This window comes from Bacidia gigantensis, assembly GCF_019456465.1.
Source record: "Bacidia gigantensis strain McMullin 20006 chromosome Unknown contig_34, whole genome shotgun sequence".
In the NCBI taxonomy this organism is placed as follows: Eukaryota; Fungi; Ascomycota; class Lecanoromycetes; order Lecanorales; family Ramalinaceae; genus Bacidia; species Bacidia gigantensis.
In genome coordinates, this window is record NW_025408610.1 from 232,358 (window position 1) to 340,293 (window position 107,936).

The 107,936-nt window shown below is 41.2% G+C and overlaps 18 protein-coding genes across 18 annotated transcripts; 10 read left to right on the plus strand and 8 right to left on the minus strand.

Annotated features, from left to right (window-relative positions):
- Positions 1-8,346: 8,346 nt before the first annotated feature.
- KY384_000015 (uncharacterized protein) lies at positions 8,347-10,689 on the plus strand (the record flags this gene model as incomplete). The annotated part of the gene is made up of 1 exon (XM_044808553.1): positions 8,347-10,689. The coding sequence occupies one exon, from the start codon at positions 8,347-8,349 to the stop codon at positions 10,687-10,689; it is 2,343 nt and encodes a 780-aa protein (XP_044665705.1).
- A 1,853-nt stretch (positions 10,690-12,542) lies between these two features.
- KY384_000016 (uncharacterized protein) lies at positions 12,543-12,932 on the plus strand (the record flags this gene model as incomplete). Its single annotated transcript, XM_044808554.1, has 2 exons — positions 12,543-12,562; positions 12,596-12,932. 2 exons carry the CDS (start codon positions 12,543-12,545, stop codon positions 12,930-12,932), a joined length of 357 nt encoding a protein of 118 aa, XP_044665706.1.
- A 1,469-nt stretch (positions 12,933-14,401) lies between these two features.
- Positions 14,402-14,815, plus strand: KY384_000017 (uncharacterized protein; the record flags this gene model as incomplete). Its single annotated transcript, XM_044808555.1, has 3 exons — positions 14,402-14,563; positions 14,619-14,628; positions 14,679-14,815. 3 exons carry the CDS (start codon positions 14,402-14,404, stop codon positions 14,813-14,815), a joined length of 309 nt encoding a protein of 102 aa, XP_044665707.1.
- Positions 14,816-18,697: 3,882 nt separating this feature from the next.
- Positions 18,698-19,037, plus strand: KY384_000018 (uncharacterized protein; the record flags this gene model as incomplete). Its single annotated transcript, XM_044808556.1, has 2 exons — positions 18,698-18,954; positions 18,983-19,037. The coding sequence occupies 2 exons, from the start codon at positions 18,698-18,700 to the stop codon at positions 19,035-19,037; spliced, it is 312 nt and encodes a 103-aa protein (XP_044665708.1).
- Positions 19,038-29,835: 10,798 nt separating this feature from the next.
- Positions 29,836-31,253, minus strand: KY384_000019 (uncharacterized protein; the record flags this gene model as incomplete). Its single annotated transcript, XM_044808557.1, has 2 exons — positions 29,836-30,840; positions 30,957-31,253. 2 exons carry the CDS (start codon positions 31,251-31,253, stop codon positions 29,836-29,838), a joined length of 1,302 nt encoding a protein of 433 aa, XP_044665709.1.
- A 4,429-nt stretch (positions 31,254-35,682) lies between these two features.
- On the plus strand, positions 35,683-37,323 carry KY384_000020 (uncharacterized protein; the record flags this gene model as incomplete). Its single annotated transcript, XM_044808558.1, has 2 exons — positions 35,683-37,054; positions 37,115-37,323. 2 exons carry the CDS (start codon positions 35,683-35,685, stop codon positions 37,321-37,323), a joined length of 1,581 nt encoding a protein of 526 aa, XP_044665710.1.
- A 6,015-nt stretch (positions 37,324-43,338) lies between these two features.
- Positions 43,339-45,691, plus strand: KY384_000021 (uncharacterized protein; the record flags this gene model as incomplete). The annotated part of the gene is made up of 4 exons (XM_044808559.1): positions 43,339-44,011; positions 44,061-44,573; positions 44,864-45,562; positions 45,606-45,691. 4 exons carry the CDS (start codon positions 43,339-43,341, stop codon positions 45,689-45,691), a joined length of 1,971 nt encoding a protein of 656 aa, XP_044665711.1.
- Positions 45,692-47,129: 1,438 nt separating this feature from the next.
- On the minus strand, positions 47,130-48,030 carry KY384_000022 (uncharacterized protein; the record flags this gene model as incomplete). The annotated part of the gene is made up of 3 exons (XM_044808560.1): positions 47,130-47,666; positions 47,748-47,805; positions 47,855-48,030. The coding sequence occupies 3 exons, from the start codon at positions 48,028-48,030 to the stop codon at positions 47,130-47,132; spliced, it is 771 nt and encodes a 256-aa protein (XP_044665712.1).
- A 2,311-nt stretch (positions 48,031-50,341) lies between these two features.
- Positions 50,342-52,070, minus strand: KY384_000023 (uncharacterized protein; the record flags this gene model as incomplete). Its single annotated transcript, XM_044808561.1, has 4 exons — positions 50,342-50,566; positions 50,620-51,094; positions 51,150-51,403; positions 51,453-52,070. The coding sequence occupies 4 exons, from the start codon at positions 52,068-52,070 to the stop codon at positions 50,342-50,344; spliced, it is 1,572 nt and encodes a 523-aa protein (XP_044665713.1).
- Positions 52,071-57,024: 4,954 nt separating this feature from the next.
- KY384_000024 (uncharacterized protein) lies at positions 57,025-57,501 on the minus strand (the record flags this gene model as incomplete). The annotated part of the gene is made up of 2 exons (XM_044808562.1): positions 57,025-57,248; positions 57,273-57,501. 2 exons carry the CDS (start codon positions 57,499-57,501, stop codon positions 57,025-57,027), a joined length of 453 nt encoding a protein of 150 aa, XP_044665714.1.
- A 700-nt stretch (positions 57,502-58,201) lies between these two features.
- Positions 58,202-60,106, minus strand: KY384_000025 (uncharacterized protein; the record flags this gene model as incomplete). Its single annotated transcript, XM_044808563.1, has 3 exons — positions 58,202-58,243; positions 58,327-58,562; positions 59,893-60,106. The coding sequence occupies 3 exons, from the start codon at positions 60,104-60,106 to the stop codon at positions 58,202-58,204; spliced, it is 492 nt and encodes a 163-aa protein (XP_044665715.1).
- A 1,045-nt stretch (positions 60,107-61,151) lies between these two features.
- KY384_000026 (uncharacterized protein) lies at positions 61,152-62,061 on the minus strand (the record flags this gene model as incomplete). Its single annotated transcript, XM_044808564.1, has 2 exons — positions 61,152-61,882; positions 62,040-62,061. 2 exons carry the CDS (start codon positions 62,059-62,061, stop codon positions 61,152-61,154), a joined length of 753 nt encoding a protein of 250 aa, XP_044665716.1.
- Positions 62,062-89,797: 27,736 nt separating this feature from the next.
- Positions 89,798-91,465, plus strand: KY384_000027 (uncharacterized protein; the record flags this gene model as incomplete). The annotated part of the gene is made up of 1 exon (XM_044808565.1): positions 89,798-91,465. One exon carries the CDS (start codon positions 89,798-89,800, stop codon positions 91,463-91,465), a length of 1,668 nt encoding a protein of 555 aa, XP_044665717.1.
- A 1,642-nt stretch (positions 91,466-93,107) lies between these two features.
- On the plus strand, positions 93,108-93,443 carry KY384_000028 (uncharacterized protein; the record flags this gene model as incomplete). The annotated part of the gene is made up of 2 exons (XM_044808566.1): positions 93,108-93,365; positions 93,432-93,443. 2 exons carry the CDS (start codon positions 93,108-93,110, stop codon positions 93,441-93,443), a joined length of 270 nt encoding a protein of 89 aa, XP_044665718.1.
- Positions 93,444-94,240: 797 nt separating this feature from the next.
- KY384_000029 (uncharacterized protein) lies at positions 94,241-94,970 on the plus strand (the record flags this gene model as incomplete). The annotated part of the gene is made up of 2 exons (XM_044808567.1): positions 94,241-94,661; positions 94,870-94,970. The coding sequence occupies 2 exons, from the start codon at positions 94,241-94,243 to the stop codon at positions 94,968-94,970; spliced, it is 522 nt and encodes a 173-aa protein (XP_044665719.1).
- Positions 94,971-95,395: 425 nt separating this feature from the next.
- On the plus strand, positions 95,396-97,289 carry KY384_000030 (uncharacterized protein; the record flags this gene model as incomplete). Its single annotated transcript, XM_044808568.1, has 2 exons — positions 95,396-95,963; positions 96,031-97,289. The coding sequence occupies 2 exons, from the start codon at positions 95,396-95,398 to the stop codon at positions 97,287-97,289; spliced, it is 1,827 nt and encodes a 608-aa protein (XP_044665720.1).
- A 5,465-nt stretch (positions 97,290-102,754) lies between these two features.
- KY384_000031 (uncharacterized protein) lies at positions 102,755-103,582 on the minus strand (the record flags this gene model as incomplete). The annotated part of the gene is made up of 1 exon (XM_044808569.1): positions 102,755-103,582. The coding sequence occupies one exon, from the start codon at positions 103,580-103,582 to the stop codon at positions 102,755-102,757; it is 828 nt and encodes a 275-aa protein (XP_044665721.1).
- A 1,038-nt stretch (positions 103,583-104,620) lies between these two features.
- On the minus strand, positions 104,621-105,068 carry KY384_000032 (uncharacterized protein; the record flags this gene model as incomplete). The annotated part of the gene is made up of 2 exons (XM_044808570.1): positions 104,621-104,642; positions 104,800-105,068. 2 exons carry the CDS (start codon positions 105,066-105,068, stop codon positions 104,621-104,623), a joined length of 291 nt encoding a protein of 96 aa, XP_044665722.1.
- Positions 105,069-107,936: the final 2,868 nt, after the last annotated feature.

The window sequence follows — 107,936 nt, forward strand, 5'->3', positions numbered from 1 at the left end:
AATGTGACAGAACCGGCACAGGTTTCAACGCCGAAAAGTGCGAAAGCTGTATAGGGTAAGGTGTAGCGCTGCTTCTCAACCTGCAGGTCGTGTCATGGCTTGGCTTCCTGCAATTGAAGACAGCGAGCAAAAAGCACCGATTGGTCGGTACTACTAGGCACCACCTCAAACATCTGCGCACTGACCTTTGAAAACAACCAATCTGGGAGACCCAACGACCAGACTGCATGCACATGTAGCTGCGTGTCCACACATACGATCTGGTTGGCTTCATTCTTTCGCACATCACGTTGCCAATACATTATCTTTTGCAGGACCCAAATATGATATCAATTTGAGATTCGACGCTGGACCTCTGGAAAGCTGAATGGGGAATGGTGCTGTCTTGTCCGTGTACTTTAGTGGATCTGGTCAGATTTAGACGTGCAGCACATACAGACCATCCTGCAAGCCTCCCGCTCAGAGGGTGGGCTTGGCGGACATCAACACAGAGACATGTAGCCAGCTGAGGGTGAGAAAATGATATATCAGTTTACGATTCAACGCTGGGACTTTTGAAAAAGCTAGAATGGGCATGGCGATGCGTTCTCCTCGCACCTCTACCAACCACGGAGACTCATCCCATTCTCGCAAGCCGTCCACCTCACCACACGTTAGGGCTGACCTGTCCAGCCTTCGTGAAGATCTGGTATTCGGCACCTGATCCAACGATAGACATGGGGAAAGCTGAATTGAGCATGGCGCGGGCTTCCCCTCCTACACCGGGAATGCTCGGTCTCAAGTTTGAAGGTCATACCGAAGAAAGCCGCATGCACGAGTGCTGCCAGGCTATGCAGTCAGCATGAACCGAAAGTTTGGCACATCCATAGCGATTCGACTTTGGACCTTGAAAATGATGAATAGGGAATGGTGAAGCTTCTCTGTGCAGCCTAGCTGTGGACAAGAAGCAAGGGGCAACGATGGCTTTCCCACTTTGGGTTTTTTGAAGTCCAACATCGAACCTTTGAAGATTCAACCATTTTTCTGTCCGAGTCGGCTGGTCCCAGTCGAATGCTCGAGAAAAAATGGCTTGGCCAGCAATATTGGATTACTACTAGACGCGTTCAATATAGATCGGCACGAAGGTTGCCTACTACTCTTGCTATTAGACATCTAAATTCGAATTTTGATCGCGCGCGAAAACCTCTCCTGTCTACTCTGAGATCCGATTCTATCAAGAGCCAAACCCTTATAGCATGCTTTGCTTTTCCGTGACCAGACACGAAGCAGAAGTTGGTCCACCACTTGACATCCCTGTGCACGTCCCTGTCTTGTACTTTGTGGCGGCACAGAAGGATCATGTCTACGTCGTCGCAAGCTTTATCAAAGGATCAGCCCCAACCAATGCAAGGTAAACAGCGACCTGACGTCCCTTTACGTGCATTAGTCCGGCATACACAGGGGATGCGCAAGCGACGAGAAAGTGCTTCTTGCTACCGTGGTGCACTGCAGGGACTCTCCCATATGCAGCCTGCATCGAAATTAGAGATCCTGAATCACTTCTCCGCCGACTCGATGTATTTAGGAATAATACCACGTCGGCGCGAGTCTAAGACCGACACCGAAAACGCTGCCGGCGCCACGATCGCAACCAAAGCAAGAACAATCGCTTTGAATTGGAGCGGGGCCTGTATCCTTTTCGTTATTGCGACGACGCTGGGGGGCGAGGTCGATCCCTGAGCCTGATCTATGGCGGCACTGGTGGCCACTGCGACATAGCTGCCAGCGGCCTCCGCATACACCTCTTGAGTAGCACGCGATTCCTGACGCTCCGCATTGGCAGACTGATGAGAGGTAAAGTGGACGAGCCGGTAATAAGTTGATCATTTTTATGAGCACATAGCAGGATGGGCAATGACTTCAAATGCTCTGGTGCGATGGACATCCAGGCGTACCTGTCCAAGCCACATAGCCTTGCGCAAGTCATCAAGTTGCCCTTCTACGCCTTCGAAAACATTATTTCTTCCAGGACTGTAAGCACAAGTACTGAACTGCCTATGACAGAGCTGCCCTATTCATTTCGAGCTCAGCGCAACGCTTGATATGGTGGATATTGTTTGCTGAGACTAGTCATGTTGCTTGTGAACAATGACCTAGCTATACTCGTGGACCGTAGTGAGAGACCTCATACTATATGATACGTGGAGGCTCCACGGCGTGATTTGATGCTGGGACACGCGACTGTCCCTAGATTGATCGCTCAATTCATTTCGGGTCTCGGCCTAATCCGCGACTTCTTCGACTTGTACACATTGCAGTTGTTAGACTTGTCCCACTACTTCTATTACCAGATATATGGACTGAAATCTTCTTCCGCCGGCAGTACTGCAACAGACTCTTCGAAGGTCGTTAAGAATGTTGATGTCCCTGCTTAAGTATAGAGTAATAGTGTCTAAGTTGATAAGGAATGCGTTTATATTCTGTGATCGTATTTCTGTCGACTTTGTACACAATGAGTCAAATCATGGTAATCAAATACCTGCTCTCACTACATTATCGTTCTTTTTATTGACCTTGAGCGCAGTCACGGCCGATATTACTAGCCTAGTCGCGGACGAGGTCTTTTTTAGGAGCTGCCGCAAATCTTATGATGTGCGTAAGAAACACCACCTGATATAACCGCCCTCGCTCCCACGAGATAGGTAGTATCGGGCTCTATCTCTCTTGGGTCGAAAATGATTGTCTCAAGTTTGCCTCTCCGCTATCCAATACTGCAAGTCTCTGTCCACACTGGAAGTACCTACCCACTTCTTTTCTCTTGTGAATACTTCGCCTGCTCTATATTTCCAAATCCTACCAACCCCACCTAATCTCATTCCACCGTAACCACGTCTTACCAACGACTGTTCGTGCGGTCCTCAAGAAATATTGTTTAAACTAAACGCGTTTAGTTTAAACCCTATCTCTCAGACTATTGTCCAGCAGAAACGAGGCATGCTTTAAAGCCTTCTGAAACGAAGACGAGATAATACTTTGTACCTTATTTAGACGTTGAAGCATTTCTTTAGGAGTAAAAACCAAGAGCAGCATGAACTCATACAACGAACAACGAAATATCGTTTTCTATCCGAGATGTCTAGAAGGGGCTATCGTAACTATTTTAAAATGCCTAGCGGCTTTTCCTTCCCCGCTACATCCTGAACAAAGACTTTCAGTATATTCTCATAAGAGCGACTTGAGAAGTATTCGTTGTACAAACGTCACAGCGGAATATATGATGGACAGGTCTAACTTTAACAAGGTATACTATTCCCGTTTGCGTCCACGCCTAAAACAATTAGCTTCGTTATTCTGTGTTTATAGTTCATGCCATTCGCCCCCCTGCCATCTTTCTGAACGTCGCCAGTACGACAGAACTCCTGAAAGACGAGAAAAGAGGATGATCTCATAGAGATGACGTAGATGTTAAGGTGATTGGACGATTCAGTGTCATGCGTATCAGTCATTGCGCCCACAGGCATGCCTCAAATTGGGATGGTGACATATGTAAAGAGCCTGCATATAAGCCGCATACTGAATTCCAAGCTTGCGTCTCTGCGGAATTGCTTGTCTCGCCGGTTGTTGGTCACTCTTTTTATCTACTGGGAGAGGCAACCAAGAAGCCACTTGTGAAAGTTTGACCAAAGCTGATACCAATCTTCGAGACGGTACCTGGCTCTCCTTGGCACCCTTTTGCCGTTGTTGGCGTGGAGGAGACAAAGACTATTTAAGAAGATGCTTGGGCTGTAAGGGACCGTAGCTGGCAGAACCGACTTCGATCTAAAGCAATTTTCGATTTGCCACGTACACAATAATCGCCGCATCTGCCATCCTTAAGGCGAAAACTCAAAGTATCTTCTCGCTATGACACCGAACTTTGCGTCTTGTACATTGCAGTAGTCGTCGAAGTACCCTTACTATCGACATCCTTTCTCTATCCAAGGCAGCCGGATGGATACATAGCAGTGTTCTCAAAGATTGCACGAATTCGTCCCCTCTATGTCCTCTAACATGCGATGCAAGATAAGATCAGCCATAGGTTGAGTATTCCAAGCAGCAATGGACTGATATGACAAGTCTCCAGATACAGGTTGAAATGTAAGTTGCCGCTTTCTTTTGACATGCTCAATCCCAGTCTCGCAGTACCTGCCACCATCGGCTGGGATGCTATCCTAGAGCACTGAAGTTGGGTATTGGCTCTGCGAATCCGGTGAGACCTATAGATGTCTATCGCCTATGGCTAAGCTTGCTCCACCACAGCCCGATCCATTATGACCAAGGAAGTGGTCCTGTAGTGCTTGCATTCTCGCGATAGGCCGTGAAGGAAAGACCTTAGAAGGTCTTCATGCAGAGCCACCGGCGCCTTCAAAATATCAAAAGCACGTCAATATGCGTTTTGCAGGGCTAGAAATCAGCAATAGCCCAAGAATTTCAACTGTACGGCGTGCGCATCAGGTAGCCGTAATCCTACTGACTACTGTCAATGAGACTAGGTGTGCAAGCCTCGCAGTTTGCCAAACATCTGGTTCGCAAGACATCGGATATTGTTGCAGGCTGATGACGTCGAAAGCCCTGCGATTGTCGCTGAATAACATCGCTGAATGAAGCCCCTCGCACAAAGAAAGGAGATTGATGGTGAGAACCATTGTTTAATCAAGCGAAGGCGATCAGACAGCAGCGGGGTTCGAGGCGAGTATGAGTAGGAGTGAAAATCTGGGCTTGGGGGTTGGAGATGTGTGCGAAGTCCCATCGAAACGACGAATGGTCAATCGAAGCTCTTACCTTGGCGCCTCAGCATGCTCCTACGACCTTGAAACGCCAGCATCCACGGTAGATGTTGGCTGATTGCATAATCACTGCGCGCACTACCTCTGCCAACACCTTTCATCTTTCTCGTGTCATTCTCCGCCTCGCCATCATGGATAGCGAAGAGGTGAACAATTTTCGGACATGGATCAGAAAGGTCAACTTATCAAGCTGGCGGCGCAATCTGTGCTCGTGTGCGCGAAGTAGAATGAGCCAATATGCTGATGCCGTCGTCTTCGTGGGTCTTGATATCCCTAAAGTTGCAGAACCCAGCGAGGGCGCAACACGGAGGCGGCCAATTTCCCTCCCCACGAACATATCCTGTTATAAGGGCAATGTTGTAGCTCTCCGCCTCCTTCTTCCTGGGCGTGTTCCTTTCCAATCGAGTACTGAAAGGCGAACGGCGTCGCCGTCCTCATTCTTAAGACCGTTGCCGAAGGAGGTTCGTGTTGCATGCTCACAGGTTGTGTTTCCCCATCGATCGAAGAAGTTGCAGCTTTTGCTATCACCTCTGAACGTGTTGCGATCAATCCTTGATCTTTCATATCCCCCAAGCCCCCTCTTGCCGCACTTGTTCGACATCTCAAAAAGCCTTGCAATGATCAAGCCTTCTACCACTCTTCTGGCTTACTCGGCGGTCGCGTCCTCTCTGGCCGCCCTCGCCATTCACTTTTGCGAACTGCTCTTGAAAGCATTGCCCAATCTTCTCCTGCGCTTCTTTCCCCCTCATGATACTCTGATTCATCCGGATCATTCCACATTGAATCCAGCAAACCCTACGCGTTTCGCTCGACCCTCATTGATCTTCTGTCGTCATGCGCCCGTGTGACACTCCCTTGCTTCTGCAGCCGTTTTGTACGGGTTAGCCTCGTGTGCGACCCAAAACACTTTCCGTGGGTCCCACACGAGCTTCAGACACCTTTGTGTAGTCAATGGGCTGGGATGTATGCGAGGCACCAGCAGAAGCGGAGAGGTATCGACAAGCTCTACTCCGTGAGCGGAGGCTTCGAAAGCAGTGCGCGGTCTATGACAATTCTTGAGGTAGGATGTAAGGCTGAGCCAATGGCTGCGGAGGTAGACTTGCCCAGACCCGATTGAAGGATGTGCAGGAGTCGGTGAGCGCTGGCTAAGAAGAGGCGAGTCTGTCTGGGACTTGGTGGCGGTGAAGTGAGTTAGGCTTCTCGAAAGCGAATGATTGTCATGAGCTTTCAGGGCAATGCTTACGTTGGATGAGGTACTTGGGGAGGATGATTCTGGTGGCTGGGAGGAGAGCCGCAATTGATCTCGCAATTCTTTCACTCGGAGATTCAGCCCTTAGACTAAGCCTAAAACAGCTGCGCATCATCCTTATCGTCTTCCATATCAATTTGACCATCTCCAGTCCATCAGCACCCACCACCAGCTCCAAAAGAGCCAGCTCACCCGGCAAGTGCCTCATTGAGCTTTGCGACTTATGTTACACGCATTGCACCACCGCTCCCAAGCCAATCTCCACGTCCCGCCACGGTCCTCTGCCTCCCCCTCCCGACACTGTCTCCCTACTCCTCCACAAGCATCTGCTTCAGCTTACCCTCAACAACAGCTGGATGACAATTGTCAAGCGAGTGACGATAGGCTCATAGTCCTAAACAAAGCTCCCTCCGCATCAACGCTGCAGGCAATACGTTTGGTTTCCAAGGACTTGAAGAATGAAGAGAATCGCAGAATATTGGGCTGAAGAATTCTTCGCATTGGGAGCGGAACGCTGCTTCTTATGAGACGGCAGTAAGAAGAAGCGTGAAAATGGAGGAGAGTCGGGATTTATCTGCGGCAATGGCAAAATCTCGGAAAGCAGGAGCAAGGGAGGTGGGAAATGCGGAGACTGGCTGAGCGAGTCTTCGCCGCTCCAAGCACGGGTCGCTCTCAAGCATTCGAAGACCAAGATCGAATCAAGGGCATGACGGAACGTTGGTCCGACGGATGTTCGATCTCAATGGCGCATCAGTTACAATGCAGATAAATCTCAAGCGACGATTTATCCATGAAGTCAAGATATGGCCAGCCAGCTTTCATACAGGGGGAACATCCCCATGCGCTCGTGCGCTCGACTGGTTGCGGAGCCTCATCTTCTGGGCCGCTTTGGCGCTTGCCCTCAGGAGATGTACCATCTTTGCATAGAGATTGAACACTCGAGGCTATGCACCGTGGCTGTTCAGAGACGATAAGGAAGACAAGAGAAGAGCCATTAGCAGAACGCTTGAAAATCTCGCAACTCTCTTTGCTTATGTTGTATACATGTTCTAAGGAGCCGTGTTCGGGGAGGAGGAACTGTGCGCGCCCTATCTCAGGAAGCATGGAGCAATGGCACCAACGGAGCTGAATTTCGCAAACTGCGGTATTTAATTGAACAAGACAGACTGTTCATGCCATAATGCAGGTCAATTGACCTGGTTGGGTCTTGATTGTGATATGAATTCAAGTTAATTACTTATAGATCCCTGAGTACTTTGAAGAGCGATCTCTGGATGATGTTCTACACCAGAAGCCGCATGCAGTCTAACATCTCAGCGTGCACAACCAGCCATACCGATGTTCATCTATGCTGGGGGGCCTTGGCGTGATATATGTGCAGAACCAGACGCGTTTAGTCTACGTACCGAACATGCAAGTAGCCCTCATTACCGCCTCTTTCTCCCCTGGTTATCGAATGGAATGTTCAATCAAGTACTCAGAGACCTCATTCACTCAATTGAACAACTAGTTCGTTGTTGAACTATGCGTGACTCGCAAAAAGAGTACGAAGCTCTCCAAGACGCGAACTCAGATACACGAAAGATCTCCTCACTCGCTGCCTTGAAAAGACTTCTTCCCAATTAAGACAATTAGGATGACTTGAAGACGGGTCGCCAGGCTGTTATTCCGCGAATCTGAACCGCGCAAACAGCCATGATCAACCGCCAGATCATTAGTACGCACATCCATGTGACATTATGTCGCCGAAACCTCTCGAACGTTGTGTTCGAACCCCGAAAGAAATCAAGTCAGGTTTCGAGTATGATGTGCCAAGTTTTGCTATCCTCCCCAGGCTGCGTGGCATCTAAGCCTCCTTTGCAAGTATTGATCAAATATGAAATGGAAGGATGAAGTTCTGTCTTTGAATGAGGCTCTGTGCGCAAAGAAGGCTAGAGGATGGGAGAGAATGATGCATTGCTCTTTGCGAGCAAATTTGGATGAGATAGAAGCGATCAACTCTAATGCAATGTGACTTGTGAGCGGCATATGTCTAGGCGCGATTCGCTGATTAGGGATTCCTTCGCCTTTCTTCGACGTTGCTCTTTGCCAAGGGATTGTCAGATTTCCGAATTCCAAGCCGAGTTGAGTTCTGGTCTGCCGTAGAATCGACTACGGACGGCGATAACGCGCGCTTACGCGTTATGACGCGCCCCGCTCTTGTACCACTTTCCTTTTTCCTACGTCTGCTCTCCACCATCAACAGCAGCTTTCCAAGCTTTTGCAGACGCGCGCTCTCTTTAGTCTGGCGCAATGAGTGATGCGGATGAGAATGCACAACTCCGAGAGGAGATCCGATTGCTTAAAGAAGGCCAACGTACCGACAAGATCAATGCGCAGCAGGCAGCAGCAGCACAAAATCAGGAATTGCAACAGCAGCTACAGGAAGCAACACAGCAGCTGCATCAGTCAAGGCAACAGACGCAGTTGACAACGCTGAATGAATGCTTGATATGTGGCCATGATTACCTACAACTCTCCCTCCGAATCAAAGAGAAAAATTTCTCGACGAAAGGCAAGTCCACTGATGTCGCAGGAAAGTACCGTCCGCTAGTGATTGAACCATGCAGTGAGCTGCAATCGCTGCTTAACAGCAAGATGTCTGAAGTCTTTCGCATCTTAAGACCAACGGCTGAATCGACTCACCGTCACTTCGATCCTGTAATCTCATTCCAGACTTCAAGCCAACATCTGAGTAAAGCACTTGGTAGTGAAGATGACACCGTTTCTTGGATCGAGAGAGCTGTGCAAACATATGTTACCAGTATCCTGGGAGCTCTTTGTAAACTGCCTGAAGATTCAAGGGGAAATTTGAGGCTTGCATCAGCGGTCCAATTCGAGAATCATGGCAACACACTCGAGAAATTCATCAATGACGAGCGAGGTCCCAGCCGCCTGGCCGTAGCTTCACAAGCCAGTCGAACGTCAACTGCTCGCAGACCCAATGCGAGGAAGCCGACAACCTCAGTCCTGGTACCAGAGGTCCACAAGCGTCCATCGTACCTTGACGCAGACCAAATGATCGTCATGGGTAGTATGGATGGTAAGATGCGTGTCATCCTGGTTGCCGAATTCAAGCCTCCGCATAAATTGGCGAGCGAGTACCTCAAGTGCGGAATTCATACGATCGCAACGGAAGAGGTCCTTCGCAGAGTGACCATTCCTACTGCCATACAAGAGAGGTTTGTTGACCGAGCTGAGGACTTCATAGCCAAGGCCATCACCCAAGCCTTCGATGCCATGGTTTCCGCTCGCCTCCATTTTGGATACATCACAACTGGTGAAGTATACATTTGGCTCTATATACCTCCGGATAAGCCCAACCGAATTCGGTATTTTCTGACTTTTCCGGGCCAGATGCCTCGCAGCCAGGAGCCGGGCTTCAACCCCAAGAATACAGCTGTTGCACAACTCCTAGCGATGTGTCTCTTGGCGTGTAGTACGGGAAAAGCGAGCCATGACTGGCAACAGAGGGCTAAGAAATACAGATGGGTAGCTGGTGACGGCGATAAACTCGATGAAATGCCCTCTACGGTTAAGACGCACGCCACAGTATCAGAATCGGAGTGGGTAGATGATGGAACACCAGTCCAAGCAAAGCGGCAACAAGCCAAGCAAAGTTGCAAGGGATCTACGAACGCCAATACCCAACAAGACGACGATGACTCGGACGAAGATGACTTAGACGAGGATGATAGTAACCTCCTAGGGGCCCGTCCAACAGCACGGCGTCTCTTTACTCTATCAAAACCCCCTATCTCGTCACCGCATCAGAAGCAATCCGATCGACAACATGATCCTCCCCAAGAACCTACTGAGACTCGCGAATACTGCACACGATCATGTCTTCTCAGCCTCGCTAAGAAAACTCCACTCGATCGTGACTGCCCTAATTATGCCTCCCACCACGCCACCTCCACTAACCACCACAGTATCACGCCCTCTAAACTCATCAAGCTTCTCCGCAAAGAACTCGACGAGGACCTCGATGCCGGCTGCCACGAACTCGACCTCCGAGGCGCACGTGGCTACCTCTTCAAACTCTGCCTTCTTTCCCACGGCTACGTCTTCGTCGCAAAAGGCACTATTCCCAGACTCGTTCCCGAACTCCAATTCGAAGCGCAAATCTACGACAAACTTCAAGAGATTCAGGGAGCCGTTATCCCCATCTGCCTTGGCGAGCTACGCCTTAGCTACCCGTACTCTGTTGGATGTGGTGTCGATCGCATTGGTCACATGCTGCTCATGTCGTATGCTGGCCACGCGACAGCCGGGTCCGATTGCAGTGGGCACCAGGATCAGGCGCTTCAGCTGGCGCAACAATGTTTGAGGAGGGGTGTGTTGCACGGAGACACTGAGGGAAGGAATGTCCTTTGGGATGAGCGGGAGAAGAGGGTGACACTTGTGGATTTCAGTCATGCGAAAATTGTCGAAGAAAAGGACAAGGAGGGGGTAAATAAGGAGATTCAAGAGGAGCCAAGGAGTAAGAAGAGAAAGCGGCCGTTAGGGGAGGCAGATGTCAACAAGAAGCTCAAGATGTCGCCTAAGAAAGAAAATCAGAATGCGGTGGCTGGCCCGATCGAAAGTGTTGCTTAATGGGGTCTAAGGGGGGACGGTGGTGAAAAGTACTTTCTTCGTTTGTTTGCATAGCCTGCGATTACGATCATGCATGAACGACGAGTCACGATAGATAGAGGGAACGCTGCAAAGCGAATATGTGATACCCAATACAGCAAAACGCATTACATGGGATAAGACGTTCGGGATGAGATAGATGGCACGCTCCGAAGCGAAAATGTGATACCCAAAGCAGATATTTAAAGGAATAGAGCGCGGATGCGCACATCAGTATCAATTAATACTACGGACTTGAAGTTGGCCTCGCATGCTGATATGTCTTTCTAATCGTTTACGTGCGTTTGATCTTGCGCACCCCTCTTTTTGCAACATGTCTTCCTGATCGTCCCTAAATCCCTTCCATTGCAGCATTCTATCTACCTATTCGTGGGATCGTTGTCATCGCTTGTGAGGAATTAGTAAATCGCATCACTCGCAAAGCCTGCCCAATCCTTACCACCTGTTGGCAGCGCTGTCATGAATCGTGTGTCATGTATGATTGTCCTTTGCAACAAAGAAATCGCGCAAAAAGTAGAGCAGATGTGCTGATCTTCCAAAGTACCCGTAGACTTCGATTTAGAGATACGACGTCAACGTCTGGAAGGAGTACATAGAGCAAGGGAGGTTACGGCCGGAGAAGGCGAGAAACAAGCATAAAAGAACAGTAGTCGCAATTCGTTCATCGATATCAAAGAGCACGTATAGCATAGAAGTCTGGGGAGTCTTGCGCAAATGGTGGGTATCGAAGTTTGGTGTTAGGTTAAACGCGTCCAATCTGGGACTTGGATACAAATAGAAATGCTTGAAAGATGGTCAGATTCGATATCCTATTTATGAAAATGTGGAGTGATAGGGTGTATATTCGTATCGAGAATTCTTTTCGGCTTCAAGGTGGTTGGGCGTTGGTTTGCCCTTGTGAAGGCGCCCGTTGATGGCTGCGACGTGAAATGTCCAAGAGGCTGTCGCTGAGAATTGAATGTCGGCTTTCTCTTTACTGGGAGCAGGTGCACCGTCATCAAAGATAAGAACGGGCACATAATCAATGCAGCATGAATCTGGTGTTGGTGTCTTTGGATGCTCCTTCTATTGGTGTATGTATCACCTTCCGAAAGCGGCACATTGATTGCTGATTGTCGGATCATGTTTCTTTTGATTTGTTTGATGCAGCTCAGCCTAGGCATCTGCCTTGTCCATCGTATTTGTTGCAAAGAAAAGCTAGATACCACCCTATGCAAGAGTCCGGAGAGTTTGAAGACCTGGAAACATCATCCGAGACATGGTGGCTTTGTACCGATAATTGCTGCGAGGTCTGGCGAGATGCCGTCGCACGAACTTGGTCAATATCAAGGATACGTGCAGTCTTCTGAGACATAAGCGCTTTGTGTGAATATTTGCTGCGTTCTCATTATAGCCTGAAGAGAGCGTATGATCTTCCGAGACATAAAACCTCTCTTCAAAATATTTGCTACAAGATTCAGGCATTACAATTGAGAGACTTTGGGGTCTGGATCGCAACATATGAATCGACACCAGTCCATCGCTCTTGCTAATTCAATTTCCAGCATCACAGTCCTTCATTGAATGATTAGAATCACAGAGCCTCTGCTTTAAGCTGCACATCCTTCTATAATTGATCCAATCTAGAAGCGATTATAGGCTGAACGGCGTTGAAACCCTTGCCACACCCTCTCGCTTGCAGATTCGATCCTCAGTAACATATCTCATCATCCCTTTGTCAAACCTTCTGGGCGTGCATAGGATTATTCGTGGACTCATCATTTTTCCGAATCGAGGTGCACTAAAAATCTCGCAGCGCAATCTTTCCGATGAGTATGTACTCGGCTCCTTCAATGTACGCATACTCAGACGATCAAAACCCTTACAGGAAGGGATATGATAGAGGGCTTCATGTGGGATACGCCGAGGGATATCGTGATGGCTACGATGAGACATACAATCAAGGGTTCGATGACCCTAACGATGGACCTGAAGAGGGTGGAGAGTACGAAGAAGAAGTAGCGGATGACGATGATGTTGAATACTGGGGGGCATCTAGTGGGGCATATGGCGGAGGATATGCTGTGGACAACAATTTGGAAGATGATGAATATGATGAAGAAGATCGAGAGGCATACGATAAGGGATATGATGAGGGGTTTGAAGACGGATACCAAGAGGGGTATTATGCGGCGTTGGCGCGGTGGAATAATTACCTCGGGTAAACAATGCAAGCGAGGGACGAACGAGACTAGGAATAGCGAGAAGACTCACCAGGAAGCGATGGCGAAGAAGTCGATTAAAGGAGAGGGGTTGGGATGAGATCGGGGTCGCTTTGAGTCGCTGAATCTTGGTAACAAATTATTTGTGACGACAAGCACTTGATGACTGAATGCTTCCCTTGATACGCTAGGGTTCTACTCTTATTGCGAAAAACCATATTGCAACATTTCCTCAGAAGCCTTTCATATGATCCTCAACTTGCCTCTTGTGCAATGTACTTCAAATCCCGCAGAATGTTTCGAAGAACGAGTCGTACTGACTGCATCAAGTTCAGAGGATATTGGATTTGTTGCTTTACTTAGTGCTCATGGATAGATAACATTAGTCTATTGCTCTGCGAGAGAGTAATTGTTCTATGCGCGTATGGTCATTCTTTTCAATAATAGTATTTGGGGGAAAATGAACAAGTAAGCGCGTTCATTCTATGTTTTGGCGGCGACTCATTAGCATTATAATAGATATTTGGAATAGCAATGGACAGAGGATGATTGAGGTTAGTAGCAGAGATTCAAGCGAAATCCTCGAAGACCAAGTCAAGGCTCTAGTTCAGGCTTGGGTCGAAAACTTGCATTGAAATGGCGTTAAAGGGCGAAGGTAGACACGACAAGACCTGCTACATCTCCGACTGTTGAGGCCATAGCTCTCATCCACAGTTGTTGGACTCACATTTGCAAAATCTAAGCCGCTGCAAGGAATTGCACATTCATTCGGGGAGTAGTGGTTTCCGTATGCGCCAATCAGTGGAAGGCTGGGAAAAGACTCTAACAGCTTCAGAGTATACGAATTGGAAGAGTTGCTCATAGTTTCGCCTCCATGTGCGCTATATTATTGAATGTTGGCTGTATTCGAAGCGATACTTTAGCGATTGTCAGATAAGTAGTGTCGTCTCACTAAGATTGCTTACTTCGTCGCTTCCGAATAAAAGACCTAAGGTATCTAGCCTTTTTCGGGACTAGCACGATCTTAGAAGGCAAGCTTAAGGAAACCACGCAAGATTATGCCCATCCAAAATAATTATACTCACAGCATTGCCCGAGGACGCACTGCCTCCCATCGCGTCCTCCTTCGATGGCTCCTCCTCCTCCTCCTCCTCCTCCTCATCCCCCCGCGCTGCATCCTCCGCCTCGCCAGACCCAAAAGACCCTCCGCCAGAACCTATAGCTTATATGCAAGCCATACCAAGCCGAACTGCCAAACCTCGCAGCGCTGAACCCTTGAACGGTGCGAAATCATCGGCTAAGGCGAACAGATGAGGAGGCCGCTGATCGAATACACGTATGGGCGAGTGCGCACAAGAATGCCATAACGGACTACGGAGCCGCGGACCAGGCGAAAAGGAGGTCGACGAGACACATAAACGCCGAAGCTTGGAGGAAAGAACGATGGGAGAGGGCACAGACCTGTATTAAAAATGCTGAAGCTTGTCAAGGTCGCCGAGAAGCGTTGTCTGGCTGATGAGCGCAGATGGGGCGAGAAGTGGTGGGGGAGCTTTCATCTTCTCGACAGCGGCTATGAATCAAATGATGGGCTACTAAGACATGCCGATGCTGCCGCTGAAATCAAGAATGAAGAGGTGAGTGCTTACCATCCACTCTGCCTTTCACCAAATAGGCGCTGACCGAAGACAGACAGCTAGCAGTAATTTCCCCCCAGAGCCTACCTCCTCCCGACTGAAGACCTCGATGCAGGAAACACAGCACGCGAGCAATTCTGGCGACACAATAGAGCAGCACTACTCCCGCATGGGGAGAGATTTGAGATACCCGCAGAAGTGGGGGACGCAGCAGACGATGAAGAGGCTTCTCGAGCAGTGGCAGGGGAATAGCGACAGATCAACATTGACAGGTGGACAGTAAAACACAATCACGACAGTTCTACACATACAATGTTTCCTCCTGCTCGTATAAAGAGTTGGGCACGATGAGCTGGCGCCCAGGTAGAAGGAAAACAAGAGAAGAGGCATCAGCGTAGCGCAGGGTCATACAACCGAGGAAAGAAGATAACAATGAACTCAGAATGAAGACTTGAGAGTCAATTCACAGGACAGAGCATACAGAGCCTTTCTACGGGCTACTTGACCTAACTAGGCTATGGATCTAGCTGCAACCGCAGGGGGATGCTGCGAAAGCAGACATGAGGACTTGCACGTCAGAAGCAGATGTGGAGGGATCCCTCAAGGTATCGTCTCTACACATCAGCTCACAAGATCAAGCGGCAAACTCGACGACTGCCAATTTCACTTCGCGGTAATGACACAAGGCTGGACATCAGTACGAGGTACGCGGCGTGTATCACTGTAGCTGTGGAGCTTGTACGGTCAACCACTATTTCCAGGTGCTTGAAGGCGCGCCTAAGTGACCTTTGCAAGTGTTAGCGAAGCAATTAAGTGGGAAGGCATGGAAGATGGTTGTGGTGGCGCAATGTGTCAACCAAAGAGTGGACCATCGAGGTCAAAGCGGAAGTCAGACAAACCCGAGAGGAGAATTACAATTTGGGGGCAACAACGAACCTGAGAGGAACTAAAGACCCAACACCAGACCACTGCCTCGATCAATTACGCTAACCTCCAAGTTGTAATGAGGAGCGTGCAAGGAATTCTCTAAAGAACGTCGTGGCATGAAGATGCAACCCAGGTGTAAGGCTATGAAGAGGCTGAGTGCATCGCGGAACATGACGATTTTCGGGTGGGACGAGATTCTTCGACGACTTGGGATGATACATCATTTGCAAGAGCCAATAGGCCAATTATACAACATGGTGTGTGTGCTGAGACTGCGATCTTCTCGCTCTCACCCAAGCCTTCCAGAGTCCCACCGGCCATTAACGCCGATGCTGGATATTGGCCCTAGATTAAACGCGCTTATTTTGAAGCCAAATCTGTGCTTTACACCCATTGACCAACGCAATCCGACTGTGAGCTGTATACTAGCTGAATATATTCACGCAACAATTGCAATTATCATCATGACAGTGTTGAAGCACGGTCGCGACAGTTCACGAGCCCCATAGCATTGCGGAGCTAGTATGGTCTCAAAGTTGAAGTTTCCAGCGCAGCCATTGTAGATCAATTGAGAAAGCGTAGGAGACAATACATTGTTCGCCGGTTCAATTTGAGGTCCGCCTTGGACGAAATCGCATACAATGGATCAGAGGCATTGGCCTCCTCATGCGCCACAGGCGTCGGCGTAATACTTCCTCAGCGAAGGATCTATCGCGATCCGTAGGCGGCGCACGACTAAAAGCCATTGGCCATTAGCCACGAGATGTGAAAAATGGTCTATATGCTCATCTGGGCGCGAACGATGGCGCGTGGCTTGCTGTGATGTGTTCGCAAGCGCGGGCGCAAAGTTGATGGCGTACAGCCTCGATCGAATTCAATCGAGTCTTGGCTCCACCGAAGGTCTCCACCCTTGGGTATATAGGACTTCTCCTTCCCCGTCTTGTTCTTCTTCCTCTTTTTTCTTCACTATCTACTTGCTATCTATCTCCAATCTACTGCTATTTATTGCGGTGTACTATAATCTACTAACAACTTCAAAATCCATCTCAAGCAATGATTTAAGCATCTATCAAATGCATTTTGATTATCTCAACAATCTGCTCGCATCTCTGCTATCTACTGTTAGGTCTATCATCTACTGTCATCTGCTGCCATCTGCTACCATCTACTACTATTTATTGACATCTTCAGTAATCATCCCAAACGATTACACTCGCCACCTTTTGTCTGTCATTTATCTACGACAATATCTCGGCATCTCTATCATCTACTGCCACCTACATATTCTCTGCTATCTATCTCTACCATCTATCACTACCATCTACTGATATCTCGCGTATCATTTAGTATCTCAAGAATCAATCGACATTTGAAGCATTTGCTTATATCTCAACTATCTGCATAGTCTATATCATTTCATTACAGCTCTTAAGATCCTTCTCTTCAACTGACCTAACTTCGAGAGATTTCTTTTATCTCCACTATTTATGCTGCACACTTTATACTTTCATTCTTTGACTTCTTTTCAATCTTTTGCCATTCTCTCTATATCTAACCATCTTCATTTCCCACTGCCTTCCGCAGACTATACCTGCTATTCCTATCTTTTGACTTAAAATATCTCTAAACATCTCTTTCATCTCCAGCTACCTACTACCAGTTTCTACTATTTACAACTATACTCTGCTATCTGGATGATGAACTTGGGGGAAGCCCTCTGCTGACCGGTCTAAGAAGCCTTCCACCTCCCAGCATTGTTTGCCCCCTAATTTACACTGCTTCAGCAACACCTCACCCACGCGGCCGTGAGTACACTATTCTATCGCCTACTACTCAAGCTAACAGAATTGATAATGCTCTCGATTTCTCTGCCGCCCCCTCTCCGCGATCCCCGTCATCCACACTCCGCGCTCTCCTCAGATCCAAAGGGTACCCTGGGCTGGCAAAATGATACCTTCAGGATCGTAAGTCACACACTTCTCCCTCGCCTTTCTTTACTGTTCACTTATTACAGTTGCGGTTGCTCAATGCCTCATACCTGCTGACCCCACTCCGCCACCCTCCGGCGCCCTCCTCGTGGTCGCAAAGGTATCTTGATATGGCAAAATATCTGATCTAAAGCAAATAGAGGTGCCACCCTCAGTCATTTTCTTGCTACCAACTAATAGCAATTTTAGCGTCTTCCTCAAGGGCTCCTCCTTTCGTCTCTGTCACCAACCCTTGCATTCGCGATCCTTCGCCATTTCCGTCCTCTTTCCCTGCTTCGAATACATGCTCTCTCGTACACGTCAACCTCTCGCGCAAGCGCTTTCCATAAGATCTCTGTTCTTCCACGCGATCATGTACCCGGAACCGCCTCCCATGCCTGGAACTCATCCGTTCATAAACCTACACCTCATACCTCATCCGGTTCCACGCCTTCTTCGCGAACGCACTCCACTACTCCTGAAATTATCCTCGTATAGTATACTTTCAGGGAAGCATTAGTGAGCCATCCGTTTACCTATGTCCTGTCATCGACTTTACGGCATTAATAGCACTTTACCCAACTTTCCTCTAGTCTTCGCGATCGACCGATACCATTCGTAGTCATTCACCCCCTCTCTTAGCCCCTAGTCGCAGTGATGTCTCGATATCGCTTCTTCGCAAACGCCATCCACTGAGACAAAGCACTTCCCACCAGAGTACCATCCTGCCTTCGCGCGCAACATCCTCCCATTCATCGCTCTTCGACGCAAATGTGCTCCTTTCCTTGCAACGTGTACGTCTTACTTCTCCTACTCCCAAAGGTATCCCGGTGTGGCGAGGCATCTTTAAACTGAATGTGAGTCTTCTCGAAAGACTTTTCTGCCGCCAAAAATTAGCGTTCATGGTGCTTCACCTTCTCTCCCAAAGTTTCCTTCCGTCGCTGCCGACTAACAGCACCTTCAGTACATCAACTGCTTCTCTCTTCCCAACCGGATATCCTACCTTTCACCGCTATCCTTCTCCTCTAGCAGAAACCAACTCGATATGCCTGCCCAACTACACGCGACATTCAAACCTGGAGCAGACAAGTCCCACCGTTGGACCATGAATGCCAGGATTGAGGATCATCGCATTAAATCACAAGCAAACTTAGTGGCCTTTTGTAGCGCGATATCATGATTCCTGCTCATCCTCTTGGGATCGCCACAGCTAGTGCTTCTCTTCGGATGGTGGTCCGCAATGTTTGAGGCGACGGAAGAAACAAAAGAGAAGGAGAGATCTGTGGGGGCCACAGAGACACAAGACACTACAGAGACGCAAGAGCATAAGGCCGTGCTGGGAATAGCTTCAAAACATAAGAGAAAGGTTAAAAATTTCAAAACCACGGAGGGAAGCGGCGAGTTCGAGAAACGCCGAATGTTTAAGGTACCCCCAGCAGAAGTGACTCTAGTGGAGCTAGAGGAATCTGAGGGGATAGAGGAAGAGGTAGAATTCACGTGCGTATAATCCAATCGACATAACTAGCTTAGAAGTCGCGGTCATAATCAAAGAAAAGGAGCTTTCAAGACAATTTTTGTAAGCGAGAGATAGAAGACGAAGGTGATTTAGGCGGGCAGCAAAAGAGATGAAGCAGAATGGTAGTGGTTCTAATATTGTAGCTTTGAGACAGTTTCTTAGATGTGTTTCATGACTAGCGAGTGGTCTTCTGTCCGAAGACTTATCTTTTGATTCATATCGCTTCAGAGGATATAAGACCATATATTTCAATCTAGTCTCGTCATTCTTTAGCCGAATAATCACAGACTATGCTATCGCTTACCGACCTAAGCTATTCTTTCTATATGTCGCCACCTCCCGCCGCTGCTCTATCGTGTATAGCACTTTTCTTTAGCTCTAAGACCGAGAACTACCTGATACTTTGGACTTTCTTCATTAAGCCATGTATCATTCTCCTTGTGACTCGTCGCCTGTCCACAATTAGAGCCATACCTTTTGATCTGTTCTACCTCTCTCAACCGCACAATCGTTGTCAACCGTCACATTTCGCGACATCTGACATTGCTTGATTTTCGACAGGTAATTGCCGGCTGGACCATACTTGATATTATGCCCACTTAGTGGAGGCTGAACCTATGCAGGGGCCGTAGAAGTGGAAGAAAGGGAAAGGGAAAGAAAGATCGCGGCGGCAGGCGCTGGCATCAATAGTCTAGCGATCGTATTTGACAATATTGTCCATGAGAGACAGATATCTGTACGCGAGAATGTGGGGATACTAAACTGGATGGAGATGATGGTGCGAAGTACTTTAAGTCTGAGGGAGAGCAAAGAGAGGGTGGGTGGGAAAGTTGGGCCTCACGGTGCCATAGTAGGCATTCAATAATTGGCAGCCGATTCTGATTTAGTCGTAAATGTTCACCTATTCAAGGGGCAGCTTGTGTCCTCAGATTCCAGGTTGCCGACAAGCATGTCTAGCAGGAATCGTTAATATGAGCGCGACGGAAGCCCACAATCTCTCTCCCCCTTCACATGATAGAGGTCTGCCTCAGTCGACTCGGAGAGACCTTCGGAAAAATCTTCAGCATTTACATTTGAGAGTTGAAAGAGGCATAATCAATGGAGGAGTTGACACTTAGAGCATTTATCTCTATAATGATTTGGTTTTACTTCACGCTATGCTACGAAAAGAGAGGTATAAGGAATTGAGGTTTATAGGGTAATTTTCAAAGTTAATATTAAATAAAGTAAATGTGCAAATAGTTAGTAATAAGGAATAAATACTTTAGCAACTACTAATTATAGATATTTTAGTCTACACTTAAGTATAATAGTATATTAAATTAAAAAAAAATTAGAGATCTTCTATCTAGTCCCTAACCTTATTAATTGCTTTTATATAGTAAATACTTAAAAGACTTCCTATAATAGCTAGAGACTATAGTAGTATACTATATCTTTATATAATATCTTTAGATTAGCCTACTCTTATCTAGACTACTATTAGTAGTATTAAGGTTTAATTATAAATAAAGAATTCCTTATAAATAATACTACTACTATTAAATTATTATTATTACCCCTAGCTTATATATTACTTTAGCCGCAATCGCTACAACCTATAATAATTAGCCTTTCCTATTTTATAAACTAAGAAGTTACTTCGTTCTAGAAAGAGACTATTACCTTATAGATTTATATAGAAAGCTTAACTATTAGCTAGACTATAGTAAGGAAAAGGAGATAGAGTACTACTTTAATAAGTTTATAGGGAGAAATATTTAACTAAGTTAGTATATACCCTCCTAGAATATTCTTACTCTTTAAATAGTCTAATATAAAATCTTATCCTATATAGAGCTAAACCTTAACTTTAATAAGATAAGGAGTTAAGTAAAGAATAACAAGTATTTTTAACTTTCTATAGAAACTAAATAGTTTATTATAAGGATAAAGTGTCTTAACTTAGAATAGACTTCTTAATAGTTCTAATAAGTATATATTATAAATATAACTAAGCAAGTTTTATTTATACTAATATAGAGATAATCTAGTTTGTTATTAAAGTAGAAGTAGAGTTTTCTATTAGATAAAGTAAAGAATTTTATATATTTAAGTTTAGGTAGCTAATAATAATAGCCTATAGTAAGGTTCTTAGTCTTTATATATTTATATTTAAATTTTAATAAGGAAAGTAGTCTTATATACTATTTTAGTTCCTAACTACTTTATAGGAAAATAAATTAATTATAAGAGCTAGATAATAAGACTATTTCGAATAGTATATATAATACTTAGAGGTTATGTACCTAGGATTATAATAGTTATTATAATAACTATCTTTAATTTCTATCTAAGATAGAGGAAGGCATAGAGAGTAGCTAAGAAGAAGTTCTTTATAAAGGTTTATAGCTAGTTATAGCTAGTAATATCTAGTACTATTTTAATTCTTATTTTCTAACTATAGGAAATTATTATTAGCGGAGTTTACTATTATAGCTATATTATCTCTATTTTATAACACTATATATATAAAGGAACTTATTATAGTCTCTATAACCCCTTCTTATAAGATTTTAAAATAAGAGGAACTTACTATAATTATATAGTTAATAGTTATATATTTTATAAACTAAAAGATATAAGAATTTAAAGTAATTAAATATATATAAAGTAAGATATATTAGATTATAGGCGCTTATATAATTTTAGGTATAAATACTTATATAGATTCTTATATTTTACTCTTTATTTATTAGGTAAATTAGACGCTAGGGTTATAAGACTTATAAAACTATATACTTTTACTTTAGATTAGCTATCCTAGTTTCTAATCTATATAAGTTTATTATTACTTAAGAAAGTATTAATTACCTACTAATAATACAACTTCTTAAACAATAGCTATACCTTGCCTCTTAAGCCCTTTACTTATTCTACTTTTACTCTTCACTATTATCCTTACTTCTACTAGCTAAAAATTCGTTACCCCTAAGCACCTATTCCTATAACCCCCTTTCCAACTATAATTTAAGCACTAACCCCCTTAATCTCTCTTATTAGCATTTAAAACCTTAATTAAATAATAACTACTTTCCTCCAACACTACTACCACTACTGCCCTAATACTAAAATCTATTCCCTTTCGCTTACTAACTTTAATATATTATTTAAATATATTACCTAATATTTCTTTAGTATCCTTAAATCCTAGAAGATAGTATAGCACCTTGTTTATTAATATACTAAGATTAGGTTAGACTATAATAGTAAATTCAGCTTATATTTAAAATTACCTAGAAGAGAGTATGCCTTTTTCTATATAAGGGATAGGACTACTTAAAATAAATTCTAAGAATTTAGCTAGACTAGAGGCTAGTATATTAAGAGCTTATTTTACCTAATTTCTTAAGCTTATAGTAACTTAATAGCCTCTATTCTATTATTTCTTTATTTATATTTATTAATTAAAGAAGTTTTTTTAAGTTCTTATTTACTATTCTTATATAAATATATTAATATAGATCTTAAGGCTATATTAATAAGAAGTTTAATTTTTAATTTATAGAAAGACTTAAAGATAGTAAAGCTTTTATATCTTTATTTCTTAGACTAATATAGTTAATATTAAATTTATAAGTTATTATATTTTCTAAGCTATTAAGACTATTAATTTATTACTTTATTAATATAATATTAAATTTATATATATTTCTTCTAGGTAATTTTATATATAAGGGTAATATATCCGAAGATAGTAGGCTTAGAGCTGTCACCACTATTAGTGTTGTGAACCTATAACCAATACCTAGGTATTGATTACGGAACCACTACTCGTATAGTTTAGCACAGATTGGTAGTGGCAACGGAATGGAAAATTTTGCCATTTTGTGGAAGGACAAAGGAAAGCGCTTCCATAGAACAGTAAAAATTCTTATTTTACTTATTTCCTTATAGGTAAAAGAGTTAACGGCTAGCAAAGAACGCAGCTAGAAAAGCACTATCGTGCTGTTCACAACCTACTCTAGCCTGTCGACGTGTACGTTTCCTATGAAGGTTGCAGGTTTGTAGTTCACTAAAAGTGGTGGTGAGGGAGCACATAACTGAAATACCTAAATGATTAAAAGAACGCAGAGCCAATGAGAGCGCGACTAAAGAGTAGTCTTCATTAAATTTCAATCCTCAACCACTGCTCCTCTTCCCTGCTGATTCTAGCATAGATAGCCACAACGGGCGCCTCTAGAGCTGCGTTCTACATTGTTACCATGATTGTAATCGCTGCGACGATTTCTGGTTCATAAAGCGATTGTGTTAGGCTTTAAATGCTCTTAATACATAGGTAGAGGATATGCATCAGAATGACGCAAAATCATCCCATTGGCTTCAAGGCTTGACGTTGTGGCATATGATAAGCTTTGAAGAACAGGGACGTGTGCATAGATAAACTAGACAAGAGCAGGGGTAATCCGTGGGAAGAAAGACTATAACATAAGCGAAGTCTATTGTATGAGCCAAGATCCTCGAGCAACATGCAGAAGGCGACTACACTAGAGCCGTCTGTGAACGTCGACTTTCCTTCGAGATGGATCGGCAACTCTCGAGGATCGGGCTTTTGCATTAGGTACTATATAGAGAAAGCGTGCGCTTGCAGAGAATCCTAGCGCCGTGCTTTCCGAAGAAGAGATTGCCCTGCAGGGGAAACGGCGTCACCTGATAAGCTTGAAAGGCTGCTCAAGACACCACCGGGCGAGGATCGCCCGTTGTAGTCACTGAAAGCCGTAATGCTCTCCGATCGAGAAGATGTCGATGACGCTTCCGTGGCCCAGCCTCTTTCCAATACTGTGCAGACCTTGCTGGGGGATTGCTTAAGATATGCTGAAATTCGGTTTGCGGCAGTTGTCAGCTACTATTCTGGAGAAGTCGGCGCTGCTTTCGCACCTGGCGTATGGTCTTTGTGGCGCCAAATGTAACGCGTTTGTTTTTGCTATTGGCGCCTTCGAGGCCGCGTTGATGTTCCTTTCGTGGTTCTGAAACCCTGCGCATGCTCGCTAAACACCGCGAGATACTGGGGAAGCCTTCACCCCCATCAATCGCAGGCCTTGTCCCTTATTTACACTCGCTCTCCCTGTCCCTAGAAAGCGTAATCTATCTGTCTAGGTCTATTCTGGGCGAAAAAGTCGGTATTCAAAGGGGGTGTGAAAAAAAAGGGTCGCTTGTCGTTGCCATCGCCTATGTCTTCAGTCCCTGTTGCAACTGCTAACTTGAACTTTCTGTTCTATTTTCAGCTCACATGCCCCCTGTTCCTATTAATGTAGCGAAGCTAAGGGCTTAGAGGTAATTTGCTGCTGAGCAGAACCTGGAAGGTTGATGTTCAATCGCAAGGTGCAATAGATTGATAAGGCAAGACTTTACAAGAGAATCTTCGATAGAGGAATGCTGCAGGTAGTGTTGGGGAGAGCTGAAAGGAAACGCAAACGCAGGGCTTTACTACCAAGCATATTTTCAGCAACTCCTGACCATATGCTTGAGACTTCAGGCTGATTGCGAAAAGCTCCTTAATTAATAATGACCAGTGATCCTCATTTTGCCATCGGGAGTTACTATGACGGAGGGCAAAATAGTCAGCAAATGTCGTGTAAAGAGGCGCGATCACCAACGAAATAGCGACAACCATTGATCCTCTCTTCCACTCCTGCCTCCCGTGACTAAAAGCCCCACTAAAGCCTCGTATTCCTGTGGGCCAACAGCAACGCCAATGCCTTTCATATCATTGCCTAATATTTAGATTCTATATATCTCTCTAAAACCTATTCAAGAGCCTGCCTGCCCTTTGGCAAACATAATTCTCTTCACAATCTTGCATAATTCGGTTAGTAAAAGCTGTCTGCAAGGCTGCTGCAGGGCAATCTATAGACCCACTTCTTTCACTCCAAAATCCTTCTAATATATCCGTTGAAAGTCTCTGTAGATGCGTTAGTAGCTGAAACTGAGTTTGATATAGTATTTAGGTGTTAATGTTGCTGTGCAGAGCATTTCCAGGCCCAATTCCAACCCAAATTAAGCCGAAACAGCTGAAAAAGCCGTTCGTAGGCGTCGTGCTGGGCGTCACAGCTGCAAGGCTAACTTTCAGTCCGAACAGGCTAGAAACAGCTCAAAACGCCGTACGTAGACGTCTGACTTTGCTTCACGTCTGCAAGGCAATTCTTCAGACCAGGACAGACCCACAAACAATTTGAGACCTATGCGGTTTGCAAGTTGTTTGCAACGCGTTTCTATATTTTCCAAGCACTTTCTGATTGATCCTGATCGATAAAGCGCTTCTAATGTATGTGCGCACGCCAATGGGGTTTCCTGATTGATCAGGGTACTTACCTATGAGTAGAAAGAGTAATGAGGGAGGAAGAGACAGTTCAAATCGAAATCAAAACGAGGAGCCCTTTTAATTTCCGCCTTGTGTTACCATCTTTCAAAGCTCCCCTCGGACTCACAACGTATTATCAGTAATCGATGTGATTTCGTATTTGGTCTTGCAGAGGTATGTTCATAGATATTCAAGAAATTTGGGCTAATCAAAGCTGATTTGAGTATCTTTACCCCGTCACCTTTATCTTCGCTTGCTCAATTGAGCTCACAGTTCACTCCGCCTTTATCATTACTATACCTTTTTACTTTTTGTTTCATTTGAAGCTTGCCATACCTGCACCGATCTGTTCATTGTCGCCGCTCCCTCAAGGTAGATTCCCTGAGCAGCAGCTGAACTACAAGCCTGTCGCATTGCAGTTTGTTGTAAATGGTCGCCGCCATGAAATCATCGATCTCACGCAGCTGGAAATCTACTTCAACGTTCTGGCTGAGCTGACCTACCTGTATTCGCTACCACTCAATCAAGGCGGTATTCACCTCGGTAATGACTTCGACTTTGCGATTGACTTGCAGCCCGTTCGACAGACTTAGTCGATAACGATGGAGAGGGTCTCTACCAGGTGGTCAAGGAAGTATCAATTGCCTATAGCATGCGATACGTCAACCTAGGCGCCATTCCCACCCCTGCACTGACGTATTGGGCCCTTAAAAACGAAAAGGTAGTATCATAGTTATGAGGAGCTATATCCCCTTCGATCACAGCGGCTATAGACTCAACACCTTGGCCTTGGTCGGCGAGTTTTTGAAGACAGACGAGTAACCGATCGATGAAGCAATCATACTCACCCGGAGTAATACCTTTGTATTGATCGATACCGAAGCAATCGATCAGACTCAGCTCGATATCGTCCAAACGCTATGCGAGAAGTCTGGTGGTGGCTTTGACGCTGTGCTTTCGACCGACGGAGACAGCGATCGTCTCTCTTGGTCAGTCTGGAAGGGCCAAAACCCTCTCTCCATGGTGGCGACCACTTAGGCATGATCGCGGCTAAATACTTAGGTGCGGACGCTGTGGTAACTCCCATCAGTACCAATGATGAGATCGGCTCTGGGTCTACAGTATAGGTGAGCGAGCTCAAGACTAAGATTGGTTGTCCTTGGGTCACCGCAGGCATGCAACATGCGGTTTTATCTGCGAATAGGAGGCAAAAGGCAGCTTCCTTGTTGGTATTGACATGGACTTAGAGGGTAAGACTCTAACACCACTACTAAAACGCACTACCAACCAGCGACGCAATGCTACCTCAGCTTTGCGCCTTGATCGCGGCGAAACCCTAGGGAAACCACATTGCAAGACTGTTCACTACGCTACCAAAACGGGTTTGTTGCTCTCCATTCTTCGAAAATCCACTCATACAGCAAGCGTGAGGATCACGGGCTACTTCATGCTACCTAAACCTACGATGCAAGGTATCTTATACAAGAGCGATACCGTCATAGTTCTTCATCGTTCTTACAAACATTTTCTAAGCTCTTGACATTCACGATGACGAAGGGATGTCATTCTCCATCTTTTCAAAGTACCCTCCTGTTGTAGAAGAAGAGCCCAATTGGTGATGATTACAAGCCAGGTGCTTTGGACCCTGAGATGGTCAAATTTCCCCTAGAAGTGATATTCCATATCACAGAATATGACGCAAACGACTTCAAAGATTTGCGTAATCTCCACTTAGTGAACAAGAAATTAGAGGATACGAAAGCGCCACTAATTTTTGCCTAGAATTATGGACGGCTTGATTACTCTTCTCTAGAGTCTCTTTTGAAGTTGTTAAGAAGTCCCTATATGTAAGAACATAGAATTTGTGTCTTATAATTATGATAGACAAATGATTGAGTTATACGATAGTACGTCCTGCGTTCACGAGATACAATTCTGCGTAATTTAGCCTCTTACCCCAGGATAGCCACACGAAGGCAAAAGACCAAGTCTATCATGCAGTTTCTGCAACTATTGGATGGTAAGGACGTTGCTGGAGGCGAAAACTCGCTTAGAAAACTCGCATGTCATGATTGTCATCCTTTAATCGGCAATTCGGTGCATGTTAGCGTTGGACGGGGTCGACGTAGTCCAGGAATGCCAAATAATCGGTGCACAAAGGTCCTCGAATCTCAATCTTAAGCTAAAATCATCAACTCTGGTGGAGGCCATCCCGAGCATCCCATCGCCAACCTAACGCTTCTAATTTCGAGAAAGCGCTAGCCCAAAACTTGTTGAGGAGCTAGGATAATTCTATGATCGCGATATCTTTCACATTTATAAACATTACATCCAATCACTGACCATCCTTCGAGACTTCGTTCCCTAATTCGCGAATAGCAAGCTTGACGAGCTGTGTTTCATGTATGTCAGTGATACCCGAGGCCTCTCGCGGTGGGAGGATTCATACCTTGTTAAGATCTTCTGCCAGATGTAGCAAGAATATTCGACGAGTCTACCTCTGTCGAATCAGTAATACTTCAAGTGCCAAGGTCTCTCAAGGATAAGCTATTCAATGAGACCCTCACAAACGCGACCAAGATCTGGAGACGATGTGCATGAGACTTTCGGTTGACAGACGAATTCACGATTTTAGGTCGCTCTCTCTGATAGAACTGCAAAGCATCTGGGCAAACGACTTGCTAAGAGCATTCGAGCACTAGTCTCGTAGATTGAAAAGATATCCCTCTACATGATGACTATAGTACACGTGGCGTGTGGACGTTATGGGACTTCCCCCTCCATGGAGAAACTTAAGATGGGATAAATTGCAGAACTTGACGTTGAAATTACATGAGTCGCGCCATCCATTGGATCTAACCAATTTCGTAGTGGGAAACAGATCATGATCCCTGGGTGCTTTCTAATATAGGCCTTTTACATTTAGTTACCTTAATTTCCATTTCAACGTCAAAATAAACGCGTTTACTCTAAGCATACATGCACGCATTAAACCAATGAACACTGGGCTTCGCAAGGCCAGAATCTTCTGCAAGACGTATAGTAACGAAAATTCCCAACATATGTAATGAAAAGCACACCTGTTCTCGACACAACTTGTTAGTTATCACCACATGAGATCCTTTTCACTTCAACAGATCCCAATCTTAGCTTATTCATACGTAGTACCTTGCTCCAGCAACTACAAGAAAGTACATTATACAACAACGCAAGTATATATCCGCTTTGAACGTATTCATCTGCAAAGGTATATTATGCTGTTAAGGGGTTTCGGAAATTTCATTGCAACCATCTCGCATCTCGCTAGAACCCTTTGCAGAAAGTCAAAACCTTGTTTATGCTAATAATCTTTTCGCATACTTCGGACGTGCACTTCTAAGAGCCCATGGCTTCAATAGCGCAAGATACTACAGCTCCAAAGGCTGGAGAGAGCGTTGAAGCCAAGAAGGTGGGCATCTCAAGGGTGATGTCAGACAAGATGGCGGCTGACGGCGGCAGAAACATCGTTATAGGCTAAGGACGAAGAGTAGGACACCTGTAAGGAACAAAATTCCGCAGAAGTGTGAGTCTAGGATTCTGTTGATCTTGTCTAGTCGCCCAAACTTGAAATGCCGACTATTCTTCTAAGAGTAGCTTTAGTAGAAATGCAGCCTTTACTTAAACACGTGTCAAAGAAAAAAGCATCGAGACTATAAGCCATAGCATAGACTTTGAGGCGAGGAACAACTTGGGAAGATAGCATGCAGCGCAAGAAATTATATATTTAAAAAAGCGTGTAAACGTGCACAATCTACACTAATCCTGAGATCCTGCACCCCGCATATTCATTCAGCCTTGCTTCAACAACCTTTGGCGATGATATGTTGAAAAGATGATTTACCACAAGCAATGCAGATACACCAGGCCCACCCCCATTGCCGCAAGCAGGGCCTATACTAGGTCTATCGCATAGTAGGAACACGGACTTGTTATAGGACGTAGGGCGGATTTAAATGAGGGAGCATGCTTTGAAGTGGGCGTCGTTCCTACTTCTAGGTTCAGTTTTGTCGTCAGCATTGATTTGACCATTTGAACTAGGGGAGTCATTAAGAGTGTTGATTAAGAAACGGGAGGGTTAGCAGAGGATAGGCTATTGCGGGGGCTTTTTCGAAGCTAGAGGCGTTGGACGTAGGCATATAGCGTCGTTCTAGAATGTTGTATTTTAATTTTGCTATCTAAATCGAGGAGGTAGGTCAGATTGTGCCGGTAAGTGGGGTTTCTTAGGCCGTTATGCCTCGTGTAGGCCACCGTCGCTGACCCTCGCCCGTGGTATGGAGTGCCGACCTGCTTTATCTATCATGTGTGTGTTAATGTCAGCCAGACGTGAGCATGGGCGCAGTATTTCGCAATAGCAAGATCGCAGGCACGTCGCAATCGTGGACATCCATGCTTCACGTTATTGTGCCTCTTGCATGCGAGGCCGAAATCTTCTCTGCCGCTTTTAGTTATGTACATTACGTGCTATCGGCACGACTCATATCTATCACCCTGTTCTCAGCCTCTTTCCCTCATATTCGGGATTTAATTCGTCAGTACTCGTGGTACCAGCGGTGCCACTTGTGCCTCCACTCTCATTCGATTCAAAAGATGTCGATACGGTTGCAGCCTTGAGGACAGTATGGCAGGGCTTGTTAGCTTGCGCATTCGCCTTCCGAACCAGTTCGTCTCGCCAAGCTTTCGCCATCTCGCGCGCATTCCGGTACACCGTTGCTCCTTTGATCCACTCTTCGGCACTCTCGGTCATCTCAACAGCCTTCAGTTGCTGCATATGAATGTGAGGTTTGGCATTTGATTTGGGGCGCTTCGTACGATGTAGGCAGTAAATTTTGAGAGTGCTGTCAATGAAGGTGCAGGCTAGTGTGCGGATAGTGTTGAGTCCCTCCTTCTCACAACCAACGTACGCCATAAGGGTGTGCATAGCTCGCTCGCCCAACGCGCCTGAGTAGAGAGCCTGGCGATTGAGGACATCGAAGGTTCCTTTGGGCCCCTTGATTTCAGTAATTAGGTTTGGCATACAGGGCGACTGTGGTTGCTTCGACGGAATAATAAGAGTTCCAAACATGTCGAGGAGCACTTGTGAGAGTTGCGAGGGTTGAGTACTATCGAAAAAGTCAGGTTTTGCTTGTTTTAGCTGTACTCCAGGAATGAGGGGTTCAAGATTATTCCAAAAAAGGTCCTCGCCCTCAAGTATACTCATATCACCAGTGGTCGCTGTGAAGGACTTGTTTCCCACAGAAATCTCGGTCCTGGCTTGCGCCAGAGTCTTGCACCATGCTCTGTGATCATCCACAGTGAAGGTGTCAAGGGTGAGGTCATGCCGCGGAGTCACAAGTTGGTTACGTAGCTCAGCCATTTTCTCTGGCCAAGCTGTGCAAGTCCCTTTCCCGTTGTCGCATTCGTGATCAGGTAGATAAACATGACCTTTGATGAGGTTATCCTCGGAATTGACATCGTATGGCCCTGAAGACTTTCCCTGCGACGGGTTTGACTTTCACTTCGTGTCTGCTTGGGACATGATAGTCGTGTCGGAGATGTGTACGGATGTGCAGTCAGGGTACTAAGCACAGGTCAGTAGGAGGCCTGCATTTGAGGTGCATAACTTACACCACGAATATCGCTCAGATCGGGTCCGCCGTGCCTTGCGAATTGATTCAGCGTTCCGAGTTCGACGACTTCATTAAGTGGCGGTCCAGACGCAGCTGTGGCGTCCGCGTGTACAAATCGACGTCTCTGCTCTTCAAGGGCGTACCCCGAAAGCGAGAGTTTGGGCAGTCGATCCCAACAACTTGGAGGCAGCCGTTTCGCGCGTGTCTTTTCGGAGACCACAGATTTGTCACTGATGCGGCTGTGGTTGCGCTTTCGCTTGACGCTGGGTAAATGGCTGATCGGCGTCAAGAGCATTGATGTGAGAGGTAGCAAGGCGGTCGACGTAGAGTGAATAAGAGGCCGGCACGAGTCTGTCGTTTTGCGCGCATTGTGTGAATTGAACCGACACAAGTGATGATGATAACTTGTGAATGGGGAAGTGAGAGAGAAGTGATGGAGATCCTATCACGTGAAGATGGTTGTAACCACTTTGAAGAGGCAGCCCTAGCCCTAACCCCGTACAAGCCAAGCGTGACCAGGCCCTAGAGTTGCCCTCAGGGCTGCAGCCCTAAGAAGACCAAGTGTCGGCAACTGCCGCGACTTCCCGAACTCTCGGGAATTGTTTCCGCGTCCTGCCAAACTTTGACTTCGATTTGTGCCTAAGGCCTTCCTGTCACTCAACAGCTTCAATGAAGCGTGCCAATTCAGTAGGCTCTACCCTCAATGTCGAAATCCTTACCCTAGGGCAGTCTAGGGCTTCTCTGTGGGCGCTCCCGCAAGCTCGTCGCTGGTCCTTACGCCTAATTCTCTCCAGCGTCCTCTCATTCCAACAGATTCATCCCTCCAGTACATAAACCTATCCCCTCGAACCTCTTGTATGAACGACATCTGGCGACACAGGTATTGAGATGCACATATACCCGCGTTTCGTAGGGGAGTGCTGCAGGACTCACGATCGGCATGTCTAAAGATCTCTTCTAAAGATCCTGCCCATGATCATTGGCTCTGTGCATCCTGCACTCCACCACAACAGCATACACAGGCGTGAAATCAGCGAGAACGCCGGCCTCAACACCCCCGTTGCTGAGACTACCTGCACGCTTTCTCTTACTCACCTTCCTTCTCCGCCTTCCCATCGGGCGCGAACCTCCACCCCTCCACAAAACAACCAAGCCTACCGTGGCAGCCCTCGCTAGGTCAAACTCCCCTTCTTGCCAGGGAGCCTAGCTACATTCTACCTGGTGGCATCCTCCCAGTGTGCTTGAGTAGCAAGGTAAAGATGCGGAAGTCGAGCAAGATGAGCCAAGACACGGGACACAGATGACAGTCACAACGCAGGCCGGGAAGGGACGTAGAGGGGAGCGCATGTAGGCGTTTGTCAAGATAACGGGACGAAGCATACGAGAGGGACATGATTGATGAAGGAAGAAGGGGGAGGTAGTGCCTCAGGGTAGCCGGAACACAATTTACGATGACGATCCATGCAGGACAGAGAAGAAGCAGAGGCGGTTTGGCACTCTGCCATAACCAGGAGGGAACATTTACAGGAGAGGGGCATAGATGGGCAGACGATGGTCATCGATCCAGGAAGGCTCGGGGGCATTTGCAGGAGTGCAGGCGGGCTTGATCAAGCTGAATACATCCTTTTGGTGAAGAGTCAGAATGTGTGCAAAGGATTGAGAAGTGTTGAGAGACAGTGCCCCATCTGGCAGGAAGTAGAACTTTGGGCTGTACATACGCCCGTGACTTACGAGACGATCCGGTCCGTCTCCTCTCGCATCCTTCCCTAGCCTTCGCAATCGAGTTCATACCATGCTCAGACCAATGCCACAGAGCTCTAGCCATTTCAAGACTATTTAACTGCCGTCCTAGGCACTCGCGTCTCGCGTGTTCCTTCCTCAAACTTTGAGCATGCTATGCATACTTTTGCAAATATCAGGCTTTGTGACCTGCAGGCTTTACCTACCTCTTGTGCACGCCTCGCGTCTGCGTGTTACCCAGCCCGAGCCGTCCCGATGCAGCTGCTGTATGTGTGGAGGGAGGGAAAGGGAAGGAGAGAATGGCGTGTAAGTATCTGGATCTGCGCCAGCCATTGCTAATACTTAAATGATCTAGAGACTGCTCGTCCTTCACCTAGTACAAACCTTCACGACCTCTGCACTGTAAGTCATATGCAAGAATAGGCTACCCTCTCACTGATCTTGTCTGCGGGACTCGACCTTCTTCTTTTATTCCTCGAATTTGGTGTGCGGGTCTGAGCGAGATTGCAAGACTCTTGATTCGTTTCCATTCTTATCGGCCCCTTTCTCACGATGTTGGTTCAACAATGTTTTGGAGCCTGATGCTAGCGGCTCCTTCTCGCACGTTGTTGCGCTAGTGCAGAGACTTGGACGATATCGTGCTGTCACGTTGTTGAAAATGCGGTCATCAGGGTTTGCATGTTTTGATATGCACTTAACGCTCCATGAAGATGGGAACTGACAAAAAGATGCTGTGTACATGAGGCACCAGAAGCGCAGGTTCAGGGAATGTTGTTGAAGACACAGATGCTGCGTCATATGGGTTGGTGCGCCTCTGGGTGCCTGATACGTGGTCCATCGGCCCACTTGCTGGTCTTCCCTCCACTGGGGAGCACCTGCATCTCCGGAAATGGTGGATCTCGGCTCGGCGTTGGGACTAATGATTCTGCAATTCTCGAAACCAGAAGGATTTTCAAAGATGTAGGTGTCCCTCTGATCTTGATTGAGGGTACCATAAACCGTGTTGCTGCATTACCGAATTTAGTCTGTCTTGAATGTTGCTAAAATTTGCTGCTTGAAAAAGAACTGGATGAAGGTGAATAGACCTCCAGCGCTTAGTGAGTCTTACTATGACATTTGTTGGAGCGAATTCGACATGAGCTGACTTAATTGAGTTGAGAATTCTGATCTGAATCTTTGGCTGAATAATCACGTCTACCGGAGTCGAGGCAAGACTTACGGTCTCGTTCACGTTAAAGCTTCGTATATTCAAGCTCGAGCTATTGAGTTAAGGGCAAAGTGAGGACTGGATGGGCAGGACTCAGCGCGAGAAAGGTGCACTACGTCAAGTCAGGCTTGCAATTGTGGGTTGGTGTCAAGCCGCTGATCTTGGGTAGGCGAGGAAAACATTGGGAAGGGATTTGACATCAGACTGGGGCCTGCGTGTGCGAACTCTGAGGTTGTATGACGAAGCGGCTATCTTGACCATGCGCGCTCTGGATGAAAGTGTCATCATTGAATTTTGAATTATCGCTTCCGCCCCAAAGCCAGGCCGCGAAAAGCGAGCTTGAAGCAGGTCGGTGAGTCACATCACGAAGAAAGCACCTTGCTCCTTTCATACTCGTGCATTGAAGAAATCAGCGTTCAGACTCCAACCTTCGGTCCGGTCAATTCAACGCCCCGGCATCTACTACTAGACACATAACATTCCCTTTCTAATAGTGCAATCCTATATGCGGGCTACTATCCTCGGGGACTAGGACAATCCTTCCGAGATTGACCTATTAACGAGACTCTTCAGACTGCACCATCCACCCTCAACAACAAGCCGCCAACTGCCTAGAAGCCCAAGGCCACACCACCTTCTATCTTCAATAAATCTCTCATTCTTCTCTCCATCACCCGTTTGCCTGAACTTTCCGACCGTAAGCCGAGGCTCCCACTTACCTGTCGCGCATGTCAATGTTGCGACTGCGATAGTCCGCAGCTGTGCTGAATGCCTCGTTAATCCGGCCACACGGGTTGAAACGACTCTCATATACAGCGCCGTTAAGCTTTCATTGACCTTCAAAGCTTCCTACATTATCGCATCTAGTCTTCGATCATGCTGCACAGACCAATTTCTCACCGCTCAATTTTCTTCCAGTACTCTATTTTTGCTCTCTCGTCCAAGGGTCCAGATTGCGACTTTACGTCCAAAATCGTTCACGATCTCGGACTGAGTCTTTCGCCACAAAGTGAGCAGTCCCATGCGTTGGCGAAGCAGCTTCTGATTGTCGAACATTGCGTAGTTGGGCTTGTTTTTTATCGAAGTTAGTGAAACATCCAGCCCTTACTCGTCATTCACATTTGGCCGCCCGCATATCCAAGCTACAGTTTATTCACTCCTCCTGAGACTAGTCAACAGACTTTGATTCTCTGATCTTTCGACCTTTCAGCCCACAAATCTTCGTACTTCACCTCTTCTACATGTTCTTACATGTTGGACAGGCTAACTTCTACTTGTCGCTCTCAGCAACCTCGAAACGCTGGTCTGGTACATCGCTGGTCTTTATAGGTGACGAACATTAAAGGTTGGTGAACGACGTCTCACCCTCCGATATGAAGCCTGTAGACTGACTTTGACTTCATATACTTGTTAGAGCAAGTCTTGTGAATAGCTTCCTACATCTCTTGTGAAGTCTAACGGCCTTCCGATATTGCCTTGAGCGCTTACCTAGCGAAGTTCTACCGCCACAGGGCCTTTGACATTGCCGATACAAGTTCGATCTGAGCTGGAAAATCTGCAGTCATCGTTCAGAACGACTTTTAACCGCTGACCAGTTTGACTATCACTCACCTATCAGGAGCTCCTCAACAAAGGTCTTCCCCTTTTCAATCGTTTTCTTGGCTCACATCCTAGGTCTGAAGGCTCATTGCCAGCAGTCTATGCAATTACACAAGCAACAGGCCTCTCTTTTCTTGGACACACCATTCTTGTTCCCTGCAAGTCAAGCCTTTCTATCATGGGTTTGCCCGAGGCTGAAATTCAGAAATGCAACTATGCAAAGGACGACCTAGATGCATGCACTGCAGCCTCCACAGGATGCATACGAGCGGTGGTACAATCCACTGAGTTCAAGAACTTCATACAAGCCGCTGCGGAGAAAGTGCCATTCGATATTGCGCCGATCCTGAAAAACGTGACGTTGACGTGCACATCTGCTAGATTGAAACACCAAGCGGAAAAGCAAGCACATTTGAATGCGGCGATTAAAGTAGCGACGCAAGCTGTTCAACGTAATTTTGTCAATAAAAGGAAGAACGAATTCCACCAGATGGCTGATCCTCAAAGTTACAAGCGAGCACGAGCAAATGCCGATGGTACAAGCGATACGCCACATCAGCCAACTTTGACAAATGGCAATGACCTAACACCGTCAGACTCTCCATGCCCAGGAGATAAAGATGCTCTTTCATCAAATTCAACCTCACACTCGGACAGTACGAGTGTCAGCTCTGACCAAGTCAACCCCCAAGAAGATGATTCCAATCATTCACAGGGTGGAGCCGACGATCAAATTGACGAAGTTGATGATCAAGAAGATGATACCAATCGCCAAGAGACTGAGGCTTACCATCAGGACGATAAATTCGATCACCAAGAAGACGAAGTTGATGATCGAGAAGATGGAGTCGGTGCGGGGGCGGACAGTCAGGATAAACCACCATCTTCTTCTGCTACATCTTTGCTTCAATCTACGCAAACGACTGTACAGCCACCTTTATTACCAAAAATAGATATCTCGGATCCTGGGCGGTGTGAGACCGGGATTTTGCGACAAGACACGAATTTCCAGAACGCTATAACCAAAGCATGGAGGAAAACGCCAGTCAATCAACCTCTTACGTACACCCGAGCTATCAAGGTTTTAGACCAGTTTGCAAAACTATGGTTACAGCGCAAGGGCGCAAAGCTATACGAATATCTAGCCGATAGGAAAGAATCCAAAGGACAAGCAGATTTTGATCTGCCCTCGACTTGGGATATGGATGACCCGATTGATCTACTAAAGGCCATCGACATCATCAGAGGCACAGGCTTCCACTACAAGATACACAAAGCGTTCGCTCAAATGACGCTGGCGCGGCTAGTAGAAAAAGAAAGCGAAGATTATTGCGATATCCGCCATCCCTCTAGCAGACACAACATGAAATTGGCACCACACCTTTGTGTGCTAGAAAATATTGCGGTACAGGAAAGCCCGCATATGTCAGAAACGGGGCTGAAGGCAAAGGAAGGAGAGCTGAAAAACGCTTACCGACAAGGCAAGCGCTGGTTAGAGGTTTGTGAGGAATTTGGAGGATCTGGAGCCGTCCTCGTATTTGTTACTGTTAGTAAGTATATACTTTGCAGCAACACGTACGCCACCTAGATACTGACCAAGGCTTGCCCAGAGATCTCTCCATCGACCATTGTCAAGGATTTTCGGGATTCACAATTTGATTTCTTCTTGCATCTCGCGGAAAAGCTTCCTACGATCACATCATTGATCAAAAGCTTAGGAGAAAATGCATTGGAGCAGTACTGCCGCTTCGGAAACCTTCCTCAAGAAATTAGAGCCGCTCTTCAAAGGACAGAGAATACGCTTGTCATTGTCAAGTGAGACAACAAGAGAGCATAGATAAGCTAAAGATCAAGGTTTTTTGCAAGACGAGGGTCATCATGGATAGAACTTCTCGAGATTGAAGATCGTGCTTGAACACGACTTTAGCATGCAACCTATCATCACCTTGAGACAGTAGGTTTAAGGCGATTAATACATACGTTGTAGTGCTGAGACATGACATCTTGTCAGCTCTAAAGGGTGGAAAGGGGACCGCAGGCATATTGAACCAAAATGGCTTTACGCTATTAGCACTCTAAGCATGTAATTAACATTCACTTACACAAACAACGTGCAGGTCTGTCCTTTCTCAAATACTCAACACAAACCTGATACACATCCTCACCATTTATCAACGTCTATTCAAACGACTAGAGTATCGACTCGATGCTGTCGCATATCAGAGAAGCTATTAAAGCGGACACCTGTAGCCTGAGATCTCATGGCGATAAAAGGCGGGTACCAAGGCTATTTGAAACCGTGGCTAGGGACTTTGACAATTTGTTTTGCAATGCTACTGTAATGTCAGTATCTCTAGTAGTTACAAATGCTAGAGTGTTTTTTCACCAGGTATGCTAGCCCTATGGCCGCTAGATTGCTATGGCTCTCCTCAAGATCGGCAATGTATTCAGGGGCTTCTTCGCTTATTTAACACATGACTTTATCAATCTTATACTGTCTCAATATGTTGGAGCGTTGGATATGATCTCCCTTTCGACAAGGTCATCTCCCCTTTTAGCCCCTCTACCTTTTCTACTAGAGAGCGAGCAAGTTCAATACTCTCTCTTTAGGGGCATATTTATTTGGAATCCTCCACCTTATCTTTGCGAAAGAAACACTTTCTGCCAAGGCTGAGTTCAAATTCTGCTTCTCTTTACTAGTCGAGTCCCAAAAAAGAAGATGTCATCTTTATCATAGGTTTTATTCGTGAGGTAGAGAAGGAGGACATAGAAGTGGCTGGATAAGGAGGGGTCTTTTCCGATATGCTTGTTATGCTGTAAGCACCTTTGAGCCAGTCATTTGTATTGCTACTCTTCTACCTGTTTAAGATCTCCAATGTCATATACCATCAAATGCCCTCAGAAATGGGCTCCTTATCCACAAATTTAAGCATACTATGATAATCGATTTATGAATTAAATACATACTTCTTATAGGTGCTGAAGGAGTCTCAATAAGGATTAATAACAGTAGATATAGTATAATAGCTTATCACGGCGAGTCTTTAGTGCGTACGAGAAAGAGATATAAGTGTGTGGTACAAGTCAGCGTAGGCGTCGAGCTTGTGTTGGCCCACGTGCTTTCGCAGTAGCTTGTAGATATCGATAAGCTTCAGAGGCAAATATCTCTTCGTAGCAAGCGACGGTTCCAATTCTTACGTCAAGCGAGAGAATTCTATCCACGAGTGGATGAAGTGAGTTCTTTTCTGCTGAATTATCAAAATGAACCACTACCGTCTTCTGCGCGAAGGCCGACCTTATTGAGAAATGAGAGAATTGCCTGCTAACAATATTTCCATGTTCACAGGGTCAAGGATAGTCGGACTTTGACACATAAGCCATTGATAAATCTGCTTGCAAAAGCAGTCTTACATTATCGAAAATTGCTAATTCTTATTAAGGATTTGTTCAGCGTACAAGCCCCCTAAATCCCAATTAGTATAAGCCGTCCAACCACTTCTACCTTGCTAGTAACTCGTGCTTCAAGAGGCTAATAGACATTTACCCTATGCAGTGCCTAGTCAGGATCGCGTCTGTTCTAGACATTCGTTGTACAACTATCGTTATTCGAGAGTCGCAAGCGTCAAGAGACGCAGCCGCTTTCAATATTGACGGCTATAAGCGTAGTGGCGGCCGAAGTGATGCAGACAGTAGTCGTTATCCTGAATCTTTGAGAGCGCTGTAATGATTAATCAAGGAACATGTTGCCACTAAAATAAGGCTTCTCTGGCGGTTTAAAAGATATCCCATATATGTTGCTTCGGATATTGTAATCGAGACACTTACTTGCGGGATCAGACGATAGATAGGAGGAGACAGGGTACCTCCTGTAATTAGAAGGACGCTTTTAATACGTACTCTTTAGAGTATTGCCGTAAGTGCATGGTAAAGTAAACGTGTTTATTTTGCACTTGATAACCGCATAAACGCGACCTTTCTAGAGTCCCGACAATAGTTTCAGAGAGATAAAATGTCTGGCGAATTCAAGAAAAGCATACACCCATCTGTGCGAATGCATGTCCAGCAATTTGACGTATTGGAGCAGACTTTGCCAACCAATCTTTGAGAGAGGCTTAATCACGAGCCTACTCTCACAGCCTTCGGCCACGATTACGAGATGCACAAGGCACGACAGAAAGGTATACATTTGCTATTGTCCTCTCCGCGCTCCTGAATACATGATCGTGCGTGCTGAGAAATCTACACCTTAGCTTATCCACGCCTAATCCAATATCAAGTCCGTCGGAGACCGCCTGATCATGTGCGATGTGGGACCTCTGGTCGTTTCAATTGCCCTGATGTGACTCTTAGCTAGGTTGGAGCGGGAGATTCAAGTATGGTGGAGCGCGTGGCTGACCTGCTTTTTCGCCAATGATTTCGAGTTGTTGTAAAGACGACCGTGAGGGATCACTAAGCCTTTGACTTGTGTCGGACCACTAGGGCGCGGTTGAAAAGGCATCCAAACTCTGAAGCAGGTCGGAAATCACGAATAATCCCGAATAGAGGATGAAAAGGCTGTGAGAAATGGCTGTGTTTCTAGATAATCCCAGCTGCCTCATTCATAGCCGCAAATCATAATTCGGGAAACCAGCGTGCAGGTTTTCGAGTCGTATTTTAGAGCTATTTGGAGAGTACGTGGCAATGTTCGCCTTTTCCTAATTTGATGTATCTGGCAAACGCTGGCCATTTTCTGCATGGTCTGCAGCCTGGCAGCCACCGCCCAAGGAGCTGCAATAAGGGTGCGCTCATCACAGCAAACTTCAGTCTCGCATCGAATTTCTCCAAAATCAATCGTGAAGTAGCTCTCACAGATTTTCATGCGCTAAACAAGCTGTGTGAGAGCAATGCTAATCAGCATCCTCTAGCTATCTGGTAGTGATACGCTTCACCGCGCGAAACACCTTATTTGAAGCGATGCCCCTTTCCCTCTAGCTACGTTGCATAGTGATAAGCTTGAGCTGGTTATGTGGCTTTGCTTATCACTGCTGCGCTTGTTGACGAACACTTAGGCACGGAGGATATAGCGAGGGCATGTCCAAATTTGTTATTTATCCGGACTCTGTGGTGAAGATTCATTATTATACGCTGCACAAGAGATGCTGTCTGCTCCTCTCATCGTAGGGTTACATTGTGCCGGCGATCGGACAATCGTCCCGCCAGGTGAACAAGTGTCGAAAGAAGCCCAGATTCGAAATTAATTCAATTGGGATATGCCGCGCCTGTTGTTGGTCCCGTCAGGCTCAAATTGCACGGCCGCTTGTGGGGCATAGGCATAGTACCTCCTTCGCTAGGATGGGCTAAATGGTTACCCTCTGGGTGTAGACTAGATGTGTCTAGCAAGCCCAGCCAGTTCAGGATTGAGTCTGCAGCTATCTACACTGTGCGAGCATTCGCGTCCACATTGTCAATGCACGACTGAAACTGCCTGTTGCAGCAGAGTGGGGATTGGGTGACTGCACGTCGGCAATAATAAACCTTGCACTTGGACTTTAGCTCATCACCTGTTCTCCGGTCTTCAAAGGCAATATGCTAGGCGGTCGAGCAATTCGGACAGTGTCTGGAGATGTTGTAAATTGTCGACCATCGCAAATCCTGCCAAAGTCTACGAATGAGGCTCGTACCTCAATGCTGCCAACGCAAAGACCGCAAATGATGCCCTGCAAGAGATGCATGGGATGAGATAGGTTGCAGTAGCATTTCAACGGGCGTATTCTATTACATCCTGCTCGTTTAAAGCTGACGAAGATGCGAAGAAGCGTGTCGCATTTGGTACAGCCAGAGCCCCCTTCGCAGAGAAGCCCGTCGTCGACCTCTTTGACAGCAGATTATAAAACGACCTTCGTTTTACGGGAAGTTCTCCGTGTATTGAGCGAATTTTCCGCCGTATCAAGTCTGGCGCATCAAGATTATGTCTAGAAAACGAATGTCTAGGGAAACGAGGCCCGCTTAGGCTTAGTGTGGCCCTTGCCCCTGAAAATGAAGATGCAGCGACATCACATGCGCACACGATAGGATAGTAGCAAGAGGTTATGATTCAAGTAGAACGTCTTCTTAGGATCTGATGACCTTGCATGTAGGCGCAGAAATAGGTGGAATCAAGGGTACAACAAAGCGCATATGTTGCAACAAAGGAGAATCATGTACAGTATCTTCGAACCCCCACTCGACTTGACCAGTTGTAGATACCAAGACCGAGAAATGTGTTGCTTAGAGGCGCATTTCGAAGCGAGGCGCTCCTAGAATCCTGTTGCGCAGTGCGCCAGCGTCGTCGCCGGGGGCCTAACTGAATACGCTTTCATCTCCAACCTGTTGATGGGAAGATAGGAACGCACTGCCAAATTCATGATGATGACAGGCGTAGGGAGACGACGCGGCACAGAGAGCATGTACCAAAGAGCCGAAAACGTACCCAATGAGGGAAATGACTGTTTGCGAAATCCTTGCCCACGCGCTCGAGAGCAGACAGGGTTACCTGAAAGCTCGCGAGCAGGAAGCCAGCAGGAATTCAGCAAGAAACCAGCAGGCAACCACGGGTGTCAGCCTTTTAAAGCAGGTATGCGGTGAAGTCCTTATGTAAGAAGTCGTAAGTTGGGGGCCAAGCGCAAGATAAATTCGAAGCTGAGTCAGCACCGGGTGAACTATCTGCCGGCCCGCTGCATTCTCTTTCAACTTTCAAGCAACGCAACTCTGCTCTACCTTCAGGTATGTAAGTAACCTCATAAACTCACATCAAAAACGTGACTGACGTTGAGCATGAGCTAGCTTCCAATACCCCGAGCCCTCCCCCTCGTCTCTGACTTCAAGCCTCCTGGTCCTCACCGCGAACGCAGCGCCCTCCCTTTCTACTTCACTGCTCACCTCGCGAATTCCCCTTCCAGCCGCAATGGGCGCGGGCATCAAATGCGAATAGCTCTAGCGACCACAAGAGCCGGGAGGTGGACAGGGGCAAGCCCTAGCCATTCACCCTCAGCGGGCGAACGCTCCTGGTGACAACGTTATGCGATGAAGTCTGAGAAGAGAGCGATTTTCCCGTCTATACACAACCTGGCCATATATGGCTGTGAACCTACACCTCGAGGCCTCCGGGACAGGGAGCCGCCGATCAAAGAAGGAGGGGGAGCTCTGTTCAAATGTACAGCAAGACGTGGCGTACCTGCCTCAAGACCCGGTCCTAGAATACGTCCCACGGCATAAGCTGCATCAAGAATAGCAATATATAGGACAAGCGCATAGTACGCGGTCGAAAATGCTAGCGCGCATGATCGAACGAGCGCTGGGGACTCTTGGTATCCACAGGCCAACAGCGCTTCGCAAACAAGACGCAGACTTCATGTGTTTGGCCAGGGTAACTCGACACATCCATGACCTTACGAAGGGCCAGGTGACTTTTGGTGGTTGGGCTACTGGACTCATGCCGTGTCATGTCAAGAAGTCCGCCTCGATTGGCGAGACTGATAGCGATCAAGGCAGGAAGGTGAAAGGTGTCGTTTCTCAAAGCGGCATGTATACCAGTGTTCCCCTTAATCAGCGCAAGAGGTTGGTTGGTTTACTGGAAGGTGGCAAAATTGATTAAACACTCCTAAGATATCATACAACACCTTAAGTGTTGGACACGTGTTTAAATTCGCCCAGTCCCCCAACTTTCCTTCTTCCTTCTACAACAATTCTGTCTCCCTCTACCCTCCTTCTTTGATACCAATCAATTCACCAGATCTCTTTGTAAACCTTCATTCTTAGTTCCGTCTCTTACTAACCCAACAGTAAAAGAGACAACCTCTCACTCGAATCCTTCAAAATGCCGTTCGCTTTCCGCGAGATTTTCTTTCGCCATGTTCTTCCTTGGGCAATAACGATGCTGCAGTATAGCATCGCTGGAGGGACAGGGGCTCTAGTCGTGGCTGGCGTGTACGAGGGATATTTTCCCTCTGTTGGGTATGAGTACAAAGGCCCAGAGGAGGCCATGTTCGAAAAAGCGTTTAACACGGCGGAGTCATACAGTACGGATCCTGTGTTCCAACAGGACCTCGTAAATTTAACCATCTCCATCGAAAATACTGCCCATGGACCGAGGGACTTGGTCAACAATTTCGAGCATATGAAAGGGCTGATATTCTACAGCGAGGCTAAAGGGACCTTGGGATTCAACGATTCGAATGCCGAGATCTCATGGCAATTTCCATCTTTTCATCTCGATCGCTCCGAATATCCTCGGGCTGGGCCAGACCTCTGGACAATCTTCTATGATCTCGTAGACAAAATTCAGAGATATCTCTGTCGACAAGTCCCCGGTCCGTTCTCCGACCGAATCCTTGCAACACATCAATGGAGCGCACTGAGTATCATGGTTTTAATTTTTCACGTCCTCGGAAGCTTTCAGTTTCACGAGCATGTCATCAATCAGTGGCTAGAGCGACTCCGGCGGCCGGGCGTGCTGGTCAACCACGCGCAAGTCACCATGAATATGCAAGGTATGTTCAAAATTGGAAGTCTAAAGCTGTGCTTATGTATTCCCTTCAGAGAACTTACTGGACAACGCTACCCTTCTCATGGGCTTGCAGACTACCAATGCAGCTCAGTGTAGCAGGTTGACCATGCAAAATGCATGGCTCAGAAAGATGCTGGCTACGGTAGACGCACGCCTTCATACTTTCCGGGAAGTGTATACTACATTGGTAATGGATGGTCTCACAGCAAAGGTCACCTTAGCAAATGCGGAGCAAAAAGTCACGGCTATCGAAGCCATATTCAACAACAAGGCCAGTAACATCCTTTCAAAGGCGTCTCGGGTGCATCAAGAGCAACCGACAAAATCTCTCTCCTCCCAGCGTAAAGCGCCAGTCTCGCTACCGACGACATTGACTTCATTGGAGCACAAGATTGTGACATTAGTCAACCGCGTACAAGAGCTGGAGACGGAGCTGAAAGAGAGCCAGAGTGCTCTCAATCAGGGAGAGCCTATAGCACAGAGTTCAGAGAGTCAGCGTGCTCTCGATGGGAAAGATAGACAGCTTAGGACAGAAGCATTTGAGAGTCAGTGTGCTTTCAACGACGAAGAGCCTACGGCGGAAGTCCAGGAGAGTCAGCATGCTCTCCACGACGAACAAGCGGAAGACCAGCCCCAGGAGAGTCAGAGTGCTCTCCACAACACACAGCCCGGTACACAACTTCAACAAAGCCAAAGTAGTCTCAGTGAGACTCAGCATAGAGTCGATGGTAGAGAGGTCACAGTTGCGCCTGCTTCCATGCAGGATGGTGGGTCTTCTGCGGCTGGTAAGCAATTGTATCCCGTTGAGTTGCCTGTATAATGACCATGCTTCAAGCACCAACCGTACAGTGGAACAATTTCGCTCAGAACCATGCTCAACGCAACCGCGGAGGGGCTGATGCAATAAGGACCGAAACGGAAAAGATGAAGGAAGAGCTAACACTGAAAGACGAGTCGATCCGAAGCCTTCCTGATAATGCGTTCATAGAAACATTCAAGGAGAGGAAGGACCTGGAAGGGTATGGTGGGAAGAGGGTAAAGGGTTTGTGGGAGAATGACCCAAATCGGAAGAACCCCTTCACCCGTCAACCTCTACGCACCAATCCTCGTGGGCCTGGTCCAGGTTCACAAGGGCGCCACAGTACAAACCCGGCGCAGCAACCATCTGGTCCGAGGGCAGAGCCTCACCACGGCCCGTCATCGCACGACTTACGGCAGCCCATGAGAGCGGCGCAGACGTCCAGACCCCGAGCAAGGGTTGAGGCATCTACAACGGAGTCTGACGCCAGCCAGGCAAAGAATACCGGCTCCCTTCCTACCACGCACAACCAGACGTCAATACCTCAACGCCTCCCAAACGAGATCAATAAAGGTTTCTCCAGAGTAGCTAATAACCAAGCTCCAAACACCCCCGCAGCGAACATCGCCAACAATCCCCCTAATCCTCCCTATTACAATACAACAAGACCACAGCAATGTCCCCAAGATCTAGCCTGCGAGAGCAAGAAATGTCTCCTCGCCCACCATGCGAGGCGTACGAGGGACCTCCACGGCTTCAGACGGCGCAATTGGTGCAGATTCGGCGGCGATTGCCACGCTGATGATTGTGGGCGGTACCACTCCTCGCCCGCCACTAGAACGTCCCGAAATTGAAAGGAGGTAAGGAGGCTTGAATGTGTCTTCAGGATTTGGCACCCAATCCTCGAAGCAGGGACTCAACAGAGTCAGGTTTACCGCAGGTGAAGTTCGACCATCGTGCCATCATAACATAGGGTTGTAGTATGCGAATTGTAATTACAGAGACTCTAGAGAGTCAGATTGATGGGGTGCGATTTGCAGTCGGAGAGGCTCTAGGGAGTCAGGTTTACAGTATGCGCATTACATTTGGAGAGGCTTTGGAAAGTCGAAATTACTACAAACGGAGCGAAGTCATACTCGTCTTGAAAAGTCAGACCGACTAGGTTCCGTGGTATAAACGGGTGTTTGGTGATACCGGATGGAGAGTAGGGCAGATAGAGAAGGATCTAGAGATATAGGTGAATAATGCAGGCTTTAAACGACAAACAGTCACAGATCTAGCAGGTAGATTGTTATCTCGAGATGATATCCCAACTGTGGGCGAACGCTGCAGCCCCGAGTCCAGCATATAAGGACAGTAAAGCATCTCCGATTTTGGGTAGTTAGATAATAGTTCCGAAGACGGTGGTATTTGTTGTTAAAGTAATCACGTTTATTCTAAATTCACCCTTTTAGCTGGAAGCAGTAGGAGCCCTAATCTCACTCCAAAAACAGAGTATGACCTGAAAATAATCTGCTCATTGTATGTGATTCAAGTGCTTAGTCGATCTATTTAGATAGTTGTGTAAGGCCGCTCGTGCAAGCCTCCTCTACCCATCCCAGAGTAGCGTGGATCGGGGCACCTTCTAATGACAAGCTATAGCTTCAGCTAATGCCTTCAATCTCGAGCTCAGGTCTGAGAATCTTTCTTCAGTATCCATGATACTACAAATGGAGGCATGAGAAGGCTTGCTGCCAAAGAGAGCTGCTTTGACCGCTAATTAAATGGAACTTTTATACTCTTGAGCTTGATCTCGAGACACAGCCTCATAATGCATGGACGTCGCTGGCAAAAAGGCTCAAAGTATCCCCCGGCTAGTCATCAGAGATTCTGATGCCATTGTTAATGGCTGCAGCACTTCATGATATGAGGGCATTGACTAGTGGACTTCGCAATTGCTTTTGCAAACCGTCGGAGGCGTCATATTTTGTCGACTAGCCTTTCATATCGTCTAAATGTCACTTAATTAAGCGGTACTAGACTCCGCGAAAAATAGTTTCCGGGGATGATGCTAATAGCCTGGTTTCCCAATATAGCAGTATGACCTTAGGCAATTTGCATGATTGAAGGAGCTTATCGTAAAGGCACGCAGAATGCAGCTCGTTTGATGCCAAAGCAAGTATATTGAGAGTGGCGTCTTCATTAGCAAAAGAGAGGAACCGAGAAACCTGAACAAATGCATGAGAATCAATCACAGCGAACTTCTAAGAGAAAGCCACTCTCAGTTAATAAACGTCTTACCGCACATGACTCTTAATCATGATCAATTGACTGCAACAAGCGATACTCTGTCGACCGCTTCGTCTACATTTATATCACTGTTCTCTGCTTTATCTTCTCCAGCATCCTTACTGGGTTCATGCCCTTCCCCGCTGGCATCGCTCATTACTGAATCTTCATCTTCGCCAATGCGGAGCGTACGGTCGCCGTTCTCGCCAGAAAGAGGTGGGTCGAGTCTGAATTCTATATATACTGTTGAGAAGTGAAATTGAGGATAGATGGTCTCCATAGTAATAAGCATGTCCGGCTTTTGTTCAACCAGAGAGTACTCATCATCGTCAGTCTCAAGGGTGCCTGCAGTGACACTGGCATTGACTTCATCGAGAGTGTGATGTACCGATGCGCGCTGTGGACCATTCTCACCAAATGCACGTGCCAATCCACTCAAGATGCCAGTCTGCAGCTGTGGGATCTGCGCGATAAAATTCATCTTGGCTTCCGCATCACCACTGCACATCACCGTGACCAATTCTTCTCTTAAAAGATCCCAGATGTCGAATTCATAGTCAATACTATACGGCTGATTTCGTCAAGGAAGAACATTGAATCGCGGGACAGCGGAGTTGGGCGACGGTCTGCACGAGCGATCAGTAAAATTTACGTACATCGTAAGCACCAGAGAGCCAAAATGAACCGAAAGGGGCGGCGATTGATTATATCTATAAAATTTCAGTGTTGCACAAGACTTAAGGTTTGTTTGACCCTCACTGAAACATAATATCATAATGCGAGAGAGAAAGAGCCGATACTTGCAAGGGAGGAGATTCGATTTGTAGAGCTTGAGGACGGTAATCCTCATCCTTCACGTCCTGCTGCGTAGCTGACACTCGCAAAGGCTCCTTATCTGCACATTGTGCGAGAAGATTGAGAAATCCGAACAGCATGGCGTTTGGTGATATATTCGGGCTATGACAAACTTTGCGTTCACTGCAGCTAAGTGCAGAGCAATGTTTTTAACGCTTGTGCAAGTCAAGGCTTAAGTTGGCGGAGGAGATGGTTGTAGAGGATTATTGGAACAAAGAGACTTCCAGTCTATTAAAGCAGCAAAGAAAGGCAATCTAATAAATCGTGATTGTGTATCAAACAGAGATATGCAAAGCCAGCTGCGTATATGTTGTTTGTGCAATCATGTTTGCAGAAGACCCTGAGAAAGCTTAGTCACTATTGAACATGTAGGGGAAATAATGCACTTAACTGGAAGTGGTAGCGTTTTAGCAACTGCATTCCAGTGAGCGCGTTATTATTCAAGGATGAGTAGAAGAGCATAGGCTGAAAAGGAAAAGGTCGATTGTAGCGTTGGCCTCTAGCCGGTCCTTTCTACGTCAGTTTATACTTAGAAAATGCGCGTTTGCTAAACGACTTCAGCGGCGGTCGAAAGGACATTGTTTGTTAAATGGAATTATATCATTTACTATATAAGACGAAATGGATAATGTCTACGCGTCTACGCCATCTGACTTCCCACACAACGCACATCCCCACGAGCATAGTTCCACTCAATGGCACCACGTCTCCGACGCACTGTTGTAAAGTTTTATAGACCATGAGGTGAGGCATATCAGCTAGAGCACAGCGATCTTGTATCTCACTCCTCCTAAAACCCTGCAGAGCAGGAGATGGACAGCAAGCGGCACTCCTCCATAGAGCAGCGTGCTGATCGTCGTCTCGTACTTTATCTAGAGGTAAAACGAACAGTGGAGCACAAAGACATCGACAGCAGATTCCAGTCTCAGCACAGCTTGATCAATCAAAAGCCACAAGAAATGGTCTCAGAAAATAGCAGATTATCCTTTATCGGCGACGAGGTGATTGTTCACATGCAGAGAAGCCATTGACGCTCCTGATCCCCTGAGATACAGAACATAGACTAAGAGATATCAAGTCAGCCCACAGCGCTTAAAGATCCGACCCAGCAAGATGGAGAACGTTGTCGTGGAACGCTTTCTTCGAGGACAGCTAGTCGGCCTCATGAGCAGGATGAGTCGTCCAACACTGATCTACGAAACCTTCAGCTTCGATCTATCGGGGCGGTTCGTCACGAATTCGCACGACAAGCCCCTTGTGGAAAGTCTCCTCCAAGGGGTTGACTATTCGGTACTAGCACTGACGACTCCACCTCTCCACTCTATTCTCTTCCTTCAATTCCAGGTGTATCGGAGCCACAAGACCGTGAACCATTTCCAGGACTTTATGAAAGTGTGGGAGACTGGAAACCACCTTGTCGCCAAGAGCGCCACAGGGTTGCGTTGCTCAATCAAATCGAATCATTGTGGGTGGACAATGCGGGAGAGCTGGAAGATGGTAGTAGAAATTAAAAGTCGTTCACAATAAGTCTGTTGCTGCCATCATAGCGGTGCGGTTGTACCTTTACTAGGCGCTTCTCTTGAATCAGAGGTTTGAGGTTGCTAAAGCGCATTTTCAACATGTAGTAAAGAATTTGTCCAATGATTCACGGTCCAGAACAGGCTGCATTCGACTGTTGCTGCATTGCATACGGAAGCTTGCGCCTGACTTGCCTTTTATTTTGGAATTTGTTATCGGTATGAGTCGGAGAAAGTGAGCGACAAGGCGCATCAAGTGGCTTCTTAGGATGACCCATATCTCACGTAAAAGCTGAGCATTCTTGAGCTGCAGCACCGCAATCATGCATGTGCAGGTATATGTTGCGAGAAGGAGGAGCGACGGCGGACGTTGCTTCGTGCAGCCAACTCGGCGGATGTTAAGCGGGCCGGGTTTCCCGAGCTGGGCTCGCTGGATAGGATGAGTCGCTACTGCGTCACAGAAGGAGGAAAGGGATGAGTCGCCCGCATGAGCTCGATAGAGGCTGTGACCATAGATTCAAAATTGGAGGTGTAGAAAGGGCCTTGCTATACGTTTGACGTGAAAGTATGCAATTCAGCACACACACCCTGCTACGCCCGCTCATCAGAACCAGGGCGCTGCTCCTTAACGAGAGAAGTAACGACGCTCACTGAGGTGGCAGATTCGCTGTACTTTATGATAAGACTTCGGTCAGATACTGGCTCTTCGTGAGTGCTAAACTCATTGCGTTTAGTACACATGTTGCTTATAAAGGTATTAAATCGTGCCCTCGTTTATGTCGTAAGTCATCAAGGCAGGCAAGTATTCATCGCACGTACCACCTTCTATAGCTGCTGTCGCTCCCAGTTTTCCCCGGACCCACGGACTTGAAAGCTACTTACCACCAATGCCTGGCACACTCTTTTCCCAAGACCCCTGCTCAGCTCCTCCTGCTTGGCCTTGCTTGCTGGTTTCCCGTGCCCATCCCAAGATGGTCTTGTCGAACCAGGTGCGGTAATCAGTGACACCCCATTCGACCAAAACTTGAAGTCGATACAAAATAGCCCAGATGCCGTCCCTATCTCGAGTGTGTCCAAAGACGAACGGGCCAGCATAGTACTATTTAAAGTCAGCTTTCAGCAAAAAAACCGTGGTGGAATTTGTGTAATCACCAGAATGTCCTCCTTGGGTGGACCAGCAAAGAAGAGACACCATCGCCATTCGTGCCCATCGATTAGGATCGCGGGCATTGGAAGCGTGGTATCCCATTCGAAAGACTTCTTCTTTTTGAGGGCTGCGGAGGCCCAGATTGCCGATTGGACTAGGGGGTCACGCGGGTCTTGTTCTTTTTTGATCTCAATATCGCAGATCGCAGGACAATCTTTTATGTAAGAAAGTGATTGACTTATGGCCCGCGCTTTGTGATCTCTAAGGTTTCTGTATGCTCTTTGGAGGAGGGCATGCTCGTCAGACTTGAGTACGAGCCCAAGCATCCAGTCGATCATTTTGCCCATACTCTTGAGCTCTCCATTTGTATCGACGGAACTCTTGGTGACAAGACTCTGGCCCTCCACATCGTAATCAGTAAAGATCTGTCCATTAGGGCGGATAGGTCGCATCTCTACAGGCTCTATGGAACAATTCTCACTGCGCAACGGCATCAGCAGCTATTGGAAACGGATAGCAGACGCTCAAAACTCACATATTCAGAACTTCAACCCCTTCGACAAAGCGCTCTGCTTCACAAAATAGCTCATGGGCTATGGCACCCCATTGCCGTTCAATAGCTCTTCGAAGTTCATTGCGCCTTGCTTTGACTCGTACGATCTCAACCTTCGCTTTCAACTCAGCTAATCTTGCCAGTGGATACTTCATCTTGTCGGCAGGGAGAAAGTCGCTGTTCTCGAGAGGACTTCGGGATTTGTTGCGAGTGTTCGCTTCTGCAACGTATTCGTCCTACCGAAAGAAATTAGACTAGCATCAATGGGGATTGTTCAATAATCACTTTGAGACCTCGAGGGATAAGACCCTTTGGAACGGAGTAGAGCTTCCTGTAAAGTCTAGAGATAGATTCTGGAAATTGGGTACCGGCCGAGATCGCCTCTTGCATGTCGAAAACCATGACGGAGGGATTGCAGCATTTGAGATACTCCATAGTAATAGCTGCATCGCTGACTTCTTGGTCGATCGTCTTGATGCCTCGTTCTTTCTTGACTGGCGAAGGAGGTCGGAGGTCCGAGGCTGAGTCATTGGGAAAAATGACGGTTGCCTGACCTGGCACTTTCGTTGACTGGGCTCTACCGTGCGCAGTTCGTTTTTGCGAGGTGCTGCCCCGTGGACGGCCTGGGCCCCGTTTTGCAGGATGTGATGACTCTTCCTCACCGTCTACAGCGTGATCTCGATGTGCATCCATTGAGTTTTTCCTCTTCCTGCCTGCTTTATTTTGAGAAATCTCCCGGAGTGCATTGACTCTAGCTGAGCGGCGAGGTGGCGTTTCGTTGTGGGCGTAGACGTTAGCAGCGCGGACGGGACTTGAATCTTGATTGTCCGTGTAGATCACCACCTCTTGATGCCACTGCGTAATTTTGCGAAGGAGGAGAGGATCGAAGGTTGATTCATTCATGAGGTAAGAGGAGAGAGAGGAGCGGTGGCTGTGGTGGGAGAAGTGAATCAAGAGTCACGTGAATGCGGGGCTGCTGCCTGGCTGCGAAGCTTGCAATCTTGAGAGTATGACCAGCGCAATCTGAACGCTTTCTGGGGAGTGCATAACCAATATGGCGGAGTCATAGCTCATCGCTCAGGTGTTGGGCTTCTGATGGAGACTATCTGCCTTAGGGTTAATTCGAAGGTGGAGATTTGTCAATGCGGTGAAAATAGATGCAGCGCGTTGAGTCAACGACCCTGAGGGCCAAGCATGACAGACCAAAGGAGCTCACGACATTGCGATAACAGCGAATGGATGAGGTATCATTGCATGGTCAGACCAAAAGTTTCGGTATTTGTTTACGTTCTGTTAAGTCCGCAATCGCCGAGAAAATGACGCCATAGAATTAGCGCCAAGTCACGTCTGAGGACCAACATCTTCCATTCTTTGTCTACGGAGGCAATGAAGAGTGAAGCTCGGCACCAACAATCGATGAGACTTCTCAAGCACTGGCAGTCGCTGCGGCTTAAGGTTCAGAAATGCAGCGGTACAACAACATGATCGCCCAGGGGCCAATATCCCAGCTGCCACCTTAATGCGCTATGTCCTGCTCTCGTCGCGCACCGCAATTTCACCGGTGGAGATGAGAATTACAATGCTCAGGTCCTATCATTCGCTCCTTCTGGGAGCTACGTAGCCTGCTCTGGCGTCAAAAACTTGGGCTTTGACGGGCGTGACGCGCATGTTCAGTAGGCACCGATCAAACCAAAGCATCTCTGACCACGACAACAGCTGCTCAATAGAGGTGTCTCATAGTCTTCTTTCCTCCTCGCCTTCTCCACGGTATCTTCTCTTCCCTCCTCTTCGCCCTCGCTGGCAGCGTACTTCGCCTTCGCCTCCCTCGCCCTCAAGCGAACTCTACCAGTACAAATGAAACGCAAGAGCTGAAAAAGAGCGTGCCAACGTCCCAAGCGAGAGTGAGCCTATCACCACGACCGTCGAATTGATGGCCGTCTTCGAGGACACCCCTGGCGTGGGGTTCAGCCCCCAGGTCACATGATTCTGATGTTGATTGGAGGCTTGAGGCCAAGGGGGCGATGAAGCAGAAGATATGACGTGATGCGATGAGACAGACAATTGCAGAACAATACATCATAAGCTGCTAGAAGCTTGACGACTGTCGCATCATCGGAAGAGTATCGACTGGATCGTTAGTGTGAATGAAGGGCAGCTGAGCGTAGGGGAAGCCGTGGTGGGCTGGCAGTCATAACTACAGGTGTTTCATGATGGATGGATGGCCTCGTTTGCCTAGTAGCGAGAGCCCAATGAAGCGGGGTCATGTGCGGAAGACGAAAGTAGATTCAGAAGGTCAAGTCTATTGGGGAAGGCGCGCAGAGCAGCTTGACTACCTAGCTACAGGAGCCAGCACGCTGCCAGCTTCAAACGCTTGCGAAGCTGCGGCTCATACAAATTATGTCTGCCGCTCCAGAGGTCGCGCGTCTTTTAGCAAGCGTCTTCGACACCCTATTCAAGGGCAAGATATCGGAAAGGGAGAGGCTGGTTCATCTTATCTGCTACGTTTGTCTAGCCACTGACTTGGACGTACAATTTGGGCTCGCTGAGCTTGTTGTGGAGACACTACCGAGGTTATTCGCACAGGCATGCAATTATTCCTCGGTCCCGGCCACTCTGCCTCCCAAGTGCTTTATGCTTGTCTGTGATTGTGTCCGTGACTATCAGGATACGATGCTCTGGGACGTCTTACAGAAGCAGCTGCAATTTGAGCTGACCTCATCTAATCTTTCCGGTGGAGAGTTCTTTGAGACCTATGACACTTGCTTTCAAAGTATTCCAGCACCGAAGCAGCAAATCTGGAAATAACGGATCGAAGTTGTGCGCAATCCAGCTCAGAAAGAACTCCCAGCCTTGTCACTCCCGCAAGACGTATTACCCCTATCTGTATCGGATCATGGCCATCGTCACGACTTGAGCAGCTTTATATACCATACATTGGAACCTCCTACTGATGCAACCTCGGGATTACTTGAACGGATCCAAGACTCCACAAGCTAACGTACAGGCTTAGGAGCGGTACCGATGCCAACTTCATCATTTGCTCTAGGACCTCCGTCTTCCGGTACGGGACCAAGCGAAAGCTCTTTTGGTCCTGAATCCATTCTAGACACTTTGGGTCATGCAAGTGAAGATCTGAGAAGGAATGTCACCGACTCAGAAATGACCAATGCCAGCACCGCTGAGACGACGAGGGTACATACTGAAGACGCTGCATCCCCTAGCGCAAGTGGAGGCCATGGCAGAGGTCGTCAAAGCGCAGGAGCTAATCTTAGAGAGGGCTCAAAGGGTGCTGTCCATAGAGGTAAAGGTGCATTACTCTTTGGTGACAATCACCAATACTCAGGCTGCGGCTGGCTTCAGATTTCGACAGGTACCTATTCCAGTTACCACCGTCCAAAATTCATATCGCGCCCCAAGTCCCCAGCAACCCACCCCAATTTCACGACATGGCACCCAGATCCCCTAGCATTACCAACGGCCGCAGTATCATGAACTTGCTTAACGCCATTCGCCAAATTCTCATCCAATCAGTTGACGATATCTCCTAGCATACTCACCGGCACAACGATTCAGCGACTGCCCAAAGCGCTACACCACCAAATCTATTACATCACTAGCACACCGCGCCTTACTACAACAATACTTTTCCTCTCATGAAGTGTTTTCTAACTTCCACTCAATCAGACAAGCTGTTGACCATAGGGGAAGCCAAAACGCCAGTATCAGGCAAGCCACTATTCTCAACATCCACTCATTATTGCAGGCAGATAGATTCAAATGAATCATGACGTTCCCAGAACGCTTCTAAGTGAGCAAAACACTGCGCAATTTCTTCGTTGATAGCAACATCCAAAGCCAGGCCGCTGAAAGCTAAGCGGGCTAGCGTTGTATAAAAGTATGTCTTTAATAAGCACTCATGATCGATCATAAAGGAAACACATGCCATGAGAGCCTCTAATGATGCCAGTCCCTTCTTCCTTCCCTGACGACTTGCGTAGGCCCGATACTCCGCACGTATCCTTTGACGCAGAAGGCTCTACGCCATCCCTTTGATAGCATCCTTCCGCTGCCATAAGAGCCGAGGACATGGTCACAACTTTCCTCATAAGTGTGGGAGCATCGCCGATGTCCCTCATGCGCGAAGTCAATGCAACCCGCACTGTCAAAAGTGACGGAAGTTTTGCTTCCAACACTTAGGTTGAGATAATAGATCGCTAAGAGACAAGGATGGATATAAGCACAAAGAGAGCAAAAAAGCCGCCGTCATGTTTCGTTGTGGGGGTGTGCCTGGGCTCGTTATCTCAATAGACCTACAGGCTCCCTCAGGTATCCTCTCCGACCTGAAGCAGCAGACGCGGTAAGTTCATCAGAACAAGGTCCTCCTACACACTTAACTCAATCGCCTCTAGGATCACAGCTTTCCTTGTGACTGCTGCTCATCCGACCCACCGACCTCTTCAAGCGATAGCTCGGAGGTAATCACGACATGTGTCACCTTCGCATATATTTAGCACCAAGAATCATGACCGGGGTATGAGGAAGAAGGACACAGTCTTCTCTCGTGAGAGCAGAGAGGCGAAGAGCTGGATCACATGAACGCACGGTGGTTGGGCAAGCTGAGGTGCCGACGTCTTCACACGCCGGAGGGCTACGTACTGTGTCACGGCCAGGTGTATGAGCAAATCAGAAGCTGGGAGGTCAGACATCGAGATCAAGGAAGCGGAGGTGGCATTAAAAAGGCGAGGTGGGCATATAGCAGTTACTATCTTGCCTAAGCAGAGGAAAAGTCTCGGACACAGCTTGCGGGATCGGAATCTGTGAGCAGTGTTTTCTTTTGTGGCTTCTAGCCAGTGTATGATTTGCGAAGGACTCGCGCTGCTGTTCCAGCCTTTCTGCCTGCCGTTCATACGTCCAGTCATGTCAGTTGGATCGCTTTTCTTCTTCAACTTTTGCAGCTATCTGACCCTAGTGGCCGATGTGACGGCTATAGACGATAGTGTCATAGCAGCAAGGTATACGAGAGGAGCATAACGCGATGATGGCACTGTAGACTGACAGATCCTTCTTTTGTCTTGTTGATTTTCGGGTCGCTAGAATGGAAAAGGGAGACAGGTTTTGTCATGATCAAGAACAGAACTCATTTGCACGGTACATTCGCGAGCATGCAAGGTTGGGGCAGAGGCACTCATTGTCTTTACTGTAGTAGATGACCCATTCCGAAGGATGACTAGACCCGGGTCGTGCATTTGAAGGGAATTGTAGGCTTCGAGACAAATCCCAATGTTCGGACTTGCGCTTTCAAAGAGAGCCTACAAACCCTACACCCAAACCGGCCTATCATAAAGCGGACACTCATCAGTTTGCAGCATCGATAAGACTCCCACCTTGGGAATCTGCAGGTCTTTGAACCTACGCCGCAGAGTGCCGTCGAAGTGGACTTAGACTTAGAGGGAATGGAAGACAATGGCTACGCCGAATAGATAGAGCAATTTTAGCATTCTCCAGGGGTAGATAGTGAACAACAGATGTTGATCAATAGAGTATCAAGCTAAAAAATGCAAGATGTTTGTCTCTTTTAAATATTAGAGAGGTTCGCATCTATCTGATTATTATGTCCTGCACGATACAGTAGGGAGGAGATAGGGGGGAGCCTTGGCAAGCTAGACCCTATAACCACTCACGGTGAGTAGTTATACGCAAGTGCTCACGGTGAGAGGTTATAGATAAGTACTCACCGTGAGAGGTTACAGATAAGTACTCACCGTGAGAGGTTACATATAAGCACTCACTGTGAGAGGTTACATATAAGTACTTTGTGCGAAGACCTTGTCTACCATGGCACAGCAGCAGTGGAGAACTAGCTTTTGAAGACGCGAAGGACGACCTTGTTGATGCATATACTGTGGTGGCTCCTTCTGGTCATTTTCGTCCTTACGTCTTGTCCCGTGGCTGCAGATATGGCTTTGTTTTCTATCTCATTTATATGCGCTGCATTGTTGAGCTCTTCATGGTCTTGTTTTGGTAGTGAGCTTGGGGCAGGAGGTGGTGGGGCTTGTCCTGGTGGGAACTCTGGAACGCGTGCTATTTGAGCTATCTTGTCCGTACGCTGGAATCTTTGAGCAGCGTGTTTGAGTGCTTGTTGCTCGTCACGATCGTGTTCAAAGAATTCTTCCTCTAGCCATTCTTCATAGTAGTAGTTATTATGAAGCTTGATGTTAGAATAAAGGTAGCCTTCTTCTGGACTTAATATCTCGTTGTCTGCTGTAGTATAAGGCAGATAAGATGCTCTCTTTGCTTTGAAGAACATCCTAATGATTTCTGTATCGACTGGCATAATTGAAGGGTTCCAGGGGCAAAAACATAGCGGTCAAAGTAAAATCTTATGTATTATAATCAGACCGGGTTCCAATTGTACGTATTGACAAGTTCAGTAGGCAAGATTGGATGTATGCTGCTATTGTCAAGGAACAGCTTTCTGTTAGCAAAATGAAGCCTACTGTGATAATATAATAGATTGGTTAAGGACGTAAGTGTTATGACACGACTAACTCTAACCCTAATGCATTAGACTTCGACCTCTAGAACGTCAGCAGTTTCAGTCTACTGCAGTCTCAGTTCTAGTGTTATTATCATGCAATAGGATTTTGGGTCGGAAATTGTTGCCGGTGGCATTGGCTAGGCATCACAAGGTCGTCAGCGTCTATCTGTCTATGGACATATTGACATGGCTAGCTGTAGCGCAGACATATCTTAGCAAATTCTAGCTTAGAGCTACCCAGCGTTTTGAACTAAACAAAAGAGCTGCAAAAGCTTAAGTTAAAGGATATTAACAAGTCGGAGCATCGTATTAAGGCTGTTGCTAAATTGCTTGGAATGGGGATGATTTCAAGAGAATAGAAGAAAGATTGGAAGGCTTTAGGAGATTTTTGGAGTCATGATTATGATTTAGATACTGGTGTGACAATGAAGCTAAATGAGCTACCTACCTGTAAAAGAAAGGGTATTACCATCATGTAGGATATTCAAGATCTCTACTAAGCCTCCTCGTGCACGTACTTTTTTAATTGTTTTCGAAGCTGCGTACCAGATATAGTACCGAGAAGGAAAAAAATCGTTCCACCAAATGTTGTGAGCAGTCTATTGTTGATATTATTGGTACCATAGTCCCGTCCTCGAAAGAGCCGCCTCCTTTCTCCCAGCCGTTAGGAATATCCTCCTGTGGGAGGACACGACGTCCATCGAGCATCTCAGCAGTATCAATCAACTTCGTCTCGATCGCAGACAGAGAAGGTGCGCTTTCCAACTTTCGCCAAGTTGCTGGCTTGCTCATATCAGGTTGTAAGATTTCGTAGGGGTCTTCCTGTTTCTGCCGGAATATATAGTATTTGTGATCGCCTAAAGCCGAAACATTGAATCTATTAAGGAAGGAAAGGGAAAAGGGAAAAGTGTACACTTGGCAGCAGACTTGCCCATTAAAGTCTTTCCGAAGAGACGCCGGCTAGCATCTACAGACGACTGCAAGAGGACGACGAATGACATGCTAAGGACTGATTTGGCCGGGAAACAAACAATCGCGGCGTTTGCAAATGGTACGGATCAAAGACAGAAAGCAAAACTTGACCTTGAATCAGGGTTAGAGTTCTGAGGAAAACCACTTCTGCCATTCATATCGTGTCAAAGATGACTATAGCGGCAAAGTTCGCACAGGCTCCAGCCGGATGGTAGTTGCAATCACCACCAGTCTGGCCAATACGCAAGAGCAAAAAAGCAAATTGGCAAATACATACTACACTGCGCTCAAAATGAGTAACACGAGACGGTCCGGAATGGCGTTCGTCGAACTCATTCCAAAAGAAATATCGAGGAAATTTGTCATCGGTTGGGGCCCACCAAGAGACCAGTCTACTTTCTGGCAAATGGCACCAACCAGTGGTATCACTTATCACCTCAGCCCCTTTGCGCAGCCCTTGTGCTGCATCGGGAAACTGGCCCCAAGGAGGTGTTAGACTGCGTCCGTTCGAAGACGGGTTGGAATGATTCTCTATCGATTTCGAGATGTCTTTCATGTTGCCTCTAAACGCGCGCACCTCGAATCATTGCCAATATATTGAACCCCTGCATACCCAGAAATCTCTAAGAATGGGCAATCCAGCGTGCTCCTGCTAGCATCCTATATTGATTATGATCTTCCCTGACTCTCCTCCCCCACCCCCTCACCGAGCTCTCCCCATTCCTTATCGCTTCCCATCTCTTATCCTCTCCCAGCCCCCAACCCTCTCTCACCGCTACCTATAGTGAACATCTTTTGCTCCCACTCCTTTCATCTACCGGGATAGTGCCCTAAAGCCTTAACAGGCAGGCCCGCGGCTCAGAAACAGTGCGCTGGCGGGAAGACTTAGCATCAACAATTCGATCTAGGACGATCAGTTGGAGCGACAACGTGCTACATTCGAGTTCTTCCAGCTTCGATGTCAGTGTATCCTTAAGCGCATTCTGACACAAGCTGACTCACATTTATCATCGGTTGGATTTCCTGACTCTTGCAGGACGGTGTGCTGTCGCCGATTTAGCAGACCCGATAAGTGTTCGCTTGCCTCGAAGATGGTCAGCTACCTTCTAATTGAAGACGATGTGTTCGAGCAATTTGGGCTTGATGCGCTGTAGCAGGAGCCTTCGCGATTATCGTCAGTATGCGGTAGGTAAGTCCCGATTGAACCTGACTTACTCCTTCGTTGACCGGTTCCCCATAGCCCGCTGATCCGTCTTCTGCATCTCCTGCTTCCTTTTTTCGATCGCTTGTCTTTGTACGGTCTTCTTAAGATCTCCTGCTGTGGTCGCTCGCTCTTCTTCTCGCTGTCTTCCAGCTCCGTTCTGCGCTTGATCTCCCACTCCTGGCCTTGTAGGCCTCCAGACAGAGGGTGTTGTCTTGCATCTTGCATTTGATGAGAAGAGTGATTCGATAGGCACTTAACCCCTTATTATGTGCCCGTTGAATTATGATAGAGGGTTGGGTGCCCGGTTCTGATGGTTGTCGTTATCTTTGGGTGAAGTGAAGGAGACGTCGAGGGGAGGGAGAAAAGGAGGTAAATGTGGCCGAAGATGGCCCAAAATTTCCGAGTCGTCTTGATTGCTCGTGGACTTGGCTGTGGGAGAATAATATCAGATGTAAGGATAAATCAGAGATGGGAAGCAGGGAAAGATTCTCTTACTTAGTCCCATTTCTCGCCTACGTCGTCCCACTACTAATAGAATAAAGGAAGGAGCACTCGGACGGCTAAGACATGTAGCGCGCTAATATCGTTCTCACTTGTCGAAGTTAATGCGAAGCACTGTGGGGTAGAGGCATACTTTGTCCTTCTTCTTTCTTATAGTGGTTAGATCTTGAGAAGCAAGGGAGCAAGCCCTCTGCAGCGAAGACAAACCTCGATACCAGATACTACGAGGCTTCGATAAGGCATGCTCCGACGGAGTATACTCGATGAAGGCAGCAAGGTGGCTCCTTGCTGCAGCATTAGATCAATGGTAAATAGGAACCAAGGAAACGCAGGAGCGGCTTGGGGACTGTTCGCTGGGGAATAGTGTCTTATGACCACAGATTGCTCTACAGGAAGAGCGTCCTTCGACGTCAACTCGATAGCGCGAGAGCTTTGGTCGAGAGAATGCATAGCTCATTAGCTTACCGGCTGTTCACGGAAGTCAAATGAGCATTAGGGGACAATCCCAAAAATGAGGAGCGCGACAGATGGTGAGGAGTGGAAAAATTTGAGGCACGCTCGTACAAGGGACTTATTTGGTGGGGAACATTTCGAAAGCATGTCATCTCTTTTATTTTCTTCCTTTCTCTGAATTCTACAATCTTAGTCTCATCTACTAAATCCTCTAGTTCGTTTTCTTGCTCGCTTCTGCTGCTTCTTGCGGTAACGGCACGAGGCCTCCGCAATCGCTATGTCAGCTCATCATTACGCTTTCCTATCGCCGAAACGTTTAGCTACAATCTTTAGCGACTCTGATCCTCTTATCAGAGAATCTACCAGCTTCCCTCGTCTCGATTGGCGAGCCTTCTTGGCCTGAGCATCCAGGATCTGGCTCTTCTCCTGTGGTCTGATAGTAGATAGTTCCTCCTGGACTTGTGATGGTGTCTGGGAAGTCCTCGATCTTATCGACTTCTAATATGCTTGGAGCCCACAATGTAAAACTGTAATTTACTGAAGTAAGTTCTTCGGCTTTTGAGGTAGTTGGAGGATGGCCATCTAAAGAGAGACGGTTCAGGTTATCCGGCTCATCAATGCCTTCATAGCAGACGATGATGGACAGGAGGCTAGACTGGCTGTCAATGCTGTCTCTAATAGGCCGCTGCTCACCGAGTCGATCGGGCCTAGGTGAAGAAGGTGTCGCGGCTGCAGTATTCGTGCTCACATGGGAATCGAATCTCAACCCTTGACCATATACAACAGGAGAATTGGTCCCTTGTGGAGTCTGTGCTTTAGTCTGAATGTTCCCGCTCGTGGAGGGATCATAATTCGGTTCTTTCTCGTGTTGACGGAATAGATCTGTCCCATGTTGTGATAGGGCCACGGTGCCTCCTTTCTCCCGAGAGTAATGTCCTTCATCCAAGCGCCTAGGCTGTCCATCTCGTTGTATCTCGAAGGAGCCTAAGTTATGTTGGTCATGACGCAGGAGCAGCTTTTCGTTGTCGGTTTGCTGGTCCAGATAATCTGCGTCCTATTAGTAAATGGAGAATCATTTTAATCTTATCGTCCATACCTTCAGGCCTAGACGGACCCGAAATCGATTGTTTTATAGCTTGTCTAGCGTGTTCTCTCCGAGAATCTTTCACCTTTCGTACCACTGAAGTGACTCTGTTTAACATACTTGAATGTCTCTGCACAGCCATTTCGATGGTGGGTTGTAATGAATTACGAAAGCCTGACCAGAGAAAAGTACAGCTTACTAACCTATAAATGTTGCTAAACAATAAAGTCACCTGTCTGCCCATTGTCTAGCGGAACAATGACATTCTACCAAACAAAAGGATTGTTCTCCTTGCATTTGTTGTTTGCTATCATACATCGCCAACAAACCTAGCTTTCTCCCTTTGTTACAAGGTTTCCTCACAGCGACCAAGCAAGCAAGCTCCAAATTTACTAGATCCAAGAAGTATCGCATTTGGCCGAAATTGCGGACTGGAGGCGCTACTGTGTCTATGTGAATTCAACATAACCCGATCTGGGCCTGCAGAGAAATACTTCCCTAGACAGGGCGGCTGCTGACTACCGTCTTGCTAACAGTTGCAACATATCCTGCCGACTCTTATCCGGCGCTATTCTTTCGTTCGCAAGGAAAATGGCGTGTTTTCTCCAGATACGGCTGTCCAGACATTGTTTCTCAACACACTCTGGACTGCCGTCGCGTCTCATCGTGAAAGATAGAGGAATTTCACAACAAATACCGGAAGGTTTTGGATCAAAGAAACCGTTGATTCATCCTCCTTCAATTTGGCTCCATATGAGACATTTAACCTCCTCGCGTTCAGTTGATTTCCGGAAAACAAGATGAATTGTGAGGAGGTCGTATCGCTGCAGGCGCGGTGTGATGAAATCACGACGCATGTTCTTTTTAAGAGAGTCTTTGGCATGGGACGTGCAGGTAGAAATCTTCTCCAAACTTTTTGCCCCATGAATAATCGTGACTTGTGTCAAAGAGTGCTGGCCTTCCTAACTGCTCTGCGATGGTCTTACCCTGATGCCGATCTTTGGCCACCGCAGTACCACAACGGTTTGGCACAAAGAAGCAGTACTCGAAGTGCTTGCGCAATCTGTGGCTCATGAAGCTTCCCCGGCAGGTATCACATTCCAGGTGAAGTGAGAACCCAAAACTGATACAACGATCTGGTCGCCGAAGCAGCTTCTTTGATTTAGTACCAGCTCAGACCATCAATGTGTCGAAGTCTTGATCCGCGAGAAGCCAACACAGAGCGAGTGTCTATCATCGAAAAATGAAAAAGCTCTACGCACTTTTTGTAGGAGGAGTTAATCGGAAATTTGAGAAGGCGATGCGATCCTGGTGAATGATATTCGATTTCTCTCGCTTAGCGTTCCTGAGCCTAGGCTGCAGGAGTCGGTTGGTCCGAATTTGTGAAAACAGTGAATCTGATGAGCGTAGAAGAGATAGGACATCTAGTGTTGCGCCAACAGACATCGCCGTTCGATTGACACCACTTCCTCTCAACGCAAAGGAGATAGAGGTGTTGCATGTTAAGGAAACTTTTCTCTCGTCCAGCGAATTCCTGGACGTTGATGAGAGTCAAATTTTGCTACAGTATATGAAAATATACCGAACAGGTTTCGTCGGAAAAAGAATGCTCTTGTTGTCGAGTTATCGTGGCCTAGTGAGTTGCCAACAGAAGTTGTCAGCCAGATAAGCAGCTCAGCTTGCTACTCATAATATCTGTCGCATCTCAAATACGAAGTAATCGCTCGTGAAAAGAGCTGGAAATCCTTTCCGTTCCGTCACGTTCAGGCTTCTTGCTCACCTTCCTTGGAACGTTGGTTAACATACTATCCAGATTCTAAACATCGCGACTCTGTCTTTTCAGCGCAATTGCACGCTTATCTTCAACTCAGCGACAACGCTATACTACACCACGCTGTCGCTGCGTATGCCATTTGTAGAAACCTCACGGACTCGAGGGGATGACACCTGCATTACAGATCTGCAGGGCCTGCACTAGTCACGGATTTCTGAACGATAGTTCTAGACGACGTTACAGGATCTTATTACCTTAATCGTATAACTTTGGAGACAGCCTCCTACCATGATCCAGTGCTCTATGAAGATGCTTAGGAAGACGACAATCGATAGTTAGTGCCCATCATCCTGATTACACCTGCCGGAAAGAATGTCCTGTCGGCACTAGTCATGAAGAACTTGCGGTCGCCACCACTCTTTGTTCTAATCCGATTGAAATCCACCCTTCTATTTTATCCGGCGGCTCTTGTTGCAACTCTATCAAATCATATCGTCATCTGTGAATATGTCAGTGCGTTAAATGGTGTAAAACATTCTTCACTCAACTTCTTACTTCAATCCCATACACATCGTTGTTTCTATTGAGAAGGATCCTGAGTGTTGATCCCGGTAGACCACGGACAAGCAGAGGTGGATTTGTATACAGCATGACTCTTTGGCCTTTGATAGTCAACATCTACTTCCAAGCAAATGATTTGAGCCAAAAATATAGATGGCATGACATGTACCTTTATCCTTGCTGATCATGATTGCAACGTCTTCCAAACTTTTCGGACGAATAGTTGAAATTAGTACATGTATTCAAAAGCATTCTTTTCGCTTCACTACATAGGCGAGAAAAGGGCGAGAGAGGTCGAGCCGGTAGAAAGCATTATATAAGGTTTACGCCGACGATCGAGTAATATGTGACGGTATCAAAGTCCTGGAGCGAGGCGAGGATGCGGTTAGAATTAGCCTTGTGCAAAGGGGCGATGAGGTAAGAGAGTAAGGAGGCGCGTCTTCCACCTTTTGTGATTACTCTGGAGGTGTCATTGATTGTGGAAGAAGGAACAAACAGAGCTGGTTCTCGATACCAGTACATGCTCCTATGCAGCGTGGCTACTTGTCCGAATCGTGTTACTGTTAACATTCTGCATAGACGGTTGAATACTCCGGTGGACGGAGCAACGCTACTGAAAAGGGGCTCTATCACGTGACTTTTCTCGCCCTGGACTTGACACTGGGAATACGCCCACCCGTGCTGAGTTGTACACCACGTAAGCTTTCTCATACAAACTTGCCTCTCCACCATGTTTTCGAGCCTCTCAAAGCTGCAAGTAGCATTTGTAGACTCTTTGCCTCCTAGAAAGCCCGGGCTCTGCTCTCAAGCATCCAGGATGCGTCCAACTCGATTAGAATGCGATGGACCGACCATATTCTTGATCCCCATACACTCCACTGTCCGGAACGAATTGCTCCCAGAAAACAGCGATTGGAACGGTATCAAAAAGCTGAACCCTATTATAAGGACAGATGCTGCTTCCTATTTAATGCAAGAAAAGATCGATGGATATGAAAGCCTGCTTCTCATTTCCAAAGCGTGGACCACAGGGAAAAGGTGCAAGCTCCCACGCCTGACCAGGCGATCCAAATATATGCAATGCGCTTCGCACCTCGAACGATTATACTCTAGCGATTAGCTTTCCGTCAAATCGCGTGCTGGAGCGACGCATTTAATTCTTGCGTATTAGACGGCAGAGTCATGAAATAGCACAGATTGGGAATAGCGAGCGCTCTTCTTGACGCGAAGGATCTAGGCCCTGGACTATGGTTGACGCTTTGCATTAGCGTCAGCTATGACCGCTTCCGAACCCTGCTGGAATGACCTGCGATTCCTTTCCTAAGAAGAGCGGACGCTGCTGTGGAGTGACAGGCTGGCCGATCTTTTCGCCCCTTCCGCAGCTGCTATGGCACGAATAGGACTCGATCGATTTGCGATTGGGCCCACGCGGCTTCAAACTATCGAAAGAACGGTCGTCTCTTAAGCCTGGAGATTATTGAGACAGCCACGAGGTAAGCAAGGCTCTTTATCCTGAATTGGAGGTAAAGCTCAAAGGGAGCCCGTGAGAGCAATCTTTTGATCCTCGAGACAGTAACAGCTCCACACATTAGGACCGAGGGAGTGCGGGCCTTCGGAAAGCAGAGCCAATGATTCATCTGCAAGCATTTTATGTGTCGCTCACTGGCGGTGGTGCGAACGGAGATGCCAACCAGATCAGCGCCACGAGATGGTTGGATTTCAGAGGACTATTTCCACAGGATGCGATGCTAAAAGCAGTTCTCGGAGAATACAAAAGCTTGAAGATCTCTGAGAGGCCTCTGTTGTGGCTTCTGGCAAGGTCATCTAAGCAAACTTCCCTGGAAACTGCAAACAAGCAGTTGGAGTGCACCTAGGCTTTTGGGGTTCCGTCGGAGCTACAAGTACGATCGAGCGTTATTGTCATTCATTTTGCTGCTGACCTAAGAAGAAGTTCCCGCCTGCACAAGAGACCTTAATACGAATAATTGAAGCTGTCGATCTGAAAGCACGCAAGACATCGGAGCGCCTTGGGAAGGCCGTGATCGACGTTCATAGATCGCTATTAAAACCGAATTTTAAGCAAGGGGCTTAAACGAGGTAGCTTATGTTTCCCCTATACCGCTCTTATTATAGAGCAGTAGTTTCACGTAAATTCTATCGTGAGAATTCGCGTATCCAACTCTTCTTCTACGTAGCTTCAAATATTGGTCATTCTCCGCGTTTTTCTAGTATGCTTTACTCATCACTTCTCCTCTTACCCGTCATTTATCAGCTTAGCAATACCAATATTACTATATATAATCTATTCAACCTTTCGCGTTCCTAAGACATAGTGATTGCCGTACTTGATCCGCTCGCTTCTCCGCACATTTGATTTCGATGGTGACATAGCCACGTGCGTGGAAGGATTGCATTTTGGTGTACATTATGCTTGATGCTAGTTAATAGGGCAAGGCGTCCCGTCTCTTTCGATGGCGACACACTGGCAACACGATAGTGGATCTCATGAATTAGGAATATTACGCTCCATAGTGTAGCGTAAGGTGTGGGGGGAAATTTTCAACTTGCTGCTTTGCAAAGTTTTGGATTTGGACTTCTCTTGAAATTTGGTCTTAATACGTTTGAAGATAATCGCCTTTGGGCCTCGGAGTCTTCTTCCTCGGTCACAATGACACCCTTGGCCTATCAATCTCGCTATCTATCCTATCCCATCGGCTGCTGGGTGCCTTAAATCAGGGGTATACCCAAAAATCATAGTATTTACTTTATAATTATGTTTATATGTCTATTCCAATAGTCTTTATAATTATATATGCTAATTCTATATATATTATAGTTTCTAGTAGTTCTTGGATTATACCTTCATTGTTGTTAACTTAGTATTATAGCTAAAATATTAGCTAATAACTTATTTAAAAGTTTTTTACTTACTTTTTTTAACTATATATCTTGTTTTTTATTATATTTATAAACTTAATACGTTTTTAGCTATTTAAGCTTAATATTTTAATATTTATAGGGTAAAGTTAAATATAACTTATTTATAAATAATTAAATATTTACTAATTTATATAGAGAATAGCTAATTAAAATATTTATAAACTTAACTTAATATTATTTATATAAACTTAAAAGCTAGATATTGCTATAAAGGTAGTAAGTTAAAAATATACTAATAAAATAGTAATTTATTATTATAATATTAAAAAAAAAGTATTTAATTTTTTTATTTAATCTTTTAAATTAAGTAATAAAATTAAAATTAGTTAGCTTAATTAACACTATTTATATAATAATTATATAAATTAAATAATATTAGAATAGAAAGCTATTTAATAGTTTTATTACTAAATATTAATTAAAATATTACTATACTTATTAATATTAAAGTTAATTATTATTTTTTATATTTTATTATCTTTTTTATTATTATTAATTATAGTTATAAAAAATACTATATTAAAATTTTTCTAAGCCAATTATAATATATTTTTATTATTATTAATTACTTTATAAAGTTTATTTTATATTAGCTATCTACTATATATTATTTTTATATTAAATATATATAATAAAAGCCCTTTATTATCCTCTTAAGTAAAGTATTATTTTTATTATTTTATTCTACTCCTTTTTTCCTATAACTCTTTTATTATTTTTTAAATTCTAATAGTATTAACTATATTAAAACTATTATATTTAAGCTATATTAAGAAACTATTAAATATAAATAAATTATTTAATTAAATAATATAATAATTAGGCTTTTATATTAAATATTTCTGCTTAAGTAGTTTAAGTACTATAGCTTATATATTAAAAAATCCTAATATTTAATAAATAAAAAGTTAATCCCTTATAATCTATTTTTCTTAGAATAATAAAGCTAATCTAAAATAAAGCTATTATTTACTAAATATTATATTTTATAGTTTTTAGAAGTAGGTTTAAATAAAATATTAATAATATCTCTAGACTAGCTTATATAATAGGTAATTAATTTATTAATATTAAAATATATTCTATTATATTAATAATATTTAAAACTAAGCTTTAAGTACTTATTTAAAGGCTCTAGCTTATTAAAAACTAATTTTAATAATATTTTTATAGTATTTAAAATACATAAAAATCTAGATATTTACTTAAACTAGTTTAAACTTATATATTTTATTATATTTAAATATAAAGGGCTATAGTTATTATTTTAATTCTAGAAGTCTTTTATACTAGTTTCTTAATATATACCTATCTAAATATAAATTCTTATATATATCTAAAGCTCTCTAACTATTATTAATTTTTATAGCTTAGTATATAGGGTAGATTCCTTTTCTTATATAATAAATAACTTAATAAAAGTATATATATTTATTTTTAATAATAATATTAAATATACTTTGAATAAAAAATAAGCTAAAAACTTTATAAAATTAGTCTTTATATATATCTTAAAGTAGTTAACCTTAACTATTAATATAAAAGTTAATAATTTTTATTAATAAAAAATAAAGTAATAGTTAGGAAAGTAACATCTATAAATTCCTTAGTAATATAATATATTTATAATTTTTTAGTATATATAGCGCTTTAGGCGCTCCGCTGCATAGGCTTATATTATTAAGTATTAAAAGTTAATTTTAAGTTAAATTTTAATCTTTAATATTAAAATTAAAATACTATTAAAAATTAATCTTAAATTTAATTAAAAGTTAATATATTAAATTCTTAATTATTTAGTTATATAATATAAAACTAATTATTATTACTTATATATAATATAAAACTAATTATTATTATTATTATTAAAATTATTAAACCCTAGATTTATAAAAATAATTAGCTTAGCTAAAGTTAATATTTTTATAGTTTCCCTAGTAATAATTAAACTATATACTTTATTATTAAATATTTACTAAATATTTACTTATACTTTAATTATAGTTTCTATTATAATATTATTATTTTTATAATAACTATATATATATATATATAGAGACTTACTTTAATTAACTAATTTATTATATATAGTTAAAGTATTATAATATAGTAGTTAACTAATTTATTATATTTAATAGAAAGTATTTAATTATAATAATAAGATTAAGTTCTTTAGCTATTAATAATATAATTCTAATAATTATATTTAATATAAATTTTAAGTTTTATTTAAACTTTTCTTTCTAAAAGCTATTAATAATATAGATCTTATATTTAGATTTTATTAAAGAATAGTATATATAAGTAAATATATTATAAAGTTTATATTTATTAATAAACTATTATTATATTAATAAGATTTATAGCTAGTTTATAGCATATTATAATATTAAAGTTATAAGTAAAATTTAGGATTACTACTTACCTTTATTATATAAGTAGCTATAATAATATCTTTAATAAATATAAGTATTTTTTATATATCTTTTCCTATAATTTTATATTATTTTTAATAATTCTAGTAGTTTTAGAAAATTTATATTTAGTAAAATAAATAGCTATAAAAAAAGAAAATAGTTTTAAATTATTTTTCTATATATATTTATATATTTATTATAAATATCTTTAACTAAGAAGCTTTTTTAAAATTATTTAAAAAATCTATTTAATATTTTATAAATAGTAGTAATATTACTATTATTTATAAATACTTTTATATACTTTTTAATAATATTTTATGAACTTACTCTATTATTTCTTAATAAGCTTTTATTTTTATTAAAAGTTTATAATATCTTATAAAGTATATTTTATAATTTAATATTATTTTCTATTATAAGTTTATTTCTAATATTATAAGTTCTTTATAATATTTAGTTAAAAACTTTATATTAACTTTAAAAGTATATATTAAAATTAATATTTAGATAACCTTATTTAAAAATAGATTTATTAAAATATATAATATTATAAACTTAACTATTTTGACTTTAATTTATCTTATAACTATATTAGTTTTATTTATATTATTTTTTACTTTAGCTACTTTTATATATTTTATATTAAAGGTTTTAATTTTTTATATAATTAACTTATATAGATTTAGCCTTTTATTAATAGCCTAGCCTTTTAAGTATAATAAAGGACTTAAAAGGGTTTTTAAGTAAATTATAATTAAAATACTATTTAATATAATAAAGTTAAGTAAAAACTTTATATAATATTATTTAAACTCCTTAATAAATATTTAAGGTTTAATATCTAAAGATTTAGCTTTATAAAATTTATTTATAAATATTTGTCTTAAGTATTTAATTAAAAAATACTATAAGTTCTATATAGGCCTTTAATAAAAACTAGAGCTAGATATTAATATTATAGCTTTATTAGGCAGCTACTTATAAAATTACTTACTTCCTTTATAATATAAATTATATATAACTAAACTATTAAAATAATAAAAAAATAACTAACTTCTAGATTTATTATATAGTTTTAAAATATATTATTATTAATATTAAACCCTTTTATATATTAATATTATAATTTATTTTTATGCTTTTTTAAGGTATCTTTATTAAAGTAATTTCTATATATAATTAAGTATTTAAGGTTTAAGCTAAGTTTTTTACTATTAGTTTTATTATAGAATTTATTAAATTTTAATAACTATTAAATAATAAGGTTCCTTAGTACTAGTATTATAATAAATTTTAGCTTTAATTAAAGCTATAAAGTTAAAAAATCCTTTCTATATAAGTATAAAAAGAAATAATACCTATAATAATATATACTATTGCCTATTTTATTATAATATAAATCTTAGATTTATTATATTAAAGATTTTTAGCTTTTTCTAACTAAAGCCTATATAATATTAAGATATTACTTAAAGTAGAAAAGTAGCTAAAACTTTAATATTTAAATATAATTTATTAATATTTAATTTTAAATTAGATTTAAAATTAACTTTACTTTTTTTAACTTTATTCTATTTATTAATATACTTCTACTATAACCTTTTTATAAACTAATAAGTAGCTAATAAGTTATAAATAGTTATAGCTTTATTAGAATAATATTTAGGCTTATAAATTTAATATATTAATTTATTATTATTTCTTTATCTAATTTAAGCCTAAATATTTTATATATATTAATATAATTTTTCTTATTTAATATTTATTTATAAGTTATAAAATTAGTTTAGTTCTTTTATTTAAGATTTAAGTTAACTAGATCTTTTAAAAAAAAAAAAGGATTAAAACTTATAATATAATAGTTATAGTAGCCTTATTTTAATATATTTCTAGCTTATTTTAAACTATTTTACTATTATTAATTAAATTTTTATTACCTTTATTTTACTACTTAATCCTTTTTTATTATAAAAGGAATTTTTTATATTAATATCTAAGTTTTCTTTTCTATCTTTAAGGTTAAATATTTTTAATTTCTTTAGCGCTAGTATTTTAAAATATTTATCTTTATTACTATTATATTTTTCTTTAAATTTATTAAGTTTTTCTTTAAATATATTCTTATATTTAAGGTCTAATAGCTTCTATAACTATATTACTTATTTATTTAGTTTAAAGTATTATAATAATAAATTAAGCTAATTTAATTTAATATTTTCTATTAATTTAATTTTCTTTAGCTCTACTAAAGCCTAGTATAACTTTAATAAAAAGTAATTTAAAGATAATCTTTTTATAAATAATAATAATAATAAGTAATATAATAAGATACTAAGGAAACTTATTATAAAAAGAGCTAGAAAAACTTAAAAAGCTAGGGAAGGTATAGAGGGATAATTAAAGGCGCTATTTAATAAAAGTAATTAACTATAAGCTTAATATAAAAGTTTATTTCTAATTATATTTAGAAAAATAAATATAAAAGTAAATTTCTATAATTATTATTATAAAAACTATAAATAATTTATTAAATAATAATTAAGTTCTAGTAGAATTAATAATAATATACTAGAACTATATTTATAAATAAAATAAAAGTTATTTAGAAGTAGATAATCTTTTTTAAGAAATAAATATAGTATAAAAAGCTTTAAAATTCTAAAACTTAAAGTTAAAAACTTTAAAAGAAATATATTTATATTTATTACTAAATAAATTAAATATATATAAGACTTAGCATTATTATTTAATATATTTTTAAATACTTAAATACTAAAGTTTTCTTTAAATAAAAGTATATTAAAGTATACTATTTTAAAATTTACTATAAATATATATTTTAATATTTAGATTAGAATATTTAATAAAAAGGAAATAAATATATATTTATAACGTTCTAATTTATAGCGTTCTAATAAGGCTTTTATAGCTACTTTAATATTTATATTATTATTTTCTTTTAATTTAATATTTTAATTTATTTTAGTATATTAAAGGACTATTTTAGCTAAAAACATACTATCTTTATTACTTTTTAAAAAGTAATTTAAAAATATTTAAATATTTTTTAATTAGCTTAACTTTAAAATTATATATTATTTTTTTAACTTTATTACTAAGTCTATACTTATATACTTAAAGGTTATTTCTTAAAAGAGAAACTATATTCTTAATTATTAATAACTATATATTACTAAATACTACTAGTTTACTTTATATATTTTTTTATTTATACTTTAGTTTTAGTTTATTTAAACTAACTAGTATAATTATAAAATAGTTATTATAAAATTATTAAAAAATATAATAGTAAAAAAAATAATTTAAAAAAATAAATAATAATAAATTATTTTACTATTATTATAAGATAATAGTATTATAAAGTTATTACCCTATAATTTATAAAATACTAAAAAGCTAGTAATAGTTATAATATACTTTTATAAATTATTTTAATAATTATTACTATATTATTTACTATAACTTCCTAAATAATAATTATTTATAGAAATAAAATTATATATTTAAATAATATAAAGATTATTATCTAGTAAAGTAAATAATTTATTTACTAATTAAGTTTAATAATTTTAAATTAATTTTTAAATTTTAAATTTTTTAACTTAATATTAAATTTTAAAGTAAAATAATTATAAAATTATTTTTAAATTATTTTTAAATTTCAAATTATTATTAATTTTATAATATTAAAAAAGTTAATTTTATATTTATATTAAATATAGATTTATTAATTATATTTTAAGTAGTAGTTAAAATTATAGAAATTAAAATTGAAAATTCTTTATATCTTAGCTTTATTTATAATCTTTCTTTTTATTTTTATACTATTCTTCTTATAGTAGCTATAAATATATATATATATTATACTTATTTAATTAACTCTATATATATAATTAAAATATTATGTTATAATAATAGGCTAGTTTATTATATTTAAAAAGGAGTATTTAGTTATATTTATAAGGATTAGCTTTTTTAATATTAATAATATAATTTTAATTATTATATTTAATATCTATATTAAGTTTATCTTATTCTTTTTTTTTAAATCTTATTAATAAAATAAACCCTATATTTAGCTTTTATATTTAAATAATATATATAAGCTAGTAAGCTATAGCGATTATATTCTTTAAAAAATTATTACTATATTAATAAGATTTATAGCTAACTTATAGTATATTATAATAATAAAGTTATAAATAAAGTTTAAATTATTATTTATTTTTATTATAAAAATAGCTATAATAATATTTTTTATAAATATAAATATCTTTATATTTATTTCTTTATAATTTTAAATAACTTTTAATAATCTTAGTAGCTTTAAAAAATCTATATTAAGTAGAGTATTATATTATAAAAAGAGAGAAAAGTTACTTTCTATTTAGTCTTATTAATTTTAAAAATTTATTATATATTTTTTTAACTAAGAAAGCTTTATTAAAGTTTTCTATTAAGGTTATCTAATACTTTATAAGTAATAGTAAAATCGTAAATAATTATAGCTACTTTTATATATTTCTTAATAAAGATTTATTAATTTTTTTTAGCTTTTTTTAAAAAGCTTTTACTTTATAAGAAACTTGTTATATTTTACTATACTTTTTTTATAATATTAAGCTACTATTTATTTTAAATTTATTAAAAAAGTCTTAAATACTTTATAGTATTTAGATAAAAATATTAAATTAATTTTAAATATAAATATTATAAGTAGCTCCTAAATAACTTTATTAAAAAATAAATTTAATAAAACTTTAATTATAAAAAAGTTAAATATTTTAATACTTACTTATTATATTATTTTATTATATATAATTATATTATTAAGTTTTTTAATTATATTTATAAACTTAATACTATATTTTTAAAACTTATTATTAGTTAATTTATATAAATTTAGCTTTTCTACTTTAACTTAACTTTTAAAGTAAGTTTATTAACTAAAAAGATTTATAATATAAGTTATACTTAAAGTACTACTTAAAGTAATAAAGTTTAAAAAATTATATATATAATATTATTTAAATTTTTATATAATTATTTAAAAGTTTATATTTAAAAATTTAACTTTATAAAAATTTTTAATAGAGATTTATTTTAAGTATTTACTTAGAATATATTAAGTTTTTTACCTAGTATTTATATAAGAGCTAGGACTAGGACTTAATATTAAAGCTTTATTTAATAATAACCTATATATAATATTTACTTTATTTATAATATATATTATATATAAAAATATAATTAAAATAAAGAAATAGCTATTTAGCCTTTAGGTTTACTTTATAGTTATTATTTTTATTATTATAAGTTTACTTATAGTTATAAATTCTTTTATATATTTATATTATAATTCTTTTAAATAAGAGTTTAAAGCTTTTTTACTTTAGTAAATAGTATATTTAACTAGGTATCAAAAGTTTAAGCTTAGCTTTTTACTTTTATTTTTATTATAGAATTTATTAAAGTTAAATAACTATTAAGTAATAAGACTTTTTAGTATTAGAGCTACTATAATATTTAGCTTTAGTTAAAGCTTTAATATTAGGGAATCTTTATAATATAAATATTAAAAGAAATTTAGTAGCTAATAATATATACTATTTCCTTTTTTATTAAAATAGATTTTCTTAGTTCTTTACTCTATAGATTTTTAACTTTTTATTAGTAAAAATTATTTAATTTTATAATAATTTTTTTAAATAGAAAAGTTATTATAATTTTAATATTAAAATTTAATTTATTAAAATTTAATTTTAAAATAAATTTTACTTTTTAATACTTAATTTATTAGTTATTATATTATTATTATAACTTTTATATAAACTTTTTAGTAATAAATATATAATAAATACTTATAGCTTTATTAATATAACTTTAAAGTTTAGGAACTTAATATATTACTTACTAGTTATCTTTTTATTAAGGTTAAATCTAAATATTTTATATATTTTAATATAATTTTATTTATTAACTATTTATTTATAAATAGTAAAATTTATTTAATTTATTTATTAAAGATTTAAGTTTAATAGATTTTTTAAAATCTAAAAGATAATTAAGATTTATAATATAATACTTATAATATAGCTATCTTTATTTACTTATAAATTCTCTTAGCTTAATTATTTTTTATTAATAAAATTTTTATTATTTTAAATTTATTATTTATTTTTAACTTACTAAGCTTATTATTTATAAATATATTTAAATCTAGATATTTTAACTTCTATTTTTATTATTTTTATATTTTTTTTCAAATTTATTATATTCTTTTTTAAGTTTTACTTATATTTAAGGTCTAATATATTCTATAATAATAATATTATTTTATTTAGTTTAAGGTCTTATATTTAATAAATTAAACTTATCTAGTCTAAAGTTTTATATTAATATATTTTTTTTAGTTTTTTTAAACCCTTATATAATATTAATTTATAATAACTTATATATAATCCTATTATAAGTAATATTAATAATAGATAATATAATAAAAAACAAAAGAAATATTTTATAAAAAGAGCTAAAGGAGCTAAAAAAGCTAGGGAAAGTATAGAAAGCTGATTAAAAGCGCTATCTAATAAAAGTAATTAGCTATAAGCTTAAAATAAAAGTTTATTCTCGAATTTATTTAAAAAAATAAATATAATAATAAATTTTTAAAACTATTATTATAAGAATTAAAAATAATTTATAATATAATAATTAAATTTTAGCTAAATTAATAGTAATATATTAAGGTTATATTTATATAGAAAATAAAAGTTATTTAAAAGTAAATAGTTTTCTTTAAGAAGTAAATATAATATAGAAAACTTTAAAATCCTAAAGCTTAAAGTTAAAAATTTTAAAAAAAAATATTTTATTTTATTATTAAAATAAATAAATATATTTCATTTAAAATATTATTTATTAATATATTTATAAAAGCTTTTATATTATATTTACTAGTTATATATTTAGTATTAAATAATTATAATTAATTAAAAAGAAAGCAATATCCTTAATATTAAGATTTATTATTTATTATTATAAAAGTAGTTCTATTTTTATATTCTTTTTATTTTTAATTATAATATATTTAAAGTATAAATTATATATAGTTTTAATATATTAGAGTAAGTTATAAGCTATAGCTATATATATTTAATAATCTAGAGATATTTAAATAAGAAATATTTTATTATTTCTTAAATAGTTTAATTCTAAAACTATATATTACTTTTTTGATATTATTATTAAGCTTATACTTATATACTTTATAGTTACTTCTTAAAAATAGAATTGCGATTTTAGTTATTTATAATTATATTTTACTAGATATTCCTAGTTTAGCCTATAGATCTCCTTTATTATACTTTAGCTTTAATTTATTTAAACTACTTAATATAATTACAAAATATTTATTATAAAATTATTAAAAAGTAAAGTAATAGTAGGGGGTAATCTAAAAAAGTAAATAATAATAAGTTTTCTAACTACTTTTATAAAGTATTAATATTATAAAGTTATTTTTTTATAATTTATAAAAGATTAAAAAGCTTATAATAATTATAATATACTTTTATAAGTTATTTCTATAGTTATTACTATATTACTTATTATAACTTTTTAGATAATAACTATTTATAAAAACGAAATTATATATATAAGTAATATAAAAATTATTATTTTATTAAATAAGTAGCAATATTTATTTATATAATTATTTAGTATTAAATAGAAAGTTTATTTAATAATTAAATTAAATTTAGATTTAAAATTAATACTAAAACTTAAAATTTAAGCTAAAATCTAAGTAATTTAAATATATTAGTATTTATATAGCCTTTTAATCTTTAATACTAGTTTAATATTATTATTTACTATTTACTATTAAAATATTATTTATAAAAAAGTATAATATAATCTCTTTAAGTATTATAACTAATTAAGTACTTAAGTATTTAATAGTTATATAAATAAATTTAATATTAAATAGAAAAACTATTAAATAATAGATACTAAAGCTATTATATAGTAAACTATTATAAAGAAATAAAACTTTTAAATAAAATAGTTAAAACTAAATATAATTAATATTTATATCTAAAAGCTTAAATATTAATGTTTTTTTATTTCTAATATTTTTTTTTAAATTACTATTAAAATATTTAGAAAAATAAAAAAAATTTATCTATTATTAATAATTATTCTTTATAAGTAAAACTCTATTTTCTTAATATTTAAGCTTATATAAATATATTAATAAAGACTATAATTAGTTATTAAGTATTTTAAGTTATAAATCTTTTTATAGATAATTTTAAATATCTTTATATAGCTTACCTATAAACGCTAAGTATTATATAGGAATAAAAAATTATTTTATATTCTAATTTTAATAGAATATAATATATTAAATAATATTAAAAAAATAAAAATTAATTTTAAAATCTAATTTTAAAAAAATTTATAATATAGACTTTAAATAAGCTATAAATTATTTTTATTAATATAATATTATAATTTAATTTTATATATATTTATAGTTATAGTGCTAGGACCTATTTAAACTTAATATAATACTATTTAAAAGGATATAGAAGTAAGTAATATATATAAATTAACTTTAAAAATATATATATTAATTTATATATAAATATTAAGTAGGAAATTAAGTTTAAAGAAAACTAAAAGTTATATATATTATTATTATATCCTTTTAATAGTCTTTTAAAAGCTAGACTTAAAGCTTAAGATTAATTTCTTAATATATTAAATAGAGTAAGAAATAAAAACCTATAAGCTACTTTTAATAAAATAAACTTAAATATTCTTTAAGTAGCTAATATTTATTTATTTATAAAAATTAAAATACTTTTTAAAATAACTACTTAAAAGAGATAAATAATAACTATTAAAGTATAATATTTAATTATACTTTACTAAAAATTAAGTTATTATTTTTAATCTCTTTTATAAGCTAAAAATTTATATATTATTTAGAAGTTATAGGGAAACCTACTAGCTTTCTAGTATCTTTAGCTATTAATTATTATAATAATAAAAGACTAAAAGTAGTAAATTACTTTTTTATTTTATTAAAGCCTAGTATATAATACTATCTATTTAAGAACTACTTTAATTTTGCCTTTAGTAAATAGTTTTTAAATAATAAAATAAATAAAATATATATTAATAACTATTTTAAAAACTAAAATATTAATAGGAACCTTAAATAGCTATTATATATTAATATAAAAGAATAATATTATTATATTAAAAATATTCCTTTTAGCCTTCCCTCTAGTAAATAGATTTTAAAAAAGTTTAAAGTAAAAAGCAAGGTTTAAAACTTATTAGTAATTAACTATAAAGTCTAGTATTATAATATTATTAGTATTCTATACTTCCTCCTAGGATACTTTATTTTTAAGAATAAATTAATATATAAATTAGTCTAACTATAGAATATAAATATAAGTAATAATAATAAATTAGTTTCTAGTAATATAGAAAAAATATATATAGAAATATATATAGATAATTAATAATAATTTATATAGAATTATACTTTTAAAAAAAGAATAGTTATTTTAATATTATTAGTATTTAATAAGACTTTAATAATATTATATAGAGGCAATTTATTAATATAGCTAGTATATATTATAATTAGTAATTTAGATTATATAATTTATAAAAGCTAAGCTTAGCTAAGCCTTTTCCTCTTTAGTCTTATTTTTATTATTAAAGTAAATAGCAATAAATCTTTTTTAAGGAACCTATAGTTAGAGCTTTATTATATAGTAATAAAAATTATTTTAAAGTATAAGTTACCTTATTAGCTAATTAGTTCTTTTATAGATTACTAACTATAAATAGTACTTAAAAGTTTTAATAATATAAAAATTAATATTTAATATACTAACTTAAATACTTAATATTATTTTCTAATAATTACTAGTATAATAGCTAACTACCTAGAGTAGGTTTTAATAATAAAAGTAAAGAGTAATTAATATTGCCTAATTTATTTAATATCCTTTAAAAAAAAAAAAAAATATAATAAATTATTAGCTATTATATATATATAAATATATATAGTAATATATTAGAGAATAGCTTTTTTAAAAGTATAAAAAAAGAATTTAATAATAAATAATAGTCTAGATATCTATAAAATAGATAACTTTATTTAGAAGTATTTATTTATTAATATTTACTTAGTTATAATAATAGATATACTTTATTAGATATTAAAAAGTATTATAATATAGCTAATTAGCTAAACTTAAACCCTTATCTAAAAGCTATATTTAATTAAAAGCAGGAAGTATAGTTAGAAACTTTTAATAGCTAATACTTTAGTAAATATAAAGCTAGATAAGTATTTCTATAAAGTCTTAATATTTACTAAGTTAAAAAAGTTTAAATAGTTTAATATAATAAGTTAATAAATAGGAAATAAATAAAAAGCTATAGTCTAGTAACTAATATCTATAATTATATTATTATTATAATTTAAAGCTTTAAAAGTACTTTAATATACTTATACTATATTTAACTTTATTATACTAGTATTATATATAATTTATAATAAAGTAATATTAAACTACTTATAGTAGGTAGTCTATAGAATTAATAAATTTAAATATATTTTTAACTACTATTATTAGCTAAATACTATATTAAATAATAATTCTAGTAATAAGCAAACTAAAGAAAATTTTAATATTTTTAAATTATATATTATTTCCTATTATAAAAACTTTATCTAGCTTTATAGGAGCGCCTAGAACTATAGTATATACTATAATAAAGTAGCCTATAAATTCTTATCAAAAGATTACTTTTTTAGAATAAATAAATATAACTTTAAGATTTAGATACTAAAATAAAATATATATTATATAAATATATTAGTATTTATTAATTTAATTATATTCTAAAATAATTAGTAAGCTACTATTACTAATTATATATTTAATACCTTTATTATATAGCTTTTAGAAATAAATCTAATATTTAATTAATATAAAAAAAGATTAGATTTAATATTTATAATAAACTAAAAATTAAATCCTAGGTATTAAAAATAAACTTATTAAATAATAGTTATAAAAGATATATAATTTATAAAGTTCTTTAAAGCGCTAGTAATCTTTTTATATAAAAGTTATAAGAAATTTAATAGTATTATTAAGCCTATAGTAAATATTTTTTAATATAAATATAATTACTTTTAAGCTAGTAAATATTATATTAGTATTTATACCTCTATAATATATTAAATCATAAATAGTAAATAAAGTATTAATATTAAATATTTAGTAAAATATATTATTTAATATAAGCCTAATTAATAAAATATATTAAAGTTTTATTAAAATAGTATTTAGATTTATCCTAATCTATTAGATAATAATTAGGCTTAAATAGCTAATAATAATATTAGATATACAATTAGCTAACTTAAATTAATTTTTATTATTATTAACTTAGAGTACTAAAGATCTTATAATAAAGTTTTAATATATATTAATACTTTTTTAGAGTTATTAAAATAGTAATATAATAGTAAAATAAATAAAAATTATAGTATATTTAAAGTTAAACTAATATTAAAGAATAAAGCTAAAAATCTTTAGAACTTAAACTTTTATTATATATATAAGATATATTATATTCTATATAATATATATCTAGTTTTAATAAAAGAATTAAAAAAAATTTTTATATTAATAATTTTGTTAATTAAGATTAATATAATTAAATATATAATAAAAAATAGCTATTTAAAAGCCTATAAAAAGTATATAATTTTAAGATATAAAGATAGTATTAATAATAAAATAAAATTAATCTTTAATTAAAATTTATTTACTTTATATTTTTATTAAAGGATATCTAAAATATATTAATTTTTAAATTTAATATTAAATTTAATATCTAAATTTAAGCTAGCTTAAAATAGCTTTTATAGTATTATATACTTAGTATTTTAGCTACTTTTTAGTCTAGCTTAGCTTAAGCTACTTAAGAAGATTTATAAATAAAAATTAATAATAATACGCTTATATTACCCTCTACTACTAATTAGGCTATAAAAAATATATATTAAAAAACTTTAAAAGTTAGTAAGCTATTTAGCTTTTTTATTTTAAGCTTTAATATTTTTATATTAAATTTTATTATATAATATTCTACTTAGACCTTAAAATAAAAGCTTAAGCCTAAATTTAAAGTAGTATTACTATAATTTAAATAATAATAAGCTATTTTAGTTAAAGAAGTATTATTATATAAAAAGCTTTTAACCTTTTTTTTATTAAGCTTAAAGGTATAGCTATTAAATAAACTTTATTAATATAAGGATCTAAAATTAGCTTTTAATAAGTTATAATATATTTAAAAAAAGCTAGAACTTATTAAAGCTATATTATTACTATTTTCTTTTAATATTTATATTAAAAGATATTAAATGAAAAGAAATTAAAGTAAAAGTAAATAAAATAAAAAGAAAAATATAATATAATAAAAGTAATATCTACTATAGAAGATAATAAAAATCTAAGTAATAGAAGCCTTTAACTTAATAAAAAGCCTAATACTTAAGAAAAGACTCCTAATATAAATATCTATTTTAAGGGCTTAAATTATAATATAATATAATTTTTTTTAAATTATCTTCTATTTATCTATTTAGTAAGTTTACTAGTTAGATTAATAATATTAGAAATTTATTATATATTTTTATAATATAATAAAAAGAATAAATCTCTTAGTTATAAAAAGTTAGTAGCTTATAGTAAACTCTAGTAAGCTAGGCTTCTTTTTAATAAAGCTATAAGTAAAATAACTTTATATATTAATATTAAATATTAATTTTATTTTAAAACTAGCTATAAGCTTTAAATACTTTTAATTTAAGTTAAAGATATATTTAGTAAACTTTTAAATTTTATATAATTCTAATTTTAAGCTTTAATATTAATTTTAAATCTTTAATATTAATTTTAAATTCTTAGTATTTAAACTAAATTAAAAAGATAAATAAAATATATTAAAACTATTTTTATATTCTTTTTATTTACTATTTTTTTTAGCTATTCTTTTTACCTTTAACTTTAGCTAATTATAGCTAGTATTTTACTTTTATTAAGTATAAAGGACTATATAATAATATTTAATATTTATAAGTATTATAGAGTTTCTAGAGAAGTATATTGCTTTTATTTTTTTTCTAATATATATTAACTATATTAATAGTATTCTAGTAACTAATAAGATAATTTTCTATATAATAATAGTTATATTAAAAAGTATAGCTTAGTTAATAAATATAAAGATAATAATTTTATTAATATATCTTTAAGCTAAAAAAACTTAATAAAGTAAATATAATCTTTAATAGAAATAAGTAGCTTTTATATCTAATAGTTATATCTTATATAATAAAAAAAGCTACTTTATTAAATTAAATTACCCTACTAATATAAAAAGTAATTAGAAATATTTTTAAATATATTTTTTTCTAAACTTTATTATTAGTAACTTTTTAAGCAATAATAAGGCTTTATTAAGCTATTAGCTATTATTATGTAGTAACTTAAGCTTATTTAGCTAAGTTTGCTTTTTTACTTTTTATAATAATATTTTTTTATATAATAATAATTCTTTTTTATTATTAAATATTAATTCTTAAAATATTAATATATAATGTTATTTTAACTTAAAAGTTTAAAGTAATAAATAATAATACTACTTATAAGCTAGTATATATTATTAAAAGAGAATTATATTTATTAATACTAGATATAAAAAAGTTTTTATAAATTTAATTCTTTTATTTAAAATAAAAATTATAACTAAAGCTTTAAATTTTAAAATATTACTATAAGTAGATCTAAATAATAAAATAAGATTAAATAAACTTATATAATTAATATAAAAAGAAATAGTATTTAGGTTAAATACTAACTTAAATAAATTAAATAATAATATTAATTTAGAACCTAGTTTAACTAAAGTATAGAAAATATATTATTATTAGTATTATTTATAAATATAGCTAATAATTAGCTATTTTCTAGATTTTTAATAAGCTTAATAAAATTAAAGTAAAATTAATAACTTAAATATAATATATTATTAAAAACTATTATACTTTTAATAAAATAAAAAGTTTAATTTTTAAAAATATAATAAAGCTAATTCTTAAAAAATAATAAATAGTTACTAAGGATATTAACTTTATAAATTATACTATTATTATAAATTATCTTTTAAAATTTAAATATTAATATATTTATACTAATCTACTATAGCTTAAAAATATAAAAAAAAAGTATAGATTGTTTAGTAATATTATTATAAAAGTATTTAAAAATTTATTTTTTATTAAACTTAAATATACTATAGGTCTTATATCTATAATAGTATATTTATTTAATTTAATTTAATTACCTCTAATCTAGTTACTATATATAATACTTTATATAACTATTTAAGATTTTTAAATAAGTTCCAAAAAGGTAGTCCCTTTTTAAAGTTTAAATATTTCTAATAATAAAATACTTATTTTTTTATATTTAAAGCTATACTAACTAGTATTATATAAAAGCTTAGAAAGATATAAAAGAAAGCTAGATAAAGTAGTTTATTTCTTAATAAATATTTATCTAGGTTACCTTAAGTAAAAAAATTAACTAATTTAAAAGTATTATACTTAAGACTAAGAATAATAAAAAAAAATTAATAATAGTTTAAATAAATGAAGAAAAGAACTTAATTCTAAAAATAATAAAGATATAAATAAAGATATAAGTAATATAAGTATTTTTTATATTTTAATATATTAGTAAAAGACTAATTAATAATAAGAATAGTAAGACTTCTATATAAATATAGATAATAATAATATAATAAGTAAGAATAAAGAAATATTAGAATATTTATAGTATAAAATAACTTAATTTATATATAATAAAAATAGTTTAAATACTCTTAAGGAGCTTAAATATATAGATATAAAATAAAAAAGTCTTAATAATAATTTATTAATATATATTTATATTATTATTTAAACTTAAAATTTTAACTTTAAAATAACTTAATTTAGATTTTTTAAAGCTTTAAAAAGTTAACTTTTAATTTTATTCCTATATATAAACTACTAATATAATAAGTATATTTATAAGTAAAAGTTTTAAAGTATATTTATTTTAAAGCTAATATATTATAGGAAATAATATACTTATAGTATATCTTAATATCTTAAGAAAAGAAAAAGCTTATAAATAGTTTTAATATTAAATATTTTATTTTTTAAGTTACTAGACATAATAATAAAATAAAAATAAATATTATATAAATAAGCTTTATAAAGAAATATAAGCTAAAAAAAGATAGCTATATATAATACTTTAGCTTAACTTAGAAAATTATTAATAATAAATAAAGCTTCTAGTAATTTAAGAAATAAGCTTTACTTAGTAAAATTATAAGAGGTTAACTAGCAAATAATAATAATAAATAATTATTATAAAAGTTAATTATATAAAAAAGATTAAAACTATATATTATAATAAAAGTATTATTAATAAAAAAGTAATAATATAAATATTTTATTATAAAACTTAAAAAAACTATAATTAAGTTAATTTAAGTTTTAATCTAACTAATACCTATATACTATAAATTATAAATATAGTATATTTAGTAATAATATATAAATAAGTTTATAAGTTTAATTTAGAAGTATTTTTAAATATTTAAAATTAAATTAAATTTAACTTTTTAATAAAATCTAATTATTTATTTAAGTTACTTAAAAATAGCTATTTATATATATATAATAATATACTTAAAAATAGTATTAATAGCGCTATATATAATAATACTACTAAGAGAGAATTATAACTATATAAGTTATACTAGAGAGCGCTATATCTATTAGCACTTTAATATAAGATCTATTTATAAGAAAAGTATTACTAGCTATAGCGCTCCCTAGCGCAGCCTATATAGTCTATTAAAGTTTATAAATAAGGGCTTCGTTTTTTAAATTAAGTAGTAATAAGCTTTTTAGGTTTTTTAGTATATAGTCTATGTTGTTAGATATACAATTATAAAGCATAGTAATTATAATTAAAAAAATTAAAAAAAAAGGTTACGATAAAACGCGTCGGAAATTAGGTCGGATTTAAGGCACCTAGCAGCCGATGGGATAGTAATACTTCTGTTCAAGAGCTGCGATCTTCTCGACTTTCTCACGACTGTAAATACGTTGGATTTTTGCTCTTCGTTGCGATTCGTGATTAGTCAGGGGCGTCAATAAAAGACTAGATTTTTGAGGAGAGAAGCCAGGAGAGGCACAGGTCTCGAAAAGTAGCATTTTTGCATGACCATGATGGAGCGGGGGTGACGGACTTACAACATTTCAGTCTTGTTGATGTTCTTGTTTTTTTGTCGAGGCACCCACTGCAAGTTGCCACTGCTGTGTACGCTCTGGAATTCCCCTTCATGCCGTGCATAAGCTTGCAACAATGAACACCGAGCTCTCCGCACGCCACGCGTTGTTGCACGCTAAATACTAGGATCTCCTCAGGCAAGTAGAATCATGTAAACACGCCTCGAAAACTCGGAGATCATTGGGCAGGAGACACTATTCACCACCCTATTCACTCTCATCGACAGCTTTTTAGCCTTTGGCGAGACTATCAACATGATAGGCAACGCGCTGGAACAGGCAAAGGGGCGCTTCTTGGACTATTCCGATTTAGGAAGACCATTCGACAGCTGAAGGGGCGGAGAGTGACCTCGAAGTCCAGGTAAAGGTTCATAAAGGTGCCCAGACCTATGTTAGTAATGGAAGAAAGAGGTTTTGGAGAGAATAGTAATGCCGGATGTTGTGCAGAACTAGAAAAGTACAAGGAGGCAGCGGTGGTAGCAGATTCTGCAAGATTGAGGGCCTTTGAGTAGCCATGGCAGAGTGAAGGCGAGAGGGTTCGAACATTAATTCGAAGACAGTGAGTCGCCAGAGCTTCTACTATTGAGATCATCGATGTCATTCGGAAGAGTATAAAGACCAGTTTGCCCCAGTGCGAACGAGGTTGTTTTTTTCATGATTGGATTTTCTTGGTATAAAAATGAGAAAGATACATAAGTATCAGTCATTTGAAAGGCTGTGCGAGCCTCATCCGCTTGAAAATCGAAAAGCCTCCTCACTGCCGGTCTCTTTGGCATGACCCCGCCAACCACGTCTCGCTCTCCCTCCACTTCCACGCTCAAGACGCCATGCCTTGTCCCTCCGCCCTTGCCCGTGGAGCCGTCGACACTGCTCTTGCAGCAACAGGAGGAGTCACCGCGCCCGGAGGCGCGATTGGAGGCGATGGATGGTAAGCTGAAGAAGGAGAAGGAGGAGAAGGAAGGGGCGAAGATGGAGGAGATAGAGGCTTGGGTGAGTTTGGTTATGGTGTAACGAGTGAGCGTCGCCGTATTTTGGATAAGAACGGAGGTGGAAGGGGGGAAGTATGGCCGCAATAGCTCTCTCTTCATGACTGGGGCACATAATTATGAGTCAACATGTACAAGGATGCGACGCTTCAGTGTCCACTCTAAATCGCGTTTATCTCTTCGGCCAAACAACTATGTTTATCAGAGATCGCGCGACAGTATTCCGTGGCTGCTAAAACTGCTGCGCCTAAACAGTGCGACAAGATTTGAAACCACCCTTGAGATAGATAACAGGAGCCGACATCACTTGAGCAAACCAGCCAGTGCTCCCCTTTGGCACCGCGACGGAACCATAATCTCGGCTCTGAATGCAGAAGAGAATGTGGCAGGATGCGGAAAACGTTTGCACAAAACATCGACGCCCGAAGCTATAAGTCAAAATCTCTGTCCAATTCTTGCTCTTGGTTAGGGAGTCACGAACCTTCCTTTCTCGCTCTCTTAGTGCTGAAGTCGATCGCAGAAGCTGCACTTTTCTAGCGACATGGAAAACGAAGGCCCAAGGCTACATGTCAGTAGCAGTGGGCTGTCTCTGTGTCACTGCAGACTTTATGCCTATGGACAGTAGTGATACACAAGGAAATTGCATTACGATGATGTTCGCCTATCGCAATGTTCTGCCACCTCGTGGAGAGAAGCAGGAATAATAGCTCCGCCTCGAAACGGCTTGCGAAAGAACGCCTACTTTGCTAGAGCCTAGAGCATTTTTCATTCGTTAGCAAGATTGAAGGTTAATTTTCTAGAAGATTAAGAGGCTTTACCAATATATGCGATTGGCCTGTAGGCTCATCCAGTCTCTCCATCTCTACTTGTCCGGCGAAGTCGTTGAGGTGGCACTCCCTACTACTGCGTTTGGAAGACGCGAATATCAAGGCGAATACCTTGATTTCCAATCCTCGAAGAAATGCAAGGTCAGACGCAGCAGCATGAATGTTCAAGAGTAGTGTCATTCGCAGGAACTTTCTACTGTGCTGGTCATTCACCCAGTAGTATGACTGCCTCAACAAATCCAAGCTAGAATAAACGCGTTTGTTCTAGGTTTGTTCCGCCCGATATAGCACCGCCGGCGGCATTAAGACAACTGCACGCTTCATTCTTATGACATTGAGTCATGCCGGCTTGCATGATTGGCCTCTAGCCTCTTACAGCCTTCTCGCCTATGTCTTCTCTTGCATAGCGCCTTCTGTCAGAGGTTAACCGAGCCATATTTCGCTCAGTTCGACCATATGCCACCCATACATGTTCTGTAATGCCTTTTGCTATCATTTATCATTGATGTATACTGTATGCATGCTGTGCGGGCGCAGAGGGAGCGCGATGGATTGAGGATCTTTCTTGCGTCGGGCTTGGTTCGATTTGGGGGAGGAACGCAATCTGTCGGTAATGTATGTATTGATGACCAGATGTGCATTATGAAACTCCAGCAACAAGGCTGTTCGCCCTGCAAGTCATGAGGGAGGAGGTGATTGTGGTGTTAATATCAATGCGTTTGAAATTGTCGACGATGAAGACCAACCTCTTCGCCCGGCTAGAATATCTCTGCGATCCTGGTTTCCTTGCAATTCTCGCCGACTTGAGGATGGGTTTGAAGGTCTCTCGTCTTCAATATCCAGGTCCTCCTCAATACAGCTCGACGCAGAGGAGCGAGAACAATTGGGTCGCATCGGGTTTGGTGGTGTAGGCGTTGGAGGGCATTTGCAATGAGGGGAGTTGTGGCCGTTCTCGAGACTTGGCATCTGAACGGTGTCATCGTTGCATAGACTAGTGCTTGAATATTGATGATCGTGGTGGATCGTATTAGGCCCATCTCGTTGCTCAATCACTTGTAGTTGATCTTAAAGTGACTTGCGCAACGAGTTCTCCGAGTTCCAAGGACGGCATCCTCGATTAACCATCGATGTTTGACTGGAAAACTTTATATCTACCTCCTTCTTTAGCTCAAGTTGTGAATGAACTAATGTTGTCGAGTGCGTAACCAAGATACACTGGCTTCTTCCTCCTCGTTGGTTGCCCTTGCCGCCTTCCTCACAGGGGATTTGCCGCAGATCTCCTCCCATCCAACCTGCCGCTCCGAAACCTCAACCCCTTTTTCAGGCAAGTAATTTGTACTGCGCTCAAATCCTACAAACCCTTTCGTTACCACTGTTTTCTTCTCACCTCACTGCTCGCGGCCATCTTTTGCGCCTGCATATTCCGCTGTCTCAGCCTTCTCGATGTTGGTCTTGGTAGTCATTTATAGTTCTTTTTATTATCTGAGTAACCGTGTACCTGTCCACAGTCCCTTGATTCTCAGAGAAGAAGACTGAACGACGGACAAATTCAGAATTCGCGAGGGCATGCTGCTATCTTCGTACCCATTGGAGATTGACCAATGATGATGTAGGCTATTCTTTGGTCTGAATGAAGTGAGCACTACTCTGTCATTATCTCACAGCATCTTTATTCTGCGGCAATGATGCTATACTAGCAGCATTCTTTGTGTAATTGAGCTTTCCATTACGGAGACCAAGGCAAAGCCTTGGCAGGGTCCAATCTCTTATCTTATCGAAAAAGCTTGGCGCGTTGTCCCACCTCGAAATCCTGTCGTAGAGATAAACAAACGTCTTCAACAACTCCAATCCATCACACATTGACCATTCGCACGTCCGGCTATAGGTATGCGACGTCGCTCAGACGGCTCTGATTCCCTCCTTCTACCCACTCCTCCGCTTTCGGCTCCCCTGTCTGAGTCCTTCGGCTCCTCCACTGGCATTGAAGCCTGGCTCAATAATATCTATACATCGCAACATTCCCGCACTTTGAAGCGAAAGCACCAGCAATTCTGCCCGTCTCAATCTCAAGGTAGTCCAAAGCGGGTTCGGAGAAGCGCTCGCATCGCAAAAGCCGGCCAGAAAGGCTTCGCGATGCCACCAAGAATCAATGAGCTCAAAGTATGTCATTCCCGCACAAACGCATTGCACTCTCCGTCATGTATGCTGACGGTATGGCAGGATGCTGCTAGTATCCCTGTGACCCCTCCTCAATCAAGCCTACACGATGGCAGCCTCCGTTCTCGCGCCCCTACCTTACCTACGTCACATAGCACCGGCATTACTACAGACCCCACCGAAATCCGCCAACGGCTGCAAAATCACCACATGTACCAGAGCCCTGGCCGCTTGGAAAAGCTGCACAATGACTCTTATAAAATGATTAAAGAGAAGATCACTCGGGTCCTAGACATCGAAATGGGTCAGCAATCTATTGAGCGTTTTACAAGGATTTATAACAAATATCACGGACTCGATGAGGACTCGTATCTTGCCGCAATCTTGCCCCTTTTGGCTCCTCAGCAGAGAAAGGTGCTAGACGTACCTGGAGAGCAGGAAGTCTGGGGGGACGCTGGAGCTGGGCCTCTCCATCCCGGGCGAAAGTACAAGCTGAAGGATTGGGACGAGGATGGTGTGATAATGGCTGTCAACAAGCAATACAAAGACGGCTTTGTCCCCTACTGCGGCGACGAGGCCTTGGCGAAGGAGATGAAAAAGGAAGATGGAATTACGAACCCCAAGCCGGATCGTGTGTTTGGCCTCGAAGAAGCTCTTTTTGAATTGCCAAAAGGCTACAGGCTGTACGACGACATGGCATGGCTATTGACTATGATTGCCGGAGTCTTCCACGCATTCTTTCTGATCGAGGGAAAAAGCAATAAGGGTCTTATGGACATAGCCAAGAACCAAGCCTGCAGAGCAGCAGCGACCCTCATCTTCCAGCTACGTCTGTTTCTCGACGCGATTGAGGTCCCAGACATCGAAAAAGGCTTGGATAAACGAACATATATCTTTTCAATGACTCTCGACGCAAATTTCGCTATAATCTGGATCCATTACGCCGATAAACAGGACGATGGAACCATCCATTACTATATGGAGAGGATAGCCCACGGCATGATAGAATCTGAAGAAGATGTGATCAAAATACAACGATGCATCAACAATATACAAAGCTGGGGCTCTGTTGAGCGCAAGAACGAAATCCTCCAATACCACAAGAACTATCTCCATCCGCATCTTAAGGCTGTCCAAGCCGGACGCGTTGCTAAGAAGAAATTCGAACACGAGACGCTGGCAGCCGAAAAAGCGTCCGTTGCAGAACAAAGAGCAGCTGAAAAGCAGGCCAAGGCCGCCGAGAAGAAGACGTTGGCAGAAGCAAAGAAGGCGGAAACGAGGAAGAAACCACAGCCACCAGCCCCTTCGACGAGGAAGGGATTACGTTCCCAGGCAAAGAGAAAAAACAGGAATGACACAATAGCGGTAATGACGACACGACCAGTATGCAAGACATGATACTACTGAATATAAACGGAGCGAAGGCGCCTGCAAAGGCCACAATCTGTAATAGAGGGAAGAAAAGGCTTGCATCTCTTGCAATCTGCCTGGAGAACACTGTGTATGCAAAGAATATGCCTGTGAACTTGTGAAGATAGATGGATCAAGGGCTTTTATAGGATCTAGCTAGACTAAAGTTTAGTTGGCTAAGAGCTTATTTCGCCAATTTCCTCTCCAGGTCCTCTCTCTGATACCTTCTGCTATGCCAATCCTCGTAGTGGAGCTAGTATCCCTCTATGTATCAAGCTTTGACGAAGAGGAACTGACTGAAGAGCAGCCTAAAGTGGGGGTACTAACGAAATTTAATTGGAGCCGCGAGGACGGGAACGACCAGTTGATTAGCAGCCCAGAATACGTCGAAGACGCCTGCGATCGAGATCTCTAGCGCTTTTGGACTGATTAAATCGACATCTACTTCTGTCAGCGTGCCGATGGCAAGGATCTCATTGAAAAGACTGTGAAATCCATGGTCAGATTGAAGGCGTGAGCTTTTCCACGCTTGACAACAATTTGCTTAGGTGAGAGTCTTTAAAACTAGCTTGCAGAGTCGGGAACATTAGGTACCTAGGCATGAGCCAGTGCTCAGCAGATATGCTTCGTCGAGGCCATGCATTTCACCCCATCATTGCAGTCCAGATCGAACATGGCCTCTATTGCCTCGACTGCGGAGTAAAATGGCCTCCGCGACGCTGCTGTGGAGCTGGGCATAACATTAATCTTATACGGACCCTTTGGACGCGGGTATGGCACGCAATCCTTCAATTCCCCCGAATCATTGATTGCTGCTGATATCTACCCACACGCGTAAGTAGTGGCCCTTAAAAGCCTGATGACGGTTATTACTAATCGCTGCGCAGCAATTCCAAAGCATTATTCGCAGACACGCCACCTATGACGACCATCGAACAGCTGGAGAGCCCGGAAGACCTATATCTCACCTAGACTTTAGGAGTGACAAAGTTGCGGCGAGGCTGCCGATGACTGCACGACCTCGATATAAAAGGGGGAACTTGAACCTCCCAGGTAGATGACCTTGTCCACATTCGCGTCGGTAGAAAATACTTAGGTATTTTCTACAAATATCTATTATCTACTATCTAAACCCCTATTTCACGATATAGACAAATCTCTCCGCGATTTGTGTGTTCTTCGTCTATTCTCACTGGTTATTTCGCAGTCTTTTCAATGAGAATGCAACCCTCCCCAATCGCACAAGAAGATTCAAAAATTGAATAGGAGGTGCTTTCAGATGGTGTAGCGTCCCTCTCAAACCTAATAGTAGCCAAGACGAGGCATTATTGAGACGGTGTTATCTTTTTATCAAGCCAAACTTTGACTAATAGTCACAATCAGTACGACATGCCATGTGTCTCATGTCGGCTATCAAGCAAAGCCGAATCGGCAAGCCGTTCTACTGCCGACCGGTTGTGTTACGGCTTTCGTTTTCACTTTCATTAGACAAATTTGGACTGCTGGTGCAATTTCCAATGACTTTCGTGCTTATCTCATGGCATAGACAAGTCGCCCTGAACTAAACCACCTTTCCCTCCCCGACATTTAAGTCTTCCATCTCAGTCAAGGCTCTTGATTAGGCGACTTAATGGCCACATCCGTGTCTTCGGGGCAGGACTTCGCATCCGATCAAGCCAATAACCTCCCTCACGCCGTTCTCGTGGGCTTCTCTGGCCCCTCCTCCGCCGGCAAAACTACCTTTTCCCATCTCACTAGCTACGTCTTCGCCGCTCGTATCGCTCGCATCCTCTACGGAGACGATTTCCGTAAAGAGCTGGGCCTGATATCAACGGTGAATGGCTATATCGATACAGATGGCATCTACGGCGTCGATTTCAAGCAGGTGGTCTATATCCTTTGACATGTCAAAGCTCACAACGGCACGGCTCCCAAGGCTTTTTAAAGCTGGCAGCAGGGGTGGTAGCCAGATCAGGAAGGGCGGGCTCTGAAGATGGTACCCCGCCAGGCGTTGGCGGAGGTGAGAAACAGAGTTGAGACTCAATGACCATCGCTTAGAAAGGACTTTAAGATTATCATCATCGAGGGCTTTTCACTGTTCCCGGTGTCCGATATGAGCCAACGATGAACGCCCGTATGCTACTTCGCGTAAATTACAAGGAGGCAACACGGAGGAGGATAGCAAGGCCGCGCTACGGGGCAGATGCAGAACCGGGCGAACTCTGGAAGATGGAAGACTGTCTTAGCGAGTGGCTTTCAGATCCTTCCTTCGTGTCTACAAAGAAGACTGAATCTTGTCACTGATATCGGAAAATCATCCCAGACAAAGTAGTATGAAGGAATCATGTCGAGCATTAGCAAGATGTTTTCTATGAGATTCAACGTAGAAGGAAATGTCGACCAAGGAATCGTGAGCCAGCGTAGAATCGTCGTCCTAGATGGATTGAACGTGGATATGACACGAAGCTTGGAGTAGTCGGTGGATATGGTATTGAAGTCACTGAAGATGTCACAATAGGCCTCATCCCTCTTCAGCCCTCCATTTATCACTCTATGCCCCATCTCCTTTCCATCCCATCCCCGTCATCTCTGAGCCCCTTTACGAGCTCTAAAGCTTGGAAAATTTAGACGTATGACTCCCGCAACCCCCCAGCTGATTCAGTCTTGGCTCTTTACCACACCCCCATAGGAAGCTAAATGATCAACTACCGCGACTCTGAGATGACTGATGAAGTGGATGACTCCCCAAATACCAGGTCCACTATGTCGGACCTAAAAAATGATGATAATGAAGACCTCTCGAGTACCATAAGCACACCTGATCTCCCCAAACAAGATGCGAGATGGCTATTAATCATTGGCTTGGGTCCTTGCAGTCTTGAGATCCTCACGGACGGCGCCATCATCACTATAAGTACCCCTTCCATCTCAGCTGAGCTCGACCTCAATGGTCACCTGGGATGGAGCAGCGGGGCCTTCTTATTTCTAGCCTGTGTTGCGCAGCCCATATGTGGCCGAATCTACCCTCTCGTTGACGACACGGGGAGCTTGCTGTTCAGCATTATGTTGTATCACCTCCGGACACTCTATTATGCGATGGCACCAACCTTGGTCGTCTTCAATCTTGGAAGGGCGGTCTTCGGGTTGGGAGCTGCCATATCAGCTATCTTGCCGCCGGCCTTGAGTCTGACAGCAGCTCACTCGCTGTTGGGTCCGCGGAACTTATTTGGGATTTTGATACTATGATGTCATCACTGCCGTTCTGTTTTTCACGTGCTTTCGCGACAAGACTAATTAAGTGCGTGTGATCCTATGTCTATCTAATCTCTATCTGGGGCGGAGAGATTTCGGAGAGGACACTAAGTCTTGGCGCCATCTGAGCATGGAAAGAGATTTCGGAGATGTCACGTCTTATGAGATTTTGGAGCAAAGAAAAGCTCGCATCGATCATGGAGCCCAAAATCATTACTCGAGGCGACTTGGTTTAGAATGAATATGTTATAAAGGGTCGCGCCTCGGCACCAACACATTCGGGTCAGTCGCCTAGCTCGAAACATGTTGGAGAGGAGCCCCTCCCAAGTCCCTCATGGAGGGGGATTTCGAGACCTACTTACCTGAGTTGAAGCATCTGTAGATAACACTCGCTTAATCTATACCCCTGCAAAGACTCTAATATGCGTATTGACGGCTTCCACCTGCCAACACGCTTAGAGGATTCAACCAACCACTAGGGTAAAAAGAAGATGATATTTCTGTGCCATGAAAGGAAAGACGCAAGTGCCGGGCTATGTAGCACCGTGACAAAGATTAGCAAATCCCCTCTCGCCCTCGCTCCACGACCAGACGAAGAGCCACCGCATAAACATTGCGACTGCGATGAGCTCGCAGGACCAACTCCTTAACTTTGAATGACAAAATATGCACCAAGGCAAAGTGATTTTATTCGCAGCGATAATCGCCCACGTCAACGCCGATCTCACCTGCCTAGCCTGGGGTCTCATAGTCTCAGTCGTCGGGCTTATCTGCCACATCGCACCGGACCGATTCCACGCGGCGGAGAACGCCACGATCTCCGACATCACGAATACTGTACATGAAGCAAAAATTGCCGCTGGCGAGCTACTAGATTTTGATCTCACGCACAACCCCGTTGCGGTTGGTTTTACTTTTACAGAGCTAGCCGTACAAAATAGGACGGGGGTGGCGGACGATTATCTTGCGAAGACGGCGGGAGATTTCATGGATGTGGGCATTGGGATTGTGAATGAGACAAAGCATCAGATTGTGCAGATATATGATATGGCCAATTGGAATGATGTGTCGATTTGTTTGATCAGAGGTGGTGTGGACCTTGCGAGGAAAGCAACTGCGACTGCGAGGATGAGCAGACGAGCTCTTTCTCTCAATCAAGCGGTTGAGGTCGCGAAAAGTTGTACGGACGCGAAGGTTGACAAGATACTGCATCCTGCTGTATTGAACTTCACCGGTATACGACCCATACCCTAACCCGGCACATTCGCAGGTCCGGAATGCCTTGCTGACGAAAGCCTAAGATCCCAACCAGAAAGTCGGCAAGACAATATCGGACGTGGCAGGTCTCTTCGCACCTGTGGGCGTAGAAGCAGAAGCTGGCGCTGCCGCAAAAGCGGAATTTGATCTTGCGATCTATGGCAGTGAAGACACAACACGGATCGCCAAAGCCGTCGACAGCCCTGGAACCGGAGCCACTCATTTTGCGAGCCAGCAGGAAGCCGAGGCCGTGGCAGAGAAGCTCCAAGATCCATCATGGCCAAAAGCCAATTGTCGTACCTGTGCAACAGCAAGTACGGGGGATTTCAGCCTTGGGAAGACTCCGGCACGCCGCCGCCGACGCCTTTCTCGCCGCGCTGGCACCACCTTTTCGTTCTGTTGTCGCGTTCCACCGATGCCGGAGATCGGCACCGATACATCAACTCTTTTGGAACAAGCCACAGAGGACTCCTACACCCCGGACCCAGGATCCATCGATCCCAAAGACGTCCCGCCATCGCAGTCTCGCGCCATCTACGACACAAGTAAACCGATCAAATACATCCCCGAAACCGACCTCGTCAAACCCCCTGCTCTCCTCGCACACGATCTGGAAGCAGACGGCGCGGAGGCAGCTCAGGGCCTGAAAACCGACTTGTCCAGCTACGATGTCGGCCTGATCCCTTTCAGCAAAGCGGCGCAATCAACAGGCATGGGTAGCGCGAAGGACATGTTCGCCACGCTCCGCAAAGCATTCACATCTGGACCGGGCGACGCCCTGTACGATGGGATGCGCGTGACGCAAAAAGACGGTACCGACCGACTCGTGGCTTCGAGCTTCAACTTCGCCCCAAGCGCGGATGTCGTGAAACCGCTACGCGCCTTCGCGGACGCCGCGCTCGAGGACGGCAAAGCTGCCATTTCGGCGCTCATCCCTGACCGCTTCACGTCTGACAATTTGCTGGGGCAGGTGGAGTTCTTTTGGATCCCGCCGTCTGAGAAGGCGGGACAAGGGGTTGATGTTAGGGGGCTGCATTTTGATGGCGGGATTATGCAGTTTGCGGCTGCAGATCGCGAGGGGCTTGTTGTGATGAGTTCGAGGACGGGCGAGGCGAGTAGGATGCCCCTTGCTGATGAGGGAGGGGTGGAGAGCTGGGCTTGCATGAAGGCTAGTGGGTATGGTATTCTGACGGGCGAGCAGGTGACTCTGCATGCCGTTTATGGACCTGATATTGTGAGGGACGGACGCGTCAGTGTGGTTGTTAGTATTGGCCCGATGTATCTTGAGGACACGGTGCCCTGAGCTTTTTCAGCCTACTTTCAGAAGGCAGGCGGTCCTGGAGAGAGAATCCTGCTTTATTGGGTTGGAGCCTCCCTTCTTCCCCCAGTCCTACTTGTCAGTGCCATAAAAGCCTTAAGTATCATGTAAGCAGCTCCTGGAATCTGGTATGACTGCCCCAGCATTTAGATGTTGTCAATAATGCGACGAATGCGGGGTCCGCGAGTTCATTTCACAAATCTCGTAAGCAACGACGCTCATAAAGTATCCCACTGTTCTATCTGGCTTCATTACAGCGTAGTACATCTATATGAACACCATCTCCGAGTCAATTGTCTTCGAGAATATGTTCGTATAGTCGTCGAAGCCTACAACGTTGGGCTCTCTAATCTTAATAAAAAGATTACGAAATCCGTCGATGATAGAGGCATATTTACGCTGTGCCTGCACTTTCGCTTTAGCAGGTTTATTATTGCGAATTTTCCCTTTGATAATGGAGAAAATATGCTAGATGTTCTCAGGGATTAAAGTATGAATTGGGGGACAATATGATGCCTACAAGCAGGGTGAATCTGCTTGGATGCAGGCCGAGGGCGCGATCCGATTGAGCGTCGGTTATTACTTCTTCTTTCATCGTCTGCTTTATGAGCTTTTTGTCATCCGCTGTGCCCCTTAGGAGGAAGCAGGCCCTAAACAGTTCGTTTACGGTAACAACAATGCCGTCTTCACTCTAGAATTTGAGAACCTAGCGTACACTAGTGCGATCATCGATCACCTTATCTTCCGTCTTTCGCGTTCGTACATTGGTCTCTTTCTCCGTACTATCTTGTCAGGAGTCGCTTATTCACGCAGTCTGCACCAGTCGAGCGCTCCGACCAACCTTTCTCCAAAAATCTGATCAGCTTAATGATTAATGCAACTATGTTGTATCCAATAGAAATAAACCTATGCAAAGCCGACGCTAGATGGCAAGGGCTAGTAATATGGTCCCTTCATGCACTGATCAAAAGCTTCTGGAGACGAGCAAACGCCAATGGGATGTGCGTGAGGTGTTAGAGGAGGATTGTTGAGGTTAATTGAGAATATGATTGAATTTCTCTCACACTAGGCCTAAGTCCGCATTAACTCCGAAGCAGACCAGAATTGTTTCGTTTTGGGGCTAGTGCATGCGGGAGCTTCCGCGATACCCCTCCAATGCTTGGCAAACATCAACATGGAAACTTTTCATGTCGTACAACAAATTGTGAGCCTATTGACACTTCTTAATCACCTACTATTACGACAGAGCCCTTATGCTCCCATCTTTAGTCGTTTTAGACCTCTAGGTTTGTTCCAAAACTTAGAGTCATAACGTGGCAAGCCAAACGTCGTCGCGCTCACGAGGAATACATTGCATGAAATTGCGACAGCTAGCAATACGTCAAATTTTTACTAATCTCTCCTCTAATATCCAACGAGCTTTTCAAGCGACACTAAAAAGACATCGAAAAGCTAGTCAACCACCACATAAGAGACGGAAGACAATAGACAACCTTGCGAAGCCTAAACGTCGCGGTCGACGAACGAAGCAAAAGCTAAAAGCTATTCGTCAAGCTGCCAAGCATGCGCAAGCCAGCGAGAGCCTATTTAAAGCTATACCCAAGCTGCATCCTTCTAACACTTTACGACCCTCCTCCCCTCGCAAGACTTTATCTCCATCAAAAAAAGAGAATAGGCCCAAAGCGTTGAGTAGCCTTTTAAATCGAATTACTTGAAATTTTATTATCTGGCTTTTTGTAAGCCCTCGGTTGATACGTATACTATAACAAAGCTTCGGCAAGCGGGTGAAGTCCCTAAAGCTATAAAAGACCTATATAATAGGCTATAATCAATGCCAGCAAGTGCGATTCCGCGCTAATTAAAGGAAAAGTTTGAGGAAGATGTCGATATATTAAGGAAGAGTCGTAAGGCACCAAATAAATCGGAATATATGAAAAATGATTCTCCGCTCCCTATCTCGGCAGAGAAGCTCCGCATCTTCAAAGAAAAAGTCGACTTTTATGTATAAGAAGCAAGATTAAACGCAGATATGGACGCGTTGGAACGCCAGTGGGGCAGCATAGTATCTAGCTTCTTGATAGAGTTCATGATGTGGCTATATAATTATAAATAGAAGTGCAAAGTGAGGAATATATGCGTCCCTTCTACAAAGCTTGCTTAAGAGAAATCGCAGTCGCGCTGACAGGCGGTGATAGAGAAAATTGCGCTATTGGGCCAATTGAAATCCGTCCTACCATAGGCGATAGCAGGAACATACATTTAAATGGCGAATATCAGAGCATTTCTACCATTAATAATACGAGTTCTTAGCGCGGCAGCATAACTATTGCTAAGATAATAGATTAGAGCGTAGGATTGGTACTTAGCAAAAGCGATTTTTACATCGTTAATAGATAGTTCAGGGAATACCTACTACATCTACTTTGGGCGAGCCTAAACTAGTCAACTTCCTATATTAACCGAGATCCAATCTGCTTAGATATTGAAATTAAAAGAGTATCGGATCTAGATCCGCGAATTCAGCTTGGAATTTGGGCCTAGGCAGCATACAACAAGAAGAAGGCCTACGGCTAGGATACTACTATGCCTGCACCTGCTATTGTTATCGACTAACATGTCTGGAGGGGTTACCTATTCTTTGGCTGGCGAGACGGAATTGTAAGTCTTACCCTTGCAATTCATGCTACGTATATTTTGTCCCATTTCTACCTTCTCCGGTTTTAGCTTTTCTGCCTTATCCCCCAGCTCTTTAGTCTTTCCCTCTCTACCTATAACTCGTATCCCTCGTAATCCTACAACACTAACTAACTAATTTTCTGACCCCTTAGATTATGCTCGGACCCCTCAATATTAGAAGCACGGCCGATAATCGTAGGATATAGCAAATCGTCCAGAAGATGTACGTTTTGATGACTTAGGCGGGGACGGATTATAGGAAATAGTTCGACGACAACGTTATTAAGAAAGCGAAAGAGGAGACGAGCAATATCGAAGCGGGGTAAATACCGAGGAGGAGGATAGCCAGGATGGAATAAATAGTGGGTAATACTAGTAGGTAGGAGAAGCACTCGTGGTATATAGGGAACGAAGTATGACTTGTGATGATAATAATCTTGTGGTTACTAGAGCAGTGAAGAGATACCAAGACTCGACGACTTGCACGGCTTTAAGCCTTTCTTTGCTCTTTCATTTGCAAGTAGTATGACAAGTTCATCTGAAGCAAAACTGCTGATCGCACCCTCAAGGCAGAATCGCAGATCGGAATCACCTTTTCTCACCGATTTTCATTTACGAGTACAACCAGCGCAAACAGTGAAGGTTGCCTCAACACCAAAGACGAACCATCCGCCGCATACCTTGAGTCGCTGGGCCTTACAATATTGAGGCTTCCAAAGCCCGTAAATACAGGAAAAGATCCAGGTTGTTAGACTGAAAAGGTATGCTCGTCGAGACTTCCAAGGAAGGATGGTCGAGGACGGATACGGTCTCTTTGAGACTCGGTATTTGACAGGCATTAATGCAACTCCAAACTTCTTGGATAATCATACCAACTGCTCAATTGATCTGATTACAATTTATATTCTGAACCACAAGCAGATTTTGTCGTATCATATATCGCTACCATATGATCCCACACTACTCTAGCTCGCTTCCCCCCTCTCGCATTCAACAGCGGAGACAAAGGGTATATTCGACTTCTGCACGCGTTCCTTCGATTTCTTATGCACGCAAGGCATGGGAGGCATGACGCCGACGAGGCGACTCCATCTCTTGAGCCGCCAGCCGAAGGATCCGGTGATTTAGACAATACTTGGAAGCTGGAGGATGAGGTCTTGTTAGTAGTAAGGAGGTGGGATTCCATTGGACTGGAATTGTCTGATGTTAGCGACAGTGACGGCCGCGAGTTGGAATTTCGTGCACATTGTGCTATGTCTGGGGCGAAAGCATATCATTTTTACCTTTTGCCTGGACCCCTCCTCCCTGTGCTTATCGCAGCCGTCCGTTCTGTCCTACGGTGTAATCATGCTTATCTGCAGCACGTCTTGGCCTGCGCCTTACTTCTTCCCTTGAAACTGATCTGCAGTGTCGGGACGCCCTTTTGCGCGCAATCGAAGCTGTCATTACAATATGTTCAATGGCGCCACGTTTGTGAAGTTTCAGGCTGTGTCTTCTTCGGCGGGATGCCGGGATCCGCAATATTGAAATTCAATAGCGGTCGTCCCTTGATGCTTCATGTATACGCAATCAGGTTGAGCGATGCTATATCGCTTACATGTTGAGGTGACAAGCCTACATTCTGATACTAGGTGGGCACCTGCTGGAATACGGATCTGCGTAGAGCATTGAAGGTAGGGAGAGAGGTGAAGTTGCAGATCATTCCCACCAGTAAGAATCATTATCCTACGTTTGAAATTGCAGTTGACGCACTCTGACTTAGTCCTACTATCATTGCTTAGCGAACTGGCACCGGCATGAGGAGGTTATTTGCTGTGCCCCCTTCTTCCTTTCCTTTCTTTCCTACTCCTTTTCTCTTCATAGCGTTCGTTTAGAGAGCGATGTGCTCGTTATTTTCAAACGCAAAGAGACTTTACAACGAGGCGCCCAACGAACGGGATACGGAGAGAGTGTGGGTAAAGGGAAACCGCCACGCGCTTTTTGCGCCTTCTACCAAATTTTTCCTCGCTCTTGGGCGAGATGTCCTCTGCGCTTGGCAGAAGCGGCAGCTTGGTTTTTCTGTTTTGCTTTAGTACGGGCTTAAGTCTGTCAGGGAGTAATGCAGTGTAGTACAACATATCTAGTTCTTACCCCTTTGAGCAGGAACGACCGGCTAGCGGCACTAGAGGCGCGGGTTATAGGCAAGATAAGCCTTTCGGCTATTATGACCTTCAGAAGTCTTGTAGTTGGGACTGAAGGAGGTACTCTCAAGCCTCCAATTAGAGGCGTGTTGTCAGGCCAGCCCAAGCTGAGATCTCCTCTAAGGATGACTGCATCACGCAGATAATATCCTTGTGCGCTCGCTTTCCCAAATTTTTAGATCACGATATCGATGTTTCTAATTGCAGATTCGCACAGTCGGTACTAAATGCTGGACTCTCAGCCTCAGAAACTGTTCAGGAATAGAAAAGCAACCTTCTCGACCGTCCATTGAAATTCTATCTTAGACACTTCATAGACAGTGGTCCATCATGTCTATTTAGCAAGGGTTTTCCTTTCTCTACTTCTTACATGCTGGCCTTACTGGCCTGTGATTCCCACATGCGTTAGCTGTCAAAGGATTATATGATATGCCGGCTACGTCGATGCGCCGAAGGAGATGCCACTACCAAACTTTCTCGCATGCAGAGGGACTTTGCTCATATCTCAGCACTTGACTTTACCTGTGCTCATGTCCATGTGGGTACTGTCGCTTGATTCGCGTCTTCTATGCCGACCACTTGTATTCCAACACTTTAAAATAACCACGGCCAACTCAACGAAGGCACATGCCTCACCCCACGTACCTTAAGATTGCCCTTGTACCTCCTATAGCCAGCTTCGACCTCTACATGCGATCTCCTCTCCAACTTACAATTCCATTCTAAATGGAATTGCTTTAGCCAGTCCTGACGTTGACGCACTACCTCCTCAACTTGGGATGCGTTTAATTGCCTCTGGTCCCTATCAGGAACCGGGCAGCCATTGGCATCCGTTCTGGCTAAGTGAAAAGCCATAAACTCGACCATTTTCTGGGTATGTAGCGCTTCTCTGAATATGATGTTTATCACGTCTTGATCTTCCTTGGCGTGGTTCATAGGGCCATGGATGGCCAAGTTGATCTCAGCCTCTGATCCGCGTGTATTCAAGCCCGTATCGAGGGTTGGAGGACCTGAAAGGGGTTCTGACGAAAGGAAGCGTTGAAGGATTTCGCCATGGTCGCCTGATATATTCTGACAGCAGATCTTCACGGGAATCTCAAAATTGATGTTGATCGTGTGACGAGTTGCTATTGGATCATAGAATGACCTAATGTTAGCGTTCACCTTTCTCTCGATCGCGCTCTCGTACGTGAAAGTGGTGCACTTCCTCATGCACGCTAATGCTTCTTGGCGGATTGGGCTTGACAATTTAAGGATCGTAAGGGGTTCACATTGGTGTGATCCACTGGTGATGAAGTATGGATCTCGATTGGAGGTTATTGGCCGATAGAAGTTGTGAGTGAGAAGTAGCGAGTAAATATTGTCGCGCAATTCAGGGGGAAGGATGCCTAACATCCCGTACGAGGTTGGTGATTGTGGCATCTTGTCAAGTCTTGTCCGTATGAAAATTAATAGGATGAATGGATCCTTTGTGGTGGTAATAATTCATATATAAGCACGGAATTTGACAACCTGCCAGTGTTGTACAATCTGTTTGTGCGACGTGTCTTCTTATTGTTCCTACTTCAATTTCATTCGCTGAAAGACTTCTCGTGGCTTTGGCACGGCCCCTAATGATAATAAGTAACGTGGCTCCCTTTGTCTCATCTGTGTTATATATTAGCTTCACATGACACCACTTTTCACTAAACATATGCGTTGTACCACTTGAACAGCTAGGCTATGGAATACTATTCTATCTATATAGTAGAACCAATCTGCGTAATCTCATCTTTTGCAGTGACATCACTGACTACATTGAAGAATTTTAAACGGAATATATAGCAGCGAAGAGCAAGTAATGTCGAACGAGACCAAGGTCTACATCAATGAGAGGATCAACGTACACAGCAGGCAGGGTGATAGAGGCGACAACGGTCCGCTAAGGAAGTTAGGTCTTAAGATAGCATATATATAGTCGATGTAAAGCTTTACTCATATAACGAACAATTAGCGGCGCCTTAAAACGACTTATCACATCCAAGCAAGCTCTTGATCCTATTAAATTGACTCGGTTTCATGGAAGGGAAAGGTGCAGGACGCGGTTGAGATGAGGCTTCTTGTGAGAAGAGTAGAGATGAATTGAAATTAAGCTGAGTGGGCAGGGAGGTTTTGACAGAAGAGGCGCTCACGACTGTCCCGACTTCATCGATAGTAACATCATTAAAGGTCCTACTGCTGGAGGATGCTGAGGATGGCAAAGGGTTTCTTGGCGGCAGCAAGTATGGCTAAATTCCATCTTGATCGCTTTGAGTCTGTCTTACTCATCCCTCCCCCTTCCTAACTAATGTCATCTTTTCCTCCCCTTCCGTTATCACCAAATATCAAAAGCCGGTGACCTCCCCTCTTATCCCCCACATTTTTTATCGAGAACCTTCTGCACGCCTTTTCGCCCCCTATTATATATCCCTCCGGCAATTTCTACACCTTCTTTGGAAAGCGGCTGAAAACATTAGTATGCAGAGTGCAGCGAACCCTAGGATCCGCAATCTCTTAACATTAAGCCACTTCTCAGTCCTGTAGATATAGATAACTTGATGGGCTTTCGAGAGCATATCGCCGCTTGCGACGAATTCTTCGAGAATCTCTGCTTCGCTGACTTTTCAGTTTTTGCGCGGGTGAGGATAGCGGGGGCGATGGTGATCGGGTATTCGGAGGATTTAGCGCGGAGGGTGAGGAGGGTTGGTGTAGGTGGTGGCAATAGCCGTAAAGTAGTTATTGTCGTTGTCGTTGTTGCTGGTGCTGATGGGTTCCCCGGTTGCGTATCGGGAACTTCGGATTCTGGGTCCTTTGCTCCATAGGCTTGTGGTTGTGTATCAAGGTCGGTGTGCTCTTCCGCTGGTGATGACGTGGTAGCCCGTTCCGCCATTCGAGATGGGGGTGGTCGTTCGTTTGGACGGCTATCGTGCTTTCTTGTCTTGAATTGGGTTATCCAGTGGAGGGATACAAAGTCTCTGCGGTCAATGTCTCTTTTCCGCTTCTTTCCGAAGTATTTTTGCGTTCATCTTGTGCTACCGCAGCAACTTCGGCCTCAATGGTTATAGCCTGCATTGCAGAAGGTGAATAGGAGTTTCCAACTAACTCGACAGCATTAATGTTGGGTTTCGCAACTCTATGACCTGATGGGCCCCCTCTTCCAGTATGAATCTTTGTTTCCGTGCGCTCTTCAGTCAATGCTGGCGAGCTTTGCGTCAAAGGGTCATGTTCAGGTTTCGCAGGTGGCCGCTACGCAGTGTTCTTCTCGGCTGCCAAGATTGGAGTGCCCTACTCGCTACCTATATCTTCAATTTGATTGCAAGGCTGGCACCTGAAAGTGCCGTGGGGCTGGATACTGCAGGTCGATGTAAGCAACAAAAACTTGCCAGCGACGGTAATTGTTGAAGCAAGATGGGGACTCACAAGTAGCTTGCGAATAGGTGAAAACTAATGCATATCATAATGATCATGGTGCTTCAATATCAAGAACTCTGTCGAGGGGTCAAATCCTCCTCAATGCGATGATTTCAGCAGATAGCAGCGAGGCTCCTGGATGCCATCCAGTTCCAAAAAGTAGCGATCATGACAGCGAAAGCGGCGAAGCCGGCCTCTCTCAAATTGAGCCAGCTGATTCAGGACCGTGAACCCTTAGGTTCTGGAGGCAAAGCGCCAAGACAAAAGAATTTGCGAACGAGTTCCACACCATTCCTCATCACTCAGTCCAATTGGCTACTTCTGTCAGACATTGAGGCAATGGATTTGTACGGCGGCAGCAAAATGCTCAAATAGTATACTCGGCTAAAAGGTCTAATAGGCTGCTATGTTTCTTGGTGTTTTACACAACACTACAGCAGCAATAGACGTTTTCCATGATGTGGCTGTCCATCGACGATCGACAGTCTGAACCGCAATCGAAAAGCTCCTTGACTTACCCTATATGGTGAGGCTGCCATACTCGGTAGTCAAATTCCTCGATCGGACTTCGCCGTCATTCCTGCAGTCACAACCAATGGCTCACAGTACGTAGTGGGTTTGCGCTGCGCAGCCCCAGACTGCGAATATCTCCGGAGCTTCATTTGCTCCAAGTACCAAGCTTTCTGATGACAGCTGCAGATCGTACACAAGTGCATTGGAGAACGACAGAAGGCTGGAAGCATGTTTGAAAAGAAGAAACTGATAGGTCGAAACCAGCTGCCAGGTCATGCACACCAATCTTGCATGCAGCCACATCAGCAGCCACAAATTGAGATTGCTGAATTCTCCGAGCCTGTCCGTGGTTGATTTCTAGATTAGGAAGCTGGCCGATCGTCAACCCCCGTATTTAAAGCCACATTAAATCGGCCAAGTCCACAGGGATCTGCGCAATGAGGAGCTCTGATTGGGTTCTCCCAAAGCCACCGACGCCGATCATATATCACACGCATGCCACTTAGATTTAGCCTCATGGACCGTGGTGACTGCATTAGTCACTGCATTAGACTTCTTTCGCATTCAGGAATTGCAACCACACGGCCACCAGGTGACTCGTTGACCGAAAGGAAATAGCGCCGACCGACTTGTGTTATCACCCTATATGGATTAGCGAGTCCAATTGGGATCAAATCTTATTTTCTTTGAGCTCAAGAAGGTAGTGTTCCAATCAAAACAAAGGGACACCCACTGTACGGGGACCAATGATCTTGAAAGCGTGCGAGACTTCACTACACCACAAGTATGTAGTCTCAAGCCACTGACGAGAGTATGCAATGCTGGTCTACTGAGGGACACATCCACTGTCATCAAGCTCTATCTCTTTCGCATTCGGACCGATCTATGACAACGCCGGGTCGCTACGAGTAGCCACCAGCCATTCGCTTAAGCCAGACCAATGAAGTCTTTCCACTCCATGGTATGGACGTCGGACTGCCTCGCGTCTCCATGGAGAGGTTTCTCAGGAAGGAAGGTGTCTGAGTAGACTCTAAGCATAAGTACTCCTTCATCCCCTTGCCTCCTTCAATCTCTTACATCCAAACAACTTCCTCCCCATAATCTCGACCCTACCAAAGAAAGACTCAATCCATCTCCCTTCCCCCAGCCACCCTCTACATATCAGCGCCCTCCATTCTTAATCGACTACCGGTACTCAGCAAGTGACAATGCATTTCCAGTCCCTAATTATCGGCAGCCTTGCCCTCCTCGCCTCTCCCTTCCTCACGATGGCGGCCCCATCCGCGCAATCCGACGTCCTTGAACCACGCGCCCCGCCCACCAACGCGCAGGTAGATACAGCAATCAAGAAAGGCGATTATGAAATTCAGAGTGTTAATGGAGTAGCTGATTCAAATGGTTGGGTTAGAGTGTCGATTTCCGTTTGTTTAGGTATTGATGTTGGTGTTTGATACACGGATATTCCTGGCGGTGGAGGGTCGGCTGAGATGTGGGGCTACGGCGATGGTGGGAGTTATGATGGTGAACTATACGTTAGAGTGGTGGTGGTGGCAAATGAGTATTAATGAATATACATGTATTCGTGCTCTGTAGTACTTGGTTACTAGAAAATTGAATCTGGAACTTCATAGTCTAAGGGGGAAACTTCGCGGATCTCCGTACGTCACTATATCTCGAGCGAATGAAATAAATTGGACTTCAATAAATATGTCTACACTGCTACTACAGCACAGGCAAGTAGAGAGGGATCTGGCGATTGGGTTAACGACGAAAGAGATATCTTTCGATGAAAATGTGACTTAGTCTAAAGCATAACGTGCTAGCACACTGAGCG